At 38.5% G+C, this 144,179-nt stretch overlaps 1 protein-coding gene and 1 pseudogene across 1 annotated transcript; one reads left to right on the plus strand and one right to left on the minus strand.

Moving 5' to 3' along the window:
- The first annotated feature begins 18,224 nt into the window (after positions 1-18,224).
- Positions 18,225-57,362, plus strand: LOC132606250 (11-beta-hydroxysteroid dehydrogenase B-like; annotated as a pseudogene).
- An 896-nt stretch (positions 57,363-58,258) lies between these two features.
- On the minus strand, positions 58,259-58,984 carry LOC132605121 (ethylene-responsive transcription factor ERF020). The gene has a single exon (XM_060318381.1). The coding sequence runs from the start codon at positions 58,922-58,924 to the stop codon at positions 58,517-58,519; it is 408 nt and encodes a 135-aa protein (XP_060174364.1). The 5' UTR covers positions 58,925-58,984; the 3' UTR covers positions 58,259-58,516.
- Between the last annotated feature and the right edge of the window lie 85,195 nt (positions 58,985-144,179).

Genomic DNA, 144,179 nt, shown 5'->3' on the forward strand with positions numbered 1-144,179 from the left:
TTCTCCAAGGTGTATGATGAAATTAGATATGCAGAAGGCATATGATTCCATCGAATGGGACTTCCTGGAGCAGATACTAGACAGTTTAGCTTTTCCCGGAGTGTTTGTCAAATGGATCATGCAATGTGTCAAAACAGTCTCATACTCTATACTGATAAATGGACAGCTTACTATGCCATTTCCAGCTTGTAAAGGGCTAAGGCAAGGGGACCCTATATCCCCCTTCCTGTTTGTACTGGCGATGGACTATCTACACAGGAATCTCATGACCCTCCGAGATGTGCCTGATTTTAATTACCATCCGAGATGTGAAAAGTTGCACATTGTGCAACTTGGTTTGGCTGACGATCTACTACTTTTTTGCAGGGGAGATGCGGGCTCTGTGAGGTTAATGTATAAATGCTTCCTGGACTTCTCACAAGCCTCTGGCTTAAAGGTTAACAAAGCAAAGAGCTCCATCTTCTTTGGAGGGGTCCCTCATGAAGTACAGAAGGAGATACTTGCTGAGCTAGGAATGCCAAAAGGAGAACTACCTGTGAGATACCTTGGAGTACCACTAAGTACAAAAAGAATCTCAGTTGCACAATGTCAGCCATTATTAGATAAGATGGTAGGAAGAGTTACTTCATGGACAGCAAGATTCCTATCATATGCTGGAAGATTACAATTAATCAAGAGTGTTCTGTTCTCCATACAAACATTTTGGGGGCAAATCTTTATCCTCCCGAAGAAGATTATCAGAATGATAGAGTCAATGCTTAGGAGCTACCTATGGAGTGGCAGTAATAGTATCACCAAAAAAGCACTGTTAGCATGGGATAGAGTTTGCATGCCAAGATCAGCGGGTGGATTCAATGTAGTGGACATAAATGTATGAAACAGGGCAACAATTAGCAAGCATCTCTGGAGCCTATGCCAGAAAAAAGACAACCTATGGATAAAATGGATCCACTGCTACTATATCAAGAGGAACACAACATGGACAGTAGAACCAAAACAAGCTTCATGGGTAATAAGAAAGATATTCAAAGCTAAGAAGCACCTGGAGGAGATTGGCTACAATTATGAAACATTCACTAACCTCATCAAGTTTTCCACAAAGAAGTTATACAATGAATTGAGAGGGGACATACAGGAAGTAGAATGGAAGAGGTTAGTATGCAATACCGATGGATATCCGAAATGGATGTTTAATCTGACTCTAGTGTCTCATGGTAGACTATACACGAAGGATAGACTATACAAATGGAAACTAACAACGGAGAGGAGCTGCCCATTGTGTGAGTGTGCAGATGAATCCATAGAACATTTATTCTTCGGTTGTAAGTACTCCACAATAATTTGGAGTAAACTGTTGAACTGGTTAGGCATTAGGCGATGTGTAATGGGCTGGTCACAAGAGCTACAATGGGTGACCCAATAGGCAAGTGGAAATAGCGTGCAGGAAGAAATATATCGCATGACATTGGCTGGGGCTGTCTATCGCATTTGGCAAGAACGAAACTCATGTGTATTTGAAAAGAAGTGCAGGAGACCTGAGCAAATATGCAGAATGCTGGTTCAAGAGATTCATCATAAGGGAAATAGATGCTTAAAGATGTACAATCAACTTAGCTTACTAAATTTTTACCCCTAGCTACTGTATAGGAGGTGATAGATATGCTAGTAGAGAGGCAAAGTGTGTGAACTGAGACCTGCCATGGTCCCATTTTCTCTGAGCTGTAATGATCAATTTGGTAATAAAATATTTTAGTTACCAAAAAAATATCGTTCTCTTCTACTATTTTGCGTCAATAAAGATTTATTTAATAACCACGTGCCATGTTATTCATTATTTATGATTATAAAGAATAAATAAATTAAATTTTCAATTAAACGTGTGTGACACACAAACATACTTTATATTTGTAAGATCGTCTTCTTCTACTAATGTAGATCAAAATTTATAAATAACCATGTGCCCTGTTATTCATTTTAATGAATACGAAGAAGAAAGATAACGAATGTTTAATTAAACATGTGTTACATTTAGGATGTTAGAAGCAATTAAATAAAAATAAAAATATTTTACATCTTCAAAATACAATAAAATTTATTACTGGTAATTGATGATATATGTTATTAAGTAAGTTATGGTCATATTTTATTTAGAAGTTTTGAAAGATACATATCTCAAAAAATATTTATTCATTTACTAATATGAATAAAAAAATGTTTATTCTCTTTCTTAGATTTCACAAGTTTAAATACGTAGGAACTTTCTATTTGTAATTTTAATTTGTATTTTAAGTTATTACATTAAAATATATTTAGTTATGGTTATATCTCATGCTTTTAAAAACTAAACTAGTCTCTCAGCAGGTGCGCTGCACGTGTATGCCAAGCTATGTAGTACATGTTTGAGTAAAAATAATTTGAATTTTATTGGAGAAAATTTTGAATAAATAATGAAATATGAAAGCAGGGAAACAAAAACTTCTTAAAATAAAAGTTCTATCCAAACAAACACAAAATTTATTAAGACAATCAAAGCACGTGAAATGTTTATCAATATTAATGGATAAACCGTGTATTAAGACACACCTAGCTCTTTTTCCGTTATAAAAATTGACTGCTGGCTGGAAGTCCAAATACATACATAATTCAAAAGGAACTTGAAATTTATATGAACATCAATCACTTAGTTTTGAACAGCATATAGTTAATAATGTTAAAAAAAAAAATGCACTGAAGGATTTCTGCAATTACTAACGGTCGGACCTTATCAGATCTTCTCTCATGCATGTAAAATCATTTTTATAAAAATGTGATTTTCGCTCGCAAAATAGTGGTTTCAACACCATGGAGCAGGCAGGCCATGGTGATTTTGGCTTCGAGAAAAATCTACTATAACTTTTAATAAACATAAAAACACCAGGAAAAAATCTTAATCTAACATAAATTTAATAATTTCACGATGAATGTGGTAACCTCAAGTAGGTATTGCTTCTGACAGGATCGTGACATTAACTACATCTCCAACACTATCCAACAACTTCAAAACTCCTTATCGATTATCTTATAAGCAGACAAAACTCTACTGTATAAGATAAAAAGGCTTAGGGACATAAACTCCAGGATAAATATTTCAACAAGACACCCACAACAAACACATCCATGATTGTGCACTTTAATATCTTTCACATGCTCAATTGCCATCTTCTTCTGGTTAGTATTTACAAACTCATTCAAGATTGTGCACTTTAATATCTTTCACATGCTCAATTGCCATCTTCTTCTTCTTAGTATTTTTTCTTTTCCTCCTTAATTAATCATTTTTTTTCACTTCTTTCCGTTTGCGAGAAATAAGACGTCTTCTCAATTCTTTAGTTCTTTTAGCCCTTGGCAACAAATAGGGATAATGATCAGTGACTTGTTCAAACTTTGCCTGATTTCTCATTCCTTTTCTTTAATGCGAACTATTTCTTTTAATAACGAGCAATATGTAAATATTAAGAATGCGAAAAGAGTTTGGCATTTTACATCAAGTACGTACTGAAGATGAATAGTTTGCTTCTTCATCTCAAATACAAACAACCCACAACAAGAAAGAATATAAAAATAAACAAAACACTCTTGAGAGTGCATATTTCATAACATACAACACCCACGTTCAGAGAGAGCCAACCCACAACTCATGAATTCAATCCTACTATTCAATAATTGAAGGAAAAGTTGGTTCTCTTTTTCTATATTTCTTTTGGTTTCTCCTCCGATTTCCGATATCCATTTTGGAGCTTGAGTAACCCCACTTCATGTTAGAAAAATCCACTTCAAGAGGCAAAAACTCTCTACTAAAGGCTCCCCTAAAAGCTCTAGTTTAGGATGGAGGAGCACATATTAATGTTTTAGAAGGAAAATGTGAAGCCTTTCTCGAAAGGAAAAAAAGCTTCGGTTTTCTAGTTATTTTTTACTTAGTAATGAATAGTCACTCTTGTACCCCACTTCACCCCTGAAAATTATATCTAAATAGATAAATTACAAGAAAATCAAAAATGAAAGAAGGACAACTGATTTGCTTGTAAGTTCGGCTAATGTACTTTTACAATACGTCTAACCACCACAAGACATCATAACGATTTCAGACATGCATAATCTGTCATCTGTGGGACATATTTAGCACAAAACTGGTCCTTTTATCTTTCTAATAAGTGCGTAAAACTGCCGTCTAAGTTCTAACCATCAATAAGTGTGTAAAATTGTTGTTCTAACTATCAATTTTGTTACCGTAAAGTTAATAGAGTTACAATGAGGGTAACAGGTGTAACAGAAATCATAACGAAAGGAAATTTACTTCAACAGAATAAAGGAATATGTCTTGAAAATTTTGCCTTAACTATCTTCGGAACGAAGGAGGAAAAAAGCAAGCAATAAAAAAAAGAAGAATATAGAAAATCTACCTATTTGAGACCCCACAATAACAATCGCGCTAAGGGCCCACTTCAATATGTGTATCAAAGTTCTAAAAAATAATTTTAACCTTATAAAAACAGTATTTTTTCCGCCGAGGGGGTTCGGATGAACACCCTCGGCTATATGTGGCTCCGCCACTGCTTTTAAATCCCCACTTTGCCACTCATTAGGAGATGTGTTTGTGCAGTACTATGTGTCTTTTTCTGAAATCGTGTAGTGTTGTAGACAAGCATATAGTGTCTTTTCATTTTGGGTTACGTTGGTCTATCCCAACTTATTTTTTTTTAGCTTATAAGTTGTTTGCAGCTTATAGGCATAAGCCCATCCAAACAGGCTCATAGGGTCTTTAACTTTTGTAGTGTTGCTTATTTGTTTTTGGAATAAAATTATTTAAAGTTTTAAAAGATTATTTTCGTAATTTAACTTTCAAATTAGAAAATTTATGCTTTTAATATAATATAGATAGTTAACACCCTTATAAATCTCATACTGAGATTTGTGTAGGATGATCCTTATACAAGAGGGTTAATTAAATTATTTAATATACAATGATGTATCTCGATCTGATTGAGTCATATATATTATACATGTTTAGTATAATATTTTATTTTATATTATTATTAATTAGCACTAATGGTGGATCATGTTCGGGTATAATTATATCACGAATAAACTTCATGGCATGTATTGTTCTCTTTGCGTCTACACCCGCATATATTTGTCTTTTCGGCTACACCACATTGAGTATCTTAAGTGCGCATACCATGTGGACTTTATTAGTTATGCCTTATTAAGCTTTTCATTTTTCTCTGTCATTTCGATGTGGGATTTACTTAAGTTGTCATGTGCACTTCATCTTCAGAAGCTTGCCAGCTTAAAAGCATGTCAGTCCTGCTAGATCCGCCCACATCAACGCGCCCTCCCTCATGGGAGTCACATAACTCCCCCCCCCCCCCCCCCCCCCCCTTTAATTAGGGACTCAGTCTCCCACTATTATACTGAAGGAGTATTGATTCTGATACCAAATTTGCCACGACTCAAATCTGGTACCTAGGCTGCGACATGACACTTGACGAGCTGCTACTCATAAAGAGAACTCTCTAAGCTATAACATGCAATTTAAAGAATGAAAATAGTCATAATGGTTTCAGTATTAAAGATAAGTGCGAAATACATCAAAGATACCAAATTTCCCATACAACTCCAATGAATACATGTCATGGAGCTACTATTATATGCGATGCAAAATACGAGACTCAACTCGAAAAATGATAAAAATACTAAGTCTGTTATAGAAAATGTAGCCTCCATGGTCTAATGGTGGTTCACCTCTACTAGAGCGACTGATAGAAGCTGGAGTCACTGATCGGCTACCGGTCACCACCTGCTCTTCCTGCGTACACACACACACAACAAGAGTCTAAAGACCAACAAGATCATCGACTCGCTTTCTCTGCTTACCCTGGGACAAGTCTTTAGAAATCGTTGGTAATACATAAACACATAACACGACAATACATGTATAATAATTACATATAAGTAAAACAACTTAAGTGAAACTACAGATACAAGTAACAAGCGTAAACACAACATGATAACTGTAATAAGCTGTTTTGGGGCATAGGTGCATGTTTGACCCATCCAAGGCGGTGCATCAACCTCATGTCTTACCCATCTTCGAAGCGTAGGTGTCACGACCCGACTAGGGGCCGTGACGAGTACCCGATACTTGTACCGAGCACCCCCTTATCTATCATATTACCTTTACCTCTTAGCAAGCCATGTAAACAGAGCCATTTTTTTTTTGACCATTAACATTAGCAGTTTCATTCTGAACATAAACTAGTAGACTTCGTTATTACTTTATACAACAATCATGTCGGGACACCATACATATATCTGTACCTGACTGACTGTACATATCTGTCTACGAGCCTCTAGACATAGTACACTTATACATAGGAAGGGCCGAGTACTGTCGTGCCCGGATGTACATACACAAAATAGTACCACTGAAGTGAGGCTCCGGGACAACTGGAGCGCTGTAGAGTACCGCTGGTAGGGATCCTAAGGATCAAGTCCACCTGTCTGCTGACCTGCGCGGCATGAAACGCAGCGTCCATAAGAAGGGACGTCAGTACGAATAGTGTACCGAGTATGTAAGGCATGGAAGATAACACAAGCAATAACAAAGTGTATAATTAATAATATCATGTCATGTATTATCTTATCGTATCATATCTTATCTTGTCTTGTCGTAGCATATCGCGTCATAGTATATCGTGTCATAGTATGTCAGGCTATAGTATATCATATCATAGCATAGCATGTTATAGCGTGTCGTGTCATAGCATAGCGTGTCATAGCATGTCTTACCATAGCATAGCATGTCATAGCGTATCATAGCATTGCATAGCTTGTCATATCATGTCCTGTCGTGGCAGATCATAGCATATCATGTCATAGTATAGCTTACCATAGCATATCTTATCATAGCATATCTGGTCATGACATGGTAGGTCATATCATAGCGCCGAACAATGTCGGCTCACCCTCATAGCGCCGATATGCACCGGCTCACCCATATATCCCGCGTCCGGGATGATAAGCCAGCTGATCAGGTGGCAGTGAAACATATTTCCCTTCCCATTCCCCCATGTATCCTCCCCCCCCCCCCAGCCCAGGTTCATATACATAGCTTGCATAGATGTACTTTGTATGCATATACACATCTTATATACGTACACATATTTTTGTATTCATATACATAGCTTGTATACATATACATGTCTTATATATATTTACTTATCTTATATACATATACATATTTTATATACTTATACATATCTTATATACATATACCTGTTTTATATATATATATATATATACATATACATGTTTTATATATATATATATATCATATAAGCACACAAGGGAGCCCAAGGAAAAATCATGTATCCATCGGAGTGACGTAAGGTCGGTGACCTCCGATTACATCATGGAGTGCTAGTGATAACTCTGTCTCACCTTGAAGGAACAAGTATTTTAAGGCGAGACTATCAACGAAGAATAATATTACGGTAACCGTAGAATGAAATCGTGGGCATTATAGATGACAGTCATAGGCTTTGGAGTCTTAGAAAGTAAAGTTATAGCTAGGAAATATAAATATGATTCAAAAATTAGTTTATCACTTTCATGGTTTACATAAGATACTTAGCTTAGTCATAGAGTCGTTCCGGTCGTATTTATCGTAAGTACATTCTCTTGTCTAACATTATCATTATCATTTTCACCGTAGAAACATTCTCGTTAGAGTAGTCATAGTACTTATCATTGGCGACGACATCGGGATCAAAGGTCTCCTTTGGATTCGCTTCAAGTAAGTCCACCCAGATTATAGGAAAATCCGAGAGTAACGGGCCCACCTCGGGCCGGATGGGGTAGCGTATACGGTTTACATATATTACGTGTCATAGCGTTACTTGTGAGGGTCTTAGGGTAATCGGGTCCCATTTGTGCAAGTTCTAGGGGTTTAGGAGGTCTTTCCATCATTTTGCACTTTCTAGTTCAATTCTATTGAACAAAAAGGAGAAAACTTTAGGTGCGGGTTCCGGGGAACGGAGTTGTGCCCGAGGCTCGTACCCAACTTATTACGTCTAAGACATGCCATAGAAAGAAAGGTGAAGCCTTACATACCTCTTTCCGCTCCTTTTGCTACTCCGAATTCACGTTGCAATTTCGTCAAAATCTGCAAATTGGTCATATTTACCAAAACTCTTATTAGGATACTTAGAGTTGGATTCTTAAAGTAACACTTGGCTACCGAAATTTCGGCAGCACTTCCCCTGTAAATACTCCATCCCACCAAGTTCAACTTGGCCAATTTCAATCAACAACAATCCGGGAATTCAACCCGGCCAAACTAACAACACAATATCAACGACCATACTAACAATTTCCATATTTAATCCAAGTTACATTATAACAACTCAATCAATATACTACTTCCTTCAAAACCTTCCAATCTCCAATAAGAACATTAACAACATTATAATTCATAAACCAACAACACCATACTAACAACCTTATCTTCCATACATGCAAGAACATAGTATTCAATTTAAATACTTCAACCGCAAGTCTCCAACTTCTACAACTTCACAAGATTATTATGCATTCATTAACAACATAGTATCCACAACGCAACAACAACCAACACACTAAATAAAATTGGCTCATCTTCTTTCACCATTTAACACATATATACGACTATACATATAATATACACTACACGACCACCATCCTACATACACAACTACAACCTTTCCAAAATCATCCAACTTCCATTATCCACATAACATTCACAACAATAACAACCAAATACTAAACAAAATAATTGAAACATGACTCCTACACATATGTACACATACACAACCACATACCATATTTCTTCCCTTCATGAATTTCATCCATTTTAGCATACTACAACACATATAAACCATTTATAACACATGAAACAAGATTAAAACTCACCTTTCTTCCTCAACTTCTCACTTGACTACAACTTGGCAACTTGTATGATTATGAGTCTTTCTTGCTCCAACAACAACTCCACCTTGTTAAGCACCCTCTACTTGGTAGAAAATGATTTTTGAAAGAATTTTTGCAAATTTTTCTTGGGAATTCCTCTATGGCCGAATGGCCTTGGGGTTTTTCTCCTTCTTTCTTTTGTTCTTCTTTTCTTGAAAACTCTAGAGAGTTCAATGGATAAGATGACTACTAAGTCATCTTTTATTTTTAAAAAAATAGCCCCCACATGGGCCTAACCCATACCATGGCCGGTTGGGCCTTGGTTTTTCTTAAAAAAAATTCAAGCCCACTTATATTTTTGGGCTAGTTCTTGTAATTCATGAAAATAATTTTTTTCCGAATTCCAAATTTACCCTTCGTCTTCTTCCATATTCCCAAGAGTCATATTGCAACCTCCCTTTATGCTCTTGACCTTTCTCATTATCTTTACTTCTAGATTTTTCATATACAACTCATGCGCCAAACAAAATAAAATGTGGCCTTGCTTGTTGTCTTCCCGCGATTGTCTTGAATTATCCGATTGCATAAAACGCGGGATATAACAGTAGGTGCCTAATTTACCTGCCTATAGCGGTGCAGAGATCATCTCGTCTAACCCGGTATCCAACTATTATGGAGCATAAGTGCTTTTCTGACCTGTCTCAGACAGTGCATCAACCTCATGTCTTACCCATCTTCGAAGCGTAGATGCTTGTCTTATCTGTCTCTAGCAGTGCAACAACCATCCCATCTCACCCGATATCTTCACTAGAATCAAACTAACTAGCCTTTTACCTGACTTTATCATTGTGCTCAATTATGTGATAATGAATGCTAAATAACTAATCACCAATCACACCAGGCTCCACTCAATAAGAAGTATCAAACAATGTAAAATAACATAATGCAATTCTTGTGTCTAACTAGATACTTCAAATTTACCTAACTAGCTCATGCTTGCCCAGTCACACCAATTACATGGTTTAAATTCACACAAACGTCATATATAAGCAAAAAGTTGAAATATCACTTGCCTAGAAAGCGACAATCTTTACTTTACTTGAAATGGTCAAACTATTCAAAATAATATCCAATGACCTCCGTCTATTCAAATTCATGCTCAAAACGATCAAAAATCTTAAAATAACTATTATCAAATTTTTGAGATTTCGATCAAAGTCAAACTTTGACTGCTCCGGTCAACTTCTGGTCAATCACTCCGATGGATAATCCTCATTAGAGGAGTCTGAATATATACTCAAAATCGAATCTTGAAGGGAAAAAACGCATAAAGGTTTAACTCATTTTTTTCAATACCAAATAAAATTACCATCTGATCAACGAGCTTGAAATTTAATAAATTTTTATATTCCCACGAAGCCCATGACTCTAGAATTTTAAACTCATAATCAAAATTTGGTTTTGATTAGAGATTAATGGTCAATTGATTTTTTTTTTTTTCAAATTTAGCATATTCAAAAACTCACTGGAATCCCATGATTCTAGTGTTCGATTCATGATCCAGCATGTTCTAAGGTAAAAGAAGGTGTGAAAATAATGATGCAGACCTAACCATGCGGTCAAATTACCATTTGAACCATATATATAAAATAATAGGTAGGGTACTTCATCTTTTTTTTAAATGTTATTTATGCGGAATGCGTTCCAAACTCATCCGAGTCACCTTGAAATCTAACTACATTTTGCAGACAAGTCCCAAATATCTATCATTAGCTGTCAGAAGCTTCAGAATATGATTCAAACTTCTAAAACTAAAAACGATCGGGTCATCATAAAAATAACAACATAGTCACCCTTCATTAAAACAATTGTAACTTGTTGTACCGATATAAGAATGATGAACAGTTCGAAGATTCAATTTTGAGCATATATTTAGACTCCTCTAGAGAGGACTATTTATTGGAGTGTGTTTTAGGTGGATTCAGGCGAATTAATCGAAAGTTGACTCGCAAGATGAAAGTTTGACTTTGATCGGAATCTCAAAAATGCGAAAATGACTATTATGAGGTTTTTGAACATTTTGACTTTGATTTTGGATAGGTTGAGCGCCTCTAGGCTCTCATTTGATCAATATTTCATTCAGGAGGTATTTGAGGACTGGATACTATGTAGAAAATGCCTAACCATGTTATGCTTGCATTTCACTGCTTGTGTGCTATGTGGTTCTACCTGACCTATGTGTTTAGACGAGTGTACATCAGGCAAAGAGGTGAGCACCATGACCTGTGTGATGCGTACAAGACTTGCTCCGAGTTTCAACGCTGATTTAGCGACATAACTGGAGTATGACATAGAGTTCAACACTCATTTTGTGGATATGGAATTTGAGAGAGAGAGAGAGAGAAAGAGAAAGAGTTATAGGGTGCAGGGTGCACCATAATTTCGATTAGGGAATAAAGTCTAGTTTGTACCGGCACCATCATAATCGACCTTAGGGAGGCACGGGGTGGGTGCTAGATGGTATATGTTATTCATAACTTGGTGTTACGTATTTAGTATTATGGTATCTTCTGCACTCTTATTTTTTTATGTTTATTGTTTGTGGTTGTATTTTCTAACTCTTGTCTCAGAGGTATAACTTGAAGTGGTTAAACCTATTAGGTTATATATCTTTTATATATAGCTCATTTCCCCTGCTTTCATGTTTTCTTTCAAATAATATCGTTGATCCTCCACCGGATGCCGTAGATGCTTAGCATCTTCTTGCATTTCCATCACAGTATCTGAGGAGGTGAGCTGCCACTAGTTCGTGGGGCAACCGACTATCTTTATTCAGTTTGTATCTAATATCTAGCGGATAATATTGTATTAACCGACATTTAATTTACAAACTTATGTATTTTGTATTAGATGTTCCATGATTGTGGTTTGGTTATGTTGAATACATAGAGCCATTGGGGCGTATGGTGAATGTTGAACTTATTTCTATTTAAGGATATCTGTTAGACTTATATTTTTATGTTATTGTTGTTGTTGGTTATGCTTGCTGGTAAGGTTCACCTTGCGGTTTGGGTTGTTTGGATTCGTGGGATGCCGGTTAGCATTGTGGCAGAGGATAATTTGGGTCAGAAGAATAGTGGCACCATGCAGCATCTTACTCTCAATTTTAATAATATGAAACTTACATAAACAACTACCTTTTAACAACTTCTAACAATTTATAACTACTTTTTTTTAATATTTAAAACCGTAGCTAGTGTGTGCTGAATTCGGTTGTATTTCGCTTTTTTGAAATACACGGAAATACAAAATCCGGCAGAGTTTTCATTTTTGAAATATACGAAAATATAAAATCCGACAGAGTAAAAATAGGCTGTATTTATGGAACAGATTCTCTTCTTTCATTTTAAATGGTAAGTCAAATTAAATCGATCATGTATCACGCATAACGGCTGAAGTTCCATAACAGCTCACGTCTCTCTCTAAATTACTCCATTCCAAACTTTTTGAATTCAAAAAACTCAGCACGATAATTTTCCAAAAATGCAGTCTCTCAGAATACATCGTTTTGCTGGATTCGATTGTATTTCAATTTTTTAAAATACACGAAAATACAAATGTCTCAGTGCCTATATTTCATCGTTTACAAATGTCTCATCGGCTGTATTTCATCATTTTGAAATACATCCGAATACAAAAATAAACACGGACCTTAGCTATCTTTTATGTTGTTTCGGCTGTATTTCCATAGTTTTAAATACAACGAAATACATGATTCATCAAAACACAGTGGAGAAAATCCTTTAAACACAAGAACGAGTTGTATATTTCATTGTATTTATATACTGATAATCCTTTTATTTTCGTTGTATTTAACTGCATTTCAATGTATTTAGATACATTGTTCAGTTGTATATAGATCATTCAAACAAAACATACAGTCAAATACATCTAATTTTTTCAAAAATACAACCAGCCAAATATATTAAACTTATATTTACACTCAAAAAAGGATGAAATACACTTAAATACACTTAAATTCTAAGATACAAGAAGATAAAAGAAGGAGAAGAAACCATGGATTCCAGTCAAATCTTCGGTGAAATATAAAAAAATACACTATATGCAAAAAAAATACAACAACCACAACAACTGGAAAAAACCTCCTCGTAACCTCAGCAAATTTCTCGTAACCAAAAATCTGGGCGGCACCGGATCGTTCGACGGCAGAACTCCCTCATAAGCTCATTATTTGACTGATCAACAGGCAAAGCAGGACCAACGCACCTAAAATCCCTACCACCAAACCACATTTGCAATTTTTCGAGTGCCATTGACACACCTCTCTACATTTTCCCAGGTTACTGAAGTAATTGAATCCAATTTGAAGGACAAAGCAGAAGCTTCCACGAATGAATATGACTCATTTTTACTTCAAACCACAAAGTACAGTGAGATCAGAGAGAGAGAGAGAGAGAGAGAGAAAGAGAGGGGTGAGATCTCACAGATCTGGGGGTGAGGATTGGTAACGGAGAGAGAGAGAGAAAGAGAGGGGTGAGAAAGATAAAGAGAGGGGTGAGATCTCACAGATCTGGGGTGAGGAGATGAGTAGCTATGGACCGTGTATTTAGGGATAGAGTAGCTAATGGACCGTGTATTTAGGAGATGAGGAAACACAGTAACTGAAATATAGTTGGGTAGCTATGAAATGTAGTTTTAAAATAATATAGCTGCGAAAATTAAATATTAAATATGGTAGTTATTATTCATTATTAAGTCTTAGGGGTAGCTATGGAAAGTAAAGTTTCCTTTAATAATCTTGCTATATTCTGGATATCAAGGTCCAAATGAAATTACAATTGGTAAAGGTTCTCGACTCCAATAAAGGCAAATAAGTTCGTTTGTAATATTCTTATGTTAATGATAAGTAGTACTGTTAGCCTGTTTGGCCCAGCTTATTTTTCCTCAAAAGTGCTTACTTTTGAGAAAAATACACTTTGAAACATTAATTGTTGTTCAAAAGTGCTTTTTAAATTAATTGGTCAAACACAATGTTTTTTGCTATAAGTACTTTTTTGAAAACAACTTTTGAGAAAAACACTTTTAATAAGCTGATCTCAGAAGCTTGATCAAACAAGCTATATATGTTTAAAGAATTATAATAAAACAATCAAAATAAGAAAAATATATGTAATATCTAAAATCACAAGGAGGTTATTATGACGAAGTCAAACTTGGTGGGAGTTGTCTGAAAATATTTCTATAATAATAATAGTGATTGAAAAAAGAACTCCAAGGAGAGATTGTAACTGATGTTCAAAAGAAAACACAAGTCCTCCATTAGTCACAGACTCTCTTAGCATCTCATACCACGCATTCGAAAAAAAAACCCACTACTAGAAAAAAGGGCTTTTGCGGCAATAAAATATGACATTAGTGGCAATAAAAATTGCCGCTATATCCTTTATCAGCCATTGGTCCTTAGCCGGCAATGTGGGGTCGGTAAAGCCTTTAGCGGCCATTCTCATAAAAGCTGGTAAAAATATGATTTATTGCCACTATAAACTATCAGTTTTAGCGACAATTGTTTGCGGCAATTGTTTTGGTTGCTAAATCGAATCTATAACGGCTAACTATGCTCTTTTAGCGTCCATTTTTATAGTCGATAAATTCAATTAAATTGCCGCCAAAATCAGTAGTTTTACCGGCAATTATTTTGTGGCAATTAGAAGACGTCTTAGTTTGCCCTTTTAGCGTCCATTTTTTGTAGATGGCATATCCAGTTAAAGTAGCACGAAAAGTCAAAAGTTAATGGCAATAGTTCAACCGTAATTAATAATGGCTACTACATTCGTCCATAACCTGATCCAAACAACATTATTACTGTTAATTCATAAAAACATAATATATCTCATTAAAACTTAACAAACAAAAGGAAGTACTAATCCAAAATATTAATGCCACAACAACTTAGAAATTTTATTGTTTGAACTAAATAGCTAATGTCATTATATAACTAATCATAACGAATAATAGTCTTCAAATAAATTCCGCAACTCTTCATCATACTGAAATCTTCCACCCGCAAATTATCAAAGATCAGATTGTATGACTTGAAATAATAAAATAAATGTGTCAAAAGATGAAATATAATGTGCAAAAACATCGCAAGTCTCACATCTAAACATATTGTGAAAAAACAGCTCAATAATTGGAAGAATATTGAATAAAAAAAGAGATTCTAAAATGGATCTACCAAAGATCTACATAACTAAAGAACTGGTATCCTGTGTTCGAAACCAACTGGTGAACGAGAAAGGAAGAGATTTGTTGGCGAAAGCTACAGATGCAGGGACTGCTCGTATAAATGATATGGCATTAGCTGTGATCAATATTATTGCTGAAACATAAGTGCTACAACTACAGGTGGTGTATTTTCTGGTGTTGGTGATCCTGGACAAAACAATGAGGTGGAGAATCAATCCAGTGGTATAAAGAAGCTAGCTACAGTCGATTCTGGACAGCTAATTGGTAATGTAGTTCCATGTGATACACCTAGTAACAAAGACATCACACATAACAAATGCCTGAATACAGATTATAGTACAAAGCAGTAATGTTCATATGAAACCAAGGACGACATATATTCTATTTTATATTCATCAAACCACGACTCAAAAAGTGAATATGGCACTGCAGAAGGTCAATGAAAAAGAGATAAAACCTGTGAAGCGTGAATTAAAGCCGTGAGCCATGACAGCAGAACCAGGTGGAACTTATATATCCAAAACGCATCTAAATTCTTGTGCTTCAACACATGAAATGGATAATATTGAGCAACATGGTTAACATCAAAAACTATGATCAATTTTGCTCTTTTGGAATTGCTGTGTCCACCAAGACAGTACTCCAATATATACAATGTACAAGAGAAATGAGTGTAAGTACCTTGCACCTATTAAGTACCTTTCAGAAAAGCACATTAAACTATCAGGTCGTCAGAAATTTTCCGTCTATTTGGTGATTTACCTATTAAGTACCTTTCAGAATAGCACATTAATCTAATTACTGGTAACTCTTCAACTCCTTTACACTATAACATTGCTGCTAGTATCTAAATATAGTGTATCATCATGATATTAACAAGAGAAAGGAAATAAGATTTCTATAGTCAAAGCCTTAAAGATAGGCAATAGGCTAAATACGAATCACTCATTGTTCTGATGAATTAGGTGCTAATAAAGTAACGTTAAAGTCTGGAAATAGAAGCATTTGAACAGATTAAGAGAGACAGAGCTTACAAATCTATCTGTTCTTGGAGCACAGGTGTTTGAAAAGTCATAATCCTTCACATTCACCTCAAATTGAACTCTCATGTGATACACCTGAGACATCTTAATTAGCTAGGGCTTGCAAAAAAGATACTTAATTAGAACCAACTGCCTCATTGTCTCTTTATCCTTGAGATCATATATGGGGTCCGCGTAACTAGTGAAAGAAAAGTACCTTCTCAGTTCAATCACTTTTCTAAGAGTTGTGCGCAGGATAAATGATGCAAGCAGTATCAAATAACTCATTTGGAAAATTCTATCTCAAATCTAGTGAAGGTAGTCAACGGAAGGTTTCATTTATTAGTACAAAGTTGGGGTTCACATTTAGGTTTCTCCATAGCAATTCTTCGATTAATATAATAGATTTCTAAAGGAATCATACGTTAAATACTACCAAAAACCAAAAGAATTAATGTTGGAAGCATATAGTACATTACCTGTTTTCCCTTTTTCTTTCCTTTCCCACTTAAGATATTCAAGAGTATTTTCAACAGTAGATTACTTAGAGCTCATTTTTTCTCTAAAAAGAATATAGGCTAAATATCAAAGGTGGGTCATATTTCGAAGAGTGTCTTATATGTGATGAAGATAAAAACTAAAAAGCAACTATTCAACATAAATGATATATCGTACTATATACTACAAATTGCAATTTCAGTTACAACATCAGGTTTTGATGCTCCAATAGCCCTTGAACATTATTCCATTTTCAAAATTGTTGTTCTTCCCTATGGACTGAATATCTTGTAAAAAAATATATAAGAAATAATTGTATCTAATTGCTAACCTGCCTGGAGGAAAAATAACCTCAAACCTGTCCACACACAATGTGTAGTTGTGACATTTTATCAAATACCTAATAGGCTAGGTTCTTAAGTTTTTGCTCCAGGAGCAAAACCCACAAGTAATGCAGTAGAAACAAATGAACCAACAGAAAACATGACCACAAAAAATATAGGAAAAAATCAGTCAGAATTAAACAAAGTAATGGGTATTATACCAACGGCAAACTAAATGTCTAAAATAACATATCTCCCTCAAAAATTTAAAAAAGAAAAAATGAAGACTTTGCTTACTCTAAGGCATGAAGAGATGGATGCTAGTTGAAGCATGGATTCGCAACAGGGAGCATGAGCAAATCAGAATATCCATTAAGCCATAAAAAGAATAAAAAATATGTACATAAGAGATAACTGACTTTGCACAGAAATTTTTCTGGTAAATCGACATTCTGTCAGTAAATAATGAGAAAATTTTAACCTACAAACCAAAAAGTGAAAGCACATAATTCCCAGAAAAGGACAAAAGAAATCTTCCATGTTACTCAGAAAAGGAATTATGTGCTTTATCAAAACTTCCATATGAATTTATCAAAACAAAATGCTTTATCTTTCCCAAAATGCTTAGAAAAATATTGAAACTAAATTCTAGAGAAGGCAAAGGAAAAAATTAACAAACCTCAAGGCTAAACTCAGTCTGATTTCTCTTGTTGATAGGTCTTCGCATGGATATTTTTTTTTATGGGGTATGAAAAAAAAAGGAGAAGTGAAATTCAGAGATTGAGAGAGGAGTTGGGAGTTTTGATGGAGGCGAGTGTAATTTGAGAAGAGAGGGAAATGATAAAACATAGGTTTTGCTTTTGAAGGGAAGATAAAAATTAAAATTTGACCTTTTTGTGGCGATTTCTCTCCGGTTGCCGGTAAAGCTGTACATTTTCCCGTCTAATGAGCTTTTGTTGGTAAAACTTTAGCTTAAAAACTATATTAATGGCAACTGATTTATTGCCACTAAATAATTGCCACCAAAGATCTTTTTTGTAGTAGTGACCCTCTCTCATTTGCATGCTACTTTAGTGTTTATCTTCCTACAGCCCACCTAGTTGAGCTATATATCCAACCCTTTGATTAGTTTTCTCCATTGATTCTCCTCTTAATTCTTAATTTAAATAAAGAATGGATTTGGTGAAGTCAGTGCTGAATTTTGTGGTGCCACCAGCAAATTTGGTGATGTTGGCTTGTGCATGGCCAGCTTTGTCTTTCATCAACACATGTGAGTGGCTTTACAACACTTTATTTGGTGAAGATATGGAGGATAAAGTTGTTATTATCACCGGAGCTTCTTCTGGAATTGGAGAGGTAATTAATAGTAGTAGACTTCTGATTAATTCTCCATGTGGGAGAACTTGTTTATTAAATTCCTATCTCTTCCTAGCAAAATGTTAGAGTTGATTTACTGTTTTTCTATTTGGTAATTATAAATACTGATTAAACGAAAATAAAAATGATTCTTATTTACTGTTATTTTCCATCTCTTTTTATTTGTGTTTTTTATTTTTTACCTAGCTAGTCCATCCTTTTAAGGTTTTCGCACCCTCTTTAACTTTTATATTTTTAGGTAGAAATGGACTCCTCTGGTCACTTGCAAGAAAATGACTTTTCCAAATCTCTTGTGTGTTATCTTTAGATCTCTTATGTGTAAATTTTTGTGTGTAAAAATGAGAATCTCTGATAAAAAGAACATAAAATTTAATTGTTTTTGTAAAGGGCTACTAAAATAGTTGATTAAAATATTATCAGATATCTTGTAAAAACATTGAATTTGCCTAACGACTAATAATTTGAGGCAATAAGATCTCATGGTCTCTTTCAATTTGAATATAATAAAATGATTTTTTTAGATCTCTTATGTGTAAAAAATGAAGATATCTTGTAAGAGGGTCATAAAACTAAAAAAAATATGTAAAGGGTCAAAAAACCATTTCTCATAATATTTGGGACAGGAGACATAGTATATTCTTTTTTCTATTTGTTTAATTTTCTTGAACTAGTTAAACTCATCTTGGTTTCTTCAAGAACATAAACAATTGTTACCTCTCTACTAGAAACTCTAGAGTCAGATGTAATTAATTTAGCTTTGACTTCTTTTGTATAGAGAAATCTCATTTTGTTGGTTATGGAGACACTCTAAACCACCTTATTTATAATTTTTTTTTTAATCAAAACCACCTAAACTGGTGGGAAGTTATTGCATCAAAATATTTACAGAAGAAATTCAAATATTTACAGAAGAAGTGCAAAGAAAAGAATCTATCTAAAAAGATGAAAACTAGCTATGATCACCACAGTAATACTACATGAACCTTCACCATACTAAAAAACCAAGGACCTTGATTTGTATCCATCTTTCACACCCTCAAGTCTCACAGGTGGAATGGATCAAATCTCTTGAATTTAACTTCAGGTAAACCTGGATGAAGTAGAGTTCAGTTCCAAAGATATTACTGCATGTTCTTAGCTAGCATAAAGTCTGAACTTAGTCTCAGAAGCTGCCGATGAGTCTCCAGCTTTTTACTTGCTGCACCTGAACTCAAGCTTGCTACTTGCTGTATCTGATTCCAACTTGATGAAATTCCCAACCAGAAATATTAGTGTTTTTTGGTAGAATGAACCAAGGTTGATACCACACACCACAAAACAAAGTTATTTCCAGTTGCATCCCCTTCCCTACTTTATTGTTGTTCTGTACTGCTGCTATCAAACTGTTTTGTTGTTGAACTCTGAAGTTTGGTATTTGGATTTTATCCATATTGATCAATCTTCTTCCATGAGATGGAATATCTCGAAACTGATTGTATTGAATTGTACTTGCAAAATAAAAAACCAGGTTAGTAAAATAGTCTGCCACACAGTTTCCTTCCCTGAACACATGCACCACTGAAACATTCTTGTCCTTCATCCATTTTTGTATACTCCTGTCACAACCCGCCTATGGGACCGTGACGGGTACCCGGGGCTAACCACCGAGCACCGCTCATTCTACTACTCATCATACTCATTAAACGTTCTTTTACCAAATTTATACTCCATTTACAAGAAATCATTTTTCATTTGAAAACATACATACTTTTATATACATAAGCCTTTCGGCCATCAAAATAATATGTGTATACACAATAGCAACCTCGTGAGACCATATAACCCACACTGCGTATCTACGAGCCTCTACTAGAGTACTAGACATATGGACGGGACAGGACCCCGTCGTGCCCAAAACATACATATACATATATACCAAAAGAATAATCAATGGCACCTCCGGAAAATGGAGTGCTCTTCAAATCAGCTAATAGCTCCTACGAGTCTGGTCGCCTCCCTGTCTACCTGTGGGCATGAACACAGCGTCCAAAGAAAACGGACGTCAGTACGAACATTGTACTGAGTATGTAAGGCATAAACAATAATGAAACATCAATGAAATGAGGAGGCATCAAATGAGGAGTAATCTGTAACTGACTGTGAATCATAAAAGAAATAATGCATGCCGGCTTACTTTCATAATCATCATCATTTCATGTATGCATAGATATATGTATAAGCTGCCCGACCGTATAGGTACGGTGTGATAATCAATAACTTTAGCCTACGTCCAGGCCTCCCGCGTCCGGGATGTAAGCTGCCCACTAGTGGTGTGTCTACCCGGCCATGTAGGCACGGTGTGATCATACATAAAATAACATATACTTATCATAATGCATGTATAATAACTCAAAAATAGCTATACTTTATCGAGGTGACCTAAGGTCGTGAACCCCCGATTCCATTATGGACATCTACAAGTATTCTGCCTCACCCTGAAGGGAATAGTATATAAGGTGAGTGTATTCAATAAATGACATCATTAACTTTATGGTATTCTGCCTCACCTTGAAGGAAATAATGTATGAGGTGAGTATATACAATAGACTACATCTTTAACTTTATGGTATTCTGCCTCACCTTGAAGGAAGTAATATGTAAGGTGAGTGGATACAATGAAGGACATCATTGACTTAATGGTATTATGCCTCACCTTGAAGGAAATAATGTATGAGGTGAGTATATACAACATACGCCATCATTAGCGTTATAGAACCATCATATCATGAACTCTAGAATCTTTATACTTAACTCATCATCATCATAATTGGACTCATAATGTATCTCTTATCTCATGTAGCTATTCATGGACATAGACTCTTAGCTTTTCGGGATATAGAAGATTCATAGAGAAGAAGGAAAGTCATACCATAGGATTCATGCCATAGAAAGACAGGACTAGCCCCACATACCTTTTCCGTTTAATTAATCTATTGCTTTCTTGTTTTCCTTCAGTGCCACGTTTCTACCTTCAAGAGAAGTCGCATGTATGTTAGCTAATCGACTATAAGAACGTGTTACTATTTCTAGGGAAAATTGGGCAGCATTTCCTTTGTTTATAGTTCTTTCCCCATATTCGATATCAACTCCCAAACGTTCATAACAACATTCACAATATAATAGACAACAATCATCATTCATCTACATTATCCGCAATTCACAATCTCACTCCAATTTCTCCATAATTGTGGTTATAGTTCACTATCGCGTTTTCTCATATATAATACTTATTCCAAGTTCTAAATGTCATTTATAACATATTCACAATCACAACATACCAACATTCATAATTCATCCCAAACTATTATTCAACAAAGACACTATTCACCCTTTCATGACCCCTCTCCTATATCTTTCTACAATCCAAGTGTCTTAGCCTTCCAATACCTTAAACAACATGGAATGACCATAAAACTCACCTTAGATGATGGATGAACAAGCTTAGAGTGGAACTCCTCCTCTTGCACCAAAACCCTAGCTCACTTCCCTTGAGATTCCTTGGTGTAGATGAACTTTTATTATGTTTCATACCCTTGATTTCATGGTTTTGATGTAGTTGATCATGGATTTCCTTTGATTTCTTATAGATGAATATTAGAGAGTGTTCTAGAGGTTTCTTGAAGTGTAGAGAAGTGAAATGAAATGAAAGAGAGGTCCTTATATTAATTCATGAAATCAGTCCCGACCACATTATACGGACCAACATATGGTCCGTACAATTTATACGGGCCGTATGTTTGGTCCAATGAGTGATGGAATTCTGGGCTAATTATACGGCTAAACATACGGCCAGTATAAATTATACGGCCAGTATGTTGGGCCGTATAATGCCCAGTTCCTCCGAACTCCGTCTCGTTGACTCGTTTGATCTCCAATCCTTATGGAACCTTCTTGATACTTGTTTAACACCTCAATACCAATCTAAGGGACGTTATCACTCTTCTCTAAGACATCATTACGCCATCGTTAACTCGTCGCTTATAATTCTTACCCGATACGCAACATATCCTTTACTTTCCTGAACAACCTTCTTCCCTTACGTCAAATGTCTTTGAATCTCGATTAGGATCATCAAATGCTATCTCTTACTTATCAAATCATCGTATATATTGTGCCCTTCGCTAGCCTATTCACTGTACGCTAACGGGGAATTTTCCAAGGTGTAACAACTCCTCACTAGAAAAGCAATGTTCGTACCTCCCAAATACCATCCAAGACCTTTTGCATTGTAAGGGAATCTGTTTCCACTATAACAGGCAATAGATCATGTAATAAACAGTACTTGATTACCTCATCAATGGCCACAACTTCTGCAACTAGATTAGTAGTCTCATTTAGTATCCTTGCCATAGCATCTATAAACTCTCCTGAACTATCTCTAATACAAAAGGTTGCTGAACTTGGCCTTGGATTCCCTTTAGAAGCACCATCAGTGTTGCATTTAAAGCATCCTCTATCTTGGAAGTTCCACTTCTCCTGTTTATATATTAATGGCAGCCTGTAGTTCTCTAACAATTCAACAATCTTGGGCCAACTTTCTAGCATATTCTGCAGCCAAGGATATCTCTTCCTTGCTAGCATATATATGTTTCTGTTTATCTCATGTATGACTTTGTTCTGAGGGACATTCCCTCGATGCCTCATAGTATTCCTGCTCTTCCAAATCTGCCATAAAACCAAAGCTGGAATTGCTTGAAATAAAGGTTTCAGTCTTATAACAGTTTGACAATTCCACCAGCACAAGACTGTCTGCCTAACCTGTAGGAAAGGGCCCAAGACACCTGCTGCAGTTGAAAAATAATGCCATATTATGGTTGCAAAAAGACCTGTAATGAAAATATGATCCATAGTTTCCTGCTGATTCTGACAACACCAACATCTTGAGACTATGCTGATTCTCATTCTCATCAGCACTTCATCTATAGGTAGCTTCGAAAACCAAACTCTCCATAGGAAAAAAGAGATTTTGTATGGCAAACCTTTGATCCAGAATTTGTCACAAACAGTTGATATCTGATTCCTTTTTCTCATCTTCTCCCATTCACTTTTAACAGTAAACTTACCAGAACTTGTGAGCATCCACCATGGCTTATCTATCTCTTCTGTTCTCACAAAATGTCCCAGTTCCATTCTAACATGTTCAACAATATCAACTGGTAACATCTCTTGTAACTTTGCATAGTTCCATTGACTTTCACTCATCAACTCTTCAAGCTTATCTCCTAATACTTCATTCTGATAATGATTAGGTATTAGATCATGCAAAGCACCTAGTTTAGACCAATTAACAAACCAGATTGAAGAAGATCCACTCTTAAGTTCCCACCACTGCTATGTTCCATTTCATCTCTAGCTTGCAGCATTATTTTCCTTGTCTGAGAACCCCTTTCCACTGAACCACAGTTGGCCTAAACCTCTTACAATATATGTTCCACATGAAATTGGACCACAGTGTACTGCTTGTCCTGAATCTCCACCAAAGTTTTGCAAACAATGCTTTTGATATATCATATAACGATCTGAAGCCTAAACCTCCTTCATTATTTGGGTAACATACATTTTCCCATGATGACCAGTGCTTGCTTGTTCCTTCTTCCTTGGTTTTCCAAAAGAATCTATTAAATAACTTGTGCAGATCATTAATGACATATTTTGGAGGCACCATAGTGGACATTAAATAAATTGGGATGCTTTGTAAAACACTTGAGATCAACACAGCTTTCCCTCCAAATGATAATAATTTTCCCCTCCAAGCTTGCAACCTGTCCTTTACTTTCTTCATCATATCTTTATAGAACAACTTCTGCCTTCTAACATGAAAGATAGGACATCCTAAATAAGTAAATGGAAAATCACCTTTGTTGAAGCATGTTATTTGTTGTACCTCCTGATTCTACACATTAGTCACCTTCTTATGCATATAAAAAAAGCTCTTGTTTGCATTGATCTTTTGTCCAGATTCTCTCTTATAATCATGCAAAATGGACATAATCATCTCCAAAGATGCTTTATCTGCAGATGCAAATATGATAGTATCATCTGCATATGACAGATGATTCAAGTTTGCACTCCACTTTGGCATTCCATATCCTCTAAAGCTGTCTTTTTCAAATAATGAATTAAGAGCCATAGACAAAACCTCAGCAGCTAGAATAAAAAGAGCAGGAGATAGAGAATCTCCCCGTTTGACCCCTCTTGTAGAATGGAAAAAGCCAAAAGATTGTCCATTAATGAGAATAGAATACCAGTTATTAGCAATCAATCTCCATACCATGTCTACATACACTTCTGCAAATCCTATCTTTCTAAGAACTTAAACAAGAAACCTCTAAGAAAGTCTATCATAAGCCTTTGCCATAACTAGCTTAATGATAACATTAGCAGGTTTTCCTCTCTTTCTGATATCAGCCACCAATTCTTGAGTAAGCAGCACATTCAATAATATTTCTACCCTTCACAAAACCAGACTGATTTAGAGAAATTAGAGATGGCTGGATCACCTCTAGTTTATCATGTAATAGTCTTGAAATAATTTTGTTTATGAAATTGCTGAGGCTGATTGGCCTCAAGTCTGAGAAAGTGTTGATTATTTCTTTCTTAGGCAAGAGGACTAGATTAGTATGAGTGACTGACTTTGGTAAAGTTTGTCTCTCAAAAAAGCTACTGGCCATATTATACACATCAGCACCAACTATATTCCAACACCTTTGATAAAAAACTCCAGAAAAACGATCAAGTCCACAAGCACTATCACCTGATAACGCAAAAACAACATTTTTAACCTCTTCAAGAGTTTGTTTAGCACACAAGAAAGTATTTTGCTCCTCTGAAAATCTCTGAGGAATGTGATCTAGTAAATTTGAGTCAACTACACCACTTTCCCGAGAAAACTGATTCTGATAGAATGAAATAGCTTCATTAGCAATATCATCCAAATTATCCACCCATTCACCATCAACATTTTGTATTCTTGAAAGCAATAGCCTCTTTCTTCTTCTTTTTACAAGACTATGAAAATATCTTGTATTCCTATGTCCCTCTGAATGCCATTGGATGCTTGCTTTTTATCTCCAAAACTCTTCCTCAAAGTGCAGATACTTTTTAAATTCAGCCTGTGCCCTCTGCAACACTATTATATTCTTTTCTGATGGATCTTCCTCAAACAGTTGCTCCTTGATCTTCACAATATCTTCTCTGATTATTAGCTGTTTGAACAAGTCTCCAAATGTTTCTCTACTCCACCTAGACAAAGCAGCCTTTAAGCTTTTAATTTTTAACTTAAATGTGGATCTCCTGTAAACTCAGTTCTCCAATGTTGTTCCACTACATCCATGAATGACTCATGATCTGTTACACCTGGAAAAACTTTCCATTGATGCACAGTAAATAGACTAGTGAAGAGCACGAGTATACGGTATTTTGACAAGTAAGAAGGGATGCTTAATGATCGTAATTAAGATTCCAAAGAAGTTTGAGGCAAGGGAGGAAAGTCCGTCAAATGAAACTTCACTGCAGTTCTGCGAAAGGGGGGTTCGACGGTCATTCTTTGTACCATCGGACGGGCCGACGCTTTGTCGATTGTGTCGTAGAATTGAGTTAGCACGAAGAACATTCAACGGAGCAGATCGACGCTCCGTCGATCAGTTCGACGGACCGTCCTTCTCACCGTAGAATGAAAGGAAATGAAAGGTTGCTCACTGGAAATTTCACCACTTCGACAGTCAGATCGACGCTCCGTCGATCCGATCAAAGCTTCATCGATCGTACCGTAGAACTGGTCGGGACAGAAATGGGTGTATTAAATGAGGGATCAAGTTTTATTTCATTTCATTTCCCCATCACACTCCTTCTCTCTAGAACATCTCTCTACAATTATTCCACAAGAATTCAAGAGGTATTAGTGATCAACCGCATAAACTAAGTGAATCAAGTGTAAGAAACCCATTAAAGATTATCCAAGTCAAGAAACCTCATTGAAAATGAACTAGGGTTTTGGCTCAAGTGAAGTATTTTCACCAAAAGCTTGTTCCTACAACATCTAAGGTAAGATTTATGGTATTTCCATATTGTTTAAGGTATTTGAAAGTTGAAACACTTGGATTGTAGAAGGATATAGAGAGATGAGTCATAAATGTGGAATAGTGCCATTTTGAGTAATAGCTTGAATTGAGTCATGATTCTTGATGTGTTGTGATATTGATATGTTATAAATGATGTTAAGAACACGGGATAGGCAATGTATATGAATGAACGTAGTCGTGTGTTGTGACCATGGATATGGGTGATTGGGGGCGAATTGAGAAATATAGATAATGTGGATGAATAAAGACTATTGTTATGATATTGTGAATGTATTATTGACGTTTGGGAGTTGATATACGATATGGAGGAATGTTGTATAAACAAAGGAGATGCTGTCCAATTTTCTATAGCTTCAGTCATGTATGCTAGCTATCGATTTCTAATGATAGTATGACTTTAATGAAGGTAGAAACGTGAGCGTTGGAGGAGAACGTGCAAGTGGTAAAATAGTTGAAAGGAAAGGTATGTAAGGCTAACCCTTCTTTCATAAGGCATGATTCTTTGGCCAATCTTCGAAATCTTCTATAATTTTATGATGTCCTCCAAATGATTCTATCTTCAAAAGCTACTAAGCTTATGATTCTCGATATGTTACGATGGTACTAAGTTCCTCATATGACGAGTGTTCCTATAAGAATAGATGATAGTGATAACGATAATGATAACAACGATAATAGCGATGACAATAACGATGACGATAATGATAGAGATGACAATAGTAAAGATGCTTATGAGCTATTATGTATATGTATCTATGTATGACTATTATGGAACCTCGAGCTTATAAGGCCGGGTAGAATATGTATATATTTATGTAACGCGCGCACACCTCTACAGATGGTACGGATAACCCTGAATGCCTTGGTAGGGCCAGGTATGTGTAACCTTGAGCCTTGGTTGGCCAAGTATGTATGAAACACCGAACCTTCGTGGTCGGACATGCTATGTAAATGTTATGTATATGATATGGTTATGTATATGATATAAATATGAGTATGAATACAAATATGATGCGAATGTGAATAAGACTATGTATATGAATACGATTATGGACGCAATGCAAATGAGTACGGATATGAGTACGAATACGGATACGGATGTAGGTACACAATTACGCACTAGAAATAGAAAGTCCCTATGAAAGGCAAGTAAGTGCTTATGACATTGATACTGCTATCTCCCCTCTTATGCTATTTCTCATGTTGCTTATTATGCTTTTATATTGATATTGATCATGCTTTACATACTCAGTACATTATTCGTACTGACGTCCTTTTGTTTGTGGATGCTGCGTCATGCCCGCAGGTGCCCGGGGAGAGGAGATATACTTGATTCATAGCTACATTATTCAGGGACTTCATAGCGGAGCTTCATTTCTTTCGGAGTTAAAGCTTTTGGTACTTATTCTTTTGTGTATATAATTATAGGCATAGCGGGGTCCTGTCCCACCTATACGATATGACATACTCTTCTTAGAGGCTCGTAGACATGTGTATATGGTTAGATGTGTTTGGCCTTGTCGGCCTATATTTTGGATTTCATTTTGTTAGCCTCGTCGGCTTATGTACATTGATATGGGCATAGATGTCAATGATGATATAAATATATTATTATCCAATGGGACTAGTATGATTGATGAATAGAAATGTATGATTTAGTATGTGGCTCACCTAGATGTAAATGTATGATAAGGGGTGCCCGGGTGGGATAGCACCGGGTGCCCGTCGCGGCCCTCCGGTTGGGTCGTGACAAAAGTGGTATCAGAGCAGTTCCGTCCTAGGGTATGTCTACGAGCCGTGTCCAGTAGAGTCTTGGTTATGGGTGTGTTGCGCGCCACACTTATAAACAAGAGGCTGCAGACATTTTTGGAATGATTGACCTCCTTTCTTCATAACATCGTGCGATAGAGCTATGATATAAGAACTTCCCTCTCCTTAACCGTGTATTGTGTATTTCAGAGATGCCTGTAAAGAGAAAGGCTACAACAGCCCAAAAGGGCAAGACAACGGCAGAGAAGTGGGCTGAAAGAGCACCGCCAATATTTGTTGAGGAAAGTGAGTCCCAGAATGTGGCTCAATCTCAGTCCTTCCAGACAGTGCCTATTTCTGAGGAGCGTGAGGGAGCCTCAGCCCCAGCTCCAGCACCTCCGGCTCCTCCATCGGATGCTTCTGGCCAAGATGTAAAATAGGCCATTCATTTGCTTACTCAATTGGTTGCTGCTCAGACTCAGCGGCAAAGTACAGGGCAAGGTGATAGGGCTGTTAGTGCAAGACGCGTGACTTCATTAGTTTGAACCCTCCGGAATTCTTTGGATCAAAGCTGGATGAGGATCCTCAAGACTTTATTGATGGGATGTTGAGGACGCTTCAGTTGATACATGCTTCGGACACCGAGTCGGTAGAGTTAGCGTCATATAGATTGAGAGATGTCTCGATCCATTGGTACACGATTTGGATGGCTTCACGGGGAGCCAATGCACCTCCCCCGGTATGGCAAGAATTTGTTGATGCTTTCCTCCGACACTATATGTCTCCAGAAGTTCGGCGAGCTAGAGCTGATAAATTCTTGAACTTGAAGCAAGGCAGCATGAGTGCTCTAGAGTATAGTCTCCGCTTCAATTCTTTGGCTAGGTATGCTTCGGCCATGGTGGCGGATATGGGTGACCGAGTGCATTGATTTGTGAAAGTCCTAGGGCCACATTTGATGGATAGGTGCTTGACTGCGTCCCTTCAAGACAATATGGATATTTCTCGCATTCAGGCCCATGCTCAAAATTTAGAGGAAAGTCTACAACAGCAAAGAAGTGAACGTGAGCAAGATAGGGGACATAGCAAGAGGGATAGATCTTCGGGTCCGATGAGTGAGTTTAGAGGCGGGCACAAACAACAGTTTTCTAGGCATTCAGGCTATTCTATGACTAGTGCACCTCCACGGTTTTCAGGCCAGAGATTCGATAGATCCACTCATTCCGGGCCGAGTCAGAGCTTTTTGGGATCTCAGTTTAGAGGTGATTCGGGTCAGGCGTGTTATATCCCGCATTTTGTACATTCGGATAATTCAAGATAATTGCGGGAAGTTAAGAGCAAGGCTATATTTTTGATCTTGTTTAACACACAAGTTGTTTATGAAATTTATTGATGTGGAAATATTAAGAAAGGCTAGGGGTAAAAAGGGAAATTCACAAGATGACTCATGGAAATATTAAGGAAAAATTTGGGGTTGGAAGTGAATTATGGAAAAATTTAAATTCTTGCAACAAAGGGCCAAGTGGTCCATGCAACAAGGTGTGGGATTTGGCCCACATGGATGTTAAATAAATAAGATAAAAGATGACATAATTTCCATATTTATCATCTTCACTTAGAAGACTCAAGAAACTTGGAGAAGGAGAAAAACAAGCAAGGCCATTCGGCCAAGGAGAAAAAAAAATTAAGGTCCAAAAATCTTGTTCAAAAATTATTTTCTCCTAGCATTTCTACTAATTGGAAGGCCCCTAGAAAAGTGAAGTAGTCATTGGAGCAAGTAAAGCATCCATTCTTGCAAGCTACAAATCCTAGCCAAGTGAGAAGTTAAAGGAAAAAGGTAAGGTTTAATCCTTTTCTTATATGTTATGGATAATTGTGTATGTTGTAGTATGTGGAAATGAATGAAATTTGTGATATTTTGTGTGTGGGAGATTGAGCCGTGTGGTGTGAGGCTTGGCCGTGCATATGTGTGTTGTGCAGGAATGATGAATCAATTATTTTATCTAGTGTTTTGGTTGTTGTTGTGGATTCTATGTTATGAAAGTTTGATGATTCTAGTTGAAGTTTTAAGTGTTGAAGAGTTGTTTTAGAAGCCAATGCGATTTGAATATAGTCTCTTGTATTTATGGAAAATAATGTTGTTAGTGTGTGAATTGTTGGTGTAGTTCATGAATTTGAAAGAAAGAGATGTGTTGTCATTGCTCTTGTTGCATTATGGAGGTTTCGGGTGGAGTGACATATTGGTTAGACTATCTTGAATGTTATGCGGATGGTTTGAAGTGTTCTTGAATATTGTTTGAATGGTTTCGGATTAGTACTTGAATATGTGAGCAATTATGAATTGAACATAAATGAAACGCCGTCGAAGTTTGTAGAAAGAAGTTGCTAACGTTGGAATGCGTTTTGAATCGATTGTTGATATTGTTAGAATAACTGTTGGTATTGTTGTTGGTAATTTGGCCGAGTTGGATTCTCAGGGTTAGTTGTATTTACAGGGGAAATGCTGCCGAAATTTCTGTAAATAACGTGTTGGTTTAGAATTGGACTCTTAAGTGTTTATGGCTAATGTTTGGCATATACTAATATTGTTGTAGATCTTGCGAAGCCAAAGACTTAAGTTCGGATTAGCTTAGGAAGCGGGCAAGGTATGTAAGGCTTACTCTTTCTTTCTTTTGGCATGATCCTTATGAAACGAACATACGACGTATATGTATGATTTCAAAGAAACTCCTATTCTTAGAGCCACTAGGATGGCTAATATTCTTGATTTCCATGAGCCATTTCATATGGTTTTGATACGAATCTATGATTTCCAAAAGTTCTATTGGATATGTTTCCGAGCTTGTGTACGATTCTTATTTGCCTATTGATATGAGCATACTTAGTATGGTTGAGTTTATTGCATGATTGGATAACGAGCCAAGTATAAGAGTTCATGTCCCTAAAATGGTTCTGTAAGTATTAATGTTTCTAACTTTTGTATAGAGTCTTGGATCGCTTTGGAAACATTCGTAAAGGTTCTGTGGTAAAAGTGTCCATAACTTTCTCATACTAAACCGGATTGACTTGAAACGTGTTTACGAACCTCAAGTGTCGGTTTGTGTACTTACCTACCGAGTCTTGATTTGTGTGCATATGGTTTCTCACTACTCTGCTCGTGCATGCCTAAATATGTCATTCACCGAGTCCCGGGCCGAGTATGTTATCGTGCGCACTCCACTGCATTGTTCACCGAGTCCCTCATTAGAGGCCGGGTACGGTATATGTATATGATGACATGATGAGATGATGACATGTTACGCCGGCCAGGAGGGCATATGATGATTTGATTCACCGAGTCCCTCACTAGAGGGCCGGGTACGGTATGTATATCTGTGTATGCATGATGATATGATAGCATGCTGACATGATGATATGACTTTATTCACCGAGTCCCTCACTAGAGGGCCGGGTACGGTATATATATGATATATGATGTGACATGCATGACTTTATTCACCGAGTCCCATAACGGGTCGGGTACGGTATATGTATACACATATTCATGATGACATAATGACATGATTTTATTCACCGAGTCCCATAACGGGCCGGGTACGGTATGTGGTATTGGTATGTTTGATTCTGTCTCGTACTTCACAGGTACAACAGTTTCTTTATTATCATACTTGACTCCTGGAATCTCTATTTCAGTTATGATCTTTCCAGTTGCATTTCATGCCTTACATACTCAGTACATATTCCGTACTGACCCCCTTTCTTCGGGGGCTGCGTTTCATGCCCGCAGGTACAGTCGTACACGTGTGTGACCCGACAGCTTAGGCCATCCATTTTGCTGCTTTGGAGTGCTCCCTTGTTCTGGAGCCTACATTTTGGTATAGACTCTTCCATTGTATATATGTATGTATATATTCAGGGGTACGGCGGGGCCCTGTCCCGTCATATGATTATGTTGTCTTTGTTAGAGGCCTGTAGACATGTATGTGGGTCATGGGTCGTTATTGTTCGGTTATGTCTGTTTGATTTGCGTCTTAAGCGGTTCCATTTGCTATGACAGCCTTAACGGCTTGTATGTATGTATACGTATGTATGTGTTTTGGACGATATGTATTACGACAGCCTTGATGGCTTCTGTATGATATGTTTGTCATATGTGACCGCTTAAGACGACATCTGACCTTTGTATCTGTATAAGTCAGTATATGCCGAATATGGATAAGCCATTGGTATGCCGAGTTTGGTAAGTGAGTGTGTACGGGTGCCCAGCTCGGGCACTAGTCACGGCCCACGGGGTTGGGTCGTGACAAGGTGAGGTCATACGTGCCACGATGTTCCCAGTGTGGGAAGTTACATTGGGGTCCATGCCGATTGGGTTCAGAGGTTTGCTATTCATGTGGTCTACCAGGCCATATTATGCGTGATTGCCCCTCAGTTCATGGTAGAGGTAGGACCCAGCCTTCAGGGTCGGTAGCCGGATCTTCAGCATCTGTATGCCCTATGGGGCTAGGTTCACATACGCCAGTCTGCCATGGTAGAGGCAGAGGGAGAGTCCCCAGTTCTAGCGGTCCTCAGCACGGTATTTATGCTTTGGCTGGACGCCAAGATCTTGAGTCTTCTCTTGATGTGGTCACAGGTATATTATCGGTATTCTCTCACGATGCACATGCTTTGATAGATCCGGGATCCACATTGTCATATGTTACTTCGTATATTGCGGGTCGATTTAGAGTCGAACCGGATGCGATCAAACCTTTTGAGGTGTCTACACCTGTTGGGGAATCGGTAATAGCTAGCCGAGTATATAGAAACTGCATAGTTGTGATTTTTTACCGACGTACTATGATTGGATTGCATGAGCTAGAAATGGTAGATTTTGATGTTATAATGGGTATGGATTGGTTGGATTCTTGCTATGCCAATGTTGATTGTAGAATGAAAGTGGTTCATTTCCAATTTCCGGGAGAACCAGTTTTAGAATGGAAAGGGAATACTGCATCACCAAAAGGTAGGTTTATTTCCTATCTAAAGGCAAGGAAAATGATCACAAAAGGATGTATTTATCATCTAGTTCGGGTTCAAGATGTAGAAGCTGAACCGCCGACTCTTCAGTCAGTTCCAGTAGTAAATGAGTTTCCAGATGTGTTCCCGGAAGAGCTTCCAGGCCTCCCTCCTGAGCGGGAGATTGATTTTGCTATTGATGTGTTGCCACACATTATTTATGGATTTGATGAACAACGTGTTTAGGCCCTTCTTAGATCTATTTGTGATCGTATTCATCGACGATATCTTGGTGTATTCTAGATCTGAGGAATAACATGCGGATCATTTGCGTACTGTCCTTAGAGTTCTTCAAGCTCGAGAGTTGTTTGAAATATTTTCTAAGTGTGAGTTTTGGTTGAACTCAGTGACATTTCTGGGGCACGTCGTTTCAGCCGATGGTATTCGGGTAAATAGTCAAAAGATTGAGGCCGTGAAGACTTGGCCGAGGCCCATAACTCCTACGGAAGTTCGTAGCTTTCTAGGCTTAGCATGTTATTACAGGAGATTTGTGGAAGGTTTTTCTTCTATTTCTGCACCACTCACAAAGCTGACCCAGAAATTGGCAAAGTTTCAATGGATAGATGCTTGTGAACGTAGCTTCCAAGAGTTAAAGGATAGATTGACTTCTGCCCCAGTCCTGCCACTTCTAGAGGGATTGGAAGGATATGTTGTTTATTGCGATGCTTCAGGCATTGGGCTAGGCTGTGTGTTGATGCAACATGGTAAGGTGATTGCGTATGCTTCAAGGCAATTGCAGAGACATGAGAAAAATTATCCAACCCATGATCTAGAATTGGCTGCAGTGGTTCATGCATTAAAGATATGGAGACATTATTTATATGGTGTCCATGTGGATATTTATACAAATCATAAGAGTCTTCAGTATATCTTCAAGCAGAAAGAGTTAAATTTGCGGCAACGACGATGGATGGAATTGCTAAAGGATTATGAAGTTGATATCCTATATCACCCCGGAAAGGCAAATATTGTGGCCGATGCTCTTAGCCGTAGATGTATGGGAAGTTTGTGTGATGTACAACCAGAGAAGAGAGAAATGGCTCGTGAGCTCCAGTAGTTAGCTAGCAGTCTCATCGCTAGTAGCAGAAGTGAAAGAGCGACAATACGAAGATTCCATGCTAATGCATTACAGAGATACACTCCCTCAAAAGGAGGAGTCATCGTTTGAGATTTCAGAATATGGAGTTCTTCGATGCCAAGGCAGATTATGTGTTCCCGATGTGGCAGGTTTACGCCACCAAAATTGAGAGAAGCTCATTGTTCCCGTTATTCTATTTACCCTGGAGCAACGAAAATGTACCATGATCTTAAGTATATATATTAGTGGAATGGGATGAAGAAAGATATAGCGGAATTCGTAGCTCAATGTCCCAACTATCAGCAAGTGAAAATCGAGCACCAAAAGTCATCGGATTGTTGCAAGCTATAGAAATTCCAACTTGGAAGTGGGAAGTAATTAACATGGACTTCATTACAGGCTTACCCCGTTCTCGACGTAAGTATGATTCTATATGGGTGATTGTTGATAGACTCATGAAGTCGACTCATTTCTTACCAGTCAGAACGACATATGTGGCGGAAGATTATGCAAAGCTTTATGTTAGAGAGATAGTGCGATTCCATGGTGTCCCAGCATCTATCATCTATGATGAGGGACTCAGTTTACATCTAATTTTTGGAAGTCTTTCCAAGAGGGTTTAGGGACCCAAGTGAGCCTTAGCACGACATTTCACCCGCAGACCGATGGACAAGCTGAACGGACCATTCAGACTCTTGAAGATATGTTACGGACATGTATGATAGATTTTGGAGGTAATTGGGATGATCACTTGCCAGTCATTGAATTTGCTTATAACAATAGTTACCATTCTAGCATTCAAATGGCACCGTATGAGGCTCTATATGGGCGAAAGTGTAGATCCCCAATTGGATGGTTTGAGACTTCACTGCAGTCCTGAGAAAGAGGGATTCGATGGTCGTTCTTTGTATCGTCGGAGGTTCGATGCTTCGTCGATTGTGCCATAGAACTGAGTTAGCGCGAAGACCATTTGACGAAGCCTATCGACGCTCCGTCGATAAGTTCGACGGACCGTCCTTCTCACCGTAGAATGAAAAGAAACGACAGGTTGCTCATTGGAAATTTGACGACTTCGACGATCAGATCGACGCTTCGTCGATCGTACCGTATATCTGGTCGGGGACAGATTGGTTCATTAAATAAGGGATTCAAGTCTTATTTCATTTCATTTCCATATCACACCCCTTCTCTTTAGAACATCTCTCCACATTTATTCCACAAGAATTCAAGAGGTATTAGTGATCAACCACATAAACTAAGTGAATCAAGTGTAAGAAACCCATTAAAGATTATCCAAGTCAAGAAACCTCATTGAAGATGAACTAGGGTTTGGGCTCAAGTGAAGTATTTCCACCCAAAGCCTATGAAGATAGATGTAATGAATGACGATAATAGTGATAATGATATGGATGACGACTATAATGGTACTGGCGATGACGATAACGATGACGATGATGATAGTGATGATAATACTAAGATGCTTATGAGCTATTATGTATGTGTATCTGTGTATGACTATTATGGAACCCCGAGCTTATGAGGCCGGGTAGAATATGTATATGATTTATGTAATGCGCGCACACCTCTGCAGATGGTACGGATAATCCTGAAGACTTGGTAGGGCCAGGTAGATGTAACCCTGGAGCCTTGGTAGGGCCAGGTAGATATAACCCTGAAGCCTTGGTAAGGCCAGGTATGTGTAACCTTGAGCCTTGGTTGGCCAAGTATGTATGAAACATCAATTCTTCATGGTCGGGTATGCTATGCAAATGCTATGTATATGATATGGTTATGTATATGATATAAATATGAGTATGAATACGAACATGAACCGAATATGAATAAGACTACGTATATGAATACGATTATCGACGCAATGTAAATGAGTACGGATACAGATACAAATATGGTTGTATGTACATGAATACGCGCTAGAAATAGAAAGTCCCTATGACAAGCAAGTAGGTGCTTATGACGTTGATACTGCTATCTCCCCTCCTATGCTATTTTTCATATTGCTTATTATGCTTCTATATTGATGTTGATCATACTCAGTACATTCTTCGTACTGACGTACTTTTGTTTGTGGACGCTGCGTCATGCCCGCAGGTGCCCAGGGAGATAGACTTGATCCATAGCTACATTCTCAGGGACTACATAGCAGAGCTCCATTTCATTCAGAGCTATAGCTTTTGGGTACTTATTCTTTTGTGTACATAATTATGGGCATAGCGGGGTCCTGTCCCGCCTATATGTTATGACATACTCTCCTTAGAGGCTTGTAGATATGTGTATATGGTTAGATATGTTTGGCCTTGTCGGCCTATATTTTGGATTTCATTTTGTTAGCCTCGTCGGCTTATGTATATTGATATGGGCATAGATGCCAATGATGATATAAAAGTGTTGTTTTCCAATGGGACTCGTATGATTGATGAATGGAAATGTACGATTTAGTTTGTGGCTCACCTAGATGTAACTGTAAAGGTACACTAAGGGGTGCCCGGGTGGGCTAGCACCGGGTGCCCGTCGCGGCCCTCCGGTTGGGTCGTGACAAAAGTCGTATCAGAGCAGTTCAGTCTTAGGGTGTGTCTACGAGCCGTGTCTAGTAGAGTCTTGGTTATGGGTGTGTTGCCCGCCACACTTATAAACAAGAAGCTGCGGGCATTTTAGGAATAAATGACCTTCTTTCTTTATAAGAATCGTGCGATAGGGCTATGATATAAGAACTTCTTGTTCCTTAACCGTGTGTTGTGTATTTCAGGAATGCCTGTAAAGAGAAAGGCTACAGCAGCCCAAAAGGGTAAGATGGTGGCAGAAAAGTGGGCTAAAAGAGCACCGCCACCGGTAGTAGAGAAAAGTGAGTGTTACACCTCGGAAAATTTTCCGTTGGTACGCAAGAGAATGAACTAGTGATGAATATGAGTGCATGATGTCCATGAGTAAGAAACGACGTTGATGACCTTAGGCGAGATTTCGAAAGTATCCGATGTGAGACGAGGAAGTTGGCTAAGTTAAGATGAGATACAAGGTGAGCAATGCATGCGCATGGATGGGAGTGATTAAAATGAGAAGTTTAAGAAATATGGGAAGTTGCAGAATTGCAACTGCCCAGTGGTCGTAAATCGCAAAATACGGACCGAAATTGCAATACAGTTCGTAAATTGGCAGTCGTAAACTGCCATGCAAGGTTTCAACTTTCTGCCAGCCGAGGAAATTGTTAAATACGACCAGGTGGACGGACCGTAAAGTGATTTACGGCCCGTAAACCATGGTCGTAAACCACCATGAAGGCAGCCCAGCTTCTGGTTCTGGAAATGGTTAATTACGCCCATGGAGGACGAGCCGTATAGTGGAATACGGGCCGTAAACCTCCATGGACTACCACTGTTCACCCAACACAGATTTTTCAATTCATTAAATGTGAGGATCAAGACTTGTCTTATTTCATTACAACATTACACCACTTCTCTCTACATTTATTATATGAGTTTTCAAGGATTATAAGCCATCAATAACATTAAGACAAGTGAATCAAGGATAAGGGAATCATCAAGGATCATCCAAGTCAAGAAATCCAAATGGAGAAAAACTAGGGTTTTGCTCAAAGAGGAGTATTATCAACCAAAGCTTGTTCCTACAACTTCTAAGGTAAGATTCATGATTTTTACAAGATGTTTAAGGTATTGGAGAATTAAAATACATGGATTGTAGAAAATGTGGTCAACTAGGTCATGAATGGTGAATAGTGACATTTTGAGGAATAGTTTGAATTGAATTATGAATGTTGTTGTGTTACGATATGAATGTATTATAAATGGTACTAAGATCATGAACTAGACACTTTATACGAATGGACGAAGTTGGATGTTATGACCATGAATATGGGTGAATTAGAGGCAAATTAAGGAATCTAGATAATGTGGATAATGTGAGTGACTAATGGCCATCGTTATGATATTAATGAAGGTATAGACGCTAGCATTGGAAGGAAGCGTGCAAGTGTAGAATAGTCCGACGGAAAGGTATGTAAGGCTAACCCTTCTTTCATAAGGCATGATTCTTGGCCAAACTTCTAATTCCTCTATATGAGTATGTTGTATTCAAGTGATTGACATTCCGAGCTCATAAGCTCACGATCCTTAACATGTACTACGATTGTACTACGCCCCTCATATGACGAGTTAGCAATAATGACGAAGATAGTGATGACAATGATAATAATAATGATTCTAAAGGTGCCTACGGGCTATTATATTCACATGTGCCTATGAAGAGCTATAATGACACCCCGAGCTTATAATGCCGGGTAGAATATATGTATATGGACGTATATATGTATATGATTATGTATAAAGTATGTATACGATTACGTAACGCGCGCACACCTCTGCAGATGGTACGGATAACCCTGAAGCCTTGGTAGGGCCAGGTAGAAATAACATTGAGCCTTGGTGGGCTAAGTACGTATGAAACACCGAACCTTATGGTCGGGCACGCTATGTATGTATATAAGTGTATGGATATGTGTATAATATGAATATGAATGTGAAAAGACTATGTATACGAATACGAATAAGGACATGTATGCGAATATGAGCCCAAGTAGGGTACGAGCACTATTATGAAATACGAATGAGAAATGGAAAGTTCCTATGAAAGGCAGGTAAGTGCCATGATGATGATATTATTGTCTTCCCTCCTATGCTATTTCATATGTTGTTCATGATGCTTATTTATTGATGTTGCTCATGCTTTACATACTCAGTACATTCTTCGTACTGACGTCCTTTTGTTTGTGGACGCTGCGTCATGCCCGCAGGTGCACAGGGAGACAGACTTGATCCATAGCTGCCTATTTGGAGATTACATAGAGAGCTCCATTTCCTTCGGAGCCATATCTTTTGGGTACTCATTCTTTTGTGTACATAATTATGGGCATAGAGGGGTCCTGTCCCGCTCATACGATATGTCACACTCTTAGAGGCTCGTAGTCATGTGTCTGTGGGTAGAGATGTTCGGCCATGTCGGCCCATGTTTTATATATCTTTTGTTGGCCTCGTCAGCCTTGTACTTATGATGTGGCATAGATGCCTATGATATGTTAAATGATGATGGTCGTCTAATGGGATCAATATGATTAACGATAAAAGAAAAAGCACGAATTGACTTATGGTTCACCTAGATGTTATGTTATGTACGATAAGGGGGTGCCCGGGTGGGGTAGCACCGGGTGATCGTCGCGGCCCCCTCGCCGGGTCGTGACAGTTAGTCCCAGAGTGCGGCTGAATCTCAGTCCTCCCATTCAGTACCTATATTAGAGGAGTGTGAGAGAGCCTCAGCCCCAGCTCCAGCGCCTCCGGTTCCTCCACCGGATGCTTCAGGCCAAGATGTGAAAGAGGTTATACATTTGCTTACTCAATTGGTTGTTGCTCAGACTCGGTGGCAAAGTGCAGGGAAAGGTGATAGGGCTGTTAGTGCAAGGGCCCATGAATTCATTACCTTGAACCCTCCGGAATTCTTTGGATCAAAACCGGATGAGGACCCTCAGGACTTTATTGATGGTATGTTGAGGACGCTTAGATTGATACATGTTTCGGACACCGAACCGGTGGTGTTAGCGTCATATAGATTGAGAGATGTTTCGATCCATTGGTACACTGTTTGGATGGCTTCACGGGGAGCCAATGCACCTCCCCCGGTATGGCAAGAGTTTGTTGATGCTTTCCTCCGACATTATATGCCTCCAGAAGTTCGGCGAGCTAGAGCCGATAACCTTTTGAATTTGATGCAAGGTAGCATGAGTGCTTTAGAGTATAGTCTCCGCTTCAATTCTTTGGCTAGGTATGCTTCGGCCATGGTAGCGGATATGCGTGACCGAGTGCACCGATTTGTGAAAGGCCTAGGGCCATATTTGATGGATAGGTGTTTGACTGCGTCCCTTCAGGACAATATGGATATTGCACGCATACAGGCTCATGCTCAGAACTTAGAAGAAAATCTGCAACAACAAAGAAGTGAACGCGAGCATGATAGGGGACATAGCAAGAGGGCTAGATCTTCGGGTCCGATGAGCGAGTTCAGAGGTGGGCACGGGCAGCAGTTTTCTAGGCATTCAGGACATTCTATGATTAGTGTGCCTCCACGGTTTTCAGGCCAGATATTTGATAGATCTACTCGTTCCGGGCTGAGTCAGAGTTTTTCAGGGTCTCAGTTCAAAGGTGATTCGGGTTAGGCAAGGCCACCCGTACCATGATGTTCCCAGTGTGGGAAGTTACATTGGGGTCAGTGCAGGTCGGGTTCAGAGATTTTCTATTCATGTGGTCGACCAGGCCATATCATGCGTGATTGCCACTCAGTTCATGATAGGGGTAGGACCCAGCCTTCAGGGTCAGTAGCCAGATCTTCATCTTCTATGCGCTTTATGGGGCCAGGTTCACATGCGCCAGTCGGCCATGGTAGAGGTAGAGGGAGAGTCCCCAGTTCTAGCTGTCCTCAGTACCGTATTTATGCTTTGGCTGGACGCCAAGATCTTGAGTCTTCCCCTGATGTGGTCACAGGTATATTATTGGTATTTTCTCATGATGTATATGCTTTGATAGATCCGGGCTCCATATTGTCATATGTTACTCCGTATATTGCGGGTCGATTTAGAGTCGAATCGGAGTCGATCAAACCTTTTGAGGTGTCTACACCCGTTGGTGAATCGGTAATAGCTAACCGGGTATATAGAAACTGTATAGTTGTGATTTGTGACCGCCATACTATAGTTGACTTGCATGAGCTAAAAATGGTGGATTTTGATGTAATTATAGGCATGGATTGGTTGGCTTCTTGCTATGCCAATGTTGATTGTAGAATGAAAGTGGTTCATTTCCAATTTCCGGGAGAACCAGTGGTAGAATGGAAAGGGAATGCGGCTTCACCAAAAGGTAGGTTTATTTCCTATCTAAAGGCAAGGAAAATGATCAAGAAAGGATGTATCTATCATCTAGTTCGGGTTCAAGATGTAGAAGCTGAATTGCCAACTCTTCAGTCGGTTCCTGTGGTGAATGAATTTTCGGATGTGTTCCCGGAAGAGCTTCCAGGCCTTTCTCCCGAGCGGGAGATTGATCTTGCTATTGATGTGTTGCCAGACACAAAGCCTATATCTATTCCTCCTTATAGAATGGCTCCCGTAAACTGAAAGAGTTGAAGGAGCAACTGAAAGACTTGCTTGAGAAAGGCTTTATTAGGCCTAGTTCATCCCCGTGGGGAGCACTCGTATTGTTCGTCTGAAAGAAAGATGGCTCCTTGAGAATGTGCATTGACTATCGGTAATTGAATAATGTGACGATTAAGAACAAATATCCTCTTCCGAGGATTGATGAATTATTTGATCAATTACAAGGCGCCAAATGGTTTTCAAAGATAGATTTGAGGTCCGAGTATCACCAAGTGAGAGTTAGGGAGAAAGATACCCCTATGACAGCCTTCAGAACAAGATATGGTCATTTTGAGTTCCGGGTAATGTCATTTGGGCTAACTAATGCGCCGACAGTATTTATGGATTTGATGAACGATGTGTTCAGGCCCTTCCTGGATTTATTTGTGATCGTATTTATCGACGATATCTTGGTGTATTCTAGATCCGAGGCAAAACATGAAGATCATTTGCGTACTGTCCTTAGAGTTCTTCGAACTCAAGAGTTGTTTGCAAAGTTTTCCAAATGTGAGTTTTGGTTGAACTGAGTGACATTTCTAGGGCACATTGTTGCAGCCGATGGTATTCAAGTGGATAATCAAAAGATTGAGGCCGTGAAGACTTGGCCAAGGCCCACAAAACCTACGGAGGTTCGTAGCTTTCTGGGCTTAGCAGGTTATTACAGGAGATTTGTCGAAGGTTTTTCTTCCATTTCTGCACCACTCACAAAGTTGACCCAGAAATCAGCAAAGTTTCAGTGGACAGATGCTTGTGAACGTAGCTTCTAAGAGTTGAAAGATAGATTGACTTCCGCCCCAGTCTTGACACTTCTAGAGGGATTGGAATGGTATGTCGTTTATTGTGATGCTTCAGGCGTTGGGCTAGGCTGTGTGTTGATGCAACAGGGTAAGGTGATTGCGTATGCTTCAAGGCAATTGCGGAAACATGAGAAGAATTATCCAACCCATGATCTAGAATTGGCCGCAGTGGTTCATGCATTAAAGATGTGGAGACATTATTTATATGGCGTTCATGTGGATATTTATATAGATCATAAGAGTCTTCAGTATATCTTCAAGCAGAAAGAGTTGAATTTGTGGCAACGATGATGGTTGGATTTGTGCCACTCATTGAATTTGCTTACAATAATAGTTATCATTCTAGCATTCAAATGACATCGTATGAGGCTTTATATGGGCGAAAGTGTAGATCCCCAATTGGGTGGTTTGAAACAGGAGAGGCTAAATTGATAGGGCCAGACTTGGTCCAGCAAGCCATAGAGAAGGTTAAGCTCATACAAGATCGGTTGTTAGCAGCCCAAAGTCGTCAAAAGTCCTATGCGGATAATCGTCGAAGGGGCTTAGAGCTCCAAGAGAAAGATTGAGTATTCTTGAAAGTGCCACCAATGAAGGTGTAATGAGATTTGGCAAAAAGGGGAAGCTTAGTCCCCGGTACATTGGACCTTATAAGATCGTGCGCAAAATAGGCAAAGTGGCCTATGAGTTAGATCTACCTCTGGATTTGGAGTCAGTCCATCCAGTTTTCCATGTCTCGATGCTTCGTAAATGTATTAGAGATCCTACTAGGATCGTGCCAGTAAATGATGTTCAAGTGACGGAAAAGCTGACTTATGAAGAGGTACCCATTGCCATACTAGATAGGCAAGTACGGAGGCTTAGAAACAAAGTAGTGGCCTCAGTTAAGTTGTTATGGAGAAACAATAAACGAGAAGAAATGACATGGGAAGCGGAAGAAAATATGCGATCCAAGTACCCACATTTATTTCAGCCCTTAGAAGAAATCCAAGATGAGACGTCAACATCATAAGGTATGTATATTTTCCTTTTTATGCTTTTGGGTCGTGTGTGGCCAAATGCTATTGCAATTATGTTGTGGCCCTGTGAGGCATTGTTATTATGGGTTGTTGTGACAGGATGGTAGTGTCATATTACAGGGAAAACTTTGGCGAAATTTTCGTAGAATTCTCGAGTATTTAACATTCGAGGACGAATGTTCCAAAAAGGGGGGGGGGGGGGGGGAATGTTACACCTCAGAACTATGGGTTGCCGAGCGGTGGATGGACTAACGTAAGTTAAGGTGTACATGATGTCCCTACAAGTAAGAAGGGATGCTTAATGATTCTAATTAAGATTCCAAAGAAGTTGAGGCAAGGGAGAAAAGTTCGTCAAATGAGACTTCACTGCAGTCCTGAGAAAGGGGGATTCGACGGTCGTTCTTTGTACCGTCAGACGGGTCGACGCTTAGTCGATTGTGCCGTAGAATTGAGTTAGCGCGAAGACCAATCGACGGAGCCTATCGACGCTCCATCGATCAGTTCGACGGACCGTCCTTCTCACCGTAGAATGAAAAGAAACGACAGGTTGCTCACTGGAAATTTAACGACTGGTCGGGGACAGATTGGTTCATTAAATAAGGGATTCAAGTCTTATTTCATTTCATTTCCATGTCACACCCCTTCTCTCTAGAACATCTCTCTACATATATTCCACAAGAATTCAAAAGGTATTAGTGATCAACCATATAAACTAAGTGAATCAAGTGTAAGAAACCCATTAAAGATTATCCAAGTCAAGAAACCTCATTGAAGATGAACTAGGGTTTTGGCTCAAGTGAAGTATTTCCACCCAAAGCTTGTTCCTACAACATCTAAGGTAAGATTTATGGTATTTCCATGTTGTTTAAGGTATTTGAAAGTTGAAATACTTGGATTGTAGAAGGATATAGAAAAATAGGTCATGGATGTGGAATAGTATCATTTTGAGTAATAGCTTGAATTGAGTTATGATTCTTGATGTGTTGTGATATGAATATGTTATAAATTATGTTAAGAATGTGAGATAGACATTGTGTATGAATGAATGTAAATGTGTGTTATGACCATTAATATGGATGAATTGGGGCGAAATGAGAAGTAAGGATAATGTAGGTGAATAAAGGCTATTGTGATGATATTGTGAATGTTATTATTGATGTTTGGGAGTTGATATACGCTACGAAGGAATGTCGTATAAATAAAGGAGACGCTGTCCGATTTTCTCTAGTTTTGGTCATGTATGCTAGCTATCGATTTCTAATGATAGTATGACTTTAATGAAGGTAGAAACGCGAACGTTGAAGGAGATCGTGCAAGTGGTAAATAGTTGAACGGAAAGGTATGTAAGGCTAACCCTTCTTTCATAAGGCATGGTTCTTTGGCCAATCATCTAAATGTCTCATAAGTCAATGATGTCCTCTAAATGATTCTATCTTCAGAGCTATTAAGCTCATGATTCTTGATACGTATTACGATTGTACTAAGTTCCTCATATGACGAGTAAGCCTATAAAGATAGATGTAATGAATGACGATAATAGTGATAATGATATGGATGACGACTATAATGGTAATGGCGATGAAGATAACGATGACGATGATGATAGTGATGATAATACTAAGATGCTTATGAGCTATTATGTATGTGTATCTGTGTATGACTATTATGGAATCCCGAGCTTATGAGGCCAGGTAGAATATGTATATGATTTATGTAACGCGCGCACACCTCTGCAGATGGCACGGATAACCCTGAAGCCTTGGTCGGGCCAGGTAAATGTAACCCTGAAGCTTTGGTAGGGCCAGGTAGATATAACCCTAAAGCCTTGGTAGGGCCAGGTATGTGTAACCTTGAGCCTTGGTTGGCCAAGTATGTATGAAACACCGATTCTTCATGGTCGGGTATGCTATGCAAATGCTATGTATATGATATGATTATGTATATGATATAGATATGAGTATGAATACGAACATGAAACGTATACGAATAAGACTACTTATATGAATATGATTATGGACGCAATGTAAATGAGTACGGATACGGATATGGATGTATGTACACGAATACGCGCTAAAAATAGAATGTCCCTATGATAAGCAAGTAAGTGCTTATGACGTTGATACTGCTATCTCCCCTCCTATGCTATTTCTCATATTGCTTATTATGCTTCTATATTGATGTTGATCATGCTTTACATACTCAGTACATTCTTCGTGCTGACGTCCTTTTGTTTGTGGACACTGCGTCATGCCCGCAGGTGCCCAGGGAGACATACTTGATCCATACCTACATTCTCAGGGACTATATAGCAGAGCTCCATTTCATTCGAAGCTATAGCTTTTGGGTACTTATTCTTTTGTGTACATAATTATGGGCATAGCGGGGTCCTGTGCCACCTATATGTTATGGCATACTCTCCTTAGAGGCTCGTAGATATGGTTAGATGTGTTTGGCCTTATCGGCCTATATTTTGGATTTCATTTTGTTAGCCTCGTCGGCTTATGTATATTGATATGGGCATAGATGCCAATGATGATATAAAAGTGTTGTTGTCCAATGGGACTCGTATGATTGATGAATGGAAATGTACGATTTAGTTTGTGGCTCACCTAGATGTAAGTGTAAAGGTACACTAAGGGGTGCCCGGGTGGGCTAGCACCGGGTGCCCGTCGCAGCCCTCCGATTGGGTCGTGACATTAATGATCACCTATTGCTCAGTGTCCATTAATACTTCCACATCAATTCCTTCAACAAAAAAAATACCAAATCTTATTATTACAATTATGATTAGCAAACTATATACCCAATCTTCTCTTATATCTGTCAATTTGCCTTGCTTGTTGAAAAGGCTCCAATAAAGCTATGAGTACAAATTTATGATGTTTGTGCAGCATTTGAACTCTATGGAAAGCCTTCTGAGTATTAACTGATCTAATATTCCAAAAGAAGGATTTCATCATTGGAAATTAGATTTGTTAGTGACATTTCTCTTTGGAAGAATCCTAGTTGGTTGCACCTCTCCATCACCTTTGGATCCTGTTTGAGTTTTCTTACCTTGGATCTTAGCAGACCCAATTTCTCCACCATTCCTGGTCTTCATTCCCTTCTTAGAATTGTTGACTTCTTTGTGAATCACATCAGCAGTTTTAGAAATATCAGTCTTGTGCTGCAATAAATCCTCTTCTTCTATCTTGTTGAGGTCTGAATTCTTGCCTGATTGATTCTGCAACAAATCTTCTTCATTGGTTTTCTCCATACAGATCAGATTATGAGAAACTAAAGCATGCAATTCTTTAGTAGGAGATACTTTTTTAGGCACAGACATCATTTGATTATTCTCCTACATCACCAGCATATTAACATCAACCTTCAAGACATTGTCTTCTGTAACAGGTGGGTAACAACCTTTAGAATAAGCTTCATTAATTTGATTGCCTTGTGAATTCTCTTTTGCATCTTCTGTATTAACAATTCTATCCTTCTTTGCATCTACTGTTTCTTCATTCAAAACTTTGGCATTGTCATCAATATGATCCTCATGCATGCTATTTTCCAGTCCGATGATCTCCCTTCCTTCATTTGCAATATGAGCTACTGTACTACATTCATCCATTACCACTGGATCCTTAATCATATCTTCAGTCTCATTCTCTTGATATAGGACTAGAGCTAGCCCTGAGGATGCAGGCTCCTGATCCTCATGGCAAATTGGTAGAATGACACATGATTCTTCTTTTGCTATTGGCAGTTGATTAATACATTTCTCTTCCTGCTTTCTAGCTGCCTCCTTTGTGATATCATTTTCACCCTCATCAGTACCATCCTTACATCCCAGTTAAGGATTATATTTAACTTCTTGAATACTTATCCCTGAGATAATTTGAAATGCCTCCTCCTCTAACACATCAATTTTATCAGATGGAGAACTTTCAGTAGCCTCTCCCCCTTTCTTTTGTTTTTCAGTGTCTGCTGGGGATCTTTCAGAGGTGCTTACCACATGATTGAAATTATTTTCCACCCAATCTTTAGTGCTCAACTTAAGAGTTTGCACTACCTGATCCTCAACACTTTCCTGAATAACATTTTCTACATTGGAAGTAACCACTTCTGCTGCATTATTCACTTTGCTAGATTCCTCCTCCTCATTAATTATTGATAGAACATCAAACTTGTTTGTGCTGACCACTAAATCTTGATTCTTTGTCTTGTCACCCTCAATACCATTGTGATTACTATGATCACCTTTGTTTTCCCCTCCAATTGATTCTACATAATTCTTTGATCCAGGATAAGTCACCACCTTACAACTAGATAACACCTTAGGAAGAAATGTCTGAATAGGTTTTTGCCATCCTCTATAACCTCTTCTATTCTCCTTCTTCCTTTGTTCTTGCCTAGGCTCTTCCATCCTCTCCTTATCATCACTTTGAACCTGATCAGCATCTTTATCCCATTGGTCAGTAGTTTTATCAATCTCTGGATGCAGTACTCGACATTCATCATTAGAGTGACCTTGTGACATACATTCAGTACAGTACTTAGGAAGATGATCGTATTGAATCCTCACTCTAACACTACGAGTCTCCTTAGTATCTCCATCTTCTATATCCATCATCACAAACTTAGGAAAATTTGCCAATAAATCCACTTGCACTTTAACCTTAGCACAGTTTGGTCTAGTTTTCTTAACAATGGCAAGATCCAATTGTAATGGCTTTCCAACAGCAGAAGCTAGTGAGAATAATGGCTGTTTCACAAAAAACGTTGGTAGAAGATTTAGGAACGAGATCCATGCCACAGCAGTCATGGTTTCCTCATCAATCTTAAAGTTTGAATCATATATTAAAGGTCTCATTTGATAAGAGAATCCATCATTCAACTTGAGCCAAAAGGCACTCTTGGATGAAATCTTACTGAAATCTTCCAACCTAGTACATCGAATCAAAACGTGGCTGATTCTGAAAAAACCAACCTGACACCTTCCTTTAGCACCACATTGAGTTGGAATGATGGTCTTCAACTCTTCCAACTCAGGCTACCCGTATGAAAATTTACCAACAATTGCATATTGTAAATTCTCAATCACTTCCATTCTTGCAACTCCACTTGATGTCCATTTTACGTAAGGAATCCCATCTATGTAAGCAATCTTCTTCAAAGGCATAGGATAACATTCATGCATGGCTACATCTTCTAGATCTTTCAATGTATTAACATATGAAGTGGTAGTGATAGTGGGAGGAAATGGATGAGTAGGGTTGTTAGCGGGTAGTGTCGTTGATGGTAGAGGTGGGAAGTATGATGATAATGAGATATCCAAAGGCTAGCCAGCCGTCAAGTCGTTAATGGTAGAGGTGGGAAGTGTGATGATAATGTGATATCCAAAGGCTGGTAGGTGGAAAGTCTCAATTCAATGCTGCGGTTGATGACCGTAGCAATAGTCAAAGGCACTGGAGGGAAGCCGCTTGGGAGGTGGCTTATGCTGTTGAAAGCCTAGCTCATCCTAGCATGGCATATCTGTATCCCCTGATAATGATCATTCCTATTCGATATCATGAATAGGTATGCCTGTCAACCATTTCTATATGCGAGATGGAGGGCAGCTTTGGTTTGGAGCTATTCCCATTAGGCTGCTTTTGGCTGGCCAATGGGTGGCGCCACCATGTGACTACGTTAGGGTTAGGGTTAGGGTTTGCATGGGAGAGAGAAAAGAGATTTTTTTGAGGAGGTTTTTCTATAAACAAAATATTACAATAACTAAATAGATTTATTTTTTTGCTTAAATCAAAACCCTCTTGAACGGCCTTATCCAATGACCTCTACCTTGTCGGCTTGGCTTAACTATAGAGCAACAGTGTAGACCAACATTAAATTATTGTATAATTTTAAAATGCATTATGTAAGTAGCCTCCAATTTGTAAAACAATTCTAAAAGAAACTTTTCTTTGACCAATTAAACTAAACTGGATTTTATAACTCTGTGTGTTATCTTCAGAAGAAATATTGTTGTAAATTTAGGTCAAGTTGATGGAATATATGACATCATGATTTGCTAAAGTAGCACAACTTCATACAATGAATTGAAAAAGTAGTTCTTTTCAAGAAGACTCCTTAAACTTTAGCACGATCAAGGACATCTTCATTTTCAAATTGAGCTACTACTACTATCAGTAGTGGTCAAAAGATCAACTTATGCCCACTACATAGAATTTTTTGAAAAGAATCTGCCATTACATATTTGTAATTTGAATACAACGTTTCCTAAAACCCCCGCTTGTTGTTCAAAAGGAAAGATTATTCCTACAAAATCAAATATTTATGGTACCTTGGTCTTTCACCTAGAAGATACCTTGGTAGATAGCATTGAATTTTATATAAATACATAAAAATTATCTTGGATAATCATAGGTGCAAGCTAGTTATTTACAATTTTCGTCTCATTAATCTTTTGTGAATCGCATCAACAATATTGAAAATGTTGTAGAGTCTTGATTTTGTTATCTGTGATGTTAGCAAATTGGATATGAATATGCAAAGAAGAGAACAAATCTTGTCTTGGTTGCACGGAGAGAAAATAGACTGTGGGGAATCCGCGAGAAATCTAGGCAACTAGGTGCAAAAAAATGTGCTGATAACGACTGCAGATGCTGTCAAGGAAGATGATTGTAGGAGATTCATCACCGAGACTGTAAATTTTTATGGGTGTGGTAAGTGCAAGTTACGTTTGCCTCATTTCGTTAATAATGACTCCAAATGTAATTAAAGTAGGGTCTCTAGCCTTAGGGTAGCAACAACAAGCTAACTATCGATCTATTAAAGTACTTCTCATTTATATCAGAGATCACAAACCAAATAGGGTATATATAATGACAACTTCCTGATGCCTGAAATCTTACTTCCCTTCTAGTCATTCCAACATATTTTGACCTAAGCAAGTGATACACGTTTTTGGATTCTTATGTTTAACCCGAAAGCATAGAAAATTACCGATTGTAAACAATCACGTGAAAGAGGTATTTCCCTGTGAAAGATGTCTTTACATTGTACACATCCTGTGATCAACATCTCTTTCTCCTTAGTCTTAAGCGTGTTGGGAAGAAACAAGCAACAATCAAATTGCACGATGAGGTAACAACGGAAGAAATACCCAAGTCAAAAATTCCCACTCTATTTGAACCAAGAGAAGACAATAAACACTAGCACAAATGAAAATCCGGACGACAACTATACCAACAACAATATAGCAAAGCAAGAAAAAGTAAATCAATGCAAGAGACACCAAATTTACGTGGTAAAGCCCCTTCAAGGTGAAGAGGAAACATCCACGGGATATCCGGCCAAAAAAAGATCCACTATAATCAACAAGAGTTACAAAAATGTTCTACAAATGTAGACGGAGCAACAATACATAAAAGATAGCACCAAAACTAGTGAAGAAAGGAGAGAAATCACCCCAAAAAATGAGCTACGGTTCGTACTCGAAAAATGGATCTACAGAACACAAACTACGATCTTCACCGTTGAAATCAAATAACCAAAAGTTTAGAACCCCCAAATCAAATTTCAGCACAATCCAACGGTTAATGAATTGGGAAATGCAATTTAAAGCGGACTGCTGTAGCAGAAAATTTCTGGACGAAAATCTGCTTCCTCTCTCACGTTTTTATCTCTATATGGCTACTATGAATTCACTCTTGTGTTATTGAAATAAGACCTAAGTTGATCCTATATATAGAGAATTTTAGGACAAAAGTAGCCTGATCCAAATTGGATTGGGTTTTATTAATCCAATTCCACATAGGAAGGGAAAACCCAAAAACCCAACAATTCTCCCCCTCCCGACTATGTGGAGGAAACCGTCATCCCGGAGATCATGCAACACTCTAAATCTAGACTTGTAGCCAAGCCCAGAACAACCCGAATGGATGACATCTTCACAACTGGAGAAAAGATTTCATCAAAATCAACTCCCTTTTTCTCTTTAAAGCCCTTGACAACCAATCTAGCCTTGTACCGTAGAACTAGATTACCATCTTCATGTTTCACCCTGAAAATCCACCTGTTTTTCAAAGATTTTGTCTCTAGGAAGCTTAACCAGATCAAATTTATAATTATCATGCAATGATTTAATCTCATCTTGGATAGCATCAAATGACCTTTCTTTTTCTTAACTATCCATGGCTTCATCAAAACTTTTAGGTTCTCCCCCATCACTCAAGAGTACAAACTCATTAAGAGAATAACGAGATGAAGGTACTTTCTGTCTAATAGATCTTCTGAGAGAACTCTCTGGAGCATCAATAGCAGCTGGTTGCACATCATACTGGTCATTCTGAACATGATCATTATCTTCATTATCAACTTGAATTTTATTATTTTGAAGATTTTCTTCAGGTTCAATAATCACAGGAACTGGATCAACATCAACTAAGCTCTCACTGCTCTGAGAATCAACCTTTTCAGCTTTGTCAAAATCTTCAATTGTCTGGTCTTCAAACAACACAACATCACGGCTTCTAATAACTTTTTTCTCAATGGGATCAAAGAAACGATAGCCAAATTTGTCTTGACCATAATCAATGAAGATACACTGCCTAGTTTTAACTTCCAGCTTTGACCTCTCATCCTTAGGAACATGCACAAAGGCCTTACACCCGAAGACTCTTAGATGACCATAAGAGACATCTTTACCAAACCAAACTCTGTCAGGGACATCACCATCCAAAGCAACAGTAGGAGATAAATTGATAACATAAGCAGCAGTATTAAGTGCTTCTGCCCAAAATGAATCTGACTACTTAGCATCTGAAAGCAAATATCTAACCCTCTCAACTAGAGTTCTGTTCATCCTCTCTGCTAAACCATTTAACTGATGAGTCTTTGGAGAAGTTTTCTGATGCCGAATATCTTGGTGTCTGCAATAATTATCAAAAGGACTAATGTATTCACCACCATTGTCTAAGCGGATGCATTTTACTTTCTTCCCTGTCTATCTTTCAACCAAGGCCTGAAAAGTCTTGAACACATCAAGTACTTGATCCTTGGACTTCAAAGGAAATACTCAGAGTTTGCGAGAATGATCATCAATAAAAGTCACAAAGTAAAGTGCACCACCACGAGAACTTACTTTAAAAGGACCACACAAATCAGAATGTACCAACTTCAGCAAATCAAGCTTTCTTGAAGGCGAATGACTCTGAAAAGAAACTCTTTTCTGTTTCCCGACTAAGCAATGAACAATCTCTTTAACTTTGCTTTTTTCATTCCAGAAAACAAATTCTTCTTAGCCAAATTATCAATCCCCTTCTCGCTCATATGACTCAACCTTCTATGCCATAACTCTGATGAAGTATCATTCTCCACCAAATTTACTGAGTCACCACAAATGAAGTCCTGAAATAACTACAAGTCTGATATCTTGTTACCTCGAGCCACAATCATTGAACCTCTAAGAAGTTTCCACTGGCCACCACCAACGGTTTGATCATAACCTTCATCATCAAGTGTTCCTACAGAAATTAAATTCAGACAAACAGCTGAAGCATGCTTGACATTATTAAGAACCAACCTCGAACCATTCTTACTTTTCAAGAAAACTGTGTCAATGCCAAATACCTCAACTTCACTATCATTGCCCATTCGTAACATCCCAAATTATCTGGAGTATAAGAAGAAAATAATTCCTTCTTTGGCGTAACATGAGAAGTGGCATCTAAATCCACAAACCAGGCAGACTCATCACAAACAAGATTGATATCATTTTTACCACAAGCAACAAGAAGATGATTTTCAGCAACAATAGCAACACGTTTTTCATTATCGCTATCTTTCTTTTGCTTTTGTTGGTCTCTCTTAAACCTGTAGCATTATTTCTTGATGTGCCCTTGTAAGTGACAATAGTCACATGTAAGATTCTTGTACCTGGAGGATCTTGACTTGCTTCTACTTTTGCCTCTGTCATTTTGACCTCTGAAACTGCTTCTGCCCCTGTCTTCAGTAACCAAAACATCGGAGTGTGAAGCTGAAGAAGACGAAGCTTGAGATCTTCTTCTCATCTCTTCATTCAAAACACTACTCTTAGCATATTCCATAGTTACACCATCACTGGGAGCAGAATTAGTCAAAGAAACTCGAAGAGTTTCCCAAGAGTCTGGCAGAGTATTAAGAAGCCAAAGTCCTTGTATTTCTTCATCAAACTTGACACCCATTCCAGACAGCTGATGAAGGACACCCTGACAATCATTGATATGATAAAAAATAGGACTGCCCTCTTTGTATCTAATATTTATCAATTGTTTCAGCAGGAACAACTTGCTATTGCCAGTCTTCGAAGCATAAAGTGTCTCGAGCTTTTCCCACAAGCTTTTAGCATTTGTCTCATTCATAATATGATTTCGAACATTATCTTCAACCTATTGCCTAATATAGCTACTAACCTGTAAGGGCTCAAATTCCAATTCTCATCTTTAATGGACTCGGGTTTCTTAGAAGCAAACACAGGTAAATGCAATTTCTTGACAAATAGAAGATCTTTCATCTTGCTTTTCCAAATATGATAATTACCGCCATTTAAACAAACCATCTTGCTCATATTTGCCTCCATCATTCAAATAGACGATCAACACAACCACAAGCTCTGATACCACTTTGTTGGGAAGAAACAAGCAACAACCAAATTGCACGACGAGGTAACAGCGGAAGAAATACCTAAGTCAAAACATCCCACACTATTTGAACCAAGAGAAGACAATAAACACTAGCACAAATGAAAATCCGGACAACAACTATACCAACAACAAAATAACAAAGCAAGCAAAAGTAAATCAATGCAAGAGACACCAAATTTATGTGATAAAACCCCCTTCAAGGTGAAGAGGAAACATCCACGGGATCTTCGGCCCACAAAAGCTCCACTATAATCAACAAGAGTTACAACAATGTTCTACATATAGCTACAATATCAATGCTAAAGACGGAGCAACAATACATAAAAGATAGCACCAAAACTAGTGAAGAAAGGAGAGAAATCACCCCCAAAATTGAGCTACTGTTCGTACTCGAAAACTGGAGCTACAGGCCACAACATCTGATCTCCACCATTGAAATCTAAGAACCAGATGTTAAGAAACCCCAGTTCAAATTTCAGCACGATCTAACGGTTAGCGAATTTGGAAACACAATTTAAAGCGGACTGCTGTAACAGAAAATTTCTGGACGAAAATCTGCTTTCGCTCTCATGTTTTTCTCTATCTATGGCAGCTATAAATTTACTCTTGTGTCATTAAAATAAGACCTAATTTGATCCTATATATAGAGAATTTTAGGACAAAAGTGGCCTGATCCAAATTGAATTGGGTTTTTTAATTCAATTCCACATGAGAAGTGAAAACTCAAAAACCTAACAAAGCCGTCGTTCTATTTTGATTTAAATGGATAGGAATTCGCGAGATATATATGAGCGGCGCTTTGGTTTGTAGCAAATGATTCCCCTTTCCCCTTAATCATCCTCTCATTACCTTGAGCCAAACATAATTTCTTAATGTTACTCCCTTCCTCATTGCATTATGAAGAGGCCGTAACTATACAGGCTTTTAGTCAAAACTAAAACTGTCTTTGAAATGCTATTTCGAGGTTATTACATTTCCTTCATTTGAACAGAACACATTACATGAAATCCGTGTCAAATAATCATATTCTGAAGCGGATATTATCTACAGATGGACTCTGATTTTATTGACCACGGACTCTCTGCTTTGGTTGCACTCTCTTGCTTTCTCAGTAGACCAAAAATTGATTTCATGTTCTATTTTTTTGAATCGTTTTCCTCTTTGAAATGAAGAATTTTGTTACTTATATTAGTTTTAGTGGCGTTTCAGATGTTCAAGTTTTTGTTTCTAAAAAACTGAATACCTTGTATCTGTTTTCACTTAGAAGTTTGTTCAATGAAAGGAGACAGTATTATTGTTTATTGACGTGCTTTGATCATGGGGAATATCACGTTGTAGTGAAAAGTTTAGCTGATACTCATTGCTGTTGCATTATTTGCAGTGGATCATCTTGTGAATATAGTAAGCTTAGGACATACTTTCTACCTGGAAGAAGCCACGGACACAAATTTGTTTCCCATTTTGATGGTATATGGAATATTAATTATTATCATTTAAAGTTGCGAATTGTTAGAATTCTCGTTCATTTGTATGAAAGAGCATTCAAATACTGCTGTTTCAACATTCTTTTCACTGTCATTATACGCTTTTCATATCCCTTAAATTCGGAGTTCAACTATGATTTTAAAGTCTTGAAGTTTTCCTTTTTTTAGGATATCAATTTCTGGGGTAATGTGTATCCAACCTACGTAGCTCTACCTTACCTGCGGCAAACGAGAGGTCGAGTCATCGTGAATGCATCAGCGGAGAACTGGTTACCCTTGCCAAGAATGAGCTTATACTCTGTAAGTATTGAACACCATATAGACCTTTAAACTGCATTTGTCCTGCTTTCTGAATTAACATTCTTAAGACCCCTCCTTTTGTCAGCATTCATAATTCACCTTAACAACGAAAGAATTTTGGTGGTATGCTTCTTTTCAGTTGTTTTCTTTTTCCTATTTGGTTTGAATAGGCAGCAAAAGCCGCAGTTATAAACTTTTACGAGACCCTGAGGTTAGAGGTGAAGGATGACGTCGGGATCACAATAGCGACGCACGGATGGATAGGGACTGAAATAACAAGAGGAAAATTCATGATGGAGGAAGGTGCAGATATGCAGTGGAAGGAAGAAAGGGAAGTATGACTCTCATCTCTCTTTGTGGAAATCAAATTCTCTGCCTATTCCAACACACTGCTACTTTCTTGTAAACCTCTACGCTTTCCTCAACACACTGATTTTTAGAGGCATAAAACAGCCATGCTTTCCTTTCTAAGCGGCATGAAACACACATCGTAGCTGTTTCAATGTGTAAAGGTTACATGCTTTACTTTTCCAAGCAGGACGGAACACACGTCATAGATGTTTTCAGGCATAAACTGCACATGTTCTCCATTTCAAAGCAGATGTTACCCTCCACCTCACTCCTCCACTATTGTAGGGGGTCGAAGACTTAGGATATTACGGATTATGGAGAAATTATAAACTTGATCTCACACTAGTTTTTAGTTTCTATAACTAGTACTAGTTGATACAAGGTTGTTGGAATGAGGTACATAGTGGTGTCCATTCTATAGGTAAGGGTTAGTTCTTCGCAGAGCTGAGATTGTTCATGTGAAATTGTAGTATATATTTTCCTTGTCATTTATGAGGATCTCAACTTTAGTTTATTTTAATATATTATTACTTCTTTTGGGTAACTTCTGGTAAGATGTCATGTCCCATCACATTACAATGTTTGGTTATGACTTTTGGTTTAAGGTTCGTGCATCCGAAAGTTCAGTGGAGGAATTTGCCAAGTTGATTGTGCAGGGAGCATGTCGGGGAGATCCATATGTGAAATATCCGGGCTGGTACGACATTTTCCTTCTCTATAGAGTCTTCGCGCCAAACGTCCTCCAATGGACATTTCGTGTGCTATTTGCACATCAAAGTGCTAGGAGAACTTCCTTTATTGGAACTGGAAGGTCTCTTCTGGAGTCATCCCCTTCCTCATCTCCATCCCTCCTCTTCCTCATCTTCTCCTCAGAGACACGGAGGGCATATCGTGATGCAAGAGCTGCTGAAAATGGAATGAAGACAACACCAAGACTCAAGTCTTTACTCTGATTTTCCATTGGATATGTTCAAGAATGTGTCTTTATCAAGATTTTGTGCAGATCATTGTAATATGATATTATCTGTTCTCGAGCTGAATAAACCAATAAACTTGGTTTTTGTGTTCTTGTCACTGCTTTTACCTTTTTTTTTTTTCTTTAGATGCAGCAGAGCACAACCACACCCTTTATTTGGCCCTATCAATGGAGTGAACTAGAACGCAGAGCAGCTTAACTGATGTACTTTTGATTGTTACCTAGTCAAGATTAAAGTAGGCACTTTCGGATAGGGGTGGAGCTAGTGCAATGGTTACAGGCTCACATGAAACCAGTAACTTTTGCCTAAACTATATATTTGTATTAACTCAGTCTATTGGTCCGTACTAGGTGAATCAGTCTATTTGTAGTATTAACTTGAGATCGCCTTAGGAACTCATTAACTTAAAATCCTTGATTCACCTTTGCATTCGTCTATTGGTCTGGTTACTATTGTAGTATTAACTTGAGATCGCCTTAGGAACTTATTAACTTAAAATCCTTGATCCACCTTTGCATTCTTGTATATATAGTAATATTGAATTTCTTCTATGTTATAAAGAAGGAAATTTTGGGCATATTATAGAATTTGATAAGGGATGTATCTTTACTTAGTTGTGGAGTAGTCCAGAACATAAGTTGTAAGTTTACGAGAATGCTGTTCCTTCCAATAGAGTAGACATTGTTATCCTGAAATATTCTCATGGACAACTTTCAAGAATTATAGACAAATTTGTACAGCACAAGGCAATCATAAATCAGTATGCATATGAAATAGCTATCGATGTCTATTTATTTTCTTAGAAGCCCTTTACCATTACAAATTACTCTTTTGATGTCTATCGAGCTTGAGTCTCAAGTACTGCTTGTTGTGTAATAAAATTTCCTATTAACTGTATTCAATCCGTTACTGAATGCTCTGGAAATTGACTGAGGGCCCACTCAAAGTAGAAATGAACATAGATATACAAAGATCCAAAAAACAAAAGTTTAAACCAAAGTATTACTTTGATATCTATTGCTCAAGATCATCAAAATTCATGAAAACCAACAAAACTTTTGCAAATGTGTACAAGTAAAGAAGGTGGCCCGGTGGTGATGACAGAGGAACGGGAGATAATGCCTTTTTTTTACTTTAGGCATCGGTATTCAAAATTCACTGGCTCGATTAATTTGAATTCATGTCAGATTGGTCCATTAAAAGGAGTAATGAAGGAGTAATGGACTAAGGGAATGTCCTTGACATATCAATAAAGATAATCTTCAACAGAAATGCTGAGAGCTTCATTTTGCCCATAATTATCAACACTTTGATCTTGCTGACCATCTCTTCCTTTAGTAACCAACTGTGCATCAATGGCCATACCAGCATCTGAGGCCACCTTTTGCACGGATCTTGGTGACATTCCACGTTGAACATTAGCCGGTAACATCAAAGGGAAGTTTAATTTATCTAACGACGACGATTCGCGAAGACAATAATAGGCTATGTCATGTGCTACAGCTGCAGCTTCAGGGGTAGTGTAAGTGCCTAGCCAAAGACGTTCACTGCTACCTGGAACGCGAATTTCCGACACCCATTTTCCCCATTTTCGTCGTCGAATACCTTTGTACTTTGCACTTGTGCTGCTACCACCTTCATCTGAGCTGCTCATCTTGCTAAAATTATGGTGAAAGGTGTTGAGTACTTTGCTAGATATGTTTGACAAAAAGTAGTGTTGGTTATTTATAGGTTGAAGATTGTGCAAGTCAAAGGCCCATGTGGACATAGAATAAGCACTGAGGTAAATGGTCAAATTTAAATAGGCTTATGCAAGTTGAAGCAACGTAGACTAGGTATTGATCCATTTGAAGGGGCAAATTATTGGAAAGAGAAAAAAAAAATGAAAAACAGGTTGTGGAGATGATGGAAATTTGTGGCATAAGAATTTATTGCAATACACCGACCTAAGATTTGCGAAATAAATATACATTTATCTAGCTTTGAGGAAATACGTTATAAAGTTACTATTTGGTTTATGGATTATAATGCAAGAATAATTAATGGATTATGAAATGATCAATAATAATTACTGGACTATATTACTCCATATTATTATCATGTTCTTCGAAATAAAATCCAGTTATATGATGTATCTTTTTTATTGAAGTGTGACCACATCTCATTTTTATTTTATGGGCCAAGCACGTAGAAATACTTTTTAATACCATATTGAAGTGTGACTATCTCATCAAAAAATTTAATTGTCAGAGAAGAGAGCACACTTATATTATTTAATATATATTCTTAACACATGAAAAACATGTATGCCTTTAAATTGGATATTTCATTTTTCAATTACGACAATGTGAAAAAAATGTTGCTCCTAAATTATTTTTAGAACTGTTATCTTGGAGTTTAAAAGTTGAACAATCTTATAATTTGGAAATTCTTTTCCTGATGTTCATTGAGCTATTCGCCACAATTTTAAAAAATTAAAGAAGAAAATATAATCATAAGGACAAAATGCTGGATATACTTGTTATATTTTGGAGTTGAAGTTCTTATTTGTGAGTCAATGGTGTCAATTCAAGTAAGGAAAAAACATCACCCGTGGCGTCATGAATTTATTGATGGACCAAGATCAAGTCATAAAACGAGCTTCTTCTTCGAAGGGTAAACACGTGGCAGGAGATACATTAGGGGATATTGTCTGATTTAATTTAATTTATATAGAGTGATACTCCCTCGTCTCAATTTAAATGACATTTTTCGCTTTTTGGATGTTAACTTAAATAATCTTTGATGCTAAATTGAATCCGATCAATTCTATATTTTAAAAGTAAATATAGATATTCAAAAACTATATGATTATTACTATAAGTTGCAATTTTTCTCGTGTCAGTAGTGTGAAAAAATAAATTTTAAAATATCGGTCAAAATTCACATAATTTGAATCTCAAAAAGTGAATAGTATCGCCGTAAATTGAGACGAGGAAAGTAATATCCTTACACTATTTGCTTAACACATATTGTATTAGATTATTTACCTTACTTTTTAGTTATTAAGTTCATTTATTATTATGAACAGTTATCATGGAGTCTCATTGAGTGTTATAAATCATTTTGGTCACTTTTCGTCTATTAGTTTTCATATAAACTATCTAGTAAAAAGTTGCAATTGCATATTTCATCTATACAATATTCTAAACAATTATCAAATTCTTAAGAGAAAAGTGTTGAGTTATTTCAATCGCAATAGATTACTATGAGAATCTTGAAATAACAGATGTGAGATATTTCACAATTCTAACATGATCCATTCAATTTTTGAGCTAGTTACCATTTGGAAAGCAGTAAATTCTTCTCTAATTACAATTTCTGATTTTCATGTTGTATCTTTAATTGTAATTATAGTCTTAAGAGAACGTAATTAATGACCAAATTAAGGAATATAAACTACTAATATAGCTAGTCTGGTAAACTTTAATGTTAATCAATTTAAGACGAATATTTTACTTATATGATACTTGTAATTCTTAAATTGAAAAGGTTGACAATGTCCAAGGTCAAAGAATTTAAATGTCAAAGCTGAAGTAGGATTTGCATAAGTAAGGAGGATTCAAAAGCAGTGGCTATTGATCCATGGAAAAATGGAACAACATTTTGAAACAACTAAATGTAGATGAGGACATTTGTGGCACATGAATTAATTGCAACACCAACTGTATAAAACATATATTACAAAAAGGCAACCTTTATCCCATTCGCTAGTACACTAGTAAACGCGTTGAATTCCAAATTTGGGTACTTCACCGACATAAAAATGTGGGTACTTCACCGGCATAAAAATGTACTCCTTTATCTCAAAATGAACATCAACTACTAGTATTTCGGATCAGCAACAAAGGGTTGGAATGGTTGCAACTTGCAAATTTTAGTTGTTCAAACTCCAAACGAGTCTGCTCAAGTGATGTAACATTTCGATCTTCGATCATGTAGTATCATATTTTTGAGCTTGTTATAATTGTGATTTTGTTACAAACATGTCGATGATTAATATCTGTCAATGAGATGAGTTGGGAGCCAAAAAAGGGAAAAACTGAAAAATAGAATCAGAAGACCACTGCGCTAGTGGAACCACAATTGCATTCAGAGGGAGAAGAAAAAGGGTTAGGAGTCATTCGTATTGCAATGGGCTATGATCGGTAGGGATATCACATGGGTAGGTTGGGCTAAATTTAGGTGGGTCTAAATGGACTGAGTTAATAAAAAGATGGGTTATTAACCCACCCAAAATTTAATTGAGCTTAAATTGGCTAAGCTAATAAATGTGCAATCAATGACCAACCCAAACTTGAGCGGATTGGACGAGTCATATTTTCATGAGTAATTTTACCACACCTAATAGACGACAGAAATGAAGTGGCTTAGAGGAAGGACCAACCAAGTTATTGTGGTCACGATAGATGTTGAGACATTTATCATTGAGCCTACAACCACATAAATGTCACACCTCGGACCTGAGCCTGGGCGAGGCTGGCACCCGGTGCCTGAACTGCTGGACCTAGCGAACCAATCATGACTGACTAAACTCCTGATAATATAATTGTGCAGAATGTATTTAAAGCGTGCTGAACTACTTAAAAGTCTGACTGAATATCATAATTATAAAATATTGAGATAAGTCTGAGGATAGAAAGATGTAGCCAACACGGCTAACTCACTATCTGAAAACACTGCTACTCTAGAGCCTCTGAAGAATACTGAAATACAGACTGGTTACCGGGACAAGGCCCCCGGCATACCTGACTGTCTAACATAACTGAATAAATGAAAGTAAAAGCAACGCCCCCAAGGACACTCGGGCTCACCAAGCAGCTAATAAGAGGGAGATCCTGACGAACAGATCTGTCGTCCTGTAAATTAGTACTTGCATCATGAAATGTAGGCCCCAGGCAAAATGGACGTAAGTACATTTAAATTGTACTTGTATGTAAAACAATTGAATGAAGGAAAATAATAAGCGGGGTTCTTGGGAAAAGGGGCAGCCCAAATCAATAACATAAGTCAAACTGAACATTGGATACTGAAACCGAAAACATAAGGATAACTGAATGGAACATAAGGGTCATAATCATTAGCCTTTTACTGAACATGGAAAGTCACCTGTTTTAAATGAGTTCATAAATTGTGGCCTCTGACCCACTTATAAGTGCACAATTTTGTGGCTTCGGACCAAGTATACATATACATAAACTGTGGCCTTGGGCCTAAATACATGTGTTCATCATTTTAGCAATTGATATCATGGAGTTGAGAATCATATTGTAATTTGTAACCTATAATGTTGAGCATTACTATTTTGAGACATGGAATCATGGATTGTTTATAAAACTTAAAGTATTAACCGTTCATAAGAATTCTGGGGTTTTATGACTAAGAATCTTCAGATTTCAAACATGATCCCACACTGATTACGTATTGAGTTCACGATATTCGGAATGACAATCATGAACAAACTATGAAGCTATATGTTTAAAAGGATAGAAGTTATGAAACCTTTCATGAAACTAGGGCATAACTCTACTACTGATGCAATTCGTAGTAATAGTAAAAAACGTGGCGCGGGGAAGATCAACAAAATTCCCGCACGTAGAGAGTTAGCATTAAATACTTGTATTCACTCAAATCTAATGAATTAAACTGCTTTTTTGACGAAGAACACCAAAACCCTAACTTGAATTGCTTGAGAAGGATTTACCTTGGAAATCATATGTGTTAATTTAAGAATCATGAAATTAATGCTAGAACTGATTAAGAATCATAGAGATGATCTTATTTTGATGTGGGAGGTTGAGAGGAGAGGACAACGTTTGCTAAGGGTTTTTCCACGAAGTTGGAAAGACTGAAAAATGAATTTTCGAGTTAAGTGCTGAATTTATAGGATTGGATCTGAGCTGTCCTGGCTCGCTGAGCGACCCCCAAAGCGAATTGCTGCCTCGCCATGGTCTTCGCTCGACAAGCTCGGTGATCCCTAGCTTTGAGCTTTGCTCGGTGAGCCTTCCCCTATTTCTGCTACTTAGTCAAATTTTTTTTAGCACAATTATGCCTCGCCGAGCGAGGCCTAAAGCGAGACCTTGTCTCACTTTGGAGCTCGCTCAACGAGTTCCTCTGCCTCGCAACACTCAGAAAAATTCTGTTGTTCTGATTCCATGGTTCTATACCTTAGTTCGGAAGTATGGAATGTTACAATATCTTCCCTTTGGGATCATTCGTCCTTGAATGATGGGTCATGGATCACATGGTCGAACTTAACATGCATTGCTGACATGGTTACATGAATACTGAATTGAAGGAATACTGAACTGAATGAATACTGAACTAAATGATTACTGAACTGTCATGACCCAACTAGGGGGCCATGACGGGCACCCGGAGCTAACCTACCGAGCACCTCTGAACATACATCTCATAACTATCTCTAGGTGGACCACAAAGATAGCTCATGAGTATCATTATTCAGTAAAGGTTCATATATTACAAAATAACGGTACAACTCTACATAACCATCAATAACTATACCTATCATCATAAGCCGACAAGGCTACCACAATATTATACAACAATATGAACTGATAGGTTATGAAATATGTGGCTACATACATGTCTACGAGCCTCTATATAGAATACATGAATTCATAAGGATGGGACAGGACTCCACCATGTCCAAGTATATACACAAAAGAGTGCAGCTCCGAAGCAAATGGAGCGCTCCTGATACTCCGCTGATGAAGCCCTAAGGATCAAATCCGCTTACCTGTCTACCTGCGGGCATGAACGCAGCGTCCACAAGAAAGGATGTCAGTACGAATAATGTACTGAGTATGTAAGGCATGAATAACAACATAATGAAAGTATGAATATAAAGTAATATAAAAGAGATTAACCAGTGCCTCTGAATGCCTTTTTAAGGCGGATGTCGTGCATGCTTAGCTTTTTTTTAAAAAACGTTTCCATATATACATATATAGTATCCTGCCCGGCCATTGAGGCTCGGTGTTGTATATATATAGTATCTTGCCCGGCCGTTAAGGTGCGGTAATATATATATATATATATATATATATATATATATATATATAGTATCTTTCCCGGCCGTTAAGGCGCGGTAATATATATATATATATAGTATCTTGCCCGACTATTAAGGCGTGGTAATATATATATATAGTATCTTGCCCGGCCGTTAAGGCGCAGTAATATATATAGTATCTTGCCCGACCATTAAGGCGCGGTAACATATGTATAGTATCTTGACCAGCCGTTAAGGCTCGGTAAGTATCTGAATTACACATAGATAAATACATATAACATGCACGAGAGCCCGATTAAATGTTACTCCTCTATCGAAGTGACGTAAGGTCGGTAACCTCCGATTTATATTATGGAGCAATCATCATCACTATATCTCACCTTGAAGGAACAATTATCATAAAGTGAGATCAACAACAATGAATAAAATCAAGAAAATCATGAAATAAGCTCAATAAACTCATAATAGCATCAAATCCATAAGCTTTGGAATTCCCCAAAAATGGAATCATCATCATTATCATCATGGAACATACTTATCTTTAGCATCATAAGAAACTCTAAGAATCATGAACTTCTAACTTTTGGGAATAAGAATGTTATGGAAAACATGTATGAGTTTATAAGAAAAGAATCATGCCTTTAGAAAGAAAAGGACTAGCCTTAACATACCTTTTTGGTCTTCCTTAACTACGTAACGCTTATCCTCCCAAGCTCGTAAATCTACATTCAAGAGAATTCATATTATTGTTAGGCTTATTGTCATATGCTTATCTTAAGTCTCCAAAGTAAACCCCTTTAGAATCTACCGAAATTCGGGCAGCATCTCTCCTATATCTTCTACTCCCTCCAATCTTCAAAACAACTCCCAAAGCACAATAAAACATCAAAAATTCCATAATCAAAAGATTACATTCAAACTATACTCAATTCAATCCCAAAACTTCTTTCATAATTAATCCATAACAACAACTTCATACAACCCCTTATATACTCGTATACAACAATTCCTTAACATCATTATTATCCCTCATAACAAGATTATGCTCAAAGCATACTAATAATTATAACTCGAGTTACTTCACAACTCAAAATATCATCAATTGCATATTTGAACTTTTCCTCCAATTTCCTTCTCTTCAAATCTTAACATAATTACCAAACAAACTCATAAACATGAAACTAATATGAAATCTTACCTCAAAATTCAAGAACACTTCAATTCCATGGTTTCTCCACCTTAAAAATACTCACTCCAACATCTTCAAGAAGGGGAGAGAAGTGTAGACCTCCCTTGGAAACCCTTAACCACTTTAATCTTCACTTTGATCCTTGGTTTGGGCTTAGAAATATGTTGGAATATATTTGGAGAAGTTTCTAGGAATTCCTAGGACTTGAGGCTATGTTAAAAATGAAATAAAAATGACCCAAAATTGTCTTATAGACTTGTAGGAATATATGTGCATGTAGTAGAAGTTGGAAGAAGGTTCTAGAGGATTTGGGATAAGTTTAGAGAGGTTTGGAGATTGGATGAATGTTGTGGGAGATTCTAGAGAGGTGTGGAGGTGAGAGATGGTGAGAAATTGATGAAAGATGATGAGTTAGATGACTTAAGGGGTATATTGTTATATCCCGTATTTTTGTACATTGGAATATTTTTAAGCTAATCGAGATAAGTTAAGGACGAGATTATTTTGGGATATGAAATAAAGACTTTTAATCCCTGACTTTTAATTAATGCACGAATTGCTTATAAATTTTATTTGGTATAGAAATATTAGTGGAGATTAGGGATTAATTAACCATGATTAGATTATTAAGTGGGGATTAGAGACTAATTATCATTAATTAGGCAATTAGTGGGCCAAGTGGACCCCACCATGGCATGGCCAAATCTGGTTGGCCCATGCCATAAGTGGGGCACGTGTCCAGCCCTTGGACACTATATATATAGTGAATTGATGACTAATGGACTAGCCATTTCATCTTCAACACTTTGTGAATTATAGAGATAGAGAGAGACTCGGCCATGGCTGTCCATGGTGAAGCTCAAGAGTTTGTAGCAAAGAAATTAATTTTCCAAGGTATTCCAACTATTTGAAGGATCAATAGCAACGTGAGTTTGGTTGTTGGGGGCAACAAGAATACTTGTCTTTTAATTCACCAATTTCAGCAAATTAAGGAGCCAAGTTGTTAAGGTAAGGTTTAATCTTCTTTTACAAGTTTGAGGGATGGTTTGGACTTGGATAATTTGGTAGATATGAATTGAATCTAACTAATTGTGTATGTTGATGTTGAGATGTGGTTTGAGCCGTGTAGGGGGGGGGGGCGTTCTAGTTAGAATTGGTGAATTAATTTTAAGTAGCATTTTGGTTGTTGTTGTCATGGATTATATGATGAGAGTGAAGGAATTAAATGGTTAAAGTTGAAGTTGAATTTGTTTTGTGGGCTGTTGTAAGGACTTATTGTGCTATTAATGTAGTTTTCTGGCATATGAATGAATGATGTTGTTGTCGTGTGTTTGCTCGTATAATTCACTAATTTAGATGAAAGGAGTGTATGAAATAACGTATAAGAAGCGTATGTGGTTTGCTTGGTGTATCCGTAGATATTCGTAAGATTATGGGGCATCTCTATGTTGTTAATTAGGGGATGTTTTGGGCATGTTGCTATTCTTGTTGAATTGGAGGATTAAGCATAGTTAAGATTATATATTGTATTGTTGTATTGGTTGAGCTGTTACAAGGTCGTTTCGATGAAAACGTTGAGGTTTTGTATGGCAGGAAGTGCAGGTCACCTATTGGCTGGTTTGATGTTGGTGAGGCTAAGTTAATCGGCCCAGATATGATTCAGCAAGCTGTTGATAAGGTGAAGCTTATTCGGGAAAGGTTATTAGTAGCTCAGAGTCGACAGAAGTCATATGCAGATAATCGACGTCGACACTTTGAGTTCCAGATTGGTGATTGGGTATTCTTGAAGGTGTCACCCATGAAGGGTGTAATGAGATTCGGTAAGAGAGGGAAGCTTAGCCCGAGGTACATTGGGCCTTATCAGATTGTTCGTAAGGTAGGAAAGGTTGCCTATGTGTTGGACCTACCATCTGATTTTGAAGCAGTGCACCCAGTCTTTCACGTGTCGATGCTTCACAAATGTATTGGTGACCCTTCTAGAGTATTCCCCGTGGATGATGTCCAAGTAACAGAGGAGTTGTCTTACGAGGAGAACCCTATAACTATACTTAATCATCAGGTGAGAAAGTTGCGTACTAAGGATGTGGCTTCCATCAAGGTATTGTGGCGAAATAATAATCGGGAAGAGATGACATGGGAAGCCGAAGAGGAGATGAAGAATAAGTATCCTTACTTGTTCCCTATGCCTACAGGTAATCTAAACTCCTAAATTGATTATATTGATCGATAGATGAAACTATATGTTGTAGCAATAAAAGAGATTCCCCCGAAATCTTTATAAGACCTTATGAGGCTAGTTTAACATTCGAGGACGAATGTTCTAAAGGGGGGAAGGATGTTATATCCCGTATTTTTGTACATTGGAATATTTTTAAGCTAATCGAGATAAGTTAAGGACGAGATTTTTTTGGGATATGAAATAGAGACTTTTAATCCCCGACTTTTAATTAATGCACGAATTGCTTATAAATTTTATTTGGTAAAGAAATATTAGTGGAGATTAGGGATTAATTAACCATGATTAGATTATTAAGTGGGGATTGGAGACTAATTATCATTAATTAGGCAATTAGTGGGCCAAGTGGACCCCACCATGGCATGGCCAAATCTGGTTGGCCCATGCCATAAGTGGGGCACGTGTCCAGCCTTTGGACACTATATATATAGGGAATTGATGACTAATGGACTAGCCATTTCATTCATTTCATCTTCAATACTTTGTCAATTATGGAGATAGAGAGAGACTCGGCCATGGCTGTCCATGGTGAAGCTTAAGAATTTGTAGCAAAGAAATTAATTTTCCAAGGTATTCCAACTATTTGAAGGATCAATAGCAACGTGCGTTTGGTTGTTGGGGGCAGCAAGAATACTTGTATTTTAATTCACCAATTTCAGCAAATTAAGGAGCCAAGTTGTTAAGGTAAGGTTTAATCTTCTTTTACATGTTTTAGGGATGGTTTGGACTTGGATAATTTGGTAGATATGAATTGAATCTAAAGAATTGTGTATGTTGATGTTGAGATGTGGTTTGAGCCGTGTAAGGGGGGAGGGGGGGGGGGGGCTGTTCTAGTTAGAATTGGTGAATTAATTTTAAGTAGCATTTTAGTTGTTGTTGTCATGGATTATATGATGAGAGTGATGGAATTAAATGGTTAAAGTTGAAGTTGAATTTGTTTTGTGGGCTATTGTAAGGACTTATTGTGATATTAATGTAGTTTTCTTGCATATGAATGAATGATGTTGTTTTCGTGTGTTTGCTGGTATAATTCACTAATTTAGATGAAAGGAGTGTATGAAATAACGTATAAGAAGCGTATGTGGTTTGCTTGGTGTATCCGTAGATGTTCGTAAGATTATCGGGCATCTCTATGTTGTTAATTAGGGGCTATTTTGGACATGTTGTTATTCTTGTTGAATTGGAGGATTAAGCATAGTTAAGATTATATATTGTATTGTTGTATTGGTTGAGCTGTTACAAGGTCGTTTCGATGAAAACGTTATGACTATAGACCATTAAGGATAACTTGAATATGTTGTAATCATATGTAGATTATTATCGAATGTTGTATTATGTGGGCTGATTGGAATGTCATGTGGGCTGTTCGGAGTGTTCTCGAATCTTGTCTTGATTAGTCTTGATATAGTACTTAAACGTGTGGTTATGGATGTTGATTTGGTTGTTTTATAGTTGGCTTGAATATAAGGGAAATGCCGCCTAATCTTCTAGAAACGAACTACTAACGTTGGAATACGTTTTGAACCTTTCCATAGCTTAACCATAGTTCTTAACGTCTTAATATAGGTTGAGACACTGCGGGCAGCGTATACGTATTGTATTACGGATAAGCGTTGAAGGTATGTAAAGTTATCCCTTCTTTCTTTTGGCATGTCTTAGATATAAGTGATGTATGATATGGACTTTGGGATAATTCCATTCATAAGTTTCGAGTGTGATCCATGATCCTTATTCACTTCTTGATGTTAGAACTCTTAAGGTGATTGAGCTATTGCCTATCAAGTCTTCTATATGTTGGATAGTAGTCGGTATGTATAAGCTCCTATCCTTAGAGACTCTACGATGACTAATGTCTTTGACTTCCATAAGCTATTTCACATTATCTTGGTACATGTCTATGATTCCTGAAGTTCTATTTTGATATAATCCATTGTGACATTCGAAGGATACTTGATATGATTATTGTCTTGATATTCAAGTGTTAGTTCATTCTATCTATTCTATCGAGTCTCAGATGATGATTTGATTTGCATATGGTTACTCACTACTCTGCTCGTGCACGCTGTTATTATATCTTTCACCGAGTCCCCTGATGGGCCGGGTATGTATTCGTGCACAGTTTCACTGCATTGTTCACCGAGTCCCTCACTAGAGGGCCGGGTACGGTATATGTATATGATGATATGATGATATGATTATGGCACCGAGTCCCATGATGGGCCGGGTATGGTATACGTGTACATGACTTTATTCACCGAGTCCTATAATGGGCCGGGTAAGGTATATGATAATGATATGCATGATTTTGTTTCTTAAGGCACAGGTACAGTGATTTCTTGATTATCATACTTGTCTCCTGGAACCTCTACTTCAATTGTGATCTTACTTAATGTATTTCATGCTTTATATACTCAGTACATATCTCGTACTGACCCCTTTTCTTCGGGGGGGCTACGTTTCATGCCCGCAGGTGCAGATACTCGCTTTGGTGATCCTCCAGCTTAGGACTTCTACTCAGCTGTCTTGGAGTGCTCCATTGTTCCGGAGCCTAGACTTTTGGTACAAATCCTTTTGATGTATATATATGTTTATCCAGGGGTACGGCGGGGCCCTGTCCCGTCATATGTCACTGTTGATACTCTTAGAGGTCTGTAGACATATGTGTGGGTTGTGTACAGATGTTGTTCGGCTGTGTTAGCATGACTTATATTTGGGACGTTCCCATACGTAGTGGCGGCCTTGTCGGCTTGCATATACATATATTTTGGGATGTTGTATGTAGTAGCAGCCTTGTCGGCTTGTATATATATATATTTCGGGATGTTCCCGTATGTAGAGGCAGCCTTGTCGGCTTGTGTATTATGTCATGCTTAATTGATTGTCACTCCTCAGGAGACAGGTTACCTTGATGTATATGTGTGACAGTTCTGAGACGACGTTTTGTTTTTACAAGTTTCCATATTATGTTTAGTTTCGGGTTGATTATAGCTAACAGGTATGTATACGAGTGTCCAGCTTGGGCACTAGTCACGGCCTACGGGGTTGGGCCGTGACATATATATAATAGTCCAATTCGGTTTTGGACTAATGGGCCCAAATTGTTGGGCCTTTTTAAGTGGTTTCTAGAATTTTCGCGTAGGTTCGCGGGCTTTTGACAGTCCGTTTTAAAATGTCCATAACTCCCTACTCCGTTGTCGTATCGACAAATGGTTTATTGAGTTGGAAACTAGACTCAACGAACTTTATTTTAGGCTCTTGAAGCACCTCAAAACTCCTGATATACTCAGGGATATACCCTCCAAAGTTAGACCCAAAATTCTGCCAATTTTTTTCCAAATTTTTGACAAACTTATTTTCTTCGATTTGCTTGATCCCGGAACCTTTAGACACTTGATTTACACTTGCTAAGATTATTTCTTAACCTTATAAGAGTTCCATAACCTCTCCGTGCTTACGTTAGCTTACAAATGACGAGAATTTTTTTGGTGTGTAACATTTTCCCCCCTTTAAAAACATTCGTCCTTGAATGTTGAACTCTCAGAGATCTTATGGGAGTTTTCAGTAGAGCTTCCTGTGTAGCTGTAGTACTACCAACCTGAAGGTTATAATGTCTCAATCTAGATATCCTTTAGTAATGGAGACAAATGCGGATACTAGGATCTTATATCTTTCTTAACTTTTCAAGTCATCTCTTCTACCTTCATATTCTTTCATAGTACTATTACCAAAGCTACCTCTCTGGTTTTTAATCCACAATCCTAGACCTTTTGCGATCTGAGAGGGTAGTAGGGACTTCCTCATACGATAATTTTTATGTACTCCAAATATCATCAATTGGTACAACTATGGGGGAATTTCTCAATACACTTGCGAAACATAGACATGTAAAAGACTGAATATACCGATTTCGATTTTTGGGGGTAAATCTAGTAGGTCCTTGGACTATCATCTTGCGAAGTCAAAGATATCCAAAGGTCATACTTACTTTCTTTATTAATTTTCGTAAATTTCTCCAGAATGAGATTCCAAATTTCAAACAATATGACATTCTCTCATTCTTATAAAGCTTCATGTGAGCCATATGGATATTGGAATGATGACTAATACCATATACAAATTCAATCCATACTAACTGGTCCATATGGATATTAGATTTCCATCTTTTAACAAGGCCTACTACTGATCCAATACTTGTTTGTGTCATCATCCCCCCTTAAGGTGTTAGCCCATTATTCTATATTTAACATCCCATTAGTTCTCCTTTTTCTTGCAAGTACATATTCTCAGCGAATCCGTAACTAATCTTAGTCATGACTATTCGCCGTCTAAATTTATCTGGGCGGTTGCACATATTTGTAACGAGTCACATATTCTCATAGACGTACTAGTCCTGGATGGGCCTAAGCTTTCATCAAAAGGGTTTTCATAGTTTCTTTACTATTCTTCCAAGATCACCTTTCTCCTATTATTCGCTTTCCCCATTTCATCACCGTGATGGTATCTAGCACAATTTATTCTTAAAATCTGCCCTGATTGTTAATATTCCTCCTTCTCTTTGCCACATAAACACTCGGTCTTTAGACAAATCTCTTTTAAACTACAAATTCATCTCCTTAATGAAGGGTACATCTTATATCAAATTATGACTTCAAAATTATTCATAAACCATTATACCACTAATTTCTTCAAAGCATCATTCACATCCTTCATTAGCTATTCAACGACTAACTCAATAATCTTGTGACAAGAAAACTTCTGAAAAAGAATCTTTATGTACCTTAGTCCTAACTTTGTCTTATATCCATATCTCCTTATACTCGTACCTCCGTACAACATCCCTGCCAATATATTTTATATGATAAAAAGGCCATTGTCAATATCTGGCTTAGTAACGCACATCGTTCTCTTATCTCTCCTACCCCTTTGTAATCTTAAATCATTAGCATATTTATACTCAAGGGTTATATTTAAACACATACTTATCCCCTTCCACTTCTTACTTCGAGAAGAAGTTACAACTCCTATCTAATCATACTAACATCTCATTAATGAAACACTTTGAAAGGTTTAATCGACTCAAGTTTCGCCCCAATCCAATCAGAATATAAGGAGGAATATATAACGATGTAGAACCTGGATCAATCAATGCATACAAATCATAAGAAAATACTGACAATACACCTGTAACAACATCGGTGAAGAGTCCAAGTCCTGTCGACCCGTTAATGCGTGAATACGGTTTTGAGGACTGCTCAAGCTGGACGCTCCCCCTCTACCTCTACCACGACCTGCTGATGTCTGAGTGTCTCATCCCAGAGGGCACACCAATGACGATGATATGGTTGCCGATCCGGTAGGCTGCACCATCCTTCGACGGCCTAGAAATGGACACTTATGCATAATATGACCTGGCTGACCACAGACATTGCAAACATCCGAACCCAAGCCACACGGTCCAGAATGTGGCTTACCAAATTGATTACACCATGGTAAGGGTGGTCTTATCTGACCGGATTCCCCTCTATACTGGGAACCTGAAACTCTAGAGCTCTGACCCCGTCCGAATTAATTAGGACGATCAAATCTCTTGCTTACAAACCGAGGAGGTGCACTAGCCACTGAATGGCCTGAGTGCCTAGAATGCTGCTGCCCCTAACCTCCTCTATACTCACTAACAACACCGGAAGATCTGGCCCTCTTACTATAACCTCTATCATAGTCACACTCACTCTTTTGTAGCTGCTGTTGTCCTTCCAAATTCTGGGCATGGGCCTGAATACAAGAAATGTCCATTCCTTCCTAAAGTGAGGCCGTCAACAACTCCTTAATCAAATGTGGCCCCAATCCACTCACGAACCGGTGCATGCGGTCCCCCATATCGGTTACCATGGCTGGAGCATACCTTCCTAAGGAATTAAAGCGAAGACTGTACTCTCGAGCACTCATATTCCCTTGCTTAAGATTCAAAAACTCGTCAGCTCTGGCCCGTCGAACCTCTGGTGGCAAATTATGTCGGAGGAAGGCATCTACGAACTCTTGCCATACCAAGGGAGGTGCATTGACTCCTCTAGAAGACATCTAAACTGTATACCAATGAACCGCAACATCTCGTAATCTATAGGAGGCCAACTCTTCCGACTCCACATCCGAAGCGGGTATTATCCGCAAGGTTCTGGATATTTCATCTATAAAGCTTTGCGGGTCCTCATCCGGTTTTGACCCAAAAATTTTTGGAGGATTCAAACTAATGAAATCACGAGCTCTAGCACTGAAAACTCTGTCACCATGTCTCGTACTTTGCCACTGGGCCTGAGCGGCGACTAACTGAGTCAGCAAAAGAATGGCCTGTTTCATCTCCTGGCCCGTGGCATTTGGTGAGGGAACTGGGGGTATTGGAGTTGGAGCTGAGGCCCCTTCTTTCTCCTCTAAAATGGGTAAAGTAGGAGAGGTTCGAGATAGAACCTCATTGTGGAACTCACCCTCCTCCATATCTGCCGGTGGCTCCCATTCAGTCCACCTTCCGGCGACTATTTTGCCCTTCTAGGCTGCTGTAGCTTTCCTCTTCATAGGCATAGCTGAAATCATAGCAAACAATTAGGAAAAAGGGAATCCTGATAATATAGCTCTATCACACGATCTAAGATGAGAAAGAAAGGTCAATCATTCCTAAATGCCTCGTAGCCTCCCGTTTGTAAGTGTGGCGCGCTTCAAACCCATAAATAAGACTCTACTGGACACGGCTTGTAGGCACACCTTAGGACAAACTGCTCTGATACCACTTTTGTCACGACCCAACTAGGGGGCCATGACAGGCACCCGGAGCGAACCTACCGAGCACCTCTAAACATACATCTCATAACCATCTCTAGGTAGACCACAAAGATAGCTCATGGGTATCATAATCTATAAAGGTTCATATATTACAAAATACCTGCACAGCTCTACAAAACCGTCAACAACTATGCCTATCGTCACAAGCCGACAAGGCTACCATAATATTATACAACAATATGAACTGATAAGGTTATGAAGCATCTGGATACATACATCTATCTACGAGCTTCTATATAGAATACAAGAATTCATAAGGATGGGACAAGACTCCTCCATGTCCAAGTATATACACAAAAGAGTGCTGCTCCGAAGCAAATGGAGCGCTCCTGAGACTCCCCTGATGAAGCCCTAAGGATCAGATCAGCCTACCTGTCTACCTGCGGGCATGAACGCAGCATCCACAAGAAAGGACGTCAGTACGAATAATGTACTGAGTATATAAGGCATGCATAACAACATAATGAAAGTATGAAGATAAAGTAATATAAAAGAGATTAACCAGTGCCTCTGAATGTCTTTTTAAGGCGGATATCGTGCATGCTTAGGTTTTTTTAAAAAAACTTTTCCATATATACATATATAGTATCCTGACCGGCCATTGAGGCTCGGTGTTGTATATATATAGTATCTTGTGCGGTTGTTAAGGCGCGGTAATATATATATATATATAGTATCTTGCCCGGCCGTTAAGGCGAGGTAATATATATATAGTATCTTGCCCGGTCGTTAAGGCGCGGTAATATATATATAGTATCTTGCCCGGCCATTAAGGCGCGGTAACATATGTATAGTATCTTGCCCCGCCGTTAAGGCTCGGTAAGTATCTAAATTACACATATATAAATACATATAACATGCACGAAAGCCCAATTAGATGTTACTACTCTATCGGAGTGACGTAAGATCGGTAACCTCCGATTTATATTATGGATCAATCATCGTCGCTATATCTCACCTTGAAGGAACAATTATCATAAGGTGAAATCAACAACAATGAATAAAATCAAGAAAATCATGAATTAAGCTCAATAATATCATAATAGCATCAAATCCACAAGCTTTGGAATTCTCCAAAAATGGAATCTGTCACAGCCCGACCGGAGGGCTATGACGGACACCCAAAAGCTGACCTCCTAGATGCCACAAAACATACATACATACCTGCTCATGCTCATTCTGGGCCACCTGAGGGCGCTCCCAACATGATCTGCTGCTTGATAGATATCATAAACTGGAGGGTCACAGCCCTCAAAAGATATATATACATGCATCACTAAACTAAACCGGGATACAAACCGAAAAGGCTACCCGATAAAACTATATAACCAAACATGTGCTGAGCGGGCCACACTGTCTGATTGAATATAAGCGTCTATGAGCTTCTGCTGACATACTGGACATGCTATGGATGGGACAGGGCCCCTTCCCTACCCATATATATCAAAACATATACCCGATTTAGAAGGCAACTCCAGGAAGAGAGGAGTGCTTCGCTATCTAGCTGAAGAAGTAGCCTAAGGATGCGATCTGTCTTCCTGGCTATCTGAACCTGCAGGCATTAACGCAACCCCCCGAACAATAGGGGAGTCAGTACGTATAATGTACTGAGTATGTAAGGCAGAAGAGTAACATACATATAGGAGTCATGAAGACACTCTGAAAATCAAAAGCTAAACTGACTTGCTGAATACATCTTTATGAATGCATCTATGTGTCTGACTTTCTGAACATATCTGTCTATCTCTGCTTACTGAAAATGCCTCTGACGGCGTATGATATGCATAGGTCATAGTGCCGAGGAACGTATGGCCCGATCCATATCCTATATAATAGTGCCGAAGAACGTACGACCCGATCCATATATCATATAATAGTGCTGAGGAACGTACGACTCGATCCATATATCATATAGACCCCTTCGGGTAGCCCCTGCGGGCATCATAATCATCATCACTGTGTACAACCTGATCAGGTGGTAATGCATATATAACGCCTCGCCTTTTCCCCATACCCCACATACATATAATATACGCGTATATAACGCCTTCTGGTCACGGGTCAATGTGCATATATATAAATGAATGCAATGCATAAATGTGAACTAACATAATCATGATACAAAACTTAGGACCCATGAACAGAAGGGACAATCATAAAAAGGGTACAAGAACATCAAAGACTGAAGTACTCCTAATGCTTCTGGAGTAGAGTAATATGGAAGCTCGTTTACTCGTTGTTCGCTCATATCATAGGATCATGCTAAAAAGAAAGAAAGGGAAAGCCTTAACATACCTTTTTGGTCGCCTTAACTTTAACTACTCAACGCTTAGCCTCCCAGGCTTGTAAATCTATATTCAATAAAATTTATACTATTATTAGACTCATCTTCATAGGCCTCTCTTAAGCCATCAAACTAACTCTTTCTAGAATCTACCGAAATTTCGGCAGCATCTCCCCTGTTTATATCCCTAGCCCAAAATCGCAATTACCAACAACAACAACAACAACAACAACAATACCAACATCAACAACATCATCACTAACATCAACATACTCCATAAGACATCTCATATGATGTTTATCCAATTTCTTAACCGATAAATTAACTATACGCTCATTTAATCGCTCTACCTTCGTAAATAAACCTAAGTCAACATTAATAAGGAAAGATTCATACCTTAGTCTTATTAAAATAGAAATATCTACGATGTTCACCTTGAATCCATTCCAAATTCCACCGCAAAACGATGCTATAGCCACAACTATGCACCACCCGAGCCTTGATTAGCTAAAGTCACTCAAATCTCTCAATTTTTTATGACCAAAATGACCCTATATGAGCCTTTAGATCTGATTTTTGGTGAAAAAATGGGGTTTTGACCCTTTTATAGATGGATAAAGTCGGTTCGGGCACTGTAGTTGTTACTGTAGCACGTCGGTTACTGTAGCGCGCGTTTCTGCTCTTTTATCCTAACTTGTAACGTCCATAATTCTCTACTCCGATGTCGTATTGACAATCGGTTTGTTTCTTTGAAAACTAGACTCGACGGGCTTCATTTTAGACTATTGAAACACCTTAAAACTCCTAATATACTAGGAGATATACCCCTCCAAAGTTGACCCAAAATTCTGTCAACCTTTTTCCAAATTTTCGACAAACTTATTTTCTTCGATTTGCTTGATCCCGGAACCTTTAGATGCCTGCTTAACACTTGTTAATAGTATTCATTAACCTTATAATGGTTCCATGACCACGTCGAGCTTGCGTTAGTTTACTCACAACGCACATGACGCGAACATTTTCGAGGTGTAACATCCTCGCCCCTTAGGAACATTCGTCCTCGAATGTCGACTTAACTCAAGTCCTTATCAGAAACCTTATAGGGGATGTTAATGTGAACTTTCAATGAACTTATCTTCTTCAATTCCTTTCTCTTATATCTTGCATATTAGAACACTTAGTCATAACTCAACTCCGTCTTCTTTTATAAGCTATTCCTTCAAGATGTATCATTCACTTCGTCTTACCTCTCAACCTTTACACAAGACTTATAACTCACCTATGTCCCTCGTTGATTTATTAGAAACCTTACAACCCTTGAAGTGTTTCATGCCTCTTGGTAACCTATAGGCCATTCGCAGACTCTACGAATCGAATGAAATTTTCTCGCTAATAACTCTACATGGTCCTACCGTTCCAGTCCATACTCTGAGATCTTCAGCCTTATGCATCACTCTTCGACTTCTTTAAAGGACTTCAACTTTACTTTCTTGGTTTTAACCTCAATCTTTGGAGTTGGCTATCAAGTATGGCGCTGGAGTTTTCTCATACAGTAACTGTACATAGCTGCTCTGTAATCTGACCATCATTAACTGGTATGATTCTGAAAGAATTGACACATAAATCGTGGGGTGCTGACTCTAGGTCTGAAAAGGGTTTTAAGTCACTGGCTTGCGTATAATCTGTAAGGCTCAATATATCAAACGCTAAGTTTGCTCTGCTTTCTAAATTTCATTGCGTTCTTCTGAGATGGTACTTCCCAGAGTACTTAGTCTGATATAGGCGGGGGAACTCTTGTCGATTCTGGGAATACTAGATCCTTCTACTATTTGCTATTAATATATGAATCTGATCCCAACCTTGTATAGATTCATCTGAATACCGAAATATTGATCTCAATAAGCGTTAGGGGTCATCTCGGTTACCTTTGAAATCTGTCACGCAAACTTGTAGCGTATCCTTAAGTATCTCATGGTATGCTCAGCTTAAGCAAGACTTATCTAGAGTCTTTAAATCCTTTTGGAGTGAGCTATAATCTGCGCTTCCCTTATCTGAATGACAGACATAAGCAATGGACATATCATACTATTCCCCCTGACAAAGGATTTACGTAGTCCTCTGCTGTACAAGTAGTCCTGATGGACAGGAAATAGGCTAATTCCATAGGCCTATTGGTAATTTCCCTAACTGAATTAAACTTCCATGGTAACATGGTCATCTGTACTGATGATTTCTCATCTCTGAATTGGAATTTCAATAACTTGCTATAACTTACTGAACTCCTGTTATCTCACTTTCGTTGCATTATGAAGTTTGCTATGTCTTTCCTTATTCCCTTTTTAGTAGTATCAATGTATGTCCTTGCTGTTCTCAACTGCCTAGTATAACGAGGCAATAAGCTTTTCTTTTCATCAGTCGTCAATCTGATCACGTTGGATAATCTGCTTCAGTATAATTCCAGTCCATAGGATGTATAAGGGTAGCTTCTCCCTTGAGGATCCGTAATCCTATAATGAGCTGACATCAAATTCAACGAACTATTTTTCCTTGACTTAATAAGGCTATGCCCCAGATAGATGCCATGATCTAAGTTTACTAATCAATTCTGATACTGACGAACTGCTGAACTCACAAGTCCTTAACATTTCCTCTTTATCTTAACATAAACTGAGTTACTCTAGATCTGTGGATCGAACATTAGCGACTTTCTTTGCTTCCATTGACTTCCCAATCATCGGAGTCTTTCCATCATTCTATCTATTGACCTTGTTGTAAACTTAACCATCTTTGATTAAGGGTGCGCTACAACTTCTTAGGGTACTTATATAATTAATATCGACGGTACCCCAATATATCCTTTCCTGTGCACATAACTATAACTAGCTTAAGAGCATAGGTCGAATGATTCTTCTTGTACCTTTACAGCTATCCTGAGGCATGAGCTATAATCTCACCACGCTGTATCAATCTATAACTTAGCTCAATGCTTGAATCATCATAGCGCGTGATATGGCTATCCGGTCCCTTTAGGAATGTTACACTTGATGCTGAAACTTAACTTGTTACTCATCTTTTGGAAACTTAGGCTTACAATTATCAATCCTGTGAAGTCTGGATGTTTCCTTGGCCAGTTTATTAGTGGCACAAAATGTGAAAAAAAAAAATCCTTCACAAGATTCCAATAATAACTTGCTAAGTCCAAGAAATCACCGACTTCTATAAGTTTTCTAGCCTTTGGGCAATTCTGTATAGCTTCAACTCTCCTTAATTCTAACCTTAGAAGCACTATACCGTTTGATTTGGAAAAACTTCTGAGCCGACAATTCCTGATCCTAAAAACTATAAGTCTGCACGTAACGAACAACATGCTCTGACTTTGAGCAAGAGTAACCCCAAGATCGTCTAGGAACACTGTTACGAATAGGTTTCGGAGGAGTCTAAACACACTTACTCATCAAGCCCATAATACTTCTAGGGCCTTAGTCAATCCAAATGACGTTGCTCAAAACTCGAGGTAACTTTCCTGATCTTGAAAGTTGTATTTGGGACCCCTTTCCCCTGACCTTTATCTGGGAATAACTGGAGCCCATGTTCATCTTTACGGAAGCATTCTGTGCTAGCAAAACAAATCGTCAACCCTTAATCATACTTGCTCATCCTTAGCTATCATTTTATTTAGCTGCTTACAATCACTTGTACATATGCAAGGAGCTATCCTCTCCCTTATAGACCGAATTGATTCAACTGATCCTTCAAATAATCTTTATTTTCTTCAACTTCGTAGGGATCATTTGCATAAGGCAAAGTAAATATTGGCTGCGCATTTAATAATACTTTTGTTTAGCAAGACTAATCCTTTACTTAGAGGAAGTCTTGGGGTCTCCCTCAGACATCCCTAAAACTTATTCACCATAAAGTTGATCTGGAAGATCGATAACTTGGCTTTCATAATATGAACTCCAATCATACGGTATGCATACTTGTTTCTGATTCATCTTCTCGATCTTAGGACAAGAGATAAACTTATTCCTTGGTACTTATACAACTTTGCATGACTTGAGTGCCTTTGAAGGTCTGCACCCAATTTATTTTGTAGACTATATCATTCCGGTCCGTATACCTTGGAAGGAATACTATATACTTTATAGGCTACTCACAGATATTCCTATAATGTTCCGCTTAATATCTTATTCCCTATCCTGCATTAAAACATATCCTTTGGCAGAATACATAATTCGCTCCTTGACTTTAAATGGCTTGGTTTTTTATATATCACAAAACTTGCAATCCTTCAAGACGTTGACCTTAACAATTACTCCCACAAGCTACCTTATAACCATCTTGTAATCCTTAGTCAAAATTATGTATATTCTATAATTTGGTCCTTGCCAAGGACCTCAAATTCATTGATTAACTCACTTTCTGATCCTGCTCCTTACTTTCTGGTCTATGAAGCCTTGATTTACATACACTATTAATACAAATCATCCAGTATCCTTTTCTTTGATCACATACCGCACTCCTTTTCCATAGGTATCTGCAAATATCATCTACTCGTATCTACTACACCTTTTATCATTGGTGCCTTATTCCTTTATTCGACTTTTTTTTCTTTCCGTTTTTTTCCTCTTAAAGGCTTATATATTATAAGCCCAGGGTGCTTCAATCTAATACTGCTAATAAGTGTAGGGGATGAAATATCACCTCATCTTTCTTCAATTTCTTACAATTCTTATGTCCCACCTTATCTGCTTAGTCATACTACAACTTCTGTACCCATCCCTGAGAAATCTTTCTGAGAGTACATAAACTTATATGACTTAAAATTTCAATTCTCACTTCAAAATCCATGTTTGTAATAAGGATTTCCTGACTATAATTATTCATAAGAACAATCCATTATCAACTTTTTGAGGCCCCAGAGTAACGAATGATCGATGATATCCTGAGATTAGGTCATCTACATATAAACCATAACTGGTTTTGACAGAAAGGGCCATATACCTGTAAATAAGATACTGGAGAACTTAGGTCGGATATATCTAGGAATAAAGCCCCTTTGTCCTTATTAAAAGCACTGCTCCTTAACTGACTCTCTTCTTCCTCTATCTTGTACTCCCTACGACCTGTAGGTAACTCCTGGTTAACTAAATCCCAAGATAGAGAACTAGGTACCTTTGTGATACTAACATCAGAAGCTGGCCTAACATAATGCTAAAATGTAGGGAAAATATGGATGTGCCAAGCTCTGTACTTCCTCAATTGCGTCTTCGTCCATAGGAGTCTCGTGAACCTTTAAACGGGTCTTTGTCGTATGATTTCTCAGTCGGGTCTCCTCCTACTGGAGCCATATCCTCCGATGGGTCCGTCTCAATGGAATAGCTGATGCTCCTTTTTATACCTCTTGACATCCTCAATCCTGAGTCGACGGGTGATACGGATCTCATGTCCACCTTTGGAGCCTTACATACACTCCCATTAACTGAACTTGTCCTCTTCTCCAATACAATCTTGCAATTTAACAAAAATCGTACCAAGAACGAGCTTTCCTATCATTGGCTCCACTGCACGATCTATGATCAGAAAGAAAGATGACTATCCTAAATATCCTGCAGCCTCCTGCCTATAAGTGTGATGGACGACATACCCATAGACAAGACTCTGCTGGATACGGCTCATAGACAACCCTAGAACGAACAGCTCTGATACCACTTTTGGCACAGCCCAATCGCAGGGCTATGATGGACACCCAGAAGCTGACCTCCTAGATGCCACAAAACATACATAACATACCTGCTCATGCTCATTCTGGGCCACCTGAGGGCGCTCACAACATGATCTGCTGACTGATAGATATCATAAACTGGAGGGTCACAACCCTCAAAAGATATATATACATGCATCACTAAACTGAACCGGGATACAAGCAGAAAAGGCTACCCGATAAAACTATATAACCAAACATGTGCTGAGCGGGCCACACTGTCTAACTGAATTTAAGCATCTATGAGCCTCTGCTGACAAACTGGACATGCTACGGATGGGACAGGGCCCCTTCGATACCCATATATATCAAAACATATACCCGATCTAGAAGGCAACTCCGGCAAGAGAGGAGTTCTTCACTATCTAGATGAAGAAGCAGCCTAAGGATGCGATCTGTCTTCCTGGCTATCTGAACCTGCAGGCATGAACGAAGCCCCCCCGAACAATAGGGGAGTCAGTACAGATAATGTACTGAGTATGTAAGGCATAAGAGTAACATACATATAGGAGTCATGAAGAAACTCTGAAAATCAAAAGTTAAACTGACTTGCTGAATACATCTGTATGAATGCATCTATGTGTCTGACTTTCTGAACATATCTGTCTATCTCTGCTTACTGAAAATGCCTCTGAGGGCGTATGATATGCATAGGTCATAGTGCCGAGGAACGTATGGCCCGATCCATATCCCATATAATAGTGCCGAAGAACGTACGGCCCAATCCATATATCATATAATAGTGCCGAGGAACGTACGACTCGATCCATATATCATATAGGCCCCTTCGGGCAGCCCCTGCGGGCATCATAATCATCATCACTGTGTACAACCTGATCAGGTGGTAATGCATATATAATGCCTCTCCCTTTCCCCATACCCCACATACATATAATATACGCGTATATAACGCCTTATGGTCACGGGTCAATGTGCATATATATAAATGAATGCAATGCATAAATGTGAACTAACATAATCGTGATACAAAACTTAGGACCCATGAACAGAAGGGACAATCATAAGAGGGGTACAGGAACATCAAAGACTGAAGTACTCCTAATGCTTCTAGAGTAGAGTAATATGGAAGCTCGTTTACTCATTGTTCGCTCATATCATAGGATCATGCCAAAAAGAAAGAAAGGGAAAGCCTTAACATACCTTTTTGGTCACCTTAACTTTAACTACTCAACGCTTAGCCTCCCAGGCTTGTAAATCTATATTCAAGAAAATTTATACTATTGTTACACTCATCTTCATAGGCCTGTCTTAAGCCCTCAAACTAACTTTTTCTAGAATCTACCGAAATTTCGGCAGCATCTCCCCTGTTTATATCCCTAGCCCAAAATCGCAATTACCAACAACAACAACAACAATACCAACATCAACAACATCATCACTAACATCAACATACTCCATAAGACATCTCATATGATGTTTATCCAATTTCTTAACCGATAAATTAACTATACGCTCATTTAATCGCTCTACCTTCGTAAATAAACCTAAGTCAACATTAATAAGGAAAGATTCATACCTTAGTCTTATTAAAATAGAAATATCTACGATGTTCACCTTGAATCCATTCCAAATTCCACCGCAAAACGATGCTATAGTCACAACTATGCACCACCCGAGCCTTGATTAGCTAAAGTCACTCAAATCTCTCAATTTTTTATGACCAAAATGACCCTATATGAGCCTTTAGATCTGATATTTGGTGAAAAAATGGGGTTTTGACCCTTTTATAGATGGATAAAGTAGGTTCGAGCACTGTAGCAGTTACTGTATCAGCGCGGCTACTGTAGCACGTCGGTTACTCTAGTGCGCGTTTCCCCTCTTTCAGATTAACTTGTAACGTCCATAATTATCTACTCCGATGTCGTATAGACGAGAGGTTTGTTGCTTTGAAAACTAGACTCGACGAGATTCATTTTAGGCTTTTAAAACTCCTAATATACTAGGAGAGATACCCCTCCCAAGTTGATCCAAAATTCTGTCAACTTTTTTTCCAAATTTTCGACAAACTTATTTTCTTTGATTTGCTTGATCCCGGAACCTTTAGACGCTTTCTTAACACTTGTTAAGAGTATTCATTAACCTTATAAGGGTTCCATGACCTCTCCGAGCTTACTTTAGTTTACTCATAACGCACATGACACGAAAATTTTCGAAGTGTGACAGAATCATCATCATTATCATCATGGAACATACTTATCTTTAGCATCATAAGAAACTCTAAGAATCATGAACTTCTAAATTTTGGGAATAAGAATGTTATGGAAAATAGGTATGGGTTCATAAGAAAAGAATCATGCCTTTAGAAATAAAGGGACTAGCCTTAACATACATTTTTGGTCTTCCTTAACTACTTAACACTTATCCTCCCAAGTTCGTAAATCTACATTCAAGAGAATTCATATTATTGTTAGGCTTATCGTCATATGCTTATCTTATGTCTCCAAAGTAAACCCCTTTAGAATCTGTCGAAATTCGGGCAGCATCTCCCCTATATCTTCTACTCACTCCAATCTTCAAAATAACTCCCAAAGCATAATAAAACATCAACAATTTCATAATCAAAAGATTACATTCAAACTATACTCAATTCAATCCCAAAACTTCTTTCATAATCAATGCATAACAAAAAATTCATACAACCCCTTATATACTCCTATACGACAATTCCTTAACATTATTATTATCCCTCATAACAATATTATGCTCAAAGCATACTAAAAATTATAACTCGAGTTAATTCACAAATCAAAATATCATCAATTGCATATTTGAACTTTTCCTCCAATTTCCTTCTCTTCAAATCTTAACATAATTACCAAACAAACTCATAAACATGAAACTAATATGAAATCATACCTCAAAATTCAAGAACACTTCCATTCCATGGTTTCTGCACCTTAAAAATACTCACTCCAACATCTTCAAGAAGGGGAGAGAAGTGTTGACCTCCCTTGGAAACCCTTAACCACTTTAATCTTCACTTTGATCCTTGGTTTGGGCTTGGAAATATGTTGGAATATATTTGGAGAAGTTTCTAGGACTTCCTAGGACTTGAGGCTATGTTAAAAGTGAAATAAAAATGACCCAAAATTATCATATAGACTGTAGGAATATATGTGCATGTAGTGGAAGTTGGAAGAAGGTTTTAGAGGATTTGGGATAAGTTTAGAGAGGTTTGGAGATTGGATGAATGTTGTGGGAGATTCTAGAGAGGAGTGGAGGTGAGAGATGGTGAGAAATTGCTGAAAGATGATGATTAGATGACTTAAGGGGTATATATAATAGTCCAATTCGGTTTTGGGCTAATGGGCCGAAATTGTTGGGCCTTTTTAAGTGGTTTCTAGAATTTCTGCGTAGGTTCGCGGGCTTTTGACAATCTGTTTTAAAATGCCCATAACTGCCTACTCCAATGTTGTATTGGTGAACGGTTTGTTGTGTTGGAAGATAGACTCGACGAACTTTATTTTAGGCTTTTGATACACCTCAAAACTCCTGATGTACTCGGAGATATACCCCTCCAAAGTTGACCCAAAATTCTGTCCAAAATTCTGCCAGTTTGTTTTTCCAAATTTTTGACAAACTTATTTTCTTCGATTTGCTTGACCCCGGAACCTTTAGAAACTTGATTTACACTTGCTAAGAGTATTTATTAACCTTATAAAAGTTTCATGACCTCTCCAAGCTTACATTAGCTTACAAATGACGTGAAAATTTTCGGGGTGTGACGTGAACTAACTCAGTACTGGGAATATGAAGATTATAGCATGAGGTGTGAATACTGGAAAAACAAGTGCTATAATAAGAGGTCTGAATGTAAAGGTTAGTTACCTTCAACATTTTTTGCTTGTTCTTCAAACAGTTGCAGATAATTGAAATTTATGTCCTCTTCAGCTTCACATGTAGCCTCATTGACTTTTTGATTTTTCCATATCGCCTTTACTGAGGCAACTTTATTAGTTCTCAACTTGCGAACTTGACGATCAAGAATAGCCAATCTCCTCATAATCTAGCCATCTTTAATTGTGTCCGTTTCAACAGGGACAACCAATTATGGGTCCCCTACATACTTCTTTGGCATGGCTACATGAAACATTGTGTGCACGGAAATCAAATCCTGCGATAACTCGAGATCATAAGCTACTTGACCAATCCTTCGTAGAATTATGTATGGCTCGATATATCTGGGACTAAGTTTTCTTTTCTTCTCAAATCTCATAACACTTTTCATAGATGAAACTTTTAGAAATACCCAATCATCAATCTGAAACTCCAAGTCTCTACGTCGCACGTCCGAATAAGACTTTTGGCGACTCTGAGCTGTTTTCAAACGCTCGTGAATCAATTTTATGATGTAAAGGCATTGTTCCTCATATTTATACTTCTCCACAGGCTTAGAAGGCTCGATTTTCCTATCACCAACCAAATATAATGTAGAAAAATATTTAGAATGTGGTCCAACATGCCCCAACCTCCAAATACCTTTAATTTTGACATTCTCTCATTTGTACCCCGCTTCAACATCAGCATCATAAAAAATGTTTGTCTAATTGTTGGAACTCCTCTTTCTGCTCCATAATTTGGCCAATATCCATAACAATTGGTGGTTGGGAATCAGACGCCTCAATTTTTTTATTTAGTTGAGCCTGTAGGTCATGGATATTTGAGCCAAATTGGTTAATCTCTTGTCTGAGCTCAGTTCTGCCTTGTATCATTTGTGTCGCCATGTTTGTAAGACCATCAAGAAGAAACTCATGAAATTATATTTTTTGAGTTTGCTGCGTTAGCCAATAGTGGCTCACTATCTCTGCTTCTTTAAAGTTGTCTCCTTGCGGGAACTCGCTCTCTTCTTGTGATCGAGGTTCGTTTTGGATATTGGCTGAGCCTGTAACTTGTGTAACATTACAAGTTTCAGCATCGACCTGTATTTATGTGAGTTTGGCACTAATCCTCACTATGGATTTCTGTTGTTCTGCGGCCTACTCTCTCATTATTGCGTTCCGCTTTCTTATTATTGCACTCTGCTCAAGCATTTATTTTACCATGTCACTAATCTCAGCATGATGTTCCGCGTCCTCCACTTCATTACTCCTGTCAATATCACAAACAACAGGAAAATCATAATAGGGGCTCAAGGATGGGGAATAAGAGTTAGGACAACCATTCTAATAGCCGTCTTGACCACCACACATACTATATACATTCCACTCAAAGGATTGGTGAGGTGCACACAACCCATTCCCGATAATATTGTCACACCCTAATTCTGATGGGGCATGATGGGCACTCGACCCTTACTTAGAGCCGAGCGAACTCGCTGGTTCTCGTTATACTCATAATCTTACTGGACTCTTAATCATGAAATGACATGCATAATGAAAGATTTTCAAAACATTATTTTCGTCTTTCTTAAATCAAGTAAAATCTGTAATAATATGAATCCGTAAAGTAATGCAAAATGATATGTCGGCTTATATAGCCGCTTACAAGACTGACATACTGTATACATGACTCTTTCTGCAAAAGTCTCTAATGTAGAACATGATGTCAAAACATAACTTGGGACAGGGCCCCAACATACCCATAATGCATCTAACTCAAATCATAAAGAAATACTTTGACTCGGCCATACTCCGAATGAAATGGAGTTTACCAATCCAGCTGATAGCCTGGGAATACCCTACAGTCAGTCTCCTGTATAATCTTTCCTGCGAAATAATCTGGGGCTGCGTGGCATGAACACAGCGCTCCCAGGAAAAGGGACGTCAATACGAACAATGTACCGAGTATGTAAGGCATAAGAACATCAAGTACAGGTGAATCATGAAAACCAGTCTCAATATTTGAATGCATCTGTGGCTAACATCTGAGAATATCTGCGTAACTCTATATGACTGAAACTGACTCTGTGGGGTATGATAGGCATAGGTTATAATATAACTGATAATGATGTGGAACGTACATCCCGATATATATAATATAATAGTGCCGAGGAACGTACAACCCGATCCATATACATAATAGTGCCGAGGAACGTACGGCCCGATCCATATATATAATAGTGGTGCCGAGGAACGTATGGCCCAATCCATATATAATATAATAGTGCCGAGGAACGTACGACCCGATCCATATATAATATAATATATATAAATGCATGTAAGACTCGGAAAAGGATACTTTGAATTAAACTCCTCTGGTGACATAAGAAGCTAGTATGGTAAGTCTCAAAGAGTTATGGACATAAAACATAGGAGGCCAAGGATACAAATGTTACACCTCGGAAATTTCTCCATACTTGTATGATGAGTGGAATGATGAAGAGTTTGAGTGAATGATGTTTTGTTAAGTCGGGAATGGCTAATTAAGAATTTTTGGAAATAAGAAAGTCGCGGAAACTTTTCAGCCCAGTGGTCATATATGGCACTATACGACCCGTAAAGTGGTTTACGGACCGTATAGTGCAGTCGTCCTCCAGCTTGTCAAAAATCTCAACTTTCTGTAAATTGTGAAAATGGTTCAATACGACTTGGAGGACGGCCCGTAAACTGGTTTACGGACCGTAAACCTCAGTCGTAAGGTGCCACAATCCCCAGCCAAACTTTCTGTTTCTGGGATGATTAAAAATGACCATGGAGGACGGACCGTAAACCACAATACGGTCCGTAAACTGCAATTTACGACCACTGTTCATCCCGACAAGAATTCATTAAAGATCAGATTTTGTGATTTTTAAAAGAGACTTAAGCCTCATTTCACTTCATTTTCATCCATACACCTCAAGAGACATTCTAGAACTCTCCAAATAATTCCTCCACAAGAATTCAAGAGAATTAAAGGGAATATCAAGACCAACAACACTAATTTCATGGAATCAAGTGTAAGAACACAATAAGGGATCACCTAAGTGAAGAAATTTCAAAGAAGCTGGAACTAGGGTTTTGGCTAAGTGAAGTATTTCAACTTAAGGGTTGTTCAACCATCATCCAAGGTAAGTTTCATGATTTTTACATGTTGTTTGAAGTATTGGAAAGCCTAGACACTTGAAATGTAGAAGAACATAGAAATGGGTCATTATTGAGTGAATAGTGACATAAATGAATGATAGTGGAATTGAAATACGAATGTTGAAGTGTTGAGAGTACAAATACATTATAAACAATGTTTATATCATGAATCAAGCATTAAATGCATAAAAACGCAAAGACGAGTCATAAGGCTAAATATGGGGGGGGGGGAATTGGAGGAAAATGGTGGATTTTGCTAAATGTACGTAAATGACGATTGTCGATGACGATATTGCGAATAATATTATGAATGTTGGAGTTGAGATAGAACATGAGAAAAATGGTATGAGCGAAGAAAGCGTTGTCCAACTTCTCCTAGAATTTGCGACGCGTTCTTATAGTTAGTTTACTAATGTTGATACGAATTCTCTTATGAAGGTAACGACGTGATATCCACGGAGAACAAGTGAGCGATATCTTAGCTAAGCGACCAAGGTATGTGAGGATAGCCTTTCCTTCTAATGGCATGAATCGTTTAACTTGAATCCCTATTCCTTTCATGAATTCTTGCATTCTAAGAAGTTAAAAGCTTATACTTATGAATGTCTATATGAGATAAGTTATACGATATGATGACACTAGAATGATGATGATGTTATTCCTTGCCTACACTCACCTTATGTACTAGTCCTTTCAAGGTGAGGCAAAATGTCCATGATGGTTCCATAATGTAATCGGGGGATCACGACCTTACGTCACCCCGATAAAGTAAAGTTGATCATGAGTCTTATATACGCATTATGATACGATAAGTATTTTATGATAAGCATATTACTATGAGCATTTACATTGAGCATGTCATGAGCATTTCACACCGGGCCTAGTTGGCCGGCAGACACCACTAGTGGGCGGCATGAGATGGTACCCCGGACGCGGGCTAATATTATTGATTATCACACCGTTCCGACAAGGACGGGCAGCTTGCATATGATGCATACATGTTATGATGATGAGTAAGATAGCATGCATTACTTCATTTATGATTATCAGTCAGATCCAGATGTCTCATGTTGATATTATCCTAATATTATTGATGTTTCCTTTCATTATGTATGCCTATCATACTCGGTACAATATTTGTACTGACGTCCTTTCTTCGGACGCTGTGTTCATGCCCACAGGTAGACAGGGAGGAGAGCTTGGCCCAGGTCCTCAGTAGCTGTCAGCTGATAGATAGCACTCCATTGTTCGGAGATGCTTATGGCTATTCTTTTGATGTACATTCATATATGCATATTTTTGGCATGGCGGAGTCTTGTTCCGTCTATGTATTCTTTATGTTAGTAGAGGCTCGTAGATACGCAGTGTGGGTTAGATGGTCTCACAAGATGTTTTCTTATGTATGTATATTATTTTGATGGCCAAGAGGCAAATGTATATAAAGTATTTATATTTGATTAAATACGATTTTTCCTACAATTGGTATGCAGAATTGATAAAAGAGTATTAAATGAGTAAGATAAGTAATAGAGTGAGCGGTGCTCGGTAACTAGCTCCGGGTTCTCGTCGCGGCCCCTAGCTGGGTCGTGACAGAAGTGGTATCAGAGCAGTTCTCCTAGGAAGTGTCTACGAGCCGTGTCTAGTAGAGCCTTGTTTATGGTGTGTTGCGCGCCACGCTAATAAACAAGAGGCTACAGGGCATTTAGGAAAATGACCATCCTTCTTCTCATGAATCGTGCGATAGAGCCATGTCTAGGATTATATCATTCCTAAAAGTGCGTTATGGTTTCAGAAAAATGCCGCCGAAAGGAAAAGCTACAGCTGCCCAGAAAGGCAAAGCTACGACGAAGAAGCGGGCAGAAAGGGAGCCTCCGGCGGGGGTTGAGGAAAGTGAATCGCAAAGTGAGGCCGTGCCCAATGTAGAAGAGCAGGGAGGAGCCTCAGTTCCGATTCCTCCACCGGGTGCTTCGGGTCAACAAGTGTCCGAGGGCATACATTTATTAATGCAGTTGGTTGCCGCTCAGGCACAACGACAGAATGCGGGCCCAAGTGATCGTTCAGCTAGTACAAGAGCCCGTGATTTCCTTACTCTAAATCCTCCAGAATTTTTCGGGTCGAAGCCGGATGAGGACCCACAAGGTTTTATCAATGAGATGTTGCAGACGCTGAAACTTATGCATGCTTCTGAGACCGAATCCCTGGAGTTGGCCTCATATAGACTTCGCGACGTGGAGGTACTATGGTATAAGAATTGGGTGATAACAAGAGGAGAGAATGCTCCACCTCCCGTGTGGCAAGAGTTTGCAGATGCCTTTATTCGTCACTACTTGCCACCTGAAGTCCGCCGAGCTAGAGCGGACAGGTTCTTGAATTTGAAACAGGGAAGCATGAGTGCCCGAGAGTATAGTATGCAATTCAATTCATTGGCCCGGTATGCTCCGACTATGGTGGCTGACATGGGAGACCGAGTCTATAGATTTGTGAGCGGTTTAGGACCACACTTGTTTAGAGATTGTCTGACAGCCTCTTTGCAAGACGGGATGGATATTTCCCGGATACAGGCCCATGCTCAGAACCTCGAGGAACGACAACGACAGCAGAGAAGTGATCGTGAGGGTGACAGAAGACAAGGTAAGAGGGCTAGATCTATGGGGGAGAGCATTGAGTACTGAGGGGGACCGAGACAAACGCATTCCAGGCACTCAGGTCAGTCAGCGACCAGTGCACCTCCCAGATTCTTGGATAGGAGATTTGATTGTTTTACTCAGTCAGGCCAGGGACAGAGTTCGAGGGCCTCAGATTCGCAGTCTAGGGGAGACTTTAGCCAGAGGAGACATTCAGTACCGTGGTGTAGCCAGTGTGGAAAATTACATTCCGGACAGTGTCGTCAGGGTTCGGATGCTTGTTATGCTTGCGGGCAGGTCGATCGCATGATGAGAGATTGCCCCTCAGCAAGAGATAGAGCTGGGACTCAGCCCACAGGTTCAGCAGCGGGTTCTTCTTCAGCACGCCCGACAGCACAGACTCCTCAGACTACAGCAGGCAGAGGCAGAGGTAGAGGGGGACCATCCACTTCAGGTGCTGTTCAGCCCCGTGTGGATGCTTTAGCTGGGCGACAGGATCTTGAGTCTTCCCCAGACGTTGTCACAGGTACCTTGACTATATTTTCCCGTGACGTATATGCTCTGATTGATCCGGGTTCTACCTTCTCATATATTACTCCGTATATCGCTGATTGTGTTGGGGTGAGACCTGAGCCAATTAAACCTTTCGTGGTATTCACTCCGGTTGGTGATCCTGTAATAGTGAGGCAAGTATATAAGAACTGTGTAGTCATTATATGTGATCGTCAGACAAGGGCTGATTTGATTGAACTTGAGATGATAGATTTTGACGTAATTATGGGTATGGACTGGTTGGCATCGTGCTATGCTAATGTTTGTTGCTAGACAAAAATAGTTCGATTCCAATTTCTGGGAGAGCCCGTACTTGAGTGGAAGGGTAATACAGCTTCCCCAAAGGGTAGGTTTATTTCCTACCTTAAGGCGAGAAAGATGATAGCCAAGGGTTATATTTGTCATCTAGTTCGGGTTAACAATACGGAAGCGGAAGTGCCAACTTTCCAGTCTGTCCCGCTAGTGAATGAATTCCCAAATGTGTTTCCCGACGAGTTACCAGGACTTCCTCCAGAAAGGGAGATTGATTTCGCCATCGATATGTTACCAGACACCAAGCCCATCTCTATTCCTCCGTATCGAATGGCTCCAGCAGAACTGAAAGAGCTAAAAGCACAGCTAAAAGATTTACTTGAGAAGGGGTTTATAAGGCCTAGTTCCTCGCCATGGGGAGAACCAGTCTTGTTCGTAAAGAAGAAAGACGGATCTCTACGAATGTGCATCGACTACAGGCAGTTGAACAAGGTGACAATAAAGAATAAATACCCTCTTCCCAGAATCGACGATTTGTTTGATCAATTACAGGGCGCTAAATGGTTCTCTAAGATAGATCTGAGATCGGGTTATCATCAGGTGAGAATTAGTGAAGCAGATATTCCCAAGACTGCCTTCAGGACAAGATATAGTCACTACGAGTTTCGAGTAATGTCGTTCGGGTTGACGAATGCCCCGACGGTGTTCATGAATTTAATGAATAATGTGTTCAGGCCGTTTTTGGATCTTTTTGTGATAGTGTTTATTGACGATATCCTGGTATATTCTCGCACAGAATCAGAACATGCAGATCATCTAAGAATTGTTCTTGGCGTTCTTCGAGATCGGGAATTGTATGCAAAGTTTTCGAAATGCGAGTTTTGGCTAAACTCAGTGGCATTTCTAGGCCATGTTATTTCAAATGATGGTATCCGAGTCGACACTCAGAAAATAGAAGCTGTGAAGACTTGGCCAAGACCTACGACGCCTACAGAAGTTCGTAGTTTTCTGGGTTTGGCAGGTTATTATCGAAGATTTGTAGAGGGCTTCTCATCTATTTCAGCCCCATTGACAAAGTTAACCCAGAAGTCGGCTAAATTCCAGTGGAGTGATGCCTATGAGCGTAGCTTCCAAGAGCTGAAAAACAGGTTGACCTCAGCGCCAGTGCTAACACTTCCAGAAGGATCAGAGGGCTATGTGGTGTATTGTGACGCCTCCGGTGTGGGATTAGGATGTCTATTAATGCAGAATGGGAAAGTTATTGCATATGCTTCGAGACAGTTGCGAAAACATGAACAGAATTATCCCACTCATGATCTTGAGCTAGCTGCGGTCATTCATGCATTGAAAATGTGGAGACACTACTTATATGGTGTGCACGTGGACATCTATACGGATCACAAAAGCCTTCAATATATTTTCAAACAGAAGGAGTTGAATCTGCGGCAAAGGCGATGGTTAGAATTACTGAAGGATTACGATGTGAACATTCTATATCATCCAGAGAAGGCGAATGTAGTAGCAGATGCACTTAGCCGCCGATCGATGGATAGTTTATGTGGAGTTCCTTCGGAAAAGCGAGAAATGGTTCGTGAAGTCCATCGGTTAGCAAGTCTCGGCGTACGGCCAATTGATTCAGGTGATGCAGGTATTAGCGTCAATGACCCCACAGTTTCATCATTGAATCTAGAAGTGAAGGAACGGCAATATGAAGATCCTCAATTAAGCCACTACCGAGATCTATCCCATGGAAAGGAAAAGTCTCCATTCGAAGTTTCCATAGAAGGGGTTCTTAGATATCGAGACAGGTTATGTGTACCGAATGTAGCAAACTTGCGCCAACGGATTTTAGAGGAAACACATTATTCCCGGTATTCTATTCATCCAGGTGCAACCAAGATGTACCACGATCTCAAATTGATATATTGGTGGGATGGCATCAAGCGAGACATAGCAGAATTTGTAGCACAGTGTCCAAATTGCCAGCAAGTGAAGGCCGAGCATCAAAAACCAGGAGGCTTATTGCAAGCAATGGAAATTCCTATGCGAAAATGGGAATAAATTAACATGGACTTTGTGGTAGGATTACCCCGTACGCGAGGGAAGTATGATTCTATATGGGTGATCGTGGATAGACTCACGAAAGCAGCTCATTTTCTCCCCGTTAGAACCACATATTCAGCAGAAGATTATGCTGAATTGTATCTCAAGGAAATTGTACGACTTCACGGTATTCCTTTGGCCATTATCACAAACAGAGGAGCACAGTTCACAGCCAAGTTATGGAAGTCCTTTCAAGAAGGTCTAGGTACCCAAGTTAAGCTCAGCACGGCGTTCCATCCGCAGACTGACGGACAAGCCGAGCGCACTATTCAGACCTTAGACGATATGCTACGGGCATGTGTATTGGACTTTGGCGGTAGTTGGGATGAGCATTTGCCTCTTATTGAATTTTCCTATAATAACAGCTATCATTCCAGCATTCAAATGGCCCCGTATGAAGCCTTATATGGAAGAAAATGCAGATCTCCAATTGGATGGTTTGAAACCGGAGAAGTACAATTGATAGGCCTCGACTTGATCCAACAAGCAGTTGAAAAGGTTAAAGTGATTCGAGACCGACTGTTAACAGCTCAAAGTCGCCAAAAGTCTTATGCAGATAATCACCGACGAGATTTGGAATTTCAGGTGGGCGATTGGGTGTTCCTGAAGGTATCGCCGATGAAGGGAGTGATGAGATTTGGCAAGAAAGGAAAGCTAAGTCCCAGATATATCAGACCCTACCAAATCATTCGCAAGGTGGGTCGAGTAGCCTACGAATTGGAATTGCCTTCAGAGCTCGAATCTGTGCATCCAGTATTCCATGTTTCGATGCTCCGCAAGTGTATTGGAGACCCAACAAGAATAGTTCCGATTGATGATGTGCAAGTAACAGAGGAGCTAACATACGAGGAGATGCCCATTGCCATTTTGGATAGACAAGTACGAAGGCTTCGGAATAAGGAGGTTGCTTCAGTCAAAGTTCTATGGCGGAACAATAATCGGGAAGAAATGACTTGGGAAGCAGAGGAGAAGATGAAATCTATGTACCCCCATTTGTTCCAATCCCCAGAAGAGATTCAAGATGAGACGTCGATGGTGTAAGGTATGCATGTTTTAGTTTTATGTTTTTGGTCGTGTGTGGCCATAAATGTGTTGATATTGTGATATAGCCCTGTGAGGCGAAGATATTGTGGGTTGTTGTAATGGAAAGGTAGTATCCAAATTACAAAGGAAACTCTGGCAAAATTTTTCTTGAATCCCCAAGTGTCGAACATTCGAGGACGAATGTTCCAAAAGGAGGGAAGAATGTTACACCTCCGAAATTTCTCCGTACTTGTATGATGAGTGGAATGATGAAGAGTTTGAGTGAATGATGTTTTATTAAGTCGGGAATGGCTAATTAAGAATTTTTGGAAATAAGAAAGTCGCGGAAAATTTTCAGCCCAGTGGTCGTATATGGCACTATACGACCCGTAAAGTGGTTTACGGACCGTATAGTGCAGTCGTCCTCCAGGTTGTCAAAAATTTTAACTTTCTGTAAATTGTGAAAATGGTTCAATACGACTTGGAGGACGGCCCGTAAACTGGTTTACGGACCATAAACCTCAGTCGTAAAGTGCCATAATCCCCAGCCAAACTTTCTGTTTCTGTGATGATTAAAAATGACCATGGAGGACGGACCGTAAACCACAATACGGTCCGTAAACTGCAATTTACGACCACTGTTCATCCCGACAAGAATTCATTAAAGATCAGATTTTGTGATTTTTAAAAGAGACTTAAGCCTCATTTCACTTCATTTTCATCCATACACCTCAAGAGACATTCTAGAACTCTCCAAATAATTCCTCCACAAGAATTCAAGAGAATTAAAGGGAATATCAAGACCAACAACACTAATTTCATGGAATCAAGTGTAAGAACACAATAAGGGATCACCTAAGTGAAGACATTTCAAAGAAGGTGGAACTAGGGTTTTGGCTAAGTGAAGTATTTCAACTTAAGGGTTGTTCAACCATCATCCAAGGTAAGTTTCATGATTTTTCCATGTTGTTTGAAGTATTGGAAAGCCTAGACACTTGAAATGTAGAAGAGCATAGAAATGGGTCATTATTGAGTGAATAGTGACATAAATGAATGATAGTGGAATTGAATTACGAATGTTGAAGTGTTCAGAGTACAAATACATTATAAACAATGTTTATATCATGAATCAAGCATTAAATGCATAAAAACGCAAAGACGAGTCATAAGGCTAAATATGGGGAGGGGGGGGGGGGGGATTGGAGGAAAATGGTGGATTTTGCTAAATGACGATTGTCGATGATGATATTGCGAATAATATTATGAATGCTGGAGTTGAGATAAAACATGAGAAAAATGGTATGAGCGAAGGAAGCGTTGTCCAACTTCTCCTAGAATTTGCGACGCGTTCTTATAGTTAGTTTACTAATGTTGATACGAATTCTCTTATGAAGGTAACGACGTGATATCGACGGAGAACAAGTGAGCGATATCTTAACTGAACGACCAAGGTATGTGAGGATAGCCTTTCCTTCTAATGGCATGAATCTTTTAACTTGAATCCCTATTCCTTTCATGAATTCTTGCATTCTAAGAAGTTAAAAGCTCATACTTATGAATGTCTATATGAGATAAGTTATACGATATGCTGACACTAGAATGATGATGATGTTATTCCTTGCCTACACTCACCTTATGTACTAGTCCTTTCAAGGTAAGGCAAAATGTCCATGATGGTTCCATAATGTAATCGGGGGATCACGACCTTACGTCACCCCGATAGAGTAAAGTTGATCATGAGTCTTATATACGCATTATGATAAGATAAGTATTTTATGATAAGCATATTACTATGAGCATTTACATTGAGCATGTCATGAGCATTTCACACCGGGCCTAGTTGGCCGAGCAGACACCGCTTCGGCGGGCGGAGATACGGATACACCACGACCTACGGGCGTGGGCAGACACCATTAGTAGGCGGCATGAGATGGTACCCCGGACGCGGGCTAATATTATTGATTATCACACCGTTCCGACAAGGACGGGCAGCTTGCATATGATGCATACATGTTATGATGATGAGTAAGATAGCATGCATTACTTCATTTATGATTATCAGTCAGATCCAGATGTCTCATGTTGATGTTATCCTCATATTATTGATGTTTCCTTTCATTATGTATGCCTCTCATACTCGGTACAATATTCGTACTGACGTCCTTTCTTCGGACGCTGTGTTCATGCCCACAGGTAGACAGGGAGGAGAGCTTGGCCCAGGTCCTCAGTAGCTGTCAGCTGATAGATAGCACTCCATTGTTCGGAGGTGCTTATGGCTATTATTTTGATGTACATTCATATATGCATATTTTGGGCATGACGGAGTCTTGTTCCGGCTATGTATTCATTATGTTAGTAGAGGCTCGTAGATACGCAGTGTGGGTTAGATGGTCTCACAAGATGTTTTCTTATGTATGTATATTATTTTGATGGCCAAGAGGCAAATGTATATAAAGTATTTATATTTGATTAAATACGATTTTTCCTACAATTGGTATGTAGAATTGATAAAAGAGTATTAAATGAGTAAGATAAGTAATAGAGTGAGCGGTGCTCGGTAACTAGCTCCGGGTTCCCGTCGCGGCCCCTAGCTGGGTCGTGACAACAAATATCTCTACGATATCTAAGAATAGAGTCTTTGTAACTCGCTTTCTCACTGTGTTCGTTCATATGATAAGGATCGTGCCAAAATGAAAGAAAGAGATAGCCTTAACATACCTTGTCCGCTTCTTAAGCTAATCCAAACTTAAGTCTCGAGCTTCCCAAGATCTACAACAACGTTAGTAGACACCAAACATTAGCTATAGGTACTTAGGAATCCAACCCTAAGCTAGTACGTCATTTATAGAAATTCGGACAACATTTCCTTTATAAATTCAACAAACCCCGAGAATTCAACTCGGCCAAATCATCAACAACAATACCAACAACCACATTAACAACATCAAAAATTAATCCCATAGATCCAGCCCATCAACAATATAAAAATAATTTCAATAATTCAAACAATAATGCGACGAGCGGCAAGCTCGGCTTGTCAATTAAACAATAGTTTTAAACCCCATCTTCATTCCGAAATTTCTCAACAATATTAACAACAACAAAAACACCTCTAGGTTATTCAATTAATTTCCAGTCATATAATTTCATAAGAATAACCTCCCAAAACAGTCCACCGAACTACAACACCAATTTATCTGATTTCTGATAAAATTTTCGTATTTCTTTCATCTAGCAATGTAGATACGAATTGCATAAATCAAATACATATAGAAGAGAGGATTTATTACCTTATATTCAAATAAGTACTCTTTTTCCACCTTACTTCACTTTGAAGAAAGCCCGAATTCAACCACGCGACAAACAGAACAACGAAACCGGGCGGTGGGCAAAACCCGCAAATTGTGCTTGAGAATATTTATACATGGTTCTCTTAAAATATGATCCACTTCACTTCTTGGACAGAAACTCTCGTTGACTGCCTCCAAAACTATATTTAGCAAAACCTTAATATATATATATATATATATATATATATATATATATATATATATATATATATATATATTTTTTTTTTTAATAGAATCACGTTGATTGACCTTGGATTGAGCTTAAATAGGACAACGTTGCTATGCTTTTGGAGTGGAAATTTTTGTTGCTATCCTTTTGGAATAAAAACATTGCAGCTTATGTTAAATGGATAGAATGTTGCTGACATTAAAAGAGTGCAGCCTACGTACTTATATCTCCTTACAATGAAATACCAATAAGTTGATATAAGAGACTTTAATGGATCCTTTGTCCCGTGCACGTGGCTCTCTTAGGCCATATATTAGTATTTATCTCTAAATGTGACACCACCAACTTATGTAAATGACTACTTGTCGATTATGATACCACCTGTCCATGACTCACTTGATTATGTCCACTAATTGTTATCCAATAATCTCAAATAATTCCTTTAATGAATTCAATTGTCCAACTTTTAATCCCCTACTCATATAATTTATTTTTTGATCTCAATTCACTTAAATAATACATTATTTTTCACACGCTCCGTACACTCGTTATCATAGTCATGTCATGTAACACTAGTCCGTAGCCTCTTTTGGCACACACGAGATTTTATTTCTAATCACCGTCATCATACTTTTAAGTCCTAAATCATTTCGGGACATCATATTTTTATACACTGAGCTCTTGATTTGCATGCTTTAATATGACCGTATCCTCCGGGCTCGGGTAAATTTGCTCATGTTGGACGGTTCAATTTCCTAGTCCAAAAATATGGAATATTATAGCTTGGACTGTATTTCATTGGAATAAATTTCAAACCTCGACGAAACTTATTTTCTTCGATTTGTTTAACTTCTAGTATTTACAACACATTTGTACCATCACTCTAACCACCTACAAGCTTGGGGGACAACCTTGTTTCCTTTACTAATGTCATTTAACTCGCACGTTTTCCAATGCATGAAAACACGGGATGTAACAAATATTATGACAGTGTTGCCAGAGATGGAGTCCTCCACAAATCTGACAAGGATCACTAAAATAAGAACAACCAATATTCGACCAATGTTCGTTCCAAGATATCATGTCAAGAAGAATAATCAAAATATTTAAAAATAAAATAAAACTTGTGTAGACAACAAGAAAAGTCCAATCTAGATAAACTGTTAATTTCTAAGTCTCCGTCAACTGTGCAAAAATTTGTTGCTCCTAAACGCACACACAAGTATAGGTTGTACAAGTAATATAGTGATTTTAGAAATCAGATGTCGAATCCACAGGGACTTATGATTAACCGTTAACTAAATTAAACTAATGCTAATTATCTAAACAAGAGATAAAATCCGAAGGTTATAATTATAGACTAACCAAAAAAAAGAAGAAGAATGAACTTCAAGCAAAGAAAGAGAAGGTTTTTATGTTTTCGACGAGATGAATATTTCAGGGTTGCGGTTGGTTTACCGATCTTATTGAGTCATGCAAGTAGTTCACCCTACCAGGTTTATTCACAATAGCTAATTAACCGGATTATTAATCTCGTAGTATTATCCCGAACCACGACTCGCCGATTCAAAACAGTTCATCGCCTATATTCTTATGGAATTGACTTGTTAAGAACGCAATTTGTTTACGATATTTAATTGAATGCGACGACTAAGTATATTTCTATCCTAGCCACAAATCCTAACCCAACTATAGGGATAATCAGATCACGCCCTCTTTACTTCTTCTCTGATCTAACAACATATTTTCCAAGTATGTATACTAGATAGTCGATATAACCTAATTGTTGGCCAAACAATAAAGCAATTATGCATAGAATTAAAGAAACAATAAAAAACTAGTAACTCGTATTAAGTTAGTAATAATCATCAAACGTCAATATTCAACGTTTACCACATTCCTAGAACGAGAAGTTTAGCTCCACATAGACATGGAGGAAATACAATAAATCATCCAAAGAAAAATGCAAAACCTAATAGAATAGAAAATAGAAGGTAAAACCCAATAAACTCCTGTCATGCCCCAAACTCGACCCTGGACGTAATAGGCATCCGATGCTATAACAACACTGGAAGCACCTTACGAATCAATAAACATCAAGTTCTTCTTTTTCTTTTTATGATCTCTCATTATTTATTCCAAAATTATAAATAGTCAATTGAGTCTGATCACAGTTATGAAATAAAACAGCGGAAGTCTAATTTAAATATAGCGTCACAAGAACGTAGCAACACCCAATGAGTCAAATGTCAACTTCAAAAACTACCCACAATATCAATGTCTATCTATGGAGCTTCTAATATGATAAATAATGAATAATTTAACTTCAAGACGCAGCTTGAAAACAAAAGAAAAAACTAAGATAGGGTTGTCCCACGAACAAGGATGTGGGCTAACCAATAAGTCTGGAAGTAGCAAGCTCTCCTGATCCGCACGTGTATCACGAACTTGTTTTTCAACATTACCTGACACACCATCTAAAACAACAATAGTACGCCTGAGTACTGGATACTTAGTGAGTGTCTAAGGGGCAATAGTTAATAAAACAAAATAAGATAGTAAAACTCAGTAAAGCAGTATTTATGTAACAGTTTAAAATCCAGAGAGAGAGAGTAAAACATCAAACTTAACCAAAATCATCAGAGAGAAACCAATAACAAAGAATACCACGAGTTTAACTCATTTACCACATCAAGTCCTTACTAATATGAAATCATCAATAAGCAAACTTATGGATAACCAAAGAATCCATACCTGCCAACTCACGGGCGAACAATCATTTGATACACCGGGGCTATTATCCCATGAAGGCTAATCGTCCTTTGGACTAGCACACCAATAGATGCATTGGGCTACTCGCGTCGGAGGTCAATCATCCTCTAGACTGACACAATAATAAATACACCAGGCTATATGCCACAATGGTCAATCGTCCTCTGGACTAATACAAAAATGCTCAAAAGCGATACGTTAGGATCCATAATGGCTAATCGTCTGCGGGACTAGTACAACTTGCCCATACAGACCCAAACACAAACAATTACAATTCATGGCATAATAATCGAATCATAAATCATGGCTTATAGCCGAATTCTCTTCTCAAGTCATTTTCTCACAATAAAGGTATTTTAGGTCACAATCAATTTAGAATTTGATGTTCAAATCATTTATCCAAGTTTAGGAAACCCATTCAAGGAAAACATGTTTAAAGTTCAAACCTTTGGACAACTAAGTTTAATCATCCCTATTAGGGGAAAACATGTACATTCCGATAGTATATTTCATATAAGGTTCGATGCGGGCTTGACCCTACATGCGTATGACCTTGTTCAAATGTCATCTTTTAGTTGGAAAACAAGTTCAACAAAGAACAACCGCCAAACTAGGGTTTTAATTTTTATAAAAAATAAAAGTAGGATTCTCAAACATCAATCATGCTTTCACAACATCAATGTACTGCAAAGAAGAATTTCCAAAAATATGGATATACATCCAAAGCGTTTTCAAAAAAGTAGACATACCTCAACTGCCGTTAAAAACGCTACCAACGGATTTCCCACGTTCAACAACCACTCTACAATTGATTAGGATGATACAGATTAGAACTTCCATCTAGTTCTATGTAACACCCCAGTCCTTTAACTTAAGCTTTGATCATGATTCTAGACTTAAAAAACCGGATAAAGAATGTGGGAATTGGAAATTTCTCTTCAGTGGTAAGAAGGGGATTTACGCCCCAGAATACGGATCATATTTTAGTATACGACCTGTATTTCAAATCGTAATTTGGCATCTAAATCACTATGCATTCTGGAATTTGACTTGGGGAATATATATTGTTAAATACAGACTGTATTTTAAAATACGGCCCATATTTGATGGTCGTATTTGGGAAGGAGGTGATACAGTGTTTCTGTCCTGTTGAACATGCTTAATTACGGTCCAGGTTTACAGACCGTAATTCAGAATACGGACCCTATTTTGGTCCGTATTTCCCACTTCGCACCAGAAACTATAAATACCTGGTTTCAGTTCTAATTTTTATTTTTACATATCCCTAAACCCTAGAACGACCTGTTCCTCTCCTCCATCACCAAAACATCAGGGTAAGTCAATCCAAGCCCTTCCAAATCAATTCTAACATATGTTTATGAAATCTAAGCATGAAATCATTATTCCCAATCTAGGGTTTTCAAGAAAACCCAATTAAAGGGAATTCAAGGCTAGGCTTTGGGATTCTTCTTCCAAGAACAGATTTTTAATATAAGTTTGGAGAATTACCAGGAATGTAGGGTTGCTATCTACGTGTGGGAACATCATTGTTCTTCCCCACGCTTCTTCTTCCATAAAGTATGAAGCTTTACGAAAATTAAGGTTTTTAACCATGTTCATGAAAACCCTAGGTCTATGCCCTATGTTATATTATGTATTTAATTGTTATAAATTCTTCATGTGTTCTTGATACATCATTATGATTATTGAGAATCTGTCCATAATCTATAAAAACCCATACCTTGCATTTCATGGGTTCTTACATGAAAGTTTATGAACTATTATGATATTTTCTAGAAAAGCTATATATGTTTTATAAGTTCATGCAAGAATAATACAAATGATATCCATGTACATGCAAGTTATGATTCATGAAAATCCATGGGCAGCAAGTGCCACTTATTGTCCATGTTCATGTTTTTGGGAGTTGCATTAATTACCGAGAAGGCTTCAAATAGCATGAAACTACATAGCCACCGTAGGATGAGGATCGCTCCACTCATGCTTAGGAAGATCTCTCATAATGACTGGATCCTTTCATAATATTATTAAATCCCATGTCCCTGGCAAGGTATGAGTGTTCTGCTGGTAGGACGCAAGTACCAGACCATGTTGTCAGTTATATTTACTGCTCTCCCTACTCACGATATTTTACACATGTTACATATGTATATGTACTCATGTTCATGATCATGTTTCAGTTCAGTCTCTATTATGTTATTTCCATGTCTCATGTTATTTCATTCAGTTGCTTTACATACCAGTACATTCAATGTGCTGACGTCCCCTTTTTATTGCCCAGGGGCCTGCATTTCCTGATGTAGGTACGGATTTACAGGACACCATATCTTCTTAGTAGGATTCGCTCGTATCAGCTTGTTGGTGAGCCCTATCTCTTTCGAGGTTTTAGTCAGTTATCTTTATTTTATTAGTTATGCATTTAAAGGTATGCCGGGGTCCTTATCCCAGCAAGTACGTTTTCTAGTCAAGACTCGTGATTAGAGGTTTCATAGACCTATTAGTCAGTTATGTCGGATACTTAGAGTCGTGTAGCCATCTTTGGCTCAATTTATGTTATTTGCGCATTCATGATTTAAAGAAGTATTTCATTAAATTATTATGACATCTCATGTTTTATAAAAGCTCATCATATTTCATGTTATATTCCGCTCATATTATGCCTCATGATGATTCAGCAAGCCATGTGGTTCGCTCGGTCATATGCAATAAGGCACCGAGTGCCGTGTTTCTCCCAAGCCATAATTAGGGGCGTGACGAAGCTTGGTATCAGAGCCCTAGGTTCAAGTGTCTTAGGGAGTCTATGAAATCGTGTCCAGTGGCACCCACACATATAAACAGCTGACCACCAAGACATTAAGATTGTCTCACTTCTTTCAACTCTAGATCGTGCAATAGAGCTATGTTCTCATAAATCACTCGGACTCGTGTGTTGTTTCCCGTTCTACTGAATATGCCTCGTCTTAATGGATGAGGAAGATGTAAATCTAATTATTATCGACGTGTTGCTTTCAGATGGAGTCATCAGGAATTATTCTAACTCGTGCCATGAAGCTTAGAGCTGTAAGTAACATTCTTTTTCAATTGAATTCTGAACGTATTAAATGTGTAAGCGGCGAGAAGGAAATTCGAGACCCAAGACTTGCCAAATAGTGCATGGTGTGTTTATCAGGTGTTAGTACCATTTGAAAGACAAATTTCGGTATTGTAGCACACATAGGTTATATACCCTATAGATTAAGTTTATTTGGACATTTTGACCATGGAGCTGTAGTATAAGGATGATGGTTTAGATTTAAGACCCTACGAGGTAACATGTTATGAAGTTAAGTGCAACAGGCATAAATTGTCCATGGTAGTTTTGAGCAGGAAATAGCCTAAGAGAAAACCACCTGTAATACTAGAAAGTCTCGACTTTTTCAAGGATATATATTTTTGCCATATGATCTATGCACATGACTAAGAAGGGACTGAGTACGATAAGAAAACCACGAGAAGACGATATTGAATTTTTAGGGATAATTTTAAATTATTTAAGCTTATTCAGATCAGACCTAGAGAGTATGACGTTAGTAAGTTACTACAATAAACAAATATTACTATGAGATAAAAGATATGACAATTCCCTTTTAGGTTATGTGATTAAGTATTTATCCCCGATGTGTATAGTATGATATAATTTTGAAAGTGTATAGGGAGTTTGGGGTTAGTTGTTCCAATTTCTCATTTAACACAGATGGAATTTCCCTAAGTGTATCCATGTCGATAGTTGAGAAAGATAGTATACAACCCCAGAATAGAGTCAGATGAGGAGGAAAAGTTAGAAATAACCTTATGCTTCACTTTAGACTCAGAGAAGAATTAGAGAATATGATGCTAGAAAGTGGTTAAAAGAAGCATAGTAAGTTTGAGTAGATACAGCGAATTAGAAATTTTCAGCAGAGTTAGTAGAAGTACGATTTGAGTTACTTAGTCAAGTTAACACTAGTGAGTGGGTAACCGTCTGAATACACTGAAGGCGTGTTAGAACCCAAAGGGTTTAAGTTAAATTCGAGGTATAGAAATTGGTGAAAGCAGAAAACCATCTAAGTAGTAAGAGACCAAGCTACAGAAGAAGAGCCTTTAAGAGTTATCAGAAAAGAGTTTTCCCCAAGACTGAAAAAGCTAGTATGCCAGTTATGTACATTAGAAACCCGTTCATTTAAGTAATCCAGTTTTTGCAGTAAGTAAGACTTGCTTGAAGTAAGCCGAAGAAATGAGTCATCAGTATTTTAGGGGAAATTTGCAGAACCACTAGACCACTTATCACTAACTTAAGAGATCCACAGGCTTTAAACTTCAGCTTTTGAACTAAGAAGGAGATTGTGCGATAAGGTGCCGATATAGATTCTGTGTTTCGTAAGTTGATAGGTGTTAAGGAGATTATGTCAGAGGATCACAGTTTCATGTAGCCAAGATAAGGTGCGTAGAATGTGATTTTTGTCATGCCCGTTGAGATCAAGTACTAGGTAATTATGTTATGAGATAAAGTTCTAGATTTAATAGTGGGGTTTAAGGGCGAAATGGTTCCAATTCCAGAGTAATTCATGCACTATGTGGTACTAATGCCCAAGCATACTCTACTCGTTCCTTTCATACCTATATCATGCCCATGTTAGAGCTTTACACTCCACGTTTAAGATACAAGAATTAAGACTACATACGATGATAAGCCACCTAAAGGAAATGTCCTTTCATGTTTCTCATATCAGGTTGTGCTCATGTCTAAAGTTAAAAACCACATTCATGTCCCACGTATTTATAGTGATTTTATACCCATGTCCACGTTCTAGCTTCTAAGTGATTTCCTATTATGATGTTGACGTTGATAAGGATCGAAGGGAAGGTAACATAATAGTTTAAAGAATAAGAATCTTATGGAGCGCACACCTATACCTTGAACAAGAGGAGAACGCCTTGGGTAAATGACTTATTTCGACATTAATGGTATACTACCTACGTTTTCACGTACTCATGTCCACGATAGATTTATTCGAGCATCCACCTATAGAAATAGCATAATAATGATGTTGGTAGGCAATAATGAGAGTAAGTCAAGATGGATGTCCTATCCACGATTCTATGTAACTTATGCTTATGTTCCTCTAGCTAATGTTTTACGATTATGATGAAATGATTCCCTTTTCTTTTGCTAAATATCTATGCCTTGTTATGTTCAAGGTGACTTTCTACTCATATCTTAGATGCTCGAGGAACGAATTATTCATGCCTATAATCCATTATTTCATGAACCTTATTTATAACAAGGGTGTGTACTCACGGTGATAAGAGTAAGCTATGTTGAACCATGTCCTATTCTTTCGGTATATATAAATTCTAAAGGTAATGTTTTATCCATGCGCTATGTCTCTGACTCAAAAGTGAAGCCTACAGATTGTGCTCCATGCAAGTAACACTTATGCCTTAGTCTTATTTCAATGCTCATAAACTCAAGTCCATACGCCATGGTATGCAGGTACTCATGTAAACGCCATGTTTTTCATGTACCCATGTCCCAAGTCATGCTACTCACGTATTCATATTTTATGCTATATTAATCCCGTTTCCATGTATGTTCCATGTTACGTCCTTCCGTTTGATGTACGCATGCCACATTTATGTTCTAAGACGAAGTGTCTCCTATGATTCACTTGAATGATTCCTTGCTCTCAATCCTTTATGATCCTCTCACGATAATAAGCAAGATATGCCAAGGTATTCCTATCTATGTTTCAGAGCAAACAAGAGTTCCTTTCCTGCACCCTATGGTGCTTATCTCAGGAGTATTCTACTTGGATTCGACGTATTCATGTCATGGCTATGCTAGAGCTTTATAAACACCTATGTTAGAATCATATTCTTTTTATGTGACTCAAGTCTGTTGCATTCACACCGAGTTGCGCTTACATTAAAAGCCTAAGTCATACTCCTATCTCATATTACCGCGGTGACATACAAACGTCTATGATCAAGTCTCTAAGTGTCTAATCCTACCCGCGCTTAGTATTCAACCCTCATGTTATGACAATCATGTTTTTGACATTTAGATCTAAGGTTATGATATCCATGTTTACACGTATTCCTATCTCATGACAGTTTAACACTCATGTATTTATGTCTGTCAGTCTTTATGTATTTATAACCCACGTCATGCGCCTCACACCAAGGTAATCATGTCATGTTCGTGCCTATTTCCAGTACTCATGTCATTCGTGCCTACGGATCCTCTTCCAAACCCCATGTATAGTAATCATGTAATCATTCATCCAATATCCGTGTGTTCAGGCCAGCTCAGTATTCATGTTAGCCACATTCAAGATTCAGTAATCACGTTATGTCACCTCATGCATATTAGGATACCCTGTGAGTTGTGTGTTGGTACTTTAGTTAGTTGGCAGGCATTTGAGAAATGTTGTGAGGGTCTGAATTATGAAGGAAGTCCTGCTATAAATTTGTAGATTCTAGAGTTAGTAGCGATTCTTAACCACTAGTCATAGATCGAGGACAATCATGTAGGTACAACTCACTTTCATGTTCCCGTGTACATTTTCTATGTAATCACGTATTCAGTTCTTATGATCCATCACCATGTTCCCACGTAACCATGTCAAGCTCTTATGTTTTATGTCATGTTTCTTTCATGTTCATATATTCAAGCCTTGTCCTGTCTCATTCTTGATCATGACCCATCATTCGAGGATGAATGACCCCAAGAGAGAGATATTGTAACACCCCAAAACTTTAACTTAAGTGTTGACCATGATTCTAGACTTAGAAAACCAGATAAAGAATGTGGCAATTGGAATTTTCTCTTCAGTGGTAAGATGAGGATTTACGCCCCAGATTACGGATGGTATTTCAGTATACGGCCTGTATTTCAAATCGTAGTTTGGCATCTAAATCACTGTGCATTCTGGAAGTTGGCTTGGGGAATATATATTGTTAAATACGGATCGTATTTGATGGTCGTATTTGGGAAGGAGGTGTTACAGTGTTTCTGTCCTGTTGAACATGCTTAATTACGGTCCAGGTTTACGGATTGTAATTTAGAATACGGACCGTATTTTGGTCCGTATTTCCCACTTCGCACCAGAAACTATAAATACCTGGTTTCAGTTCTAATTTTTATTTTTACAAATCCCTAAACGCTAGAACGACCTGTTCCTCTCCTCCATCACCAAAACATCAAGGTAAGTCAATCCAAGCCCTTCCAAATCAATTCTAACATAATCTGGGGTTTTCAAGAAAACCCAATTAAAGGGAATTCAAGACTAGGCTTTGGTATTCTTCTTCCAAGAACAAATTATTAATATATGTTTGGAGCATTACCAGGTATGTAGGGTTGCTATCTACGTGTGGGAACATCATTGTTCTTCCCCACGCTTCTTCTTCCATAAAGTATGAAGCTTTACGAAAACTAGGGTTTTGAACCCTGTTCATGATAACCCTAGGTCCATGCCCTATGTTATATTATGTATTAAATTGTTTTAAATTCTTCATTGTGTTCTTGATACATCATTGTGATTATTGAGAATCTGTCCGTAATCCGTGAAAACCCATACCTTGCATTCCATGGGTTCTTACATGCAATTTTATGAACTATTATGATATTTTCAAGAAAAGCTATATATGTTTTATAAATACATGCAAGAATAATACGAATGATATCCATGCACATGCAAGTTATGATTCATGAAAAACCATGGGCAGCATGTGCCACTTATTTTCCATGTTTATGTGTTTGGGAATTGCATTAATTACCGAGAAGGCTTCAAACAGCCTAAAACTACGTAGCCACCGTAGGATGAGGATCGCTCCACCCATGCTTCGGACGATCTCTCATAATGACTGGATCCTTTGATAATATTATTAAATTTCATGTCCCTGGCAAGGTATGAGTGTTCTGCTGGTAGGACGCAAGTACCAGACCATGTTGTCAGTTATATTTACTGCTCTCTCTACGCACGATATTTTACACATTTTACATATGTATATGTACTCACGTTCATGATCATGTTTTAGTTTAGTCTCTATTATGTTATTTTCATATCTCATGTTATTTCATTCAGTTGCTTTACATACCAGTACATTTAATATGCTGACGTTCCCTTTCTATTGCCCGGGGGCCTGCATTTCACGATGCAGGTACAGATTTACAGGACGCCACATCTGCTCAGTAGGATTCGCTCATATCAGCTTGTAGGTGAGCCCCATCTCTTTTGAGATTTTAGTCAGTTATCTTTATTTTATTAGTTATGTATTTAAAGGTATGCTAGAGGCCTTGTCCCAACAAGTACGTTTTCCTGTCAAGACTCATGATTAAAGGTTTCATCGACTAGTCAGTCAGTTATGTCGGATACTCAGAGTCGTGTAGCCATCTTTAGCTCAATTTATAATATTTCTGCATTCATGATTTAAACAATTATTTCATCAAATTATTATGACATCTCATGTTTTATAAAAGCTCATCATATTTCATGTTATATTCCGCTCATGTTATGCCTCATGATGATTCAGCAAGTCATGTAGTTCGCTCGGTCACATGCAGTAAGGCACCGAGTGCCGTGTTTCGCCCAGGCCATGGTTCGGGGCATGACATTCTACCCATCTCATCATTACTAGAAAAACTAGGGTTTTTAAGTCAACATTCATTTTCTTTCTTTCATATGATTCACCCATGGACTCTAACAACTTGTAATAACTCACACTAGTCTCAATCTGTTTAATAAACACTATTAGAGGTCAAAGATCTTACCTTTATTGAGATTCCCCCAAAATTCCTTTTCACTTGTTCGTCCTTGATTTTCAAGAATCTATGGATTGGAATGATAAGCTAGTGTTAACCCTTGTTACTTTGATATAGATTAATCATAGGATGGTTAGGAATTCACCTTGGAGGGTTTTTGAGGCTTGGGACTTGTTCTCTCTGCCTTTAGGATGATATTTCGTGATTAGGGGTGTTAGAAGTAAACCCCAAGCTTAAATACAAGTACAAACGCGAAAATCCAACTTTTGACCCGAAAACCCGATATTCCCGCGATGGGCCTGCAACGCATGGCCATCGTGGGACCACCTGCAAACCTGAGTTCAGTGAGATAGTTTTTGTGCGCTAGGCCCGCGAGGCGGGGCCATCTCATATGCCCCCACGGCGGACTCCACATAGCATTCCACATGTCTAAAATGTCACATTAATACTCATTTAGCACGATCACACCTAACTCGGATTTATGAAGTGTTACATTATCCCACTTTCAGGATCATTTGTCCTCAAATGTGAGTTATGGCCTAAGATTTTCACTAAACCTCAAGTCTTCAAGGTTTTTTTTCCACCAGTGCTCCTTTGTATTGCAAGCTATCCTAAGATAAAACTCAGCTAACACCCTAACAATAACCATATGGTCCTCACAAGGACTCACACAACTACACCAACAAGCCTATTTATGAAATAAGGGATTTACACCTTTAGTCTAAACTATCACAAGCATTCGATGACCAGAAGATTCAACACATACATATATATATATATATATATATATATATATATATATAGTTGCTTTCCCTTTAAATTCTTGTTAATTTATTTACTAGGTCTAGGTTCTTTCTAACCGCATTTCCCCTCATTTGTTTTTGCATGGAAATCCATACGGACACTCGAGCAACTCCTACATGAACCAATGTTGGGCCAAAAGCCCAATAACACTTCTCTTCTATCGAGTCCGGAATATAAATTGATTGAAGGCCAAACCATAGGCGAAAATGACAACTAGTGGGCTTCAGTAGGCCTACTAGCCTAACTCTTCTCTTTTTTCATTTTTATATAATTTGTATGTGTTTGTATGTGTAAACAAATGATTGAAAGCCGGATGTATTAGAACTTAGGAATTTCGCGTAGAAACTTAGGGATTTCTCAAATGACTTTTTAATCAAACTTAGTAAGGACAAATGATGCATGAAATTGGTAAACGGATTTTTTTGGTAAAGTCTTTGAAAAATGGGAAATTGATATACGGTATATATATGTGTATAAGGGTATGCGTACTTTCAAGTAAAAATGGGACTGTTTTTTAACCTTCAATTTTAGACCAAAAATCGGAATTTACTTCTACACTTGGATTGATTTTGAATGAAAAGAAAACAAAAACTGATTTCAAGGAAAAAAATGAATGAATTGTTTCAAAAAACAACTTCAAAACTTAAAGTCATTTTAAAAACCTTTTGGGCCAAAGCCCAAGCCTTAAGTCAAAAAACAAGAGGAAATACATTTTAACCTTATTTTGGGATAAAGGTTTAAAAGTAGGACATGGTTGACTAAAATCTGGACAAAGATAAATTAAAACAATGCAAAAAATATTTTTCATACTTGTATAAACCCATGGCATATTTGCAAAAGGAATACACTCAGTTTTTCATTAAAAATAAATTGTAAGGATTAAATTGCACATAACACTTGGGACTAATTAAGTTGAACTCTACCCAAGGGAAACCTGTTTGGTCGTTATTTCACTTTTGACACATTTACCCCTATTGACCCTTCCTCGAGTCATGTTAGTATGATTTTGACCCGCGGGGTTGGGCAACATGGTTCCCAAGGTCATCGGGCGAGTTCTAATAGGATTTGTGGAATCTAGAGTCTTAAAGTGATAAACATTAGACCAATAGTTAAAGTTTGGGTAAACATGCTCGTACTCGAATTCTGACAGTTCCATTAGGTTCGGAACGTGATTTATGACTTAGTGAATTCATTGGTTTGGTTCCCGAAAGGTTTGGGTATGATTTGAGTTATTGATGGAGGAACTAGTTAAGTTAAAGAGCTAGAGATGACCCTAGTCAATATCGGGTCAAGATGACCCCGTGTAGATGTTTTGAAAGTTTCGACAAGTTCGTATGATGATTTTGGATTTGTCCGAAAGTTTTGGTGAGATTCCGAAGAGTTTCAGATGGATTTGGATTGTGTAGCGCTCGTATTCGATGTTTTCATCGTAGTTATTTGGCCATAAAGGTTATAGTACTAATCAAACGAGCCCTATTTTGTGTTTCGATTAAACTATTAGATCCATATCATAATTACGAAGCCATAGAAAAAAGAATCATCGCATTTCACCTTCGTATGAGGACGTTATGGTCATTTTAGCGCGGACAGCTATTACTGTACCTGGTGTGTATGCTGTAGCGGACTTCTGGTCCACTGTAGCAAACTTCTGGTCGTTGTAGCGGACATAGCTGTGTATAAAAAAATCAGATTGCGTTCATTTCGTATTTTGAGCATATCTTGATTTCTAGAGCTCTTTTTTAGGTGATTTTCGCATTGTTGTTCTCGTCTCAATGAGACGGTAAGTATCTAACCTTTATTTTGATGTTTTCTCAAGTTTATTTTTGTCGGTTACAAATTTTATCCGAGTTTGATTGGGAAAAATTGGGGTTTTGAATCTAAAAGTTGAAAAGTGCAAAATTATGGTTTTGAAGATCAAGATGATGGCTTTTTGAATAAGTTTTCTGGATCTAGACGAACTAAGCTATGGGTAAACTAATTTTGACATAAATTTCCAGTTTTTTCCTTGCAGACTCGGGGTTACCTTTTTGGGTTCGTTTTGGGGTTTCGAATTAAAGTATAGTGATATGGGTATCGTTGGATTTGTTTAAACTCGCAGGTTACTATTTTGACTATATTGAACCCGATTTTTAATAAAATTACACTTTTGCTCTTGTGGCTCGGGTTTGGCTATTTTGGGTCCATTTTTGGATTTTGGGTAAAACTAAGGCAATATGGGTATCCTTAGATTCGTATTCTAATGTAGAATTTGTATTCTAATGTAGAATTCATATTTGATAGATGTTAATTGTTCTGAGGTTCTTCGAAAAGGAAAGGTAGGGCTCAACTGGATTAGTTCGTGGCACCTGTTCAGCATCGAGGTAGATTACGACTTACCTTATGGTTAGACTTCAGTTAGAAAAGCATATGTAGAGTTAGTGATTTTCGGAGAAAGCATGTTACGCCTTTAGGTATGAAGTTGGGATGGGTTACCTAGGTTGGTACTGCTGCTTGATTGTGAGCTTGTCGCCTTGTTGTGATCTATTGGCTTATTGCCACGTATGTGATATTAGACTTGATACTTAGTCGTCTTATCATGATTGTGAAATATTTGTCCCTCACTTATTGGAAATTATCTTGGATAGAGGAAAGAACTTGACTGATTACTGATATCGAAAGATGTGTCCATGTGTGGCATAATTTTTTTGATATGTTGACATTATTCATTGATATTATGCAGTGTACTCATTCTCATCTTTTATGATACTCTGATATGAGATGAGCTTGGTAATGTTGTTTGATTATGGCTTGTTGCCTTATTTTGATTTATTCGTGATATTGTGATATATGTGTATGTGGGGCACGATTAGTATTGATAGATTCTCATTAGCATTGATTTCTTTGGTTGATTATTGACTTTAGTTGTCGTGTGCCTGATTAATACATACTTGAGGATTGATAGACTCGAGGATTAAAGACTTTCTCCTAGGCTATGACTTGAGGTTATGGAGATCTATTGTTGGTTGTACTGATGTTTGTGGTTATTCTGAGGAATCGTGGGAAACTTGGCAGACTTATGTTGAGGTGCTTCACCATAGGCTATGATTCGGCTATTTGATCCTTCTGTACTTGAATTCTTATTCTTAGACTGTGAGGTGTCTATACTTGATTTTGAGCATGTCTATTCTTCAGTCTCTCCCTTTATATATGTTAACTAACTGTTATTAGCCTATGAAGCCTACTCAGTACAAGTTGTTTATACTGATGCTACTTGCTACACTTCTTTTCAGGGTGTAGAGTGCGTGACAAGTTCTATTTATGATCTTCGAGAGTGTTTCCCAAAACGGTGTTGTTGGAGACTTAGGGTGAGCTACTACCAGATCTGCAGCCCGAGTTTCCATTCCTCGTATACTTGTCATCTACTTCCAGACAGCATTCTTTTTGATGTTATGAGCCTTGTATGACAACATTCAGATTGTTCTTATTAGATATTCAGACCCATGTGTTTATTATTAGCCCTTGTGCTGTCTTAGAAGAGATGCCTTGGGTAGAAGATATATTCCACACTTATTCTCTTTTAATTGGTATTGAGATTTATTGTAATTTACATTGTTCTTCTGCATTTATAGTTTGTATGTTGGGTAAGGGAAGGGTTCTCCTACTAATGTGGGAAATGGTAGGTGCCCTCACGACTAAGCAATTTTAGGTCGTGACAAGTTGTAATCAGAGACCTAGGTTACCCGATCTATAAGTACAACAACATGTCTAGTAGAGTCTTGAGTATCGGTACGATGAGCTTCGTACCGATCTGCGAGAGGCTATAAGACATTTAGGAAACTTCCAATTCTTTCATTCTTTCGTGCTACTTCATTCAAATTGGGCATCTAGTCGATTCTAATTGGTATCTAAATTTCCTTGTCTCAATCACCATGAAAGGTGGAACTCATCCTTAAATTCTTATGCGAACGGTTTGTCCATAAAGTGTTGTGGTATGGCATGAAATGTGTCGTCCTGATTCAGACGCGTGATTAAGTTCAGTTTCTAATTATTGATTGAGGTTTCAGTTATGTGGGATTGTGACTCGTTTATTTTGGGATTTTCTTGAGAAATGGGAAAGATGGTACAAAAGGTCAAATAATCTCAATGTTTTCAGCGTTGGGTTGCTCGAAAGTGGAAAAACTGCATTTATGGCTTAACAAGAGTGATTTGTTTGATGATATGATTGGTTTTGGGAAAAGTTTTGACTTCGTCAAGGCATTATGATGGTGTGTGTGGCACGGGTGTACCAATGGCAGGTCAATGATTCATCAGTGTCAGGGTATTAGATATCGATATGCGGGGACGAGTGTAAGTTCGGTAAGGATCATCGAATTTGGCAAAAATATAGTGACCACGTGTAATAAAGAAGAGAAGTTGATAATAAGGACATAAATGATGACTTTTGTGGAAAATGTGTAGCGAAGTAAGATTTCTTAGGGTATTTTGGTATGAGTACTTTTTGTGTTAATGGGACAGACGTGTAAGGAAGAGGATTTAGATAGATTAATCTCCGCTATTAGGAAGGGAAAATTGGTATATGACGTGTTTGTCAGGATAAGGTTACAATCGATACGAGAGTGGATTTTGTATTCGGACGTGAGAAGTTAAGTTGGACTTCGACGTGACTATATAGTAGTGGTTTGTGGATTCTTTCAGGAAAGTGGTTATCGGTTCTAGATTCGAAAGCAAGGTTACTTGTGATGAGTGGATACTTAAGATATCGGGTAGCGGTAGCCCTGGTCTTTCAGTAAGGGGTATGTTTGTCGGTTCGTTGTGTTTAGAGGAATGATAAGGAGATGGTGGGGATCAAGAGCTAGTTGATTCGAGGATTATGTTGCAGTCATGCATGGTAAAAGAGACATAAGGGTTCAGTGTTGAGTTAGTAAGTTTGGTTATGCCGTGGGCCAATGGGAGCCGGTGGTTGATTAATAAGAATGACTCTAGTGTTTACAAGTGCGAATTTTTAGTACTCAAGGAGCTAACGGGTGTTGCATCTAATATTGGATTAGGGTTGAGAGCTTTGTACTTGTTGTGTTAGTTTGGCTAGTTCGGGCTATTACTGGTGTTGCTACACGATTGAGTTGGTTGAATGAAAGGGATAAATGCGCGAATGGTTAGAGCTGTTCTGATTTGACAATTGGGACGTTCGAAGTGGTAAATCAGTAATGAGGTTTAAATTAATTCGAGTTGTGGAGAACGTAATTTGAGCTAAAGCACCTTGGTGGAGATACGTGGGGACATTAGTAAGATTGTGTATGTGATACCCTGGATTTAAAGAGTATTCAGTTTTAGAGTTAAGTGCGTTAAAGGAACTCTAGTGTGTAGAGTGTGTGGTATGCTACTATCTCCAGGTTAGACTCAGCTAGTTTGCTAGACTTATGATTATACGGTATTCTATTGAGTGGGTTTGAGTAATGGTTAGATGGTGGCGATGATTGTGATTTGATTGGAATTGCGAAATTGAAGAGTCAAGAAAAGGTATAGTTGATCGAGAATCAGTAAGAATGAGGTAAATCTTCGAGATTACTTGGGTCAGTGTGGATTGTGGTGCTGTTTTCTTGCATATTTCAGATGGGTTTTGATTGTTGAGTATGCTTAAAGAAGAAAGTCTACAAAAATGGACTAAGTGATATAACAGAGTTCCGTGAGGTTTCATGATCAACAACTAGTGAGAAGAAAAATTTAGGTAACCGATATGTTAAGGCTTATGGAAGTGTCTTGCGTGGTACACAGTTGGGTAATTTCATGACACTCTTCAGGGGATGAGTTAGTGTGGTTTAAGGGAAAGGAATTGTGGAAATCTCTATTATGTGAAGGCTAAAGTTATTTTTTTTAGATGAGACCGTATTCGTGGTAGTGTATTATGTTGCAAGTAATATTAACTGGATGGTCTGGGTGAGAACTTGTGGATATTAAGGGCTTGGGAGTAGTTGTGTGAGGTTTAGAGCAGTAGTTGTAACATTTGATACTTTTAGAATTGTTATGGGCATATCGAGCTGTTACAGCGGGAGATTCGATGGTTAAAGGGGTATTACATGAGGCTACAGGTTTTACGTCGAAAAATTCGGGGCTGTGTCATATTTGCGTATTGGGTAAAGGATGAGAAACATGAAGGTTGCAATCATAATATATAGTTCTTCGGTACTAAGTTGACAGCTTGGATAGGACTTAACTTTTGGAGTCAAAGGTGACAGACATGATCGATTTTGCATGAGGAAACGATTAGAGTTATCTACCTCAGATGTGTGGTAGGACTGTGATTGGTTTCGGGAAGTTGGAGTCAATTCGAGTTTCTATCGGTGGTATTCAGGGGTTGTGCATTCATTCCGGGTTAGGATCGTTCGATTAGAACTTGATGGACTACATCTATATTCCCAGAAGGACTTACGGGTTTCCGAAGTCACCTTCACGGATTTGATGAGTTTCAGTTCAGATTTGAGGTATGACACTTTTATCGAGCTTTATCAGGGTTTGCGAGTGGACTTGATGATATTTTACCGAGAACAGCTATCTGTACAGATGTAATGGTTTACGTCAGCACTTGGTAATGATTTACGGAGGTACTATAGTTGCGAGAGGTCTTTAGAGAGATCAGATAATTTTCTACAGACATGGCTCGGCGAGGTATTCAATGGTATGCTTCCTGTATAGTGCTTTGAAGGTTTAAGAAGACTTGGAAATAGCAAAGTCGGCTATGAGTAAGATCAGTTTGATGGAATTGCTTAGAGTTGCTCCGATAATGCAAGAATTCTTTTCTGGCAAGAGTAAGTCATGGCTTCGGGCTTGTGTTTATGTGTTTCTAAGAAATCGTGGTGCGAGGAACGGCTCTACGGGCGAATGAAAGGTTAGCGGAATCAGGGTATTTTACCGGTTCAGAGTGGGCTATGATTGTGCCTTTATTTAAAGGTTTGTGCTGTTTTGAGAAATGTTTGTGGGACCTATTGATCGCGTTCAGAGGTATGGTTATATCGAATTAGAGAATTCCAGCAAAAGCAGTTCTTTATTTCGGGGATCAGTGGTGAGAGAAATTCGAATATGAAAATATGGAAATTGGGTATTTTAGCTAAGTTAGAGGAAGTTTTGACTGATAAGGTGAGCGGGCAGTTATTTTGACATACTTAGTGCAGTAGAAGCTTCCGTGTTGTTATGTTAAAGATTCCTTGGTTACCGTCAGCTTTCATACTCTCTTTCTTTGTTCGAGGACGAATAATTATTTTATTGGTATCTGATGTAATGACCCATTTGGTTGTTATTTCACTTTTGACCCATTTACCCCTGTTGACCCTTCCCCGAGTCTTGTTAGTATGATTTTGACCCGCGGGGATGGGCGACATGATTCCCGAGGTCATCGGGCGAGCTCTAGTAGGATTTGTGGAATCTAAGTCATAAAGTGAAAAACCTTTGACCAATAGTTGACTTTGGGATAAACGTGCCCATAATCGAATTTCGATAGTTCCATTAGGTCTAGAACGTGATTTATGACTTAGTGAAGTCATTGGTTTGGTTCCCGAAAGGTTTGGGTGTGATTTGAGTCATTGATTGAGGAACTAGTTAAGTTAAAGAGCTAGAGTTTACCGTTTTCAGCATCGGGCCAAGATGATCTCATGTCGATTTTTTGAAAGTTTCGACTAGTTCATATGATGATTTTGAACCTGTCCACAGTTTTGGTGATATTTCGAAGAGTTTCGAATGTATTTGGATTGTGTCGCGCCCGTATCTGATATTTTCACCGTAATTCTTTGGCCATAAAGGGTACCCTACTGATCAAACGACCTTTGTTTTGTGTTTTGATTGAACCATTAGATCTGTATCGTAATTACAAAGCCATAGCAAAAAGAATCGCCACATTTCGCCTTCGTATGAGGAAGTTATGGTCATTTTAGCGCGGACAACTGTTGCTGTACCTGGTGTGTGTGTTGTAGTGGACTTCTGGCCCGCTGTAGCGGACATAGCTGTGTATAAAAAAATCAGACTGCGTTCATTACGTATTTGGAGCATATCTTGAGTTCTAGAACTCCGTTTGAGGTGATTTCACTGCGTTGTTCTCGTCTCAACGAGGGGGCAAGTATCTAACCTTTATTTTGATGTTTCCTCAAGTTTATTTTCGTTTGTTACTGATTTTATTCGAGTTTGATTGGGGAAAATTTGGGATTTGAACCTAAAAGTGGAAAAGTGGAGAACATGGTTTTAAAGATCAAGATGATGGCTTTTTGAATGGATTTTCTCGATCTAGACTAACTAAGCTATGGGTAAACTAATTTTGACATAAATTTCAAGTTTTGCCCTTACGAGCTAAGGGTTACCTTTTTGGGTTTGTTTTGGGGTTTCGAATTAAAGTATAGCGATATGGGTATTGTTGGACTTGTTTAAACTCATAGGGTACTATTCCATCCCGATGGGGGTGGTGAAGGGAGAGCCCTAGTTGGTAGAAAAAACACCCACAACCCCTTGGGGTTATCCTAAACTTGGAAGAAGAAGTAGAAAAAGGAATACTTGGAAGACAAACAAGTGAGATAAAAATGAGACCATATAAAATGAATATTCATCAAATTTGGGTTTTGGGTAAAACTATGGCAATATGGGTATCCTTAGATTTGTATTCTAATGTAGAATTCATATTTGATAAATGTTAATTGTTCTGAGGCTCTCCAAAGAGGAAAGACAGGGCTCAACTGGATTAGTTCGTGTCTCCTATTCAGCATCGAGGTAGGTTACGGCTTACCTTATGGTTAGACTTCGGTTAGAAAAGCATATGTAGAGTTAGTGTTTGTCGGAGAAAGCATGTTATGCCTTCGGCTATGAAGTTGGGAGGGATTACCTAGGTTGGTACTGTTGTTTGATTGTGGGCTTGTCGGCTTGTTGTGATCTATTGACTTGTTGCCCCGTGTGTGATATTGGACTTGATACTTAGTCGTCTTGGCATGATTGTGAAATTGCTATCCCTCACATTTTGGGTATTATCTTGGATAGAGGAAAGAACTTGACTGATTACTGACATCGAGAGATGTGTCCATGTGTGGCACGGTTGATTTGATATGTTGTCATTATTCATTGATATTATGCAGTGTACTCATTCTCATCATTCATGATACTCTGATATGAGTTGATCTTTGTATTGTTGTTTGATTGTGGCTTGTTGCCTTATTGTGATTTATTCGTGACATTATGATATGTGTCCATGTGTGGCACGATTGGTATTGATAGATTCTCATGTATGTATCATTGCATTGCATTTCATCGCACGTGTATCCATATTACATCCATTCACATCTCTGATTCGGTTGTTGTACTCATTGTATTGCATGGTGCGTTTCCACATTCATTTCCTTGGTTGATTATTGACTTGAGTTGTCGTATGCCTGATTAATACATACTTGGGGATTGATGGACTCGAGTATTAGATACTTTCTCCTGGGATATGACTTGAGGTTATGGAGATCTATTGTTGATTGTACTGATGTTTGTGGTTATTCTGAGGGATCATGGGAAACTTGGCAGACTTATGTTTAGGTGCTTCACCATAGGCTATGATTCAGTTATTTGATCCTTCTGCACTTGAGTTCTTATTCTTAGACTTTGAGGTGTCTATACTTGATTGTGAGCATGTCTATTCTTCAGTAGACCACACGTACTGGTAAGTATCATAGGTCGACTAAGATTAGTTCATGCAACACAATATAAAGTCAACGAGATAAACAGATAGGTCTATGAACCTCAAGATTCTCAGCAAAGATTATTACACTCTCACTACTTACCTTTCTTCTCTCAACTGCTCGCTTCTTTTATTTTCAAGAGTTACAGGTATTCTACATACCCTCTAATTCCAATCCTTAATTGTCCGTAAAGTTCAACTACTCAATTTTACTTACTGCTATACAATGCACTAAGGGAATAGTTCACTAATTGACAGTCCGCCACCATATTTATCTTATATTAAACACTCCTCCACGCACAATCTTACGTAAATCATAAAGCTAAATAAACAATACCAACGACAGTAATCCACACGTGCATAACATAGAATTATGAGATGTAGTGATATGCAGAATGCGATGCAAGGGCCCAACCACACTGTATATACATGCTAACTGATGTCATAGCTTAGTAGTCATGACATGCAGGGGCCCCATGGTGTCCATGTACCACTCGTTTCGGATTCACTCCTCGGACTCGAGCCATAAATCCTCCGCTCTGAAAAGAACCTCGGACGCGGATCCATTTCACATAGAATACTAGTATCCAACTCAACGGCCCAAAGACCAGATAACGCAATTTCCCATACTCGGCCTTTCCTGCTACCTGTGTTTCCTCAGAACCTGGACAGTGCGATGCGATGATGCAATAAATCAACCAAATCATAAATCATGCCCTTGAGGGGCGTTGTGCTAGTTCGACTTACTCGGACCACTCAATACAAATTTCTTATTTACAAGAAAGACAGCCAGGTGAATAATTTAATATAACCTGAAACAAAAACGGAAATCACCCACTCCTAGGGATAAGTTAAACATAAAATACCCCTCAGTGATAATAGTACTCACATCAATATCCATTCATTGTTACCCTAGCCACTATTACACGAGATTTTAGTTACATTATAGAATATGTCCAACCCAACTCCGTGTCCGAAGACCTAATCATGCAGTCTCCCGTCAACTGTAACAGTAGATATGATTCACTAATCAAAGTCTAACTCAAGTAAGCCATAACCTACCTCATTGGCGAACAGCTAATTGAATCTCCATGAATTTCTCGTCTTCCTAACATTCATCTGAATCTATAATAGTCGTAGGGAATGGTGGGGAGGAAATTAGAATGGTCTCTTTTTCTTGGTACAAGGGTTTTCTTTCATATGCAACCCTAGGAGTAGCCTTTGGGAGTCTATTATTGAAAAAGCTGAGAAAAATAAAGTAAGTGACCAAAAACCTGGTCACTGTTCCTCGTGGACCGCTGCGGCGGTCGAACTGCCGCTACAGAAGTGTCGCTATGGCGGTCCCTTGACCGCTATAGTGGTCCGAAATTAATTTTTCCCACTCTTAACCCTTAAATCACACCATCGATCTTATTATTTATGACCCTAGACCTAGATTGGGCATGGGTTCGCGGAGTATTAAATAACGACCGGACGGGTCGTTACATCAGATACCAATTAAATGACCGTTCATCCCCGAACGGAGTGGGGTGAGGTAAGGGTCACCTTCCTGGGCCCTACACCATAGGAGATGGGATTTTCATCTATCAACATAGGGGCAAGGAAATTCTTTGACACAGAACAAAAGAAAAATAAAATTCCAAGGACACCGCTATAGCGGTACCGCTGCAGCGGTTGAATTGCCGGCCGCATCGGTAATCAGCCAGAAACAAAATAAATGTTCACCCCTCCCACTTCCCAGTTATCCCCCATACACGAAAACTTTCCTTCTTCCCACTAAAATTCTTCCCCCTTATACATTACATAACCCACCCCCTCCCTCCCTCCCCACTCTCTTATAACCACCCTAACCCCTTCTATTTCCCAAAACACTACCCAAAGCAGATAAGAAAATAAGGGTTTTCCCTACCCCAAAGTTCACTTTTCTTGCCAAGTCTACATATTCCTCGCCATTTCAAGGTATGTGCTCTTTTTCACTGTTCTATAACTTGTCTATGGCTTTCGATTTCGAAATTTTCATGCTTAACTTGCTAGGTTAGGAAGAAATTCAATTTTCCATACAAAAAGGGGTTTTTAGTTCTTGGGGAGGGCAGCTCCTTGGATCATGGAGGGTTATTTCACGTTCATAATGTTTTAGCAACACTTTGTACTGAAGATCTGCTAAATATGGGGTGGTTTTACATTGGGGTGGAAGGTTTTGTAGTGGTATAATTTTTCGATGTTTTTGCTCAAAATTTGGTAACCATGGTAGTTGGAATAGGGTAGAATAAGTTGTAAAGGCCATGCATGCTATCACAGTACTTGATCCTCGACAAAAATTGGAAAATCATGGTGAAAATTTTGGGTTTGAAAAAGGTTGGGGTAGGAATTTTCAGACTGGAGAAGGTGGGACCGCTACGATGGTCCTTCCATCGCTACAGCGGTACCGCTGTAGCAATGGAACTATCACTGGGAGTGACCCTTCTGTTTGGGAGGTGGCCGCTATAGCGAGCCCGCTACAGCGATAAGGCACCGATATGGCGACGCCTTGTCTGCTGTAGCGGCCATCTTACTGCTATAGCCGCTTCGCTGCAGCGGCCATACCACCGTCGCAGCGGAGCTGCTTCAGGCAGAAACGAAATTTAGGATTTTTCTGCTATTTCATGCATGAGCTATCACTACTAACTCTTTCTACCACGCTATTCTAACTTTGTTTTTCACTTTTGCAAGCTAACTCTCTCGCTTTACTATGGCGGATCAACAACAACAACAAGGTCAACAAGGACAATAAGGACAACAGCCCCCAGCTCCCCCCGCCTAGGTCAAGTTCTCCACCCATGCTTGTAAGAGGCGTTTCATGGAACAGCAGACCAAGGGTCTGCTTAATGAGCGGGCTTTCATTATGTACCAGGTTGAGGAGCTGGCCCCAGAATTCTATTAGACTTTACACTGCATTCGTTGGGGTCCATTAGTCGAGGAGCCCGAAAATGTCAACTATAACTTGGTCAGGGAGTTCTATACTATGCTCCCTACTATGGATTGGACTGTCCTGGAGTCGCAGATTACTGTCCGAGGGGTTGCCATAAAAATGGGTGTTGAGGCTATAAATGTCGTTCATGGGCTGCCCAACCCTCCACAAGATGAGCTTCGGGCCAAGGACGTTGAAGGAAACGGGCCGTGGTTGGCGAGGATGCTGATGAGGGAATAAAAAAGGAAGAAGGCTACATGGGTTGTCTCCCATTTGGCTATTAAGAGTAGAGACTTTACTCGTGAGTCCTGGAGGTGGTTAAACCTCGTTGCCCGATGGGTTTGCCTTTCGAGCAATACTACCGATGTTACTTACCTGTGGGCCCTTGTGGTGGCTTGTATTCTGGATGGTTTGCCTGTGAATATATGTATGCAGGCGATCGAGGAGTGCCAGGGCTTTGTGGCCAAGGCTGGCCTGAGTTTGATGTTTCCCTCCCTGATCACCCATCTTTGCCGTAATGCTGGGGTGCCTATAGAGCCTGGGGGCCGCTGTGTGGAGTGTGATGTCGTTTTTGACCCACTGAAGGTCAAGGGAACACAGGGCAGGGGCAAAAGGACAAGGACTGGCTCGGATGACAGCGATGATAGTGGTGGCCCATAGGGCGGGAGTGGTTAGTCACAGACCCCGAGTACCCTGGAGCGCATAGAGGATGATATGGCTGCAACCAAGGCGGCCATGATGGCGTTTGCGTGGCCTTCCATGGAGGCCGGATTGTCTAGCAGTGCTGCGGGTATGGGATATTTTACTATGGAGCAGATAGCGAGTTACATGGAAACCCAGACCAAGATGGGAGAGGCTGTGGATGCCTTGCAGGGCGCCTATGGATCCTGGGCTCAGGCGCATGTGGATCTCTGGGATGACTTGAATGAGGAGAAGAAGAAGAGACGGACTAGGGACAAGCTATTTGTGAAGATGTGAAAAGGCATCAAGAGTCTCTTGAAAGCCCTAGTCCCGAAGGTGAAGCCTCCCAAGGTGACTACCAGAGATGCCTCCCAGTTCTCCTTTCTTAGTGAGTCCGGACTTGGTAGCGAGGACTCTAGTGACTCGGAGGATGGTGGCGACGAGGCGACTAGCCGAGGAGTGGCTTAGAGCTCCCCCTCCACCCCCCCCCCCCCCCCTTTTGTTTTTCAGATTTGGTTAGTACTTACCTTTACAGGGCTTTGATGTTCAGACAATTTGCTTGCTTTTGGTTGTTTTGGCATGTTTGGATAATTTCTATTTTGTCATTTTGGTGCAGGTGCCCTAGTTTAAGGGTGCTCGTAAGACAATTTCCCTAGTTGGGCGGATGCTTTTATGAATGTATTTGCTTTGGAAATCGATTTTTTCTTGGTTTGTTGATGAACTACACAACTTGGAAAAACAGGGGAGGAAGGAAGAGGCTATTGATCAAGTGGTACCGCTGCGGCGGTTACTCGACCACTGCAGCGGTATCGCTATGGCGGTCCCCGTACCGCTACAGCGGTGCTACAGTGCTAGTGAGCGGAACTTTTTCCCTCTTTACTTAAATGATTAGCGCGTTAAAACATGGTTTTCACCTAAGAGTACGAATGCGCTATTAACTTGCTAATATTACCAGAATCAGTACCCAGTCCATAACACTAAACTTATCAATGAAGTTTCTTTTGTTCACACAAATACTACGCACCTGTTGCTGAAAATATTCCTTGCGTCAAAATAGAGAGACACCAATTGGAATCGACAGATACCAATAAGCCCGTCAAGATACCAATTGGGATCATCTAGATTCCAATTGGACCCAACTAGGAAACGACAGATTTGAGGCGGCACTATGGAATGAATGAAGGAAAACTTCTAGATGTCTTATAGCCTCTTGTAGACGAGTACGGATGTCATCGTAACATTCCACAAGACTCTATTAGACACTTGCTCTTGTACTTGTGAGACCAGTAACCCAGGCTCTGATACCAACTGTCACCGGCTAACCCTCGGGTCGTGCGGCCACCGACCATAATACTACCCTAGTAGGCGAACCCTTACCAACTAAACCCAACTAATAAACAGTTGCGACAGCAATCTTTCAAAATCACAAAATTAAGTAAAAGCTTTGTACAAATTCTATTTTCAAATAAAATAAAGCTGAAAATAAATCCCCGGGATCTAGGCTAGACAGGTACAAGAGCTCCTACAGTACAAGAAGACAAGTAAATGACACCAGCCTCTGCCTGGAGTGTGATGAGCGAGGCTGTGAGAGAATGCCTGATAAATCCACATGACGAAACTTCAACTAAAACCTGCAACATATCTACACGCTAAAAAGGGCGTAGCAAGAGTAATATCAGTACACCACACGTACTGGTAAGCATCATAGGTCGATTAAGATTAGTTCACACAACACAATATAAAGTCAAAGAGATAAACAGATAGGTCAATGAACCTCAAGATTCTCAGCAAAGATTATTAGACTCTCACCACTTACCTTTCCTCTCTCAACTGCTCTCTTCTTTTATTTCCAAGAGTTACAGGTTTTCTACTTAATCACAACCGTTCTCTTCCTTTAATTCAACCTATTAACTCTTGTCTCCACGCTTGAAATATGCTCTAATTCCTACCCTTAATTGTCCGTAAAGTTTACCTACTCAATTTTACTTACTGCCATACAATGCACCTAAGGAATGGTTCACTATTTGACAGTCTGCCACCACATTTATCTTATATTAAACACCCCTCCACGCACAATCTCACGTAAATCATAAAGCTAAATAAACAATACCAATGACAATAGTCCACACGTGCATAACATAGAAATATGAGATGTAGTGCAATGTAGAATGCGATGCAAGGGCCCAACCACACTGTACATACATGCTAACTGATGTCATAGCTCAGTAGTCATGACCTGCAGGGGACCCATGGTGTCTATGTACCACTCGTTCCGTGTTCACTCCTCGGACCCGAGCCATAAATCCTCCGCTCTGGAAAGAACCTCGGACGCGGATCCATATCACATAGAATACTCGTATCCAACTCAACGGCCAAAAGACCAGATAACGCAATTTCCCATACTCAACCTTTCCTGCTACATGTATTTCCTCATAACTCGGGCAGTGCGATGCGATGATGCAATAAATCAACCAAATCATAAATCACGCCCTTGAGGGGCGTTGTGCTAGTCCGACTTATTCGGACCTCTCAATACAAATTTCTTATTTACAAGAAAGACAGCCATGTGAATAATTCAATATAACCTAAAACAAAAACGGAAATCACCCACTCCTAGGGATAAGTTAAACACAAAATACCCCTCAGTGATAATAGTACTCACATCAATAACCATTCATTGTTACCCTAGCCACTATTACACAAGATTTTAGTTACGTTATAGAATATGTCCAACCCAACTCCGTGTCCGAAGACCTAATCATGCAGTCTCCCGTCAACTCTAACAGTAGATATGATTCACTAATCAAAGTCTAACTCAAGTAAGCCATAACCTACCTCATTGGCGAACAGCTAATTGAATCTCCATGAGTAGCTCGTCTTCCTAGCTTTCATCTGAATCTATAATAGTCGTAGGGAATGGTGGGGAGGAAATTAGAAAGGTCTCTTTTTCTTGGTACAAGGGTTTTCTTTCATATGCAACCCTAGGAGTAGCCTTTGGGAGTCTTTTATTGAAAAAGCAGAGAAAAATAAATTAAGTGACCAAAAACACGGTCATTGTTCCTCGTGGACAGCTGCGGCGGTCGAACTGCCGCTATAGAAGTACCGCTATAGTGGTCCGCATCCTTCCCTGGCCCACAGTTTTCTAATTTTTCCCGAAATTAATTTTTCCCACTCTTAACCCTTAAATCACACCACAGAGCTTATTATTTACGATCCTAGACCTAGATTGGGCACAGGTTCGCGGAATATTAAATAACGATCGGACGAGTCGTTACAATCACGAACTTGCTTCTCAACGTTATCTGACATGCCATCAAAAACAACAATGGTATGCCTCAATACTGGGTACTCAGTGAGTGTCTAAGGGGCAATAGTTAATAAAACATAATAAGATCGTAAAACTCATTAAAGTAGTATTTATGTAACAGTTTAAAATCTAAAGATAGAGTAAAACATCAAACATGACCAAAATCATCAGAGAGAAACCAATAACAAAGAATACCACGAGTTTAACTCATTTAGCACATCAAGTCTTTCACTTACTAATCGGAAATCATCAACAAGCCAACTTATGGATAATCAAAGAATCCATATCTACCAACTCACGGGCGAACAATCATTCGATACACCGGGGCTATTATCCCACGGAGGCTTATCGTCCTCTGAACTAGCACTACAATAGATGCACCGGACTACCCGCCTCGGAGGCCAATTATCCTCTGGACTGACATAGCAATAGAAACACCGAGCTATATGCCACGAAGGTCAATCATCCTCTGGACCGAAACAACAATGCTCAAAAGCGATACGTTAGGATCCATAACGGCTAGTCGTCCTCTAGACTGATACAACTTGCCCATAGAGGTCCAAACACAAACAATTACAAGTCATGTCATAATAAGCGAATCATCAATCACAAATTATAGCTGAATTCTCTTCTCAAGTCATCTTCTCACAATAGAGGTATTTCAAGTCACAATCAATTTAGAATTTGATGTTCAAATCATTCATCCAAGTTCAGGAAACTTATTCTGTCACGACCCAACGCCGTAGGCCGCGACTAGTGTCTGTGCTGGACACCCAGACGTACCCGATAACCCAAATTAGCAAAATGACAGAATATTTCAAATATAAAAGTCACTTGACGTTAGTAATTAGCATAAAAGAACCGACACATACATGGAGGCCGATGAGGCTGTCACAGATCGTATCATACCCGAACATATACAGAACCCACACAAGTATGTCAACAGACCTCTACAGATCATAACATAATCATAAGACGGGACAGGGCCCCGTCATACCCCTGAATAACATACATATATATAATAGCGGCAAACTGTACCAATATACAGGCTCTGAACAAAAGAGCGCTCCCAATATAGCAGAATAGATGTCCTAGGCAGGCGGTCAGCAAATCTGTCTTCTGTACCTGCGCGGCATGAAAACGCAGCCCCCGAAGAAAGGGGGTCAGTACGAAATATGTACTGAGTATGTAAAGCACAGAACGTAGTAAACAAAGTCATAATCAGAACAGAAGGTACAGAAAATGGACAGAATATCCAGATTATCAAAATATTGATCATAAAGCATAAATAGTATTTGTTGAAAACATATGTCGTACCTGGTCCCAATACGGAACAAGATCATAACCGAAACAGGACTTACAGAGAAGTGAGTGTGACATCTGAAGTATCAAATGCATATTTTCAAAACATGAGGAGTGTGTTCAGAAACATACAGCATATCATATCCGGCCCCTGTCAAGGGCTCGACAAACAGAACGTGGCCACCCCCCGACGCTGGTGCCACCATACATACGGAACAGAGTAGGGGATAACCCCGTAACATAACATATCATATTAGATGGCCATATCAGATCATAGCATATGAGAATGTGTGTACATGGCACAGCATACTCCAAAACCCATGTACATATATACCTGCCCCCTCACATCGAGGCACGGCGAACAATGCAGTGGAATACGCTTGACAACATATCCTGGCCCGGGCTCAGTGTGGGAAACATTGAGGCATCCACGAATGGAGTAGTGAGAAACTAAATGCAATAAAAATATCATAGATTTCCAGAGACTCAATGAGGCATATCGAATGACAAATCAAATCGATGAAGTCGGACGGAATCATAGCAAGTGTATGTCATATGTCATAATGAGTTACGGAAGAATAATCCTCCTGAAATCTTTTTCATATTCCAAAATAGCTTACCAAACTCGAGGGAGTCAGCAAACTATTTTCCTTAGTAGTTGAAAGGATAGTTAAAACATTTTATTTTATATTATTCGAAAATAAGGCAATAGTAGAATAAGAGGGCAAAGCGGGAATAGTGGAGCTAAACGTAATACAAAATATCGTACCTTTACAGAGACTCGATATAGTATCCAGAATAAGTATCATTAGTAGTCGGAAAAGTAGTTAAGACGTTTCCTTAAAAATTGCTTGAAATCAAGTTACAAAGGACCATAAGGGTAAAATCGGAAATAGTGGGCCCGCCTCGGGACAAACAAGGCGTCGGGCTCAAATTACGTATATTAAGCTTATGGGGTCACCTACAGAGGTCTTAGGGGTATTCCATAACTTTCTAGGCAGTTTGGAGAAGTTTGCATAATTTTTCAGTAAGCCTGCTTAGAGGGTTCAATTCTATTGAACGAAAAAGGAGCATTTTCAATTGCGGATTCCAATGGGCAGAATGTCTTCCGAAGTTCAAATCCAATCCTAGTACACCTAGGACATGCCAAGAGAAGAATCGGGATAGCTTTACATACCTTTTACGCACTTTACGCCTTTCCAAGTTCACTTCCCGTTTCGTCCAAATTCTGCAAATGGTCACATTTACCAAATGTTAACCATAAGGCTTTAGGCTTAAATCTCAAGTCAACACTTTTCTACAAAAATTTGGGCAGCATCTCCCCTATACACATAGCATCCCCGAGAATTTAACTCGGCCAAAACAATCAACAACAACCCAACAACAACAACAATCACTATAACCACAATATAACTTAACTAGCTATCTTTTCAACATAATGTCATAACCTTCATTTCAACTTCAATTTCCAAACTAATCTCAATGGTTTCACATTCATCATTAATCTAGATCATCACAATATAATTTGGAAATATTTCATATCATTTCTACGAAATATTCACAAGATATACAAAATATACAAACTTTCCACCAAAACATAATTCACCCAAAACTTCAAATCTTCAACCTACATATTCATAACATATTTCCATCTTCCAATTTCATCAACCAAAATCATAATTTACATCTTAACAACTTCATTTCCATAATATCACAAAATTATTCTAAGGTGACATAATCTTCTACATTCCAACTTCAACCAAAATTCATTCAACTTTCATTCCCAATATAATTTCCATCATAACCACAACTAGAATACAACATAAAATTCAACTCATATCATATATACAACAATATACACACACGGCTACATACACTATATTTCATACCCACTTTGAAATCTTCCATTTTTCCATACAATCAACTCATTCCCACATACTACAACACAAACAAGACTTCATAACACAAATAAAAGGGATGAATTCTTACCCTTTTTCCTAATCTTCTTCACTTGAATATATGATCAAATTGAGGAACCAAGTGCTCCTTCTTCCAAAACAACTACACCAAGTTGTAGAGGGACCTTGAATTAGTAGGAATTCAACAAGAAAATAATTTTAGAGGCAAGATTTTGGGGGTTGATTTTTCTATGGCCAAACCCGAAATTGGCTTGAGTTGTTGTTCTTGTCTTCTCCTTATGTTGTTTTCTTGAACCCTCTATAGGATAATGACTACTATATATTATTAGCACATGGAAAATTTAATTAGGACCATGGGTTTGGGCCATTGTTGGCCGGCCACCCCTTTGAGTTGGGCCCAAAATTTTCTTTTCATTTTTTTGGGCCAACTCGGTTGGTCCCGAGTTGGGCCTAGCCCACTGACCTTTCGACCTTAAAACGTTCATATCTCCTTGTATCGACGTCACCTTGGAACCCACGACCTATGGATGGAAAGCTAATTCAATTATCTACAACTTCTATTTCTTGGTATTTTCCAAATTCGAAACTTATAATACCGTTTGTTTCCCCTCAAAGTCAGGTCACCCGAAAACGTTTTCTTAAAAATATTCGTTTGGAGGACTTCCACTTTGATTTGGCCCAAGGGTCCTTCTTGAGTTGTGTTTAACTTCACATATGTGATTCATATAATTTGTCACATGTCCCAAAAAAACATCTTGAAGTGTGGGCCCCACCTCAACTTACAATTAATCCGACGTTCAAAAATACGGGATGTAACATCCTCCCCCCCTTTAGAACATTCGTCCTCGAATGTTAGATTAGGCTTATAGGGTCTGTAAGTACTTCGGGGAAGTTTCTCTTTATGGTCAGCACACATAATACACATTCATTAATGAATATAACTAAGCAAAGCTTTTAAATTACCTGGAGGGATAGCGAACAACTGAGGATATTTCTTCTTCATCTTCCCAGGTCATCTCCTCCCTGTTATTATTCCGCCACAGCACCTTAACGGAAGCTACATCTTTGTTCCGTAATTTTCTTATTTGGCAATCCAGAACGGCTACAGGCTGCTCTTCGTACGATAGTTCCTCCGTCACCCGAATATTATTTGCTGGAAATATTCTAGGAGGATCGCCGACACATTTTCGGAGCATGGATACGTGAAATACCGGATGTACTTCTTCCAAATCAGATGGTAGGTCTAGCCCGTAAATGACATTCTCAATTCTTCGAACAATCTGATAAGGTCAGATATATCGCGGATTGAACTTACTCTTTTTACCGAATCACATTATGCCTTTCATAGGCGATACTTCAAAAATACCCAATCACTAACCTGGGATTCCAATGGTCGACGCCGTTTATCAGAATATGACTGTTGTCGACCCTAAGCTGCTAATTGTCTCTCTCGGATAAGTTTCACCTTATCAACTGCCTATTGGATCATATCTGGGCCTATTAATTCTGTTTCGCCAATATCAAACTAGCCGATGGGTGACCTGCATTTTTTTGTCATACAAAGCCTCGTATTAAGCTAGAATGGTAGCGGTTATTATAAGCAAACTCGATCAACGGCATATGATCGTCTCGGCTACCTCCGAAATCAATAATACAGGCTCGCAACATATCTTCTAGCATTTGTATAGTGTGCTCGGCCTGTCCGTTACTCTGAGGATGGAATACTGTGCTTGGACTTACCTGAGCCCCTAATCATTCCTGAAACGAATCTCCAGAAATTAGTCATAAACTGAGTATCTCTGTCAATGACAATAGATATAGGAGCTCCGTGGAGTCTCATTATTCCTTTAATACATATAGTCTGGCATAATCCCCAACCGAATAAGTGGTTCTGACGGGGAGAAAATGGGCTGATTTTTGTCAGTTTATCAACTATACCACATATGGAAATCATACTTCCGTGGAGCGCGAGGCAAACCCGTAATGAGATCCATACTAATTATTTCCCACTTCTAAGTCGGAATTTTCATTTCCTGAAACAGTCCACCCGGTTTCTGATACCCAATTTTAACTTGCTGACAATTTGGGCACTGGTCAACGGGTCTTACGATGTCGGGCACACATAATCTTCCTCGGTATAACAATACTCATCCGGTAAAACCTCGAGATGGATCTTTTCCTTGTCCAAGGTTGTATCTCTGTACGATACTAGAATAGAATCCTCAAACTGACGCTGTTTTACCTTTCCCATGATCGATGATTCAGTAACTTCTTCGGACAAAATTCCAATATCTTCAGAACCGACCAAACGGACTCTAAGGCTAGCTGACTAATGAGTTTTACAGACCAATTCTTTACTTCTGAATGTACGCCGGTCAAGCCGTCCGTAGACTCACGACTAAGTGCGTCTGTCACAGCTTTAGCTTTTCTGGGGTGGCACAAAATATTAACATCATAATCCTTCAATAATTGAACCATCTTCTCTGTCGCGAATTCGGCTCCCTTTTTCTTAAAACGTATACTGGCAGCCCTTAGGATCCGTATAAATATCAACGCGCACCCCACGTAAGTAATACCGCCATATCTTTAAAGCATGAATCACCATGGCTAATTCCAGACCATGGGCGAAATAATCTTTCCTCGTGCGGTCTGAGCTGCCGAGGGACATAGGCCATAATCTGACCATTTCCAGACAACTACATATTTCAGTCGATGTCGAAGGCCTAGACCAGTCCTTTATCGCTTCAATCTTCTGTATGTCAGTTATTTTCGTTCATGCTTAATTTATTTTACTTTCATTCGCTCCCCCTCCTTGGGGTTATACTTACACCATATTCGAATCTTTTCCTTCTAACCTACAACTTGATTATCTTCGTACGAAACCTTAACAGAATCATAATTACATAGTACACAATCTTACTCGATAGTTGGCACTCAAGTGATATAATTAGGGTAGTTTCTTATCTCATAGTAACCACATACTTTCTTCATACCCATTCCTTATCTGTCGTCCTATTTTCTCGACAATCGAATTATTTGATATTCACATAATTCATCATTTCATGTCGTAAGTTTTTCTTTGCCCTGTACTATTCCATTTTAGTTTGCTTTCGCAATTAACTTCGTGCTTTGCCCGTCGACTCTTTCAGAGACTCCGCTTAATTACGTTTCTCACGGTTCACTTCTCCTGACATTTGGATCTTCCAATCTCAACCGGTAGCGAAATAAGTATCAATCTATTTCGTAACATTGGTACCACACCTTTCCCCTTTTCTCGTACATTCTCTCCAGTTAATGTTTTTCGTATATGACAACACTGGCTATTAGGGTTCACCAATCAATCGACATCATCATAAATAGGGGGGCCTACACATACGCATATATATCACTGCCATTTCTTTTACAATACATCTTCAATCACTTGTTCGAATTTACTCTAATTTCAGGGCTGCGCTGATTTTTCTTTCTTTTTAACAATCCAATCCGTCTCAGCTCGTGTGACCCCTATAACATTTCTAGCCATTCCACATATCCTAATTCCATTTAGGTTACCCCGAATTTCCTATTCGTCTCTCATATCTATGTTGCGAAAATTTTGTACATTTCCCAGGGGGTCACCCATCCCAGAATTGCTCTGGCCCTGACACACTTAACCTTACAACTTTAATGCATTTAGGCACGTTAAGACCGGAATAATTACATCGATTGCCCCGCACAGCCTTTGTCACGTAATTTAAGGCAAATCGGGGTCTTAACAACTTTTCAAAACGTTCTCGTAGCGGGTCCCACCCCGACTTAGCGAGAATTCTTTTACTTTTCTGACTATATAGTTACCGTGTCGCCCCTTGTACGTCCTCAATATTTACCTCCATGTATATATATATTATTCTAGACGGCCCCCGAGTTGGAGTTTTTATTCCACAAATTCCATCTCCAATCAGTCGAGGAAAACTGATAAAATGTTACTGTAAGGCATCTTCCGACCACCAACAAAAGAAAACTAGAGTCCGACGAACTTCACGGAATCTTTTAGTACTTAATTCACATAACTACCTCCATATTTTTATATATATATATATTTGAGTCGTGAGCGAACCACTCAATTCCCGCCTGCTTGTCATACACTTTGTATTCTTTCAATTAGAGGAAACTTGATCGTCGGACATTTTTGCCCTTCCACATATTTTGCCCTTCACATGGGCTATGCTAAAACTAAATGGGGTTAGAACATATTTCTGGTCCCTCCAAATAAATTGTGAATTCGCTACTCGTATATGCTTTCTCGAGATAAAATTTTCCATATGAGGATAACGCTTCTTACGAATGACATGGAGGGTATGTCTTAAACTTTTAACCCAACATAAGAGATTTACCCTATCGGTATCGACTTTCAAGACATATTAAGAATTTATATCTTATTTTCCTGTTTATATTTCTGGAAAAATTTGGGCAGAGGTTCCTCTGTATTTCTTACTATCCCAAAACCTGTACACAGGAAATACCAACCATGCCTCACAGGGCCAACACATATACGTATATACATATCATATCATATCGCATCATAGCCACACGGGGCTAACAATTTCAAATAAAAGTACAAAGATCCCGAGGCTTACCTCACATGCCCAACTCAAACTGCACCTGTTACACTTTCCTGTTTACTTTCCCTTACGATTTTAAACTTTATGTTTCAATCGTACTTCAATACCTTACCCAGCATACGTCTTTCATACCATTGCTTACCTGTGTACTGTGTAGCTTCCAATATCATCAATCGCTGTCTTACGTCGATACCGTTCTCCAGCTGCAATCAAGGGTTAGTAAAAAAAGGACTTCATTTCCTACAGCTGGCTCTATCGCACGATCTAAGATTCAAAGAAAGGTAACACCCTAAATGCCCTGTAGCCTCCTGTTTATAGATGTGGTGCACAACACACTGATAAACAAGACTCTACTAGACACGGTCTGTAGACATTCCGAGAACCAAACCTGGCTCTGATACCACTTTTGTCACGACCCAACGCCGTAGGCCGCGACTAGTGTCCGTGCTGGACACCCAGACGTACCCGATAACCCAAATTAGCAAAATGACAGAATATTTCAAATATAAAAGTCACTTGACGTTAGTAATTAGCATAAAAGAACCGACACAGTACATGGAGGCCGATGAGGCTGTCACAGATCGTATCATACCCGAACATATACAGAACCCACACAAGTATGTCAACAGACCTCTACAGATCATAACATAATCATAAGACGGGACAGGGCCCCGTCATATCCCTGAATAGCATACATATATATAATAGCGGCAAACTGTACCAATATACAGGCTCTGAACAAAAGAGCGCTCCCAATATAGCAGAATAGATGTCCTAGGCAGGCGGTCAGCAAATCTGTCTTCTGTACCTGCGCGGCATGAAAACGCAGCCCCCGAAGAAAGGGGGTCAGTACGAAATATGTACTGAGTATGTAAAGCACAGAACGTAGTAAACAAAGTCATAATCAGAACAGAAGGTACAGAAAATGGACAGAATATCCAGATTATCAAAATATTGATCATAAAGCATAAATAGTATTTGTTGAAAACATATGTCGTACCTGGTCCCAATACGGAACAAGATCATAACCGAAACAGGACTTACAGAGAAGTGAGTGTGACATCTGAAGTATCAAATGCATATTTTCAAAACATGAGGAGTGTGTTCAGAAACATACAGCATATCATATCCGGCCCCTGTCAAGGGCTCGACAAACAGAACGTGGCCACCCCCCGACGCTGGTGCCACCATACATACGGAACAGAGTAGGGGATAACCCCGTAACATAACATATCATATTAGATGGCCATATCAGATCATAGCATATGAGAATGTGTGTACATGGCACAGCATACTCCAAAACCCATGTACATATATACCTGCCCCCTCACATCGAGGCACGGCGAACAATGCAGTGGAATACGCTTGACAACATATCCTGGCCCGGGCTCAGTGTGGGAAACATTGAGGCATCCACGAATGGAGTAGTGAGAAACTAAATGCAATAAAAATATCATAGATTTCCAGAGACTCAATGAGGCATATCGAATGACAAATCAAATCGATGAAGTCGGACGGAATCATAGCAAGTGTATGTCATATGTCATAATGAGTTACGGAAGAATAATCCTCCTGAAATCTTTTTCATATTCCAAAATAGCTTACCAAACTCGAGGGAGTCAGCAAACTATTTTCCTTAGTAGTTGAAAGGATAGTTAAAACATTTTATTTTATATTATTCGAAAATAAGGCAATAGTAGAATAAGAGGGCAAAGCGGGAATAGTGGAGCTAAACGTAATACAAAATATCGTACCTTTACAGAGACTCGATATAGTATCCAGAATAAGTATCATTAGTAGTCGGAAAAGTAGTTAAGACGTTTCCTTAAAAATTGCTTGAAATCAAGTTACAAAGGACCATAAGGGTAAAATCGGAAATAGTGGGCCCGCCTCGGGACAAACAAGGCGTCGGGCTCAAATTACGTATATTAAGCTTATGGGGTCACCTACAGAGGTCTTAGGGGTATTCCATAACTTTCTAGGCAGTTTGGAGAAGTTTGCATAATTTTTCAGTAAGCCTGCTTAGAGGGTTCAATTCTATTGAACGAAAAAGGAGCATTTTCAATTGCGGATTCCAATGGGCAGAATGTCTTCCGAAGTTCAAATCCAATCCTAGTACACCTAGGACATGCCAAGAGAAGAATCGGGATAGCTTTACATACCTTTTACGCACTTTACGCCTTTCCAAGTTCACTTCCCGTTTCGTCCAAATTCTGCAAATGGTCACATTTACCAAATGTTAACCATAAGGCTTTAGGCTTAAATCTCAAGTCAACACTTTTCTACAAAAATTTGGGCAGCATCTCCCCTATACACATAGCATCCCCGAGAATTTAACTCGGCCAAAACAATCAACAACAACCCAACAACAACAACAATCACTATAACCACAATATAACTTAACTAGCTATCTTTTCAACATAATGTCATAACCTTCATTTCAACTTCAATTTCCAAACTAATCTCAATGGTTTCACATTCATCATTAATCTAGATCATCACAATATAATTTGGAAATATTTCATATCATTTCTACGAAATATTCACAAGATATACAAAATATACAAACTTTCCACCAAAACATAATTCACCCAAAACTTCAAATCTTCAACCTACATATTCATAACATATTTCCATCTTCCAATTTCATCAACCAAAATCATAATTTACATCTTAACAACTTCATTTCCATAATATCACAAAATTATTCTAAGGTGACATAATCTTCTACATTCCAACTTCAACCAAAATTCATTCAACTTTCATTCCCAATATAATTTCCATCATAACCACAACTAGAATACAACATAAAATTCAACTCATATCATATATACAACAATATACACACACGGCTACATACACTATATTTCATACCCACTTTGAAATCTTCCATTTTTCCATACAATCAACTCATTCCCACATACTACAACACAAACAAGACTTCATAACACAAATAAAAGGGATGAATTCTTACCCTTTTTCCTAATCTTCTTCACTTGAATATATGATCAAATTGAGGAACCAAGTGCTCCTTCTTCCAAAACAACTACACCAAGTTGTAGAGGGACCTTGAATTAGTAGGAATTCAACAAGAAAATAATTTTAGAGGCAAGATTTTGGGGGTTGATTTTTCTATGGCCAAACCCGAAATTGGCTTGAGTTGTTGTTCTTGTCTTCTCCTTATGTTGTTTTCTTGAACCCTCTATAGGATAATGACTACTATATATTATTAGCACATGGAAAATTTAATTAGGACCATGGGTTTGGGCCATTGTTGGCCGGCCACCCCTTTGAGTTGGGCCCAAAATTTTCTTTTCATTTTTTTGGGCCAACTCGGTTGGTCCCGAGTTGGGCCTAGCCCACTGACCTTTCGACCTTAAAACGTTCATATCTCCTTGTATCGACGTCACCTTGGAACCCACGACCTATGGATGGAAAGCTAATTCAATTATCTACAACTTCTATTTCTTGGTATTTTCCAAATTCGAAACTTATAATACCGTTTGTTTCCCCTCAAAGTCAGGTCACCCGAAAACGTTTTCTTAAAAATATTCGTTTGGAGGACTTCCACTTTGATTTGGCCCAAGGGTCCTTCTTGAGTTGTGTTTAACTTCACATATGTGATTCATATAATTTGTCACATGTCCCAAAAAAAAATCTTGACGTGTGGGCCCCACCTCAACTTACAATTAATCCGACGTTCAAAAATACGGGATGTAACATATTCATGGAAAACATGTTTAAAGTTTAAACCTTTAGACAACTAAGTATAATCATCCCTATTAGGGAAAAACATGTACATTCCGATAGTATAATTCATATAAGGTTTGATGCGGGCTTGACCCTACATGAGCATGACCTTGTTCAAATATCATCTTTTAGTTGGAAAACAAATTCAATAAAGAGCCACCACCAAACTAGGGTTTTAACTTTTACAAACAATCAAAGTAGGATTCTCAAACACCAGTCATGCTTCCACAACATAAACGTACTTCAAAGAAGAATTTCCAAAAATATAGTTATACATCCAAAACGTTTTCAAAAAAGTGGACATACCTCAACTTCAGCTAAAAACGCTACCAACGGATTTTCCCACATTCAACAATTGCTATACAATTGATTAGGATGATAAAGATTAGAACTTCTATCTAATTCTAGCCATATCACCCTTATAGGAAAAACTAGTGTTTTTAAGTCAACATTCATGTTCTTTCTTTCATATGATTCACTCATGGACTCTAATCACTTGTAATAACCCACACTAGTCTCTGTGAACACCTAATGTTTGACCGAACATAAGTTCTTACACCATTTTTAGTGTTTAAATATTTCTTTAGGTTTCGTTACATATTTTAATTTTTATTTCATTTTTTTAGTAAGTCTTACATTTAAAGATCGAAAGCTACAAAAAATGAGTCATATTTTAGGATAAGTTTTGATTTCATTTTCAAAAGAAAAAAAATTACAAAAAAGTATAATTTCTTCTAATTTAGATTTTAATAAATAAGCTAGTGATTTTTAATAGTTTTATTTGTTATATTTTATTTTGGACTAGCTATTTAACTTTTCTATATTTTTAGTAGTCTAATGATTGTTACTTAATATTTTTATTATATATCTTTTAAACAAAACAAAACAAATAAGAAAAAAGAGATAAAAAGAAAGAAAAGGAAAAGGACAAAAAAAAAGAAAAGATTACCTATGATACTAAACTCCTCGCCAGCTACAACACACACCAATTTCACTCAACTAACTATCCTCTCGCCATAAAATTCTTACCAAAACAAATCCCTTTAGTTTCTCCTTCCCTCACAATCTCTAAAACACACATACACACGACCCCACACATACAAATACCTATATAAATTAACCATCTACACAGATACATACACGCACAACACATAGAGAAAGAGTAAGAAAAAAAAAAACAACAACAACAACACAGGAACTGTAGAGAAAACAGAAAAACATGGAGAGAGAGAAAAAACACTGGAGTTTCGAAAAGGTTTTGTTCAAGTTTGAGGTTTTCGTTCGTGGTTTCGAGTTCGTGGACTTGAAAGTTAGCTCTTGTTGACTTAGAAATCAGTAGATTGTAGCTGTTTTCTTTTGTGAATTAATCTACGCAAAGGTAGCACTCAATCTTCTTTATATAGTTTAAAGTTACGATTGTATGTGACCTGATTCCAATGTTATGATGTTTTTCATATCGTATGTGTCTAACTGTTCATTATTCTTTGACGTTATGATATGAGATCAATGTCCAATTTTACATATTAATTTGATCATGTAATTGAAATTGAAATATAACCTATTAAATGATATTTGAAGACGGGAAAGAAATATGAGTTTAAATATGCCGTGAAAAATGAAAAGGTCAAACTAAAATAGCTAATGTGTTTGATCTATAGAGATCCAATTTTTTTATTATTAATGTGATTCAAGAGATGAAGAGTTTATGCATTTTAAATGTTATTTTTTTGGATCATTTGTATGTATACTTACAATATAAATTCATATGTATTGAATCATTATTTGCTGAAGATGAAATAACTCTTTACTTGTTTGGGATTTTAGATCTTTATCACTGAAATGGCCTGCATGAATATGAATATTGAAATGTAATTTGATCATTAACAATATGGTTCAGTTTCGTTAATAATAGTAGGCAATAGGATTTAAGGCAAGCATGATTTTATCGAATTAAGGCAAGCATGATTTTATCGAATTAAGGGAAGCATGATTTTAAAAGTCGTATGTGCGGTTACGCTCCTAGGATTAAAATTTAAGTCACAACTTTAAGCGAATAAATTGGGTAAACATAGTTAAGAATTAAGGCAAGCATGATTTTATCCAAGATTAATATAAGTAGAATATTAGTCAATAAAAGCGACTGTGCTAGAATCACGAGACTCAGGGAATGCCTAATAGCTTCTCCCGGATCAACAAAATTCCTTACCCGATCTTTTATTTTCGTGGACCAATAATACATAGATTCATTTCCTTTTGATGAGAGATTCAATAAGGTGACTTGGAATACCAAAACCCAATTCCAAGTGACGACTCTGAATAAATGAAATAATCCCTTTTCAAAAACCCACTTTAATTGGAAAAACCCTTTTTTAAAAATAAATTTAAACTAGTTTATTTATTTATGAAAAAAAGGGGTGTGACAGATGACGACTCCGTTGGGGATAACCAGAATTCGAGCTTTGTATATTGACTTATGTTTGGCTTCTCTTTTTTTTTTTTTTTTTTGATATATACTGTATTTGTTGACCTAATGTGCTATTTGCCGCTTATTTACCGCTTTGATATTATGTGACTGCATATATAAACTGTCTTCTCTCACGCACCCCTCTGAGTCTCTGAACACATTCACTACTGTTCATTGTGTGTGTGCAGATACGCTTCACAAAATTTTCTGTCTGAAATAAGCCTGTGTGCGGTTACACTATCGGTTCAAGATAAATAGCAGTCACACATGTTAGGTGAGGTTGGACCACTAGTGAAGCCAGAAAAGCTCTGCTACCGGCAATCTAGCCCTTCCCTGGCTCGAGGTATCTGCTCGGGAAAGCAGTCTAGACACTTTCTTCTTTAGGCTGTTAAACCTAGTAGAATAAGCCACAAGCAATAATTATCTCTAGTAGTCTACGCTTTGTTTGCGTCACGTTCATTTGACCTAGTGGGACTCGGCACATGGGCTGGGTCCGTCTAAGACAGGTATCTATTTCAAAAGACCACCATGTTCATGTTATGTGCTATATGAAAACATATTTTGAAGGCCTTTGCATGTTGACCGGTTTTTAGGGTGATTAGGAAGAATAAGAGAGAAATAATTATCCTCCAATTTTATTTTTTCAAAAAATCATGTTCGCAAAAATTCGAAGATTGATTGTGTAACGACCCGTTAGGTCGTTTTGGTTATTCTCATTTTTGCCTATTTTACCATTGTGAACCCACCCCTTACTTGTTTCAGATTGTCGTGTAGTGGGTGTGGTTGGCAAAAATCCCGAGATAGCCAAAATATCTTAAGTTGGAAAGTTGCTAAGTTGAAAAATCTTTAAGTGTCAGGTTGACTTTAGGCATCATCAGGGGTATTTGTGTCATTTTGGGAATTTTGCCAGTTCCATTAGCTTCGGAACGTCGAGTATAGGATTTTTGAGTGTTTGGTTCAGTTCCTGAGGGTCTTGAGGGCATTTTGGTCATTTGGTTGGAAAGTTGGTTTTTACATGTTTGGGTTGACTTTGTCAACGAGACCTCTTTTGGGATTTCCGAGTGCACGAGTGGGTTCGTAGCGCGTTTTTACATGTGTCTGCATATTTAATTTGTGCACCAAATTTTTGCTGGCTCTAGTGTGCGCGCAGGCGCGAGGTTGGTTCCGCCCCTGCAGATGCGCTCCAGTGAGAGGAGGCCCGTAGGAGCGAGAACCTGGTGAGTTGCCCCAGTTCCACTACTGCGAAGATTTTCCTGCAGCAGCGAGGCATCTTCAGTTGCTGCGGCCCTGGGATATTTCTGGTGGTTGCGCCTCAGCATGGAGTTGTCCGCCGGTGCGAGCTTTGGTGCCCCGGTGCACAAATCGCTAAACAGAACGTGCCTTTAGTGTCTCCCATCCTTAGGTAATTCATT

Source organism: Lycium barbarum, chromosome 8, assembly GCF_019175385.1.
Source record: "Lycium barbarum isolate Lr01 chromosome 8, ASM1917538v2, whole genome shotgun sequence".
NCBI classification, from domain to species: Eukaryota; Viridiplantae; Streptophyta; class Magnoliopsida; order Solanales; family Solanaceae; genus Lycium; species Lycium barbarum.

Coding starts and splice junctions, on each gene's coding strand:
- LOC132605121 (XM_060318381.1), bottom strand. CDS start 58,924: ATGAGCAGCTCAGATGAAGGTGGTAGCAGCACAAGTGCAAAGTACAAA.